This window comes from Cygnus atratus, chromosome 2 (assembly GCF_013377495.2).
Source record: "Cygnus atratus isolate AKBS03 ecotype Queensland, Australia chromosome 2, CAtr_DNAZoo_HiC_assembly, whole genome shotgun sequence".
Lineage (NCBI taxonomy): Eukaryota > Metazoa > Chordata > Aves > Anseriformes > Anatidae > Cygnus > Cygnus atratus.
In genome coordinates, this window is record NC_066363.1 from 112423227 (window position 1) to 112534799 (window position 111573).

A 111573-nucleotide genomic window follows, 5' to 3' on the forward strand; every position below is an offset into this window, starting at 1 on the left:
GCGCCGGACGGGCGGCGAAGTGGTAAGTCCGGTTGGGGGGGGGGGGGAGGAGGGAGGATGGGAGCTCTGCGGCTCTCACGTTACAAGGGCCGCGCTCCTCCCCCCTCTGCCCCTCGCGGCACTTGGTCGCGCCCGGGCAGCCCGCTCGGGAGGTGAGGGGCGGGGCGAGGGGAGGTGAGGGGCGGGGCGAGGGGAGGTGAGGGGCGGGGCGAGGGGAGGTGAGGGGCGGGGCGAGGGTAGGTGAGGGGCGGGGCGAGGGGAGGTGAGGGGCGGGGCGAGGGTGGAGGGCGGGAAAGCGCAGTGCCCGCTCCGAACCGTTGCCCTAACTGACAGGTGGATAATAAAATAAAATAAAATAAGGTAAAGTAAAATAAGGTAAAGTAAGGTAAAATAAAATAAAATAAAATAAAATAAATAGTAAAATAAAGTAAAATAAAATAAAATAAATAGTAAAATAAAGTAAAATAAAATAAAAACAAGGTAAAATAAGGTAAAATAAAAGTTGTGGTGGAGCAGCAGCAGGCACCCCGTGACCCCAGCTCCTCACTGTGGGGCTGGTTTCAGCACCGGCCTCTGCGGCTTCCCCCTCGCCCAAGCGAAGTGGAGCGAGGAGAAGCGATCACTGCTGAGGGTTGAAATAAATTTGCTGATAAAAATAAATTTGCTGAAATAAATTCGCACCACATCAGCCCAGCTTTCCCACTGCTGCCTTTGGAGGGGCTCTGGTTTCACTGCAGATCCTCCTGTGCAAAGTTGCCAAGTCTTAAGTTCTTGGCAGGGCAAGGAGTTGCAGAGGGTGGTAGCAAAGCAAGGCAGAAAATGCACAGCCAAAGTGTTTTGAAAATGCTTTTTTCCCCAGGCACATCCGCTCCTCTGTGTGCTGAGCTCTGGGCTACGAGTGCTGCCTCCTTTCCAAACCATGGCCTTCTGTAACATGGCTGCGGAGCTTGGGGTTGACAAGGCCCGCCCTGGTGGCTGGCAGGACACGGCTCCGTGACAGGACACCCCGCCACAAAATGGCGGACGCGTTGCGCACTCTGCCCCTTGGCTGTCTCTGGCTGACGTCCCCCCGGCTCGTCCCTCAGGCCCTTTTGGTTACAGCACAGTTTGCCAGCAGCATCGCTGGCCACCCTGTGGCTGTACAGCTGATTCCCAACTGGCGTGCTCTATCCTGGGGCTGCTCCGAGGCTGGCTCCTTTCCCCAGCCCTGTCCAGATTGCTCCTCCTGGCTCTGCTGTCCATTACCCTTTTTTCCCTGCGACTGCCCATTGCCCTTTTTTCCCCTGTGACAACCAGTTCCCAGACTGCTGTCTCCAAGCTGCTGCGCTCCCACTGCATCCCCCTCTCCAAGGCCCCTTTTTTAGGCCTGTTCCTCTCCATGCCCAGAATTGTGCTGCCCCTGATTACATGGCACCCTGACTCGATGTGACGGTAATCTGGCTTGCTGTCCTCTCCAGAAAATGTCTCTGGCCCGGTCCTTTCCCTGTAGGTCATTCTAAGGAGGAGGAGTGATGCCAGCATATCCATTAGGCTGTTTGTTTCTAACCATTTCACTCATCACCGTGGTATCTGGGCCCGTTTTACTTTATTTGTACTAACAGGATTTTTTTTTTCTCTTGTCTCCCACACACTTTATCATCATCCTCACTATCATGCTTGTAGGAAATCAAATACAAAAGAGAAAGTGTCAGAGAAACTTGTTTTCCTAAAGTTGATAGGCTTCATGGTGATTTGTGGTTATCATTCAATGTTCTTCAAGTAAACTCATAGGATAATGGTTCCAATAGCTCTGTGCTCAAACTGATACTTTTTCTAGATATCACAGATGACAATAAGGAATCCTAGGAGTGAAGAAGGCAAGACAGCTGTGACCAAATGAGGAGTTGCTATCTCCTAGCCAGTTGTAAATAGAAGAACGAGGGCTTAATTCTTCAGCAGAAGTACACACCTGGCTCTTGAGAACTGGTGAGGTGTCTGAAAGTGTCCTAAAGCTGCAGACACCTTCAGTAACCAGAAGGCAAACAGTCTCATCAAGTAGTCTGGACACCCAGAATTCAGCAGAATGCTTCCCCACAAGTATAACTTAACTCCCTCTCTTGTTCTGGTTACCCAACCACTGTTTGCAAAATATTTTGCATTGGGGTAACTTGGTGATCACAGTATTGGGGACAATATTGGTTAGATGTCAGCCACATTAATACTGCTTTTAAGACCTGAACGTTGCTTTATGTTCCCCCACATTTTCTGGTTGATGATGAGCAGAGGAAAAAATAGGCTTGTGGGATTCCACAGGTGAGGAACCTTAAAATGAAAGGAGTAATTGCCTGTCGTATTTCACGAAGGTGGTCCAAATTGAATGTTAGAAACTTTTTCATTCCTTCCTATTTCTATGCAAAATGTGGGAGAATAGTGTTTGGAATTCAACTATATCTGATTTTAGAGGAAGACAGACTCATAATTTCATTCATTTGTAATAACTAAAACCATCTCTTTTGCCTGGCTTTGTCTGACAATTAAATGAAATCCCTTTATTTCCCTTTCATTTGTGATGATTTTTCATTCATGTTTAAAATGTTGGACTTACACATTCATAAATAGCAACAGTTCTAAAGAAATGTAGAATAAAGACTCCATAGCTCCATTTTAAAACCAACATGTAAATAATGGCACAGATGCATACAAGCAGGGAAATAGATAGCTACAATGGAAATGTGCCACATGTCTCAGAACACATAACCACAACAGGGTGTCTCTTTTATGACTTTCTTAATGCACAGCAATATGCCTAGATATCAAAGGACATATGGTGTATTTTCTCTTTAATTGCACATTTCTTTGCTCTTGTGAGTTACTCACAACCTTAACATTATTTAATTGTAATTTAGATGCATAAATCTAGGTCATCACCAAGAGTTTCAAACACAAATATGTTTCATCCTGATCTTTCACCTCTGTTCTAACTTCATCGGCATATTGTCTTTTTTGTTAATGTGCATTTGAGTATGTTGTATCTTCTGGAGAGATACAAACATGCGTAGAGAAGGATGGGCCCTTTTCTGAGAGATTGTTTCCCATGCTTCCAACTCACATTTTTTAATGACAAGTAGTAGGTAAAGATAGAGTGCCTGAGACTAGGGTCTAGAAAGCTTTAACAATTGGTTCCTTGATATAACTATGTAGCTGAAAGGAAGTGCGTAAAAGTAGAGTGATTTTAGTCTTTTTGGGATTGTGTCAAAATTCCTCATTGCAGAGGTATATATTTCAGTTAGTTCCTGAGAAACCTGTAATATTTGGAATGATCCAATCTCCCAACAATCTGAAGAAAAAAAATGTCTTTGGTTCTGCTTGTGTTTTCTGTCACTATTTGAGTTTCCATAAATTCTCTGGAAGAGATGGTAACAAGAAGGAATTGGCAGCCATTCCCTTCCACAAGCAGACAAATACAGAATGCTGATTCATCATTATTTTCAAACTTAGATTTAAATTTCAAATGTCAGAATTGGTATTTACCAAGCTTTATCCAGGAAAGATAATAACGTATAATGTTATGGTAGCCTTCTCTGTTTACAACTGCTTCACTAAAGTTCTCAGTTCAGAATGTTTCCTGAGAACGACTCCTAAGAGTTAGATGTTTCTTGAATAAAGCCTTTAACACGCTGGTGACAGCACCTCATTTTCTGCATTCATTTCCAATTGACAAAAATAAATAAATAAATAAAAATTACTTTGCTTACTCTAGTAAGTATGATAGCTCAGGATCTTCTGCTAGTAGGACGCCAGGGTGAATTGCAAGCTCTTTTTTCCAGCGCGGACCATTTCATCTTGCAATTTACAAAGAAGGGCATTTCTGCATATGTTATGTAACATCAGCAATAAAACCAGGTAACAGTTACAGCAAATCTCAAGGAAGTAGCTTCTTCTGGTAGATGAAGAAGGAAGATAGCAAAAGGAAGAACTGCCATTTTTGGTTTAGTATGTCATTACCAACTGGTCTTAATGTCATCTCGTAACTTCAGTGGGATTTCCTACATGCCCAGTCTCCATGGACGTTATGCTGTTCCAAAAATCTGTGGGCAACATGCTCTAGGTTGGACCAGATCATCTCCAAAGGTCCCTTCCAACCTCTACCATTCTGTGATTGTGTGATTCTGTGAAAATGGAGCTAGCATCTGCCTGCATAAATGGTTGAGTCTCAAAAAATGATTCAGAGTCTATTTAATAAACAGTAATTCATTATCAAAATACATGACAATATCAACCTATTGTTAGGGTAAATTATGCCTGTTGCTTCCTAAAAGGGATTGTACTAACAGTAAATTTGTCTTGAATTTATTCTGTCAGCTTCTTGTCTGGTTCTTTTCAATTTTGCCATGTATATGTTGCACTGGCTATTCTATAGAATATTAATAAGAAGTAGCACCTAAAATGCAAGCCTATATGTTCTGATATAAAGTGAAGTACTCAAACAGCATTGCACATTACAAGGAAATTGGTGGCTCTGCCATGTTCCAAAGGGGCAATAACAAAACTAGAAAAAGTCAACATGATGCTAAATTTTTATTCTTGTATCTGTCATTTTAGTAAGAAAATACAAATATTTAGAATAAAGGCACTCACACCATGTTCAGCAGTTTGCACTAATGGGAGTAAGTGCAGCAGCTGCAGTGAGAAAATCTTTCTGTGTCCTGATTTTATTCTTCAAAGGGGAATCTCCAGCTAGAAGGAATGTATGCAATAAATAAAGAATAGCAGAAAATCTAATCTAAGCCTCCATGGAGCTGAAAATTCTTCGAGAATTCTTGGAGGTTAATATTTTTTTTAGGACACAGAAGCAAAGTACTGTAGTTCACTGATTTTTTTTGAATTTCAAAAGCAAAGCAGAAAAGATAAACCTGAGAAAGCACTGCCAAGCAGTGCTGAAAAGGTATCAATGAACTTGAATATAACTTAATATTCTTGTCTGTTAAATGCAAGGAGTTAGGAGTTTGCAATGGAGAGGTGTAGTATTCTGGAGATGCTTCTGGGGGCTCTCACTTCTGCGTCATCCCTGGCCTTTTGAAGACTCATGGCCATATGAAGGACAGAGGAAATGACTGAGCAGCTACAGGGTAGTACTTCTACCTCGTCATCAGAATTCTAATCAACAACTTGCTGAGGGAATACAGAAAGATAATTATATCAAGTGCAGTTTTCTTTCAGACAGCCTGATCCCGTGACCTGAAGAAGGCCTCCCTCATTCCTCTGGCAGTGCTATTTCCAGTGTTGCCCAGGATGCTGTTGTCCTTTGCCACGAGGGCACGTTGCTGACTCACACTCACCTTGTCCACCAAGAACCCCCACGTCCTTTTCTGCCAAGCTGCTTTCCAGGCAGCCTGCCCCCAGCATGTACGGGTGCATGAGGTTATTCTTACCCAGGTGCAGGACTTTGCACTGCCCTTTGCTGAACTTCATGAGGTTCATATCTGCCATTTCTCCAGCTGGACTCCATGCCACTGGTCACAACCCTATGAGCATGGCAGTTAAGTTCTGCTAGCTTTCAGTACACCCCAATGTACTTTTACCTAGCCTGTATTTCAGCAGTTTGTCTATGAGGATGCTATGGGAAATACTGCCTGAAGTCTTATTAAGGGTGAGATTAAAAAAAACATGGCACTCCCCTTATCCACCAAAGTAGAAGGCTATCAAGTTGGCTAAGTGCAATTTCCCCTTCATGAATCCATGCAGACTACTCCCCATCACCTTCTTGTTCTTAATATGTTTAGAAAAGGTTTCAAGGATGATTTGCTCCATCACGGTCCTGGGGATCAAGGTGAGGCTGAATGGCCTGTAGTTCCCTGGGTTCTCCCTCTTGCTCTTCATGAAGATAGGAGTGACACTTGCTTTCTGCTAGTCCTCAGGAACCTCTCTTGAACTTTCAGAGATAATCAAGTGGCCTTACAATGACATCAACCAACTGCCTCAGCATTTGTGAGTACTTCAGATCCCATGGACTTGTGTAAGTCCAGTTAGTTTAAATATTCCCTGACCTGATCCTCCTCCACCATGTAGTCCTTGCTCCACAATTTCCTACATGTCTCAGGGAGTAGAAATTTCTGAAAGTTGATCTTACTGCTAAGGATTGAGGCACAAAAAGTATCCAGTACATCAGCTTTTATAGTGTTCTTTGTCACCAGGTCCCTGCCCCAATCAGGGCTGATAAACCTGTGGAAGCCTTTCTTGTGTTTCACATCCCTCGCCAGATTCAACTCTAGATTGGCTTTGGCTTTCCTAACCCCATGCCTGCAGTGTCTCTGTATTCCTCCAGGACTCCTCCTCTGTCCTTACTTCCACCCTTTTTATGTTTGGGTTTTGTCAGGAGCTCCTTGTTCATCCAAGGAGGCTCCTTGTTCAGGTCTCCTTGCTCAATTCCCCACATGTAGGACTGGACCATTATTGAGTTTGGAGGAGCTGATCTTTGAAAACTGACCATCTCTCATGGATCCCTCTTCTTTCCAGGGCCATACCGCATGGCGCTCTGCCAAATTCTGCTCTCCTGAAATCTAGGGTTGTGATTGTGCTTTGTAGTTCCATCCTCTCAGGATCTTAGATTCCAACATCTCATGGTCACTGCAGCCAAGGCTCTCCTGAACCTTCCCACCACTGACAAATCCTTCCTTGTTTGTAAGTGTGAGATCCAGCTGAGCACCTCTCCTTGTTGGCTCATTGCTCATCTTTCTTAGGAATTTTCCATCTATGCACTCTCCTAGCCTTTTGCATTGCTTATGCCTTGTTGTGTAGCTCCACCAGTAGATATCAGGATGGATGAAGTCTCCCATGAGGATCAGGGCCTGCAAACATGAGGCTTCTTCCAGCTGTCTAAAGAAGGCCTCATCTACTTCTTCTTCCTGATCAGAAGGAACAACTTCACCAATGTTGTTCTGCACCACTTGTTTTCACTGAGGTGCTGTATAAGAGAAATGGCACTAGTGATCATTGTCAGTGACAAGACTCTCTGTAATCTATTTTTGGACAAATATAACTGAGTTGACTCCTCATCCATCCCAAGGCAGAGCCCCATGAACCATTTCTGCTGTTGTCACACATAAACGACATTTGTTTTTGTTCTCTTCTGTCTGCTCATTGTTTATGTATTCAAAGTATTTCTTTTCAAATCACAGAATAGCATTGCCATTTAACATTGTGTTCTTTAACTTTCTATACGTAGGATATCTCAAAGTCACTGTATATTTTATCAGAAGGTCTTTGAAATTTATTCTCTTGGTAAAGAAAAAATAATAAATTATAAAATGAAATATAAATCAGGGAATACAGTTATATTTGTTCAAAAATAGATTACAGAGAGAGTCTTGTCAGTGTTAATAACCAGTGGTGCCATTTCTCTTATACAGCACCTTAGTGACAACAAAACACAGCAAAGAAACAATATACTCAGATTCCTGTAAATAAGATCTGTGAGTATTACTGTGCTTGAAACCAATTTGGGAAAATATACGCTAACTGAAATCTTGTTGTATTGAATGTACATTTATTGTTTTCCACTTTCAACGTCTGTGGGATTTTTGCTTCTTGCTTGCTTTTTTTCTACTTTCCAAACGTTTTCAAGGATAAAATAATTATGACTGGAGATCCAGTTGCAGGGTGAGTCTCTTTTAACACTTCTCACACACACTATGTATACATTTCACTCTTAGCTTGGAATGAGAGATACAGCATATTCCAATTTTACAATGTTTAAGAAGAAATCTAGATAGACATGTTGAAGACACATATCACGTCATTGTTTGTACCATGGTATGCATCCTTCCAGAAGAGGCCCCATTTCTCTTTGTCCCCGTTTCTGTATTTGATATGTGTGCAGTCATTTAGCCACCAGGACTGAATAAGGCACGCAACTCACTGAAGGCCAAAACTCCTTTCCTGTGAAAGTTTATTTGTTTATACCTTTCTGTCCTGAGTAGTCCCAACATCAGTGGAAACAAAGTAGGTATGTATTTTCAAGAGCCAAAAAAATCACTGGGAAAAACGACTAAGATATTTTGAAATGCTTCCTTTACTCCAAATTTCTAACATAGATTGTGCAGGTACAGGGAATGGTTGCTTGAAATGGTAGTGTCTCTAACCTGTGTTACACAGATATATATATAAAATACGTATCTATACAGGTGTGTTTCTTTTCAAGCAGAAGCAAAAGGGAGGAGAAGGAAGATGCTTCGTGTTGTGTGTGCAGTCTGTGAGAAGAGGGTCCCCAGAGTACAGGAGGCCTGCTGCAAGCAGGAGATTGCATTCATGGGGTGAAGTCTGGACCATGGGGACAGTGGGTACTGGAAAGCTGCCCGTTCCCTGTTAAGCAACTGAGGAAAGCAGATGTGCAACCAATCCCAGCATGTGTAATCATAGAATCATTTAGGTTGGAAAAGGCCCATAAGATCACCAAGTCAACCATCACCTAACACTACCAAGCTGCTTACACTACTCCACTGCTTCCCTAGGCAACCCATTCCAGTGCCTCTCTTCACTCTTTACTCTTTCCATGAAGAAAACCTTCCTGACATCTAATCTAAACCTCCCCTGGCGCAACCTGGGGCCATTTCCTTGCATCCTAATGATGACAAACCGTTCGGATATTCTGCTGGCATGTGAGGTGTCCTCCTGCCTGCCCAGGAGAACTTTCCTGTGTGCTCACAGGAGCAGACACACCAAAAGGTGGTGGGAGGGTTGAGCTCTAGGAGAAGCAGGGAGCACACACAAATAGACTTTAATTGCAATGTCGATAGCTGATGCTTGCATCAAGGTGGAAAATTGCAAAGTAGTTACCATAGGCCTTGGTCTTCCCTTGTCTTAAAATAAGGGCAATAAGGAATGCATGCTAGAAAGAGGTAAATGCCCTTTGAACTACTATACAGACAGGAATTGACTGTAATTTTCTCTAAGCAACATACAAAAATGGAAAAATATATAGTAACTGTGTTGATTTCTAATATTTATTGTGCTTTAAGGATGTAGCAATGGTTTTTACCACTCCCCATCTTTTTCTTTTATTTTGCATGAAATTTTAAAGCATGACTCTAGTCTAAAAAGATACTCTAGAAAAGTATCATGGTGTTATTCCATAATTGCTGTATATTCTTTTGCAAGTGAAATAGCAATTTATCTTACTATTGAATTAGTCAGAAAATCAAGTTGAGTTTGCTCTGGTTATCAGTAAGAAAAATCGTAGATTAAAAGACTAAAGTAGATTAAAAGACTAAAAGACTAAAGCCTTGCTGAGGGGAAAAAGGGCAATAATAATACCTGTGCCTCTCTTGTATTGATTCTATAGCATTAAAAAGGAGTCTTTTGTTCAATAACATAATTTAAACATTATTATTAAATACCACTAGTCTTCTGATAATGATAAAATATGATTTTGTATAACTTTCTAAATACATTCACAGTTTGGCTATTATTATGCACATATTTTTGCAGGAATAAGGTACTGCGGCTCACATAAGTTCATTATGCAGTTTTCTAAACACCCCATTCTTTCTTGCTCATTCCAAGTGGGTCTTCATTCTGCCATGTCTGATGCATAGTTTTACATTGGTGATTTAGCCATTGGGAACAATTCAGTTTGGAACAAGTCTGGTTTGTAGGATTCAGGGTTTATATATTTATTGAAAATTTTAAATACAGATTTTATTTTTGGTTGATGCTTGTCTTTGCCAGACTTTCTCGTAGTGTTTGGTCAATATCAACTTGAAAAATTAACTAGACACTTACACAGATAATAAATTATAACCCAAGAATCAAGGGTAAGGGTAATATTGCTCTCTGAGAATAGGAAATAAAAGATGGAAATTCATCAGAAATTATGACCAGGAGAGCCAAGTGGAAGAGACAATGTTTGAATCTGGTGAAGAGAAGCAGATGAGTGTTTACTAGCATTTATTGGTTAGTGAGCAAAGTAATGCATTGTAGGGCTAGAACAGAGGAGAAATATTGTAATGGATTGGAAATGTAACAAGAAATTGCCTGTGGAAACTTTTGCTGGTTTTTTTAAAATGGAAGTTGTATGAGCTCTAAAACAAGTGGAATTGGTGGCTAGATTTTAGGTACCTGTTGGTTTGGATGTTTTTTAAGAGCAAACATTTTATGGTATGAAAATACAGCCTGCATTTTTTCCTAAATGTGCAAAGATACCAGCTTATATCTTTCAAAGTAATGTACAGTTTTCTGCATTCATTTACGTAGTGTTTTACATTGTGTGTATTCTATATAAAATAGAAACGGTGAGAAGTTTAACAATGCAATGTAGCGAAGCTTTGGTCTTAGTCAAGTGATACAGGTAATATTTATCACAAGGAAGCCATGTGAAAAAGGGATGAGTTTTGTATGTAGGGTACTCAAAGAGATTTTCTTTCTCGAATGCTGGACCAGAAGATAAATTTCTGCAAGGAAAGGGCTACTCATGTGTTCTTGTAAGTCCTGTTTTTCATCAATTCATTAGTGTTGGTAGGAGACAATCTTTTAGGAAGACTTTGAGAAAGCAAAGGAAGGGATGCTTATGTGCTATTTCAGTCAAGCTTGAGAACTTCATCTTAAAATCTTCGTTTAATTATCACTGTTCACTTACATTGTTCATTTATTTTCTTCTGCCCATTTCTGGATCTGACAAAGCACTGAACAAAATTTTTTTTCTTTTTCAACATTGATTGATTTATGTGTTCTAAGAAAAAGGTTTTATGAGGGGAAATACTGAAATTCATACCAACCACTAAAGAAATAAGGTTCTTATCAGCTCTTATGGTGTTGACTCTAGCATCCTCTCCATTAGTCTTTCTTAGAAGTTTTCCAAGCAGTGGTTTTCATGTTTCTTTTCTTCTACCAGTATATATGGAAGGAGCTTCTCATAAATGTCCACAGTACATCACTGTCACCTTTAAAACTTTTCCCCACTGAAATACGTATGAAACCAGTGACAGCATTTAAGTCGCAGTCTGGCATTATCGTATAGCTAAGTAAAACCTCACAGCTAGCTGTTTTCAAAGGCCATATTTTTCCCTTCAGCCCCCTCCACGCTCACTTGTGGCCACACGTTCCCACTTTGCCTCCTGTGCCCTCACTGTTACTCATCTGATCTTGCAGTGAGATGGGTAAGTAAGCTAAATTAGCAGAAAAACAATTGCTTTTCTATACAAGTAGTTTTCTACACATTGAATTTCACAAATTGGGAGCAGATGAGTTTCAGTGTCAAAGCAAACGAAGGCAATTACTGGGGCAGAAAAGTGGAGCAGAATCACCCTTCTTTGTCAGAAGTTAGCTTTTAGATCAGCTTAGCCATGATTGAAACTATAAATAGCTAGTATACCGAGAATGCTGCTTATCACATTGATCTGCTATCTCCCTGGGCCCGTGTGCCTGTAACCACCCTATTTCCTTTGTCTTCTACTTTAGTTGTAAGCATTTTGTTCAGGGGTTGCCTCTCTGTAGTGTATATATAAACCACAAATTTTGAAACTGTGAAACTTTTTGCTGTGATGTTTACCACACCGTATCATCTTTCCTTCCTAACAGTTGTCAGACATTATTAGTTACTGTTTGGGGAGGATGACATGGCCTTCACAGAGCTGTTTGTCCACATCATTGTAAAAAGGCTTAGTGTTATAACATCTCCTCTGCATAATACAAATAAAGTTAATACTGGAAATAAGAAGAATTTCTCTATTCTCACCTAGCAGTTTGGAATTTGAGGGCTGTATACAGCTGTGTTGGGTACATAGAGAAAAATCTGTCACCTTCCTTCAGGAGGAAAGAACTGTAAGGAAAATTTATACACTTGATGATCATGTCTGTTTGGCCTGTGCGGGTATTGTTCCTAGTGTTATGGCTCCACAATATGTTCCGTGAGGGTAGGGGGGAGTGAAGGAAGAAGGTGGGAACTCTCCTTTTTTTGGTGGTCAAAAGATTACTGTCACCCCCTGAGACTGCAATTTGATGCTGCACCTAACATACTGTGCATGCGAGCTGCTGCTGAAGAAAATAGCCCTGAACTCACTGATTCATTAAAAAAGCGAATTATTTTTTGTGAGTTGCCACAGAGTTGTGTGATTGTTAAATCCAGTTCAAGAGAAGTTGCAGGAATGTATGTATGGAAGTGGCTGGGAAGAACAGAACTGCTGCTTTTTGTGGTGATCCCTCATTAGGATGTGCTGTCAGGATGTGAAACTGTCCTCTTTGCTCGCTTTCAAAAGGGATGAAAAATAAACTCAGCTTGTCAAAAAAAAATAAACAAATCAGTTTTGAGTTGGGTCAACACACTGGTCTGAGTTAGCAGCTGCAGAACAGCTTGTCCAGCACAAGAGAGGAGAAGATGCAGGGAGGGTCAGGAGATGGGGAATCTTCTCTTTTGAGACCACTCTCAAAAAGGCGGTCCTAGGTTGGCTGGTTCTGACCAAGCTGCTCCCCAGGAAGGGGATTCCAAGTGCTAGAAGAAATTTTCAGCAGTTTAACAACCGAGTCAACAAAATGAACCATCTTTTTAAAAACATATATTTTTTCCTTTTGGAAGCCAGGTGTTTTCACTGGCCTCACAATCAGGTGGATTTGCAGAAGAATGGGAGGATGAAGAACTATGCCATTGGGTGGATAACTGACTAGAAAATTGGGAAATCAGAAACCTATTCAACTGGCCTTACTGTCAGGAAAGTTATAATCTGAAACTGTGTCTTGGATTTTCTACAGTACCTCGTAGTGAAGAAGAACACGGATGTACCCCAGCAACCTTCTCTCCTTCTCTCCTTACGCACCGTAATGGTGCTGTCACCCTGATTTCCTGGTGCTGTGGGGTGGAGGGAGTGGTACAATGCCGCAGCCACAACGTGTGGTATGATAGGGAGCTGGCTATTTTTAACGTGGTTTTGGAGGCTCTAAATCCATACTTAATGCTCTAAGTTAACTTTCAGTAAACTTAAAATTCTTTTATGGCCTGAAATTTATTTAAAATTGCAGTTTTTCAGTTAGAATAGCAAAGTTACTTCTGTGCGCTGTTTTAAATTTGTGTTTCTGACTTCACCTACATTGCTGTTTCAGCTGTTTCTGACTTAAATAAATCCTTGCAATAGTTTGCTCCTTTGTGAATATTAATTTGTTGTTAGCTAACAAAAGAGTCACTGTGATTTCTTTAGCATTATGCTTATGCAGACCTGACTGCTGATGCCAGAGTAGTGATTAACAGAACCATTAACGGGCTCTTGAGGGTCCAGAAACAGTCAAATACATCTTACACAGCGCTGCAACTGTAGCAGGTAAGCAGTTTGACATTTTTAGACTTTTGTGTAAAAGCCTCAGATGATCCTTTGCATCAAAAACAAACCAGTTGCTTCTATTTTTACCTGTAAAAAGAGGAAGTCAGGTTAAGCTCTCTTTGCATGACTTCTTTAAAAATGTGAATATCCCTTGAGAAAAACAACTGTTTTTCACAATAAAATACTTTTTATTATTAGCAAACTTATCTGTTCCTTGTATATAGATCTGATGAATAACTTTCTTGTGTAATTTGGAAATAATAATGCAGAGAGACACCGAACAATATTACTATATAGAAGAGTTGAGCTAAACTTGTGAACTTAACAATACAATCTCTTCGAAAAGAGAGCAGTGTGAATGGCCAAACTGAAAGGAAAACTAGTAGATAACAGATTCTTAATTTCAAATGCTGAAGACTAGTATACCACCTGTAAGTTAGTGGGTTGATCACAACCATCTGAGATGTTCCTTTGAATCTGTTCATAACTGTGCCTGAGGTCATGTTAAAGGATAATGTGACTAAGCCTTAATTCCTGAGGTCTGTGTGATTTTAACAGGGAATGCGTAGTTCACTATGAAACCAGTTCTTCGCTAGTTATTTCTGTGTGCCTTGAGTGGTAGGGCAAAACTGGAATGCTGCCCATGAACCAACCTCTGAAGACCCCAAATAATTTGTTATCAGAAACGAGTAGCTCTGCGGTGAATACCTGTATCCAGCTTTTTCAGTTTTGTGTTTTTCCTGTGTAAAATTCTTAGTTTTCTGAGATGCCAGTACTGGTTGGCCTCTTCACAATGCTGGACACAAAACAATGGCTGTAGACTTTCTGGTACATCTGCCTTGATTGTGGGTTTTGATATCAGCAGGAGTCCTGGGCTGTACTGGGTAGATTTGTTGGGTAGCTAACAGTTCTGGAAGGTTAGTGTCAACTTAATGTATGTATATATAGTAAGTACATACTGCATGTATGGACCATATGAACAATCACTTCTATTCAACAGAAGTATTTGCATAGTCAGTGCATTTCTCAAAAGTTGGATGTTGAATTCTAAACCAAACACCAGCAGGATTAGAAAGAAAGTTCAAGTTGAGTGAGCTGTGGAAGCATACTAGGTTTTGGAAATACATTTATAGTAACCTACAACAAAGATACATGAATAGATATAAAAGCTTTACAAAGCTTTTCTTGATACTCGCCTCAAGAAATGGTAGCCTGTTGATACAGCAAAAAATAAGTGGATTCCATCTGAAATTTGTCTTGTGTTTCTTTATGATTCTTTTGCTCACTTATTGCTTTTTATAGAAACCTCTCTTTATAGATATTGAAAACTCACATTAACTGTACTTGAAGGGACACAAACAGCAACTAAGAGGACATTACAAGAAGGTTTGTGGTAGTGGACAACATTACAAGAAGTTTTGTGGTAGTGGATTTTGAGTCACATCTTGCTCTTGATCATGGGCTTTATAATTGACTCAAGATGGACTGGAACACATATGGTGTGGGTTCCCTTGTGTGTAGTGTTTGATTAAACTAAAAGATTTCCTTACTGGTGTTGCAGCTGTGCCACTGGAAGCAGCAGTGAGAGAACTCATCTGGATGATTATACTTAGGTTTCCAGTCCAGCTGCAGAGAAACTGTTGAATATGTTGGTTGATCATGGAAGCTATGACCAAGAGTATCTATTTTATTTATTATTATTATTAAAGGAAGACACATTGAGGCAGGGCTGAGGAAGTACCCTGGCTGAAGAAGTGGTTTCACCTGTTTCAGTCTGTACTTTGTACTTGGCTATTCACCACCTGAACTTACTGGAGTAAATTCATTGCTGGCTTTGTGCCTAATGGTTGCTGAAGGCTCTTACAGTGCATGAGTTCATGGGGTACATCTTTAGTGAACAAGAATGCCAAAGGCCAATTTATGTCCCCAAGACCATGGTTGTACCTTGTCTCTGAAATGGACAAGCTGTATCCTGGCTGACTTTTCCCAACGTGTGCTGTTCCTGAATCCAGCTGCTCAGGAATTGTCTGGGAGAGCACTGGTTAAGCTGAAACAAAGGATCATAGAATGGCTCGGGTTGGAAGGGACCTTAAAGATCATCTCGTTCCAACCCCCCCTGCCATTGGCAGGGACACCACCCACCAGACCAGGTTACCCAAGGCCCCATCCAGCCTGGCCTTGAACACCTCCAGGGATGGGGCATCCACAGCTTCTCTGGGCAACCTGTGCTAGTGCCTCACCGCCCTCACAGTGAAGAATTTCCACCTAATGTCTAATCTAAATCTATCCTCTTTTAGTTTAAGACCATTCTCCCTTGTCCTATCGTTATCTACCCGAGTAAGAGTCCTTCTCCATCTTTTTTTGTAAGACCTCTTTAAGTATGGAAAGGCTGCCACAGACCATTGTAGCAATAGAGAGAATCCAGTCCCAGTGTCTGGGCCCATGCACTGACAACTTCTCTTTTCTGGCATAGGTACAGCTAAGGTGACTGCACCTTAGCTGCTGCAGTGGATTGATCTCTCCAGCGCAGACAGAAGCAGCATCCACCTTCACTATTCAGAATGGCTTCATTTAATTTTCTGTGATAATAAGACACAGGTACCTTCTACACATAGTAGAAGAGGAGGGAGAAAGACAGGAAGCCAACACATTATAATACCTTCCGTGCTTTGGTTACCTGTAAATCAGAACAATTTTTTTCAGAATGGATTAGAACCGTATATGCCTTAGTGAAGGGAAAATCAAAGATCACGTTTGCTTTGAGGCAAAGGACTGAAAGGCATAATGATCCTTTAAAGTCTTATGCTAGTTGTATATATGCTTCTGTGTATTTTATGAATTTCTTGCTACCAATGGAATAAAAAATCAAAAGAGAAAGTTGAAATGTGAATATCACTTCTGTATTGGCCTATCTTTGTTTCCAAGTGGATAGTCTTAATGCTGTAATTTTTTCTCATTATTGTGTTGATACTGTAAATGCTACTTTTATCAATTTGATATTTTTGTCCTTTCCTAACACATTTTAATGCCTTTGATGGCTTTAACGTATCTGCTAGTATTGGCAAGTAAATAAACATTTTGTGTCGTCATTGTCATTGTTTAAGAAACATAGATATAAAAGCTAGATTCCCCCCCCCCCCCCCCAATACTTTTAATATGTCAGGCATTAGCTATTCCTGCCATTACCATTATCTCCTTGGAGCTTACAGTCAAAAGGTTAAGGAGAAATCCGAATTCCTTCTTTCCTCCTTTCTTTCTTCTTGCATATTTTTTTTGTAATTATTTTTCCAAATGTGGGTGTAGATTATCCAAGTTAACTTACTGATGCAAGTGGTAGTGTTTTTGCTTTGCAGTCTTCTATTGTTCCGTACTGTGATATGCCCATCACGCTTTCTTTTGGTTCCCTGTCCTGCTGGGACCTGCCTGTAGTTGCTTCTTATTCCCTATTTTTTGCCTCAAGGGTGTAGTTAATTGGATTACAGCTCATGTTCTCTGCTTGATTCCCAAGAGCCAGAAAGCAGGAAAGTTCTAGCCACCATCTGCTTTTCCCCTGTCCTGTGGATTTCTTTCATCTCTAATGAACTCGGACCAAAACACAGACCACTGTACTCATGAGCTACCATAATACTTCAAAGGAGCTTTTGAGCTAGCTGGGCAAGAATTCTGGGGCCTACAGATAGACATTAAATAGATCAAGCAACGAGCCCCTGAAAAGCTGAGGATTACCGAATCTGACAACTGTTTTACTAATGACAGTGCTGTAAACATGCAAAAGATCCCTTCTGAATGTACTTGTTTCACTGTAAACAGTGCAAAGCCCAATTTTGTCCTTTTCTTTATCATTTGAGAAAATGTTGATGAAACCTTGACCACAGGATTGGCAGTGGTGCGTTAGCACTTGGTTAGTTGACCATGTCATGGGCCAGGGTGGTTGTAATCAGCTCCTCAGTAAACCCAGATGAAACTTCTGCCCACCTTCTCCTTTTCTTTTAAAAGAACAAGTGCTAGGGTTTTAGTATTCTTATTATGCTATATTTTTTTATTAAACTTCAGAGTGGGAAAGATAACCTTTGAATTGCTACAAATATTTATTCCCTAGATATTGCAAGAAAAGACTATAGCTTCAGCCCTAGAAGCCAGTCTTGCACACCAAACCATGTGAGACTATCTATGATAGTAATTTAGATGTCCACACTATTATCCACTAGATGTCCACCAGAAGACTATGATAAAAATTTAGATGTCAGTCAGTTTTGAGTTCCATTTGAGGGAAACCCTGTTTATACATATATATATATATATAATCAGATGTAAAGAAATAGGTACCGAACTTTGGCTGTTCTTCAAAATGGAAATTCTCAGCTTTTTGCACACACACACAAAAAAAGGTGTTTGTAAAATGCTGAATATGGCTCTACATTGGTTAGTGATGTATTCTACATCGTGCTTACTTAGAATGCTTTTCTCTTAGACGGACTGAGTTTCTCAAACTGTTGCTCACAGGACAGTGTTGAAGGGTTTTGAAATTTATCCCCTTCCTCTAGCTCTGTATCAGAAGTTGTTTTAGCAAACACAAAGATGCTGGTGTAGTAAATGTAAAGAAAAAGTTGTGTGGCATGAAAAGATTGAGAACTGCTGTTCCAATAGAGTATCTGGGAACATAAACATAAGATCAAATCTTGAAACATTATCAGACTCCAAGCAGAAGTAGCAAGGGGAAATCTTGCCTGGCAGAGAGGCAATTTCTGATCTGCATATTGCATAGTGATATTTGGGGAATCCCAGTATGAAATGTATACAAGCCTTTATGAGATTGATTACAGCAGGTAAATTAGTTAATGTTGTGGTGAGATGTATAACTTCCTTTCTGTACTCAATAGGCCAATGCGATGCTAAAATTGTGTAACAGTTTTTTTGGAAAAGAAAGCTCAAAAGGACACCATCATCCTTGCTAGAAGTAAATGATCCAGTATAAAGTGTGTCATAAATGCTTCAAGAAAAGCTTGGTTTTCTTTCCTTTGTGAAATGTAAAATGCTTAGTAAACTTACTTGTTTTAATGATTTCATTGTATACTGCACTGTGAAATCTGGTTGAAAAAACATTGAACTTCCTATAATAAGGAGAAACGAGCCACCACAGGCATGCGTTAATGACTTTATAGGAAATAAGTATAAAACTTTATACAAAATCTCACAAATTATTCCAGGTGACACCTGTGCATTCAACCTGATGTATGAAATCTCCCCTAACATCTGGTGGTACAATGTTAGGTAACTTTTGTAGTGTCTCTGTAGATTGATAGTGCTGGGAGCTATAGTGATTGCTGCTAATTTATAATAGTGTAAGACACTGCTGGGAACATTTCATGCAAAAAGCCGTGTAGGAAGGTGTATGGCAACATGCTATTTGCATTGGTTATAAGACATTATCATTATTTTTGAAAATGATGAAAGTGCTAGGAATGTTTTATCCTGTAGAGATTCTTATCACAGTATTTCTGACATACTGTGGTCCCTTCATAGCTTAATAGCTTCCATTTCCCTCATGAGTAGAAAACACAGGCTTTAAAGTCTATACAAAAATTCACATTAAAAGTGTGATCAGAATGCAGTAGGCTTTTGTTTTGGTTTGTTTGTTTGTTTGTTTTTTCAAATAGTTATATTCTCAAGACTTACTACACTGTGTTACAAAAAGAGAATACATAAAATACTGAGCTGAGCTACCCAGGACTTTATAAAGCTACGAAACAATGCTATCAGTCTCAAATGAAAAGATTACTGTTGTAGCTTGCAATTATTTCTCCCATATCTTAAAGAAGTCCAGCTCTAGAGATGGGTCTTGATAAACAAAACATTTTGACTATTTAAGAGAAATGCATATTAGCCAGCAATGTGTCCTTGTAGCAAAGAAAGCTAATGGTATCCTGGGCTGCATCAGGCAAAGTGCTGCCAGCAGAACTGGTGAGGCCATGCCTGGAGTGCTGGGTCCAGTTCTGGGCTCCCCAGTACAACAGAGACCTGGAGCTCCTGGAGACCGTCCAATGAAGGCCACCAAGATGATGAAGGGCCTGGAGCACCTCTCCTCTGAGGAGAGGCTGAGAGAGCTGGGACTGTTCAGCCTGGGGAAGAGGAGGCTCAGGGGGATCTTATCAGTGTGTATAAAGACCTGAAGGGAGGGAGCAAAGAGGTCAGAGCCGGGCTCTTTTCAGTGGTGCCAAGGCCAGGACAATAGGTGATGGGCACAAACTGGAACACAGGAGGATCCTCTGAACATCAGGAAGCCCTTCTGTGTTGTGCAGGTGACCAAACACTGGCACAGGTTGCCCAGAGAGGTTGTGGAGTCTCCTCCTTGGAGATCTTCAAATGCTGCCTGCACAGGGTCCTGGGCACCCTGCTCTGGGTGGCCCTGCTTGAGCAGGGGTTGGAGGAGGTGACCTCCAGAGGTTCCTTCCCACCTCAGCCACTCTGTGATTCCGTCAGTGGAAGAAATAAAATAAAATAAAATAAAATAAAATAAAAATTAAAAAAACAAAAGCACAATCTTTGAAACCGTGTTCATTGTTAAAGCTCTTCATGCTTCTTTCCCCAGTAACTCTCAGGTGTGGATTAGCGGTACCAAAGGCAATCCCCAGGAGAGAAGGTGTGGATTCAAATTTACCCGGCCTAAGTGCCCTGACCTAGGGCTTCCTGCCTCCAGGCCTTCAGCTTGCGTAATGCATTTCAACAACAAGTGTGCTTTGAGATCCAGCATGCATTTCATCATAAATTTAATCATAAAATAGTACAGTAAGTGACCATAATATGGAAGTTTAGGAAAATAGCACAGAAGAAAAAGGGAGAAGGAGCAATAAGTAGACCAACTTTCCCAAATATGCAAAGAAGTTAATTTTCTCTGCATTAATGCTTTTGATATTAGTGTATATATATACATTTTTAGTTTTGCTAAGTTTAAAATGAGCTAATAATCCCTCTCTGTCCCTTCAAATATGAGAAGGGGGGGAGGGGAGGTGAAGAAGAAGAGAGAAGAAAAAAAAATCTGTACTTTTATTATTCACCAAAATAATTAAAAAGGTAAATCCAGGTGTTCTTTTTATTTTTGATCAAGTAAACCAATTTGTTTGAAACATCCATGGAACTAAAAGGAGGAAGAAAGACCACAGTTCGGATTCAGAAATCGGGTATTTCCATGCTTTTGTGTATTTTATGTATTAAGAGTGAATCAAATTACAAATTGCCAGTGGAAGGCCAGCTAAAAAACACGTTCAGCTAAAAAACATGCATATGCTTAATCCAAGACAATATTCAAACATAAGGAGGTGGAAATTACATGAGTGCAGCACTCCAGCAATAGCTTCCTACAACATCAGATTTCTGAGGATCCAGGAAAATAAGGACACAAACTTGTCTTTTGAAGGAGAATTCATGATGTACCCTGATAAAACTGATTTGCTATGTCCTTATTCTGATCAGTGGTGTTTTTTCCCCTTTTTCTTTTTTTTTTTTTTTCATTTTCCATAGAAAAAATGACTGTGCTGTAGACTTATTTTCCCAGCAAAGTTGGAATATTCATTAGAATGTTAATTCTTGAGGGTTCTGTTTTCATTTAGAAATAAAAATTTCTAATAGCTGGGATTGCTGCCTTTGTGTTTAAAAAACGCCGATTGACACAATTAAATATAGTATATGTTTTTAAGTTTTGGAAAGTGACTAGTGGAGTATAGTTCCAACTGACATCTGAACTTGTTTAATACTAGGGCACCGGAAGACACCCCATCTACTGCAACAGAATTCCAGTCTCTGCTCAAGGATGTAGGTGAGCACCAATGCCAGTTTTGATTTGTATGCATCTGATGGATATCAATTGTGTTACAGCTTTTGCTCAGCCTTATTGTGGCTAGGATGATCCTCAGCAATGTGGCTGCTGGTTTGCTTCGTAACACAGGCTATGCTTGCTGTACGATGTTAAACGGTGGGAAGGAGGTACAGTCCCATTCAGTCCCTCTGGTGACCCTACTGCTCTTTGCAGGTGGTCTCTTCATTGATCATCATCCAATTCTCACGTCAGAATCAAGAAATGGGCAATATTGGTGGTAGGGGGACAATAGGACGATAGGACTAAATGATCTTGGAGGTATTTTTTAACTGGTGGTTGGTTTTGCTTTGAGGTGTTTCACAAATACTTAGCAGCACAGTTTTTGCTACGGAACGTAATTGAATAAATAGATTATAGCATCACATATGGAAATCAGTGATACTGTTTCTTTTTGTCTCATTCCAAGTTTTCAGTACAACAGAGGCTGAAATGCAAGTTTCAGAAATAGAGAAATGAAAAAGAATATGAAAAGAAAAAGAAGAAAAATACCTAAGTCACAGAACAGTTGTGGTGGCTGTTATAACCTTTTTTAAATTCTAATAGGCAGTCATTGCCTACAGTGCCAATAGCTGCTGAATGGACTTGTTTCTTCCTAAACTGAGCTCTGTAGTTTTCCTGAAACTTGATGGAACTACAGTTGTGCTAAACCTAATATGTTTTTTCACTGTACGCTGTGAATAGAGGCATACATTCACCTATTCTTTTTTGCTTGCACGTTATTTGCCAGGAAAAAAAAAAAAAAAAAAAAAAACACCACGGTTTCCAGGAGCTGATGGAAACTGCTTTCTCTTAGAGAATTTTACCGGAAAGCAAATGGTATCCTGTATGACTCCTTAATACAGTTAGATAATTCTTAGAATGCTAAGCCTTAGTAAAAGAACACTAACATTGATCTATCTCGGCGTTCCATTAAGTATATATTTCTGCCCTATAACTAAGACTTTAATTCTGTGAATCTTTCTTTCAGAGGCATTTTAATTGTACCTATTCTTTGCTTCTGCATATTTTCAGGTACCCATTTCTATTGCTTGTGCTCATCCCTCCCTTCTCTCCTTTTGTTTAGCTTTCTGATCTATTTTCCTCATTTAAAATCTAGCTTGGGAGATGCATATGCTTGCCTGACCTTCACGCTGCATCAGATCACTTCCGTAGCTTCATAACATAGCTTTGGGTTTCCCAAACCAGCAGGTGCACACCCAGGTACGCTTTCTTCTGCTTAATGTGGCTCACCTAATGGCTAAGCTCCGTGTTCAGTAACCTCACTCGTTATTAGCAGCTCAGGATAGTCAAGCAAGGTTTATAGTCTAGAACAAAATAAAAGTATATGCCCAATCCTTTTGTTCTACCTTCTTGTTCTACTTGTGAATGTTTTGTAAGGTTTGAAGCTGCAGTGTACTATACCTCATGGAACAAAGAGTTTGACTTATGTAAGTGCAATATTGGCTTTGGCATCTGTCAGCCTGAATGTCCAAAAAGAAAAAGTTTCTTCCGTAAAAGATAGGCAGTCAAGAAAAAACAGGGCAGATTGTGACACTGACTATGAATTTTAAAAAGTCTACTCAAATTGCAAACTTAATGTAGAGGTGTGGTTCCTGAGCATTTTAAACAACCAGTCATGATTTTACTTGTCCATTTTCATTAGTAAATAAATTCACGTTTGCATGTGCATTCCCATTGTTTAATCTTTTTGGTCATATCTTCTATTTCTTCATTTCCAGCCAACTCATTCTCTTCCTTTTCCTTTTCCTTTTCCTTTTCCTTTTCCTTTTCCTTTTCCTTTTCCTTTCCCTTTCCCTTTCCCTTTCCCTTTCCCTTTCCCTTTCCCTTTCCCTTTCCCTTTCCCTTTCCCTTTCTTTTTTTATTTGGTGTGAAATTTTCTCTTCCCTGATGTTTATTACTCTTATCTACGGCATCTCACTTCTTTCAGCATCTTTTCCAGAACAGCTCATGTTCTTTGTTGCTATTTAACACATTTCATGGTAAACCTAGTTATGACCTTTTAATTTTTCCCATTAAAATTGTATATTTTAACTAACGAGATTAAATCTTCACACGTTTCTTCCCTTCATGTCACAGTTACATGTGTAAGTTAGTTCTATAGTGCTGTCAAGTCTCTGTCATTTAAGAAAAGCTTAAGGCAAATATTACAAGTTTCTCATTCCAGCTAATTTGCTGCTTGTGTTTAATTGATGATTTATCAATCAGAGAGAAAATAAAACTTTTGTAAAGAGGATTACTGACAGATTAAAAACCCTGAAGCATATTAGATGGATTTTATAGGGTTGAAACAAGGTGTTGGATGTGAAACTGCCTTCAGATCTACGGACTTCATAAAGGTCTGTTTTTGAAAGAGTTAAGGACTGCTGTCTGGACAGGAATTGTGGAATATTAGTTCCTTTATTATAACACATTTTTCCAGTGTGGAGAAAGAACTCTTCCTTTTATTTCCTGTGCAGTTTCATAGAATGATAGGTACACCTGCTTTGTTTGGAGAGGACGCTTATGGCACTTTAACTTAGCCCAGTAATTTTTAAAACTATTTTTAAGACGTGTATATTTCTAAATCTTGTGGGCTTTGCTCAGTGTTTCTTTTTTCCCCTCTTCATTATCATTGTGCTATACCTTCTCCTGTGTTGTCTTTCATATTACCCTCTTTGCTCCTTTTGCAGTCTCAGGATGTTTTGTCTCACTATGCTGTATTTTCCGCTTTCTCTTTTTACACTGTGGTTCCTCCCAGCTTTAGTGCATATGCTTTTACTTCAGTTGCTTCTTTTTCTCTTCCAGGTATGCTTTCCCTTCTAAGGACTCTCATAGTGGTCTCAAAGATTCCTCCAGAAGTTGAGTGGCCCCAAGAAGAGGAAACTTGGTCTTAACTAATGGGCCAACTCCATTCTTCCTTCAAGTCCCAGAAGAGCAGAGCTTGTTCTGAGGACAGCGTGCCTACCTGTGCATCCAACTCCTTCTGCCATCAGTCACTGTCATTCTCTCTTTTTTTTTTTTTTTTTCTGGAAGAGAAGTTTCCCTGCCTTCTGTTCTCTGAGCATCCTTGGGCACATGGGAGGTAACTAATACCCTGGTTGTTACCTTGGGCGTGTAACATAGGCTCATACACGTAAGTAATTGTAATTTAATTAGCTCAGACTTGGCAGATCCAAAATGGGTGCAGAGAGTGCCTCCTCCCTGCCGTACCCCATGGCCTCCTCTTCCAGGGTCTTTCTAGTCCACTCTTGCACTTTGAAACTAGGTATTGCTGCTGCCTCTTTGGGATTTTGGACCGAGTTTGTTCTGGAAGGGCAGAATGCCTGAGGCAAGGGAAAGGAGAGCTGTGGTGATGAGGGCGAGGGGATGCTGTGCGAGAGAGCAAGCACTGTGTTTGGACCCTAAATAGTTCTGTTAGGCTCCTGGATTTAGGAATATGTATCTCTGGTGCGGTTTCTTTTAGCTGGTATGTTGAAATGAAGGTGGGATAGCAGGAATTTCTGCAATCTGTTAACAGCTACCAGTGTAACAATAGTGGTGGAAGTATGGCAGACCGAGCTGGACGTGCGTATAAAAATTGAGGCACTTAATCAGGTTGCCCCGGTGACGTGTCCTCGAGCCTGTTGCTGCCTGTACCAGTGAAGTTTGGGAGGATATGACTACCTGTGCTGTGGCCACGTGCTTGCAGTTCTCAAGTGATTCCTGCTCTGTTGCCTTTTCAGCTGCTGCTGACAGACTTTATAAGCAGTTATACTGAAACTGAGCAAGGTTGTGGTGGAAATGGGCACGAAAAGGAATGTTCCTCCTCCTACTGCAGTGTGACAAAGTGATAAGCAGCAGTGCACGGAGCTATCCGTCAGGGCATGGAGCAGAGTTGTACTGTTTTTCTATTCGGTTCACATTTTAGCTTTCCACTTCATCATCCTCAACTAATTGCATTTCTTGTGCACATTTCTACCTGAAAACGTGGCTGAGATGGATAAGTAACGTAAGAGGTGTTGAAATGAAACTTTCTGCTAACGCTTCGCTGGATTTGGTGGGGTTTGTACTGCTGTGACGAACTGCACACCAGGCCTCGATTTCTGCAGTCCCGCTGCTCCCACCGCGGCCAGGCGAGCAGCGAGCCTCCAGCTTCAGGGGCACAGAGGAGCAGGTGCACAGACCGGCTCCAAACCCCACTGAAACCGGCTCAAGGTCACGCCGACACCCCACCGCGGCGGGGACGAGCGCGCCTCGCCCTCCTGACACAACCCCGCCGCGGCGGCCGCGGGTCTGTGAGGGGCGGCGGGGCCGGCCCGGGGCGGGCGCCGCCGCAGTAGGGCGAGCTGGGCGGCCCGGGCCCGCCCTCCGCCCGCCTTCCTTCCCTTGCCGTCCCCTCCTTCCCTCCCGCCGCCGGCAGGGGAGGCCGGGCCCACGTGTGCGCCGCCCGAGCCGCCGCCGGCAGCGGCGGGGTGACCGGACCGGCCATGTGTGCCCGCCGCCGGGGCAGCGCCTGAGCGCCGCCCGCCCGCGATGCTGCGGGGCGCCGCGGGGCTCTACGCGACGCGGCCGCCCCCGCTCTCCCGCGCCCCGTCGCCGCCTCCTCCTCCTCCATGAGCGCCCCGGCGGCCGCCCCCGTAGGGCTCGTGCCCGCCGGGCACCCGGAGCAGGCGGCGAGCGCCGCGGCCGGCTCCCCGGCTCCCTCCCGGGGCAGCGCCGCCGCTGCCTCCTCCAAGGCGCCCGGCGGCCCGGCGCCCTCCGCCCCGCCGCCCGCGGGGCCCCCGGTGCTGCGGGTGGCCGCCGGGGGGGCTCCGCGGCCGGCGGTGGCTCCCAAGGGGCCGCCCGCCGCCACCATCCAGCTGCCGGCCAACCTGCAGCTGCCCCCAGGTGAGTCGGGGGGGGGGGGGGGCGCCCTGCCTGGCCCCCGGCTGCAGGGGAGAGCCGAGGGGCCGCGGGGGTCGTCCTGGGTGCCGAGGGGCGGCTGACAGCTGCGGTGGGGAGCGGCCCCCGGGTGCGCGCAAAGTTTGGGGCGAGTTGCTCGCCGGCCCCAAAATTGCCTGGGGACTGTAAGCCGGGGGGCGTTGGGGTGCTTACAGCGCTGGAGGTGCTCTTAGTGACCACAGTGTGGATCTGGATGCCTCCATAAAACAAGTTTTTGTTGTCTTTAGATAGTTTCGGGGCAGGTCTCTTGCTCTCTGCCCGCCGACTGGCCAAGTTGCAGTAGTTTGTGACTTGAAAATTGAGGCTTTCACGGAATTGAGACGGATGAATAATGCGAAGCGTGAACCTGTGTCAACAGCTGTGGAAATAACCCGCTCTTAGCATGCAAATCCTACTGCTTTTACTCATGCTCTAAGCAGGCTGTTTTGGAGGAGTTACTCTTATCGAGCAGTGTTGGAGGAGTTGTTTTCGCTGCTACAGACAGCCAGGCCACTACGGACCATTACCGAGGTGAAGCACTGCTCTGCATAAGGTCTGCGATGAAGCCTGAGACGCTTCTCATCCATAAAGCATCTGTGGGAAACACAGAGTTTAGAGAAGCACCACGTTTATGGATGTACTTCCCATAGCAGCAAAGAAAAGGTTAGGGTAGGAAGCGTGTAGTGGTGATAAAGATGGCTTAATGCCATCATGATGCTAACAGAGGTTAGACAGGTGCTCATACCTGCGCGTTGTCCCGAGAGGATCATGCTGTTAGTTCTAAACTTCCTTCTCCTCACTGTCGGACTTCTTTATTTCAAGTGTTTAAATACAGTGACCGATGCCACTTAGTCTTACTATGTTGAGATCCCAAAGTATGTTATCGTTCAGTGCTGCTGTTGCTGTAATTGCTTTCTGCCAGGACAGTTCCTTTGTTGGAGCATCTTTTGCAATTACTTTCAGGTAGGATGTTGCCTAAATGGATGGCTGATCGTACATTAATTCCTGTGCTGCTGCTGCTGCATGTATGCATTTCCTCTTTTTTGTTTCTTTTTCATCTTTCTTTTCACATGTCTGTATCAAAGACGGATGCCTCTCCAGGAACTGTAAGAAGTTAATGTAATAAGAAAAAAGGAGTCTTTATTAAGTAAGTTTTCCTTCGGATTTTCCAGCACTCGCATTATGCTATAATGTCTGAGGATTCAACAGTCAAGGATGAGCCTTAACTCCTTGCCAACTTTCCTCTGAAATGAACCACAATGGAAATATGTTACTGTTATTTAATAGTATGAGCCCCCGTATCTTCAGGTTTTCTACCTAGCGTTTTGACTCTCGGAATGGACCGGTTTAACTGAAGGATGTTCAGTTAAAACATGCAGGTGAACGAACGCACGTGTGAGGTGCTTGTCATTTGGGAAGAACAACTCTGCAGTACTTTCTGTTGGTTTTTTCCTATTAGGTTGGTTTCATTATGTGAGGGCATACTGCACGTAATCGGATTTGTATTTGTGACAGTAGGCAGATGTGGCAGAAGTAGCATTACCTTTCTGTTGCATCAGCTTGTTTTCCTTGCTCTTGGGACAAGAAATGAAGAAAGCAGACTTTGTATTGAAAGTTCAGAGGTGCCAGTGCAGTACAGCATTGTAAACTGTAAGTAACTGCATGGAGTTTAATACTGCAGAAGGAGCACAGTTGTCAGATTTCACATGGATCAGGGAAATTTCTCGAAATAATCATCCTATGGACAACTTAAAAATGCGTTCTTGCTTGATAAAGTGTTAATGTTCTGCTTCTGTCTTTATTACTTTTTAAATATGGAATCCATAAAAATCATCCAGATACTTAACTGCAAGATGTATAGCATAAAATCTATACGTGCTGATCTACTTAGAAAAGACAGTGGAATAAAACCACCAAATCCTGATAAGTTTGTTTCAAGTAAATGATAAAATCTAGCCATGCAGACTAAAATTGGCAAGGGATAATTCAGCTGGCTTTAAAAACCAAAGCATTCAACCTGTGATACCTGTGGAAGCTGTAATGAAAAATGCATGCAGACAGTACGCTCACCCTGAGCTTCAGTCAGAAATGTTTGAATTGGCTTGTTTTGAGAAAGTGTGGACAGCAGTGCTCTTAGCAGGTGTTTTGCGGTACTTGGGAACTTAGTGCAGTCTGGAGCAGGCATTGCACCTGTGCTTGCGGAGGGCTGCTGTTTGGGGAAAAGAAGGGCACCCAGGATAGCTGTGTTTGACCACGTTGTTCGGGGGCAGCAATGGCTCTTGAAGGTCATGGATTTAGGCTGTCTTTTCTTTTTCAGCTTCTACTTTTCCCTCCTTCGCCCACAGCAAAGCCAGGAGGTGGGAGAGTTACTGGCTGACGACCAGATATGGCTCTTCACTTCTCTGAGCATGGATTTTCCTTCTGCCAAAGTTTACCAAGTTCCTCAAGGAAGATCACTGAGCTTCACAAGTTCTCTGGTGCATACAGAACCCAGACTTGCTCATGAGTAACGAGGTTTTCCCTGCATTTTCTTCTGTGAAATGCAGGTTTGGGGCCGAGTGGCCAGCTGTAGGACTAGTGCTGTGTCCTCAAGGCCTTCCTCCTTTACCCTTAAGGGTATCTCCTGTACCAGCAGTGATGAGGTGGGAGACTGTGCCTGTCTGACTGTACTACGTTTTCAGCTGGGGGCTCTTTTATGCGCTTCCAACAGGACAGGTTCTGCCCTGAAGCTTTGGTTGTGGCATTTCGGCCTTAAATACTCTTAGACTGGATGGTGGGGCTTTTTAACAGGGCTTTATAATACCCTTGGTTAAGTTAAGCTTACTGTTGCGGGGGGGAAATGGTTGAGCTGTGCTGTTAACAGGAGGAAATAGTTAAAGGCTCGGGAAGGGGAAGGAGTGGCGAGGTTTCTCTTAACACTTACTGCATTTCTGGTTCTTCTGTCATAGCTGAGTAGGGCAAATAAATTATTTTAACAAAGTAATTTGAATGTTTTGAAGGGCCACGAGACATGTTCATAGCTCACCGTAGTGTGTTTGGGCCTGATGCCACTTTGGACAGGTGGAAGGTAGAGAAGGAGCATAAAAACAATGAGGGAGTGTTGTTCCTTGATTTCTTTCTTAACTTTTCTTGAATGCAGTTCCCTGTCCCTTCTGTGTCTGCCCATGTGGATTTTAAGTTATTCCCTGGTTCTCAAATGCTGTGGGCAAGTGTGACAGCATTGATCACAGGCAGGTGTTGAAAGGACAGTTAGACATAGCGTCACAGAATGGTTTGGGTTGGAAGGGACCTTAAAGATCCCCTAGTTCCAACCCCCTGCCACGGGCAGGGACACCTCCCACCAGACCAGGTTGCCCAAGGCCCCATCCAGCCTGGCCTTGAACACCTCCAGGGATGGGGCATCCACAGCTTCTCTGGGCAGCCTGTGCCAGGGCCTCACTGTCCCCTGAGTGAAGAATTTCTTCCTGATGCCTACTCTAGATCTACCCTCTTTTAGTTGAAAAAGTCTTGTGCTATCACTCCACTCCCTGGCAAAGAGTCCCTCCCCAGCATTCCTGTAGGCCCCTTTAGGTACTGGAGGGCCGCTACAAGGTCTCCCTGGAGCCTTCCCTTCTCCAGGCTGAAAAACCCCAACTCTATCAGCCTGTCTTCATACGAGAGGTGCTCCAGCCCTCTGATCATCCTCGTGGCCCTCGTCTGGACCTGCTCTTGTGATGGGACAACAAAATGCAGAGCTCAGCTGGATGCTGAGCATCCTCCATTGCTAACTTAGAAGAGTGCTGGTTCATCTGGCACAGGTCAGTGTTGGTAATGAAACTGTTGCTGAAGACTTCCACTAGCTGGGTCCGTGCCGTGCCTCTGCATTGCGCTAGGCTGGCAAGCTGGTGCAAGGCTCAGCTGCCGTATAAATGTTCCCTTCCATCCTCCTCAGAGGCGAAACAGCAGCAGGTACAGGTCCATGGCTCCTGTTTGCAGCTCAGTTCTCTTCACTTGTGTATTTTGGCATGTCCCTGGCGAGTTTTCTTCTGCCTACAGCTTATCTGGGCTGATAGGGAGTAACTGTTTGGGAAGCACGACTGTGCTTGCTGGCAGAAGACAGGCAGCCAGTGAGCAGGCACCTGTGGGTGGGAGGGAGGGAGGTTATGCAGTTTCCCAGCTCTGCTCCTGGCTGGCACAGGGCTCCATCTCTTCGGGTTTCTCTTAATTGTGTAGCTCTAAGGTCATCTGCAGAGGTGAGGGCAGGCAAACCTCTGCACGCTGCTGCCTCCCGAAGTGGGCTGGGGGGCTGTCAAGTACAGCACTCCCTGTCTCCCTCCTGTCCTGTTTGTTGTCTCTCGGTTGTAAAACTGCAGGAGGAATTTGATGTTTTCATATTTGCAATGGGTCCTTCACTTTGGAATAGAAGGAAGTGCTGATTTTTAAAATAAGTTCTTATTTTCTACTTTGATTGTGTAGGAGGAGGATATCCAAAGAGTTCTTGTTTGAACACGTCAAGAAACGAGGCATTCCTTCAAAGTCTGCAGTTTCTGAATGTAGATAATTTCTTGAAGTCTAAGCGTAATACTTACACTGTAGGATGACCGGTAGGTGCTAAATGATGATGGTTTCAACCTTTTTTATCCCAGTAGTGTCCTCTGTTTAGTAGTTTTGTCAGGATGGATTGTTTGCAAACTCCTCTCTTCACAAGAGGCAACACCAGCCAGCTTTTTTCTGATGAGGGATCAGCAGAGCTGTGGCAGACCTGTGGAACTAATACAAACTTAAAAGATAGTGAGTAAATGTCTTCAGCTGATCTGTAGGATTTGGTTTTACTTTTGTGACTGAATGAGTCTGGTGAAACAATGCCTTCATATCATTAAAGGCGCTGCCCCATGGGAATTATGATTTAAATCTTGGCAGAAGATATAAAGCTAATTCCTATATTTATGGTTTTCTCATAAAAGCAGATGCACTGTGAATACTGGAGCACTGAAATATGATGCTCAGTAAAATTAATGTTGTATGCTATTCAGATTTTACAATCAATTACTGTTTGGTGAATGTTAAACTTTTCTTAATCATTAGAAGAGAGAACTTGAGCCTGACTTCAGTTGCTTTTTCAGTATTTAAAGGATGCTTATAGCAGTAAAAATAGCATCATCCATGCACAAGTGACAGCCGAAAAAGTACTAAATATATTTCAATATTATTTTTCCAAAGTCACTGAGAAAGTAGGTAAGCTCCGGAGTTGTTATATTGAGCAGTTTGCAATACCAGGTGTTTTTTAAGTTCTCTTAGAGAACCAGGTATTTGCCATGTCGCGTGAAGGAAATCTGTGCTATGTTTATTGGGTAGGACTGTACCTTAAGAGTTGTTTATGCAAGTCTGGCTGTAAGTTGCAAAGCTTCTGGTGTGCATCAAAAATGAATAATACGTACTGTCCCATGCATTTGAAGAATTTGTGTGTTTTTGTCATCTGAAGTTTTTTGCATGAAGCTACTTCTCTGAAAATTCTGGTGATTTTACAAGAAAAATGTGTTTAACTTACAAAGCAGAAAAGATCACAAAAGATGTAGGTAAGCTGCTTGTTACCCAAATTGTGATGGTTAAGGTCTGTGCTGCTCTCTCTGTCACCTTTTGAATGAATGAAGTCCACTGGCAGATCTTGTCTCAAAGAAATACTCTGATCAAAACTGAAGCATGGAAAACCCGATGGCAGATGGAAAACCCTTGTTACTCATGAGCAGATCTAGTTTCAGAACTCTTGAAGCTCGGTGATCTTGCTGGGGTAAGTTGCTGAGCTAAGACCAGTTGGGTGTTACGATTGGTCTTGTTTTTCATAGCCCATGCCTGAAGGCCTCTTCTAGCGTGCACTCCCAGTTGGGTGGAGGCAGAGGACATGGGTTTGTTGGTACTGGCTGCTCCTAGGTGTTGCCTGGAAAATTTAGATTCCTTGTGTGGATGTTCAGGTGGGGTTAAGAAGTGGGTGACGCAGGGTGTCCTGGTTGTCAAAACTCTCGAAGGCTTTCATTTGCAGCTTGCGAAGTGGCAGATGCTTTTTAGCTTAAGTGGTGCCCTCTGGAAGCCAGGTCCCGCTGGCTGTTTGGTGTATCAGGAGGGAATCCTCTTGGGGCAGCTGATGATGTGTGTTGAAGGGGGTGGGTGTATTCATGACACCTGTATAGGGCTTGTATCCTTATCACTTCACAAATATCACACAGTTTTGCTGACAGTTCCAACAGTATCCATGTAGACAGAAGCTAATACTTGCATGAAAATTTTGCTGTCTTCTGCAAGGATTTTTGTTAGTTCTATCCCATTTAGGACAAGGGGATAACCAGTGTTAAAATTTAGTGTTGAGCCCCATGCTTGCCTTTCTGAAATATGTGTATGAATATATTATATGAATATAATTATCCAACAAAGGGGTGAGTATGTGCGTTTAGAGGAAATCAAGTGGAATTCAACCTGCTGTTGGTCCCTATTTGAACACCAAGAGAACAAGTGTCTCATTGCAAGATTAGTCTGGATTAATTGAGTTAATTCTCCTCTTATTTAAAGGAGACAGAGATTTAAAGGGGGGTGGTGATACTGCCTTTTATTAGAACTCTGTCAAGGCACCAGTTCAGTTTTTAGCATCTCTTGATCTAAAATTAAAATTCATAATTAAGCACTCCACAAGTTTCAGATTTCTCTGTAACAGCTTATTGCCTCATGGTGTTCTAGAAATGCTAAGTGCAGGGTATTGGCATATCTTGTGGTTCTTATAGAGCTGTGTGCTGCTATGTGTCAGACTTCGAACTCGCTATTTAAGGAATTTGACTCCAGTGAATACTAGGAGATCACAGCAAGCTAGAAGAAGGTGTGGCGTATGGATTCCCTGGCTTGTTGCAGTAGGAGTTCCCTTGAAGGTAAGGAAATGTCACTTTGGCTCCTTTGAGATACCGTATCATTGCCATCAGCTGAGTTCTCTGCAAATACACAAAGCTGCTTCATGAAGTAACTTGGGTCCATGAGAACTCAGTCAGTTTATCTAATCTGTAGGCAATCCTGGAACTGTCTGATTACTTAGGCAGGAAAGCAACCAAGCCTCAAGTAGGAAAGTTGCAAGCCACAAAGATGAGGTGGGGTAATGCTGATGGGAAACAATCCCAGAGGCTGAAAGATGTGGCTCAAGGACAAAAGCTAGATGTTCTCACGATATCAAATAAGACTGCCTCGTGGAACGCAGAGTTGGCCTGGGATCCCATATGCCTACCCATAATAAAAACAGAAACTCTTGGGATTCAAGTGTAATAAATACACTTTGGATTTGAACAGAAACAGTAGTGCCATCTTGGAACTATGCCCAGAAAACATCTATGATCTCAGTTATTTACAGCCCCTCCAAGAATCAATGCAATGTCCAGATTTTCTTCAGATGTTTGGTATGGACATCTGTTGTTTGCTATAAATAAAAGGTACTCTACCTTGCAACTGGGACAGTTATATTTTTGCATAGGAGTTCTACTGTTACTTAGTAAAATTATGTGGATATAAATGTATTTTCAAATAATGAAGCTGAACTGTGTGTGAGTCTAGGAAAACTCTTTAACAGGAGCACGGGCCTGTATTCCTTGAAAACGCAACGATGCTGTTGGGAGGCCCCACTGCTAGTCCGTGAAACAGATATCCATCTGGGCCCCAAAAATGCACTAGTGAGCAGCTAGGCTCCAGCACTTTGGGTGAGATTTACGGTGTGAAACATGGTTTCAGGTATTCGCGTTTTTAGTCTAGTTCCTGGAGTAGGGGAGGGAGAGGGGGCTTTATACTCTTCAGAAAGATGCGCGATGCCAAATTATTTGAAATAATAGGTTGCCTGACTCCATTCTATCCTGCTCACAATAGATTTCTTCATCCCTTTGCTGTCTCTGTATGCTTGAGAAGGCTGTGCCTGTGCAGGCTGTCTCAGGAGCTGGTGCCCAGTGTTAGTACAGAAGCTTAGTGGAGAAAGGTTGGCGTTTCAGGAGGTTTCGGCTGTGCACACCTTGAGCCATTAGTGTGACAGAGTTGTGGCTGCATAGTGCTTTAAAAACCTGCTCACAATAATACAGGTAATCTGGGAAACAGTGCTGCTAGCAAAACAGTGCTGTTAACACCTGGACAGTGATGTCTGCGGGTAAGGCTGGCTTTGAAATGCTTTGAGATGCAACCAGATGTCCACAGCTGGTGCAACGTTAAAAGCTGTAGGCCAGAGTCTGCACAAATCTGCAGTGCAGCGTTCGTGTGATTGGCAAAGATGCAGTCAACTCCTTTAAAGAACTTGTGTGATTTGGCGTTTCTCTGCACCCTTGCATTTTGTTGAGCTTCCCTCTATTCTCTTGTAACATGAGAGCAAGTTGGAATTACGACCTTTGAATGCTTTTCCTGGCCCGGAAATTCACGTCTTCCATACCTATGGCAAAACAAGGTGTCTTGAATTAGAACTAAAAATTGGACACCTCACGGTGGTATCATGCCATCCACATGCTAGTCACAGTTTCTGAGCCATTGGCACAAAGACCTATTAGTATACAAACGTCCCTGGAACAAGGAAAGAATGCAAAGAGTGACTTCTGAAATATGTAATTATTCAGTTAGTGAAATGACAGATGAAGAGAATCAACTGCTTGAGGGCCTGGGGATGTGGTGCGTGGTTCTGGTTGCTACTAGACCAGTGTGATTATTGGTTGACCATGGCTGAATTCCTTTTGCCTCTACAAACATTAACTTCCAGAGGTTGGTGATGATCTGTCATGTGCAATGAAGTGCTTTGTGGATGGAGTGCACTACAAGCTGAACGACTCAGTGTGGCCCATGTGGTGTAGACGAGCCCTCTATCCTGCTTGTCTAGGAAATGTAAGAGCAATCACACGTTTTCCCTCAAGAAGTCCCCGAGCAGGAAATATTCATGGCCTCCCCAGAAGATCAGTTGTCAAAATACGATTGTATTCGATTTAAGATGGCACTTGTCACTGGGAGCCTGTGGCTGGGTAACCTCAGGTGGCAGCCAAACTGCTGTTGTAGCATCATTCTTAAGATAGTGAGAAGCTGCACTTGTCACTGGTGTTGCCTCCAGATTGGGCTTTCATCCTTTTTTTGTCTTCAGTGCAGGAATCTGCAGTCGACATCTAGAAAAACTCAAGTAGCAGGCGAGGGTTATGGGGAATAAGTCGTTACCTTGCATGCAGCACAGTCCGTAATTCACCTGAAAACACAGGACTCCTACGCAACCCGTATAACCACTAATATGTTAAAGTGGGCCTGCTATGTCTTTCACAGTATTTCATTAACACTTTCTGCCTGTCTAGCAGTCTTTCACAGCCAGTCTACAACACAATGCACCTTGGTATGGTCACCATTTAAATAGTTAGTCTCTAATATGGCCTGTTTTATATCGATCTTAGTCCTGAAATGTGTTTTTGTAACTTTTAAATGACTCAAGCAGGATTGAAGAAGAAAAATTTCCTTTTTTTTTTTTTTTAAGGATGCATTTAGAGAGAGAAACTCTTTTCAAAACTGCTGCATGGATTAGCAGTGTTTGGCCTTTTATTTTGTGGATTTTGGTTCATCCCAAACACACACTCTAAGAAACTTAATACTAATTTTCCTTTCAAGTTGACATTCAGCTCCTGCTAAAAACATCCCCTTGAAAACTGCTCTTACCTTGTAACTGCCTTCAGAGCTGTCCCTTTGTTTTGAGAATTTCAGTGAAAACAGACTTGTTTAGGAACAGAGAGCACTTACATGTTTGAAAACAGCAGTAATGTTTTTGTTGTTAAACTGTTTGCTCATTGATTTGGGGTCTGAAAGTCTCACTTAAACCCCGCGTTTTTATAATCACTGTTTTTAACCTATATTCTGCATTTCAATGCATTCCTGAAGGGAACTTTTCTAAAATTGGGAGCATACCTGATGTGTGCACCCCTTGTTTCAAAACAAACAACTTGCCCTTGTTTGAAAGCAGCTGTGGTAACTCGTGTTCTCTTAAATGAATTGGGTCTGATTTTGTTGGTTCTTGCTTGTATGTTATTTGAGGAGGCAGGCATGAAAGGTATGATTTCCTAAGTAGGAGACAGGCTTTTGCTTTCTTGTGTTGTGCTGCAGTGCGCTGTGGCAAAGCAGTGCTAAAGAGCTGTTGTGTTAAGCAGTTGTGTGGGAAATCGTGTAATCAAAGTGGTGATTTAATGTGACAATTTGAGCTTCACATGGAACGAGGGACGGTGCCTTTCCACAGCAGCACCCCTGCTAGCTAGTTCACCTCAGGTGAAACTTGAGAAACAAAATCATGGAAACTCCTTGTGATGTCCTCCTTCCAAAATGGCCTCCTCAGGCTTGTCTTAGGCGTTAGAGCCGTAATGGTGGAAGCTGGGACGCTTTCAGCATGTGTCATGTGCAGTCCTGCTGGATGAAGCCCTGAGCTTCGGTTGCTGGCCCAGCTGTACCCTGACAGCTGTGTGGTGTTCCTGACACCGTTCCCTGACCGCAGAGGTTGAAGCAGCAAATGGGAATTTAACAGCAGGCCTTTGGTTTTCCATGGCACGTGCTGCTGGTATGCCTATGTGTAGAGGGTGCTGTGGGTGGTGGCTGTCTAAGCCCTGTCTGAGTGACCCCGGGCGCCCTTTCTGAAGGAGCAGCTCCTCTTCAGGAGAAGGCAGCTCGCTGGGGACAAAGGGCAGGGCTCCCAGTGAGACCCTAAGTTGGGAAGCTGTAGCCTGGCTCCTTCTGGTTAGCTCTGAGGGAAGCTGAGCTGGGTCTCCATTGTCAGCTCCTTCCTGCAGGACTGCGGCTGAAGGCAGGTGTGCAGGGAGCAAAAGGTTTACGTGAAGTAGCTGATTTTATTTCAGATGGGTTCACTGGCAGTCAAGAAAAATAAGTAGCTTCCCAAGCGGTGTTTTTGGCAGGGCAGGCAGAAGTCCTAGTGACAGAAGTCAGTTAATTGTAAAAAGGGCTGCTAATCTGAGAGACAGAGCCTTCCAGTGAAGCCCGTGAACAACTCGTCCCTGCTGGTGGCTGCTCACTTACATTGTCTGTCTTTGATCTGAAAATAGGAACAGCCTTGCAACTGTGAAGGGATTGTGCCTTGGGCTGGCTATCAAAGTGTAAGAACGTCTTACCTCTCTTCACTGAAGCAACTAGTGTAAAACTATCAAGCTGCGTCTCCTGTAAGCATTGCTTTCTTGGCAGTGCTGCCCAAAAGAGGGCACCTTTGGTGTTAGCAAGATGCCTGGCATTGTTCAGTAAGTATGTACAATATTTTGGTCAGAGATTGCAGATATCTTTTCAGATTTTAAAAGTGCTGAGCAGTGTTAGCCTGAAACCTGAATTTCAGTTCTTCAGAGTTTTTTTTTTTTCCCCTCTCTTTCTGTGGAGTTAGTGTAGTGACTGACTGCAAGAGTTGGTCTGTGTAGTTCTGCAAAAAAAGTGCTTTCTAGTGAATGTGAAAACAGCTCCTGATAACCAATATTTTTGTTGTCAGTTCCAATAGTATTATCTTGGTAGCTGCATGACTCTGTAGTGAGCTTTCGCTGGAGAATCTCAGGGATACCATTGCCTGCTCTTCTTTCATTTCACACTTGTGCAGCTATACGCAGTGCATGAAGCTCTGAGCGCTGTGCAATTTTGCTCTGGCAGAAGTTACCTCCTATGTTTCTTCTCAGAGCCTTCACTGTTGACTTAAGCACTGGGTCATTGCATTCCTTTCAAGGTGAAAAGGAATCAAAAGTTTGTGTGTTTTGTTTTCAGCTGTGAAAAAGTGTAGCTTGCCACAACCAGAAGTGGAAAATGCCCTCCTCAGCAGCTTTCAAATTTTCAGACAATCCATGCGTTGGTTTACTGTTGCTTCACAACATCAGGTTGTAACTGCCAGAACTCTGTGTTTGAGGCTTCGAAGTGATGTCTTGTGGCTTTTCATTCTACAGATTTGTAGTAGTGGCTGCTTCAAGTTTGTCTTCAACTTTATTTGTGCTGGTATCTGTCTTTTTTTAGTGTTACTCCTGCAAGAGCAGTTGTAGCAGATTACCATCGTATTGGTTTTGTTGGTTTCAGAGTTCTGCTTTCACTAGCTGTCACAAAAAGCTATTGACATGAAGAGGCTACCACCTTATAAAAAGTTGCCAAATGGTACAAATATAGCAAAATTGAAGTTTGCTCCAAGTGGAAAGGTTCATATTACACTGGAGAGTTCTGTGTGACTACACTGGAGTGGCCTTGGGTAAATTCTTCTGTGCATGCTATCACCTGGTGATAAAGCTAAAAGACTTAAAGACTTTTTAAACTGTTTTGATGAAGCATGAGTGTCCATGTATAAACTAATCCTGTCATCAGGTAGAAAGTTCCCTCATATTTGTGGCATGGTGCTGTTGGGGAAACATTGCTGTCATAGTCAAATGTAAAGGGGCTACTGGGACCTGTCCCCTGGTGGGGAGGGTTATTTTGTGTGCTTTTTTTTGTTGTTCAAAATATTGAACAACAATGACCTGTGTAGTATTTGCATAAGCTTTCCAGCTGTGTTGCTTTTGAGTTAATTTCCCATCAAGTGGAGCCTGCTGGAAGCTCTCCCTGTTCAAGTGACTGGAGGAAGGAGTACACTTCAGGCACGGTCTTCATTTCTGGCAGAGCTTAACTGAAGCTTCATAACAATAGTGCGAAAACCACCCTTATAATTAATTAAGTTGGCTGGTAATTAACCTGTTTTGTTTCTTTCTTGCAGTATGATTCAGAGAAGTAGAATTTGTGCTTCTGACAGTTTTGTTTAAAAAATAAACCAACCAACCCCATATATAATGGCTAGTGACAAAATATCCAAATTCATGAAAACAAAGAACATAATGTATTCCAAATCTCTAAAGGAATTAAATGATGCACTTATGTATCTTTTCTTAAAGAGTAGAGCTAGCAATGAGTTTTTAAAGCAAGCTGAGAAAGGTAAACCTAAAACCTCCAGCAGCGATGCTTCTACAACCCTGAATGGAGACCTAGAGCAAAGAGAGATGCTTTTGCTATCTAAATGTGTGGCATCATCAGCATTCCCTCTTTTCCTGGAATCTGCGTAAGCATGTGATGTGAACAAGGAAAAAAAGGCATTTTTTTGACTGATGAGAAATTACATGCTATGAATTGCTGTCTAAATAAGACGACATGAGAACAAAATTGAAAATCTTCTGTGATTCCAGGCATTCACTGATTAAATTAAAAGATCTATCTGTACCTGAATGTAGCTATAGTCAAGATTTCAGTGGAGAAGGAGAAAGCTGAGTTGTTGGATGGAGTAACAGTATTTTTCTGGATATGCAACTGTCTTGTGAATCTGCCCCACCAAGTAAAGGTTGGTTGAGAATGGGGGGAATCATTCTAGATGCAGCCCTGGCAGCCTTAGTTTGTGCTATGTAAATGGCAGGATGTTGGTTTTACAGAATTTTATATGAAGTTTTTTGTTGCCTTATGCTTTTAGATGTGGAGGATGAAAAGCTCCCTCTAAGCACCTGGCAATAGTTTCACATTTATCAACTGTTTTTAAAGAGCTGGTGGCTCTAACTGTTCTATTAATTTTAACTCAGGTGGAAGCAGTGTTTTAGGTTGCATTGTGTAGCATATTTTGACAACTTCCAGATGAACCAGCCATTGAAGACCGTTCCATGATACAGAGTTGTTACAAACCAGGAAATACCACGAGCGTGGCAGAAGAACTGGGATTCTTCAAACGTTGGCTAACCTGCAAGACAGATCTATGCGGTCCTCAAAATAAATAAATAAAAATAAATTAAAAAAAAAATTTTTTTTAAATGAAGTACTCTTATTTGCTTATCTTGCGTTCTTCTGTACATTTCCTCCTTTCCTGTATGAGGCCCTCACTAACCAGCTGTGTGCAGGGGGCAGTGGTGGATGTGGTAGTGGTGGACCTGGCAGCTGCTGAAGGTAAAGGAGGTGAGGGCAAAGGGAAGGTGCTCTGTATCTGTAGCTCCTGTGGAAGATTTGCAGGGGTCCAGGCCAGAACCCAGCTGGCTTTTTGTCATCGTGACCTTGCTGAAATGTCTGGGATTTCCAGAGTCCAGCCCGTGGGGGGACAGGGAGGAAGGAACAGGCATTGGTAGTTGAATGGCTCCCAAATGCAGAGCTGCTGGGACTCTGTTAAGGCATCTGATTCTCCTCAGAGTGCTTTTAATTTGAAAGCTTGAGTGAAAATACCTCATTGTTTGTTAACTGTTTAATTGTCGGTCCTTATAGGTGATGGGTCAGGAGGAGGGTTGTAGGAGCAATCATGCTGGGCTGACATTGCTGTATGTTTAAAAGAAAAAATAAAAACCAAGGAAACAAGACAGGAGAGTTACTTTTTTGTGGGGGTTTTCCTATTTGGCTGTAATCAACTTTGTTTACATCCATGAATTCAAATGATTTTGGACAGATCCTTGACAGAGGAACAGCTGGAAATGTCTGGAATGGCTTTCGGTGGGGACCACTGCCCTCTGACTGAGGGGCATGGTCTTGGTGTAGGCAGGTGAACTGGTACCGCTCAGGCTACAGTTCCCATTGCAGGTTTCCTCTAAACTGCATCTTCACCTGCAAGGATGTGCCTGAATGCTCAGAAAGGGAAAATGTGTATAGAGGCAGCTAAGTCCAATAGTGGTGATATGTTTTGCAGGCTGAAGAACTGCATGAAGAGGTTGCTGTTAAAATAATTCCAGAGTGTGTGTGTCCTGGTGGGGAGAAATTTCTTTTTTTTTTTTTTTTTCCATGTCCCAAATATCTTTTGACTCAAATAATGAATTGCTTTGCAATTTGTATCTTGTACACGCAATGTTTTGATATGGCTGTCTAGTCAAGTTTGTCACTTGACTTTGGGAGTTGTTTTCTGTGATAAAATGCAGCGTAAACCTGATGTAGGCTTTTTAGCTCTTAAATTTCTTGGCAATTGTTTCTTGGGGTAAGAAACTAAAAGTTACATTAGCTTATCAGTGTGGTCTAGCTATTTCTTCCACAAAAGTATTGAAAGCCATAATATCGCTTAATTTCTAACAGTCTGGATGTTTTTCTCCAACAGGAACTGTTCTTATCAGAAGCAGTAATGGCCAACTAATGCTGGTATCTCAACAAGCAATAGCACGAGCACAGACTCAGCCACAAAATAACACAAGTGTACGACCGTCTGTACCTACCAGCACACCTGCAGTCAGAATATGTGCTGTACAGGTAACTTCTCTCACGGGCTTAATTTTATGTATCTGTGTGTTACATGTTCATAACAGGGTTTGCAAGTAAGCTATTAAGGGTTAACTAAGCATTTCAATGTTTTCTGAGCAGCATGGTCAGTGTGTTTCGCACATGATCTTTGTGCTTTGCTTTCTCAGTTTTTCAAATCGCTAGTCATTGCATATAGTATAGTTCAACTTAAAAATTTCCTCTATTATGAGAAAGAAGGTGCTTATTAAGAAGAAAAAAACACCACCCATACTACCTAAATGTTTATGGCTAGTATAACTGCAACCTTTCAGTCTTATGGGATACTTCTCTGAAGCAAAGTGAAGCTGAGAACCTTTCCCAGGTCCCCAGGATTTTCCTTCTCCTTCCCTAAGCTCTGCTGGCTTTTTGCTTCCATCTTTTATAATGGTAGTCAGCACACAAAGTAAAAGTAGGTCCAAAAAAGTAATTGCCTGCATAATACTCCCCAAATGCTCATCCTTTAACCATTTTATTCTGATTAGGCATTGTGGCTAAATGTCCCTGAATATGTTCTCACGTAAACTAGTAGGCAAATAGCTTTGTTGAAAAGTGCTTTAACAATATGGGTTATATGAATGATACTTGTCTCATTACTGTAAGAGCAGGTGTCTTGGTTTTTATTGAACAAGAGCAGATACTAACTTCAGTGCCTGTGTTTTCTGCGTGTGCATAATTGTTACTTATGTATTTATTCTTTTTTAAGAACTCTGGCACCCAGTTACTAAAGAAAGCAGTAGCTACTCCTGTGAAAACATTATCTCAAACAACAAATGCTGTGGCTTCTACTGTTCAGCCACCTGCTGTAATACAGGTAGGTAGCAGCTTCATTGCACAACGGAATAAGTAATGGAGAGAACTGGAGAAAATATGAATATATTCTTGTAATTTCTAACTCTAATGTGGTTTTCACTAACCTGATAGCTTTTGCTTTTAACTTAATAATGCTTCTGCCAGCACATTTCAGATCTTCCCTTACTGCAGTAGAAAGCGCTTGCAGAATATCAGCGAGCAATGTGTAAAATAAATAGTTCAAAGAACCATTTCCAATGCATTTGTGCCTTGTGATTGAGCTCCTTTAAGCTCTAGATGAAGCTTTTCTGGGAGATGGAGACTTCCTAATACTTTTTTTGTTTGGGTCCCCTAATTTCTTAGGGGTGAAAAAATGTACTTGAGATGGTGCTGCGGGGAAGATAAGCTGGCTGCACCAGTCAAGCTGTTTTTCAAGTTTGTACTTTTGATACTTTTTTTTGTTTTTCTCATTAAAGGCTGAAGGAAGATCATAGCTGAAAACCTCTGTGTATTTGGTAGACAGATTCCAAAGATACAACTGTAGGTAGACAGTGATTGGAAATGCCACATTATTTTTAGACTTTTTTTTTCCAACTTCTCTTTATCAGAGGGAAGTGCTGTAGGACTCTTTTGAATAGACCCTTTCTACCTGTAGAGCATGACAGTTCTAGATTCAGTTCTTCCTCTGTTCTTGTGCATCAGAGTTCTGAATATGCACGTATAATGAAAATGCTTCTTTCTGCAGCTAAAATATACTGTTATCCCTGGAGAAATTTTCCTTGTACATTTTTTTTTTTTTGTAGAAGAGCTTGAAAGGGACTGGTCTATAGTGGTTGACCAAGCATTCAGAAAATGAACAAAAACCCCCCACATTGGATGCATGTTCTTGACCTTGAGTGTGTTTGAAAGATGGGGAGATCAGTTTGCTGACAGCAGTAACTAACAGTCTGACTTACAGATCTGTCCTCCTGCTGTTTTTCTGTATTAGTAACTGAAAATTACTTACAGCTCTGTCTGTGATCTGCTCTCTCTTCCTTCTCACTACAGATGGATAATGTTGGGCTTAAAGGGGAAAACCCAGAGATCTCTTAATACCTTTTCTGTTTTGCTACGGGTGGAAACAACACATGCTTCTTGTCTAACAATAACAGTAATGTGTCTTCCTGACCTATTTTTATTTTGGAATTCTAGCTTGCAAGCCATGTGTTTATGGTCTCTAAATAGAAGTCTTTAGGATATAAAAACAATAGTCGTCTATTGTACTATGTGGGGAGAAGAGAGAGAGATTTCTCACAGCTGATGGATGGATGCATCCTCACAATCTAATGTGAATAAATGTGGAGGATCATCATGCTATTAACTTCTCAATTTTTAACTTTCATCTGTCTTTGATGTGGTTCTTAGTTCAGTTTTGATATAATCAGTTCAGCTTGTGATTTTCTGAGATATTTAAAGACGTAGTATTTCTGGCAAGGTTTCTTTTTTTGGTTGTAGAAACCTGACCACTTCTAATGAGCGTGGGGCTGGATTTGAGTAGCCAGAAGGATGACTGTAGGGAAAAATGCATACTGCTGTTTTGTTTGTAACAGCTTCCTCAGAGCCTGCCTGTTTGCAGACTATTACAAACCCCTCTGCAAGGCTCTTTTATAATAGAGAGTAAATAGGTTCGTATGGATACATATTGCTATCATAGGGCTGCTTCAGTCCTCACCCTGGGGCAGGTGAGATGAAAGAGGTCTGACAAGGGAGCCTGTGTGGCAGGTTGCAGGAACTGCCTGGGGAAGGAAAGGAAGAGCCCTTGGGCCTGGCGTCCTTGGCAGCTGTGTTGTTCATCAGTCCTAAAAGAACTTGCTGGTGTTAATTTTGAGTTTTTGGAGGTAACGGAAGAGGAGTGTTGGTGTGGAAATACAATGTCATGACAAAGTGGGAGACAGTGGAGAAGAAATAGTACTTGGCTCGATTGTGTCTCTTATCCTGAGTATATCCTTATGCTGAGTATAACTTTGTACACTACTGCATGCAGAACTCTCTCCTTTTACTGACTGCAGGATTATTCTTCTCATCCACAAAAGCATATGTTGTCATTCCTGAATGTTTGAGCTCAGAGGTTGGACAAAATACGTGTACTTTTTTTTAAATCTTTTTACCTTCTTCCCAGATGGGATAACAGAGTTGCAAAGTATCTAATTAGCATCATGCTGGGGCACTTTCATTTAAATGCAGAGCACTTCTCTTGAAATGACTTCAAAATATGCAGGATTAATGCCATTTTTTTTTTTGTGGTGACTGTTTCTCTGTTGCTCAAAGTGAGAATGAGAATTGTCAGTAGCAAAAAAGGTTGAGGGCAGATGACAGAAGTTAATTCCCATATATTCATCGTTCTGGGAAAAGGGTCCAGCAGGCTTCCCATTGTTCCCTCCCTCAGCTGATAAAATACTGTTCCGGTCTTGATGTGTAAACACACTGGACTTTGCAAGAGAGCAGCTCCAGCAAACCTCATGTTTTCGGTTTTTAAAAGCCCAAGGCATTGCAGCTTGACAGGTCTGTACTCTGTCCCCTTCCGTCTTTCTCCCTTCCATCTGTTTGTGGGATTCTCGTGCCCAGTTTGCCTCCCTGTGGTCTTAGAGCTGTTGAGCCTCATCCTTGGAAGAGGCAGTGGTGGTGGCAAAGATCCTGCAGAGAGCTATTAAAGTGTTACCAACAGTGGGAGCCGAAGCTGGAAAGCTTTCTGGTAGCTGCCTGCTTCTTTCATGTCAAGCTGGCAGCGGCTTGGGGAGGTATAGGGGGGAGAAGGATCCACCCAGGAAAAAGTCTGACAAAAGTGCCAGTGTTTTTGCTCTAGCTTTAAAGGTTGGCTCACTAATTTCCCCTGTTCTGAAGGGTTTAAAAGCATTTTGATATTCTACACAAACTCTATCCAGTTCTGATTTGATATTGTTTTATCTGTGATAGGGTAAGCTGGGCATTACTGTCTTATGAGTAATGGTTGGAGGAAAAAAAACAATACTGACTTTCAGGCTTCAAATCTAAACTGGAACTTTTGCTTATTTCTGTTTTCTGTGAGGTCAAACTGTGGCTTTTTAGTTAACAAGTTGAGAAAATGAAAAGTGTGCTTTTTTTTTTTTTTAGAAATGAAACATCTTACTTGTACCGTTATATCAGAAGAACAGTTGTTTTTTTATGTATCTGAAGTATTAATACTCACGTTTAGTAGGCTTTCTTTGGCAACTACTATTTTTCAGCCTGGTTTGCAAAGGAGAAAGGCAATTTTAGCTTTTGCTATAAACCTTTGCAACTCTTGTGCTGCTGGAGTTTCAGAATCTGTTGATAGATAAAGAGGTTTGAAAAAGGCCTGAAAGTCCCATAAATGAGTTTTGAAAGGGTTTGTGTCTGGGCAGATTTGAGAGAGATCCAAATTGGTGCCCACAAGGAAAAAGCAGGAAGAACTTGGGTGCTGTGGCTCAGCTGGCTGCTTTTGCTGGCACGTGCATCCTTCCAAAGTGGACAGAAGACATCTTCAACCTGGTGCCTGTGTGATAGGAAACGTAAGGGACATTGCAACTGGGAGAGGAGCTGCAGGGGAAGAAAGGAAGATAAATAATCACTTGAAGTCATATTTTATCTTCAGAGTAGTATAACTTGGCTTAGAATTAAATTGATTAGTCTTAGACCGTAGAAGCTTGACAAAGTTAAGGAGTAGGTTTCTTCAAGACAGACTTTACTTTTCCCTCTTCGCTTGAAGTTTCAGGCAGTGACTTCAGACTGTGTGAGCCTCCATCCTTCCCCACCACCCACTGACTCAAAAACAGAATGATGGCCGTGCTGGTTTTGTCACTTACTGTATGAAATAGAGCCTCTCAAAGGAAATGAATCAAAAGTTCTAAAAACAATGACAAGATTTGTTCATTTATGTTCTAAATAGTAATCTCGAGTGTGGAGGAAGGATGCTACTTAATATGCTAGCAGAATACAGTATGTGTTTGTCATATTAATTGTTGGTTTAAAAAGTGTTAATTTTTCTATTCAGCCAGCAGCTGCAACAGCTAGTGTTACTACAGTTACTGCTGTAAAGCCTTCGAGTACTGGAACACCTGTAAAACTTCCAGTTACAGGACCACCTGCACAATCCATCTCCCAGAAGGCAGTCTCTGTGAAAGCAGAGGGCACAACAGTAGCACAGACCAGCGCTTCTACAGTAAGGAAAAAAAAAATTTAATTAAAAATTAACATTCTCTATATTCATCAGAGGTTGGAGAGCCAATGCAACATCTAACAGTCTTCTCTTTATTTCTGCGCTAGGAGATGTTAGAGAATGTGAAGAAATGCAAGAATTTCCTTGCTACGCTAATAAAATTGGCATCTAGTGGACCTCAAGCCCCCGAGATGGGGCAGAATGTGAAGAATCTGGTGCAAAATCTCTTGGTGAGACTATTTTTTTAAAGCAAAGTGTCATTTTTATATTGTTTTTGACATTGACTTTGTAATCTTGTTCCTTCTCTTTCTGCTTGTTTTTTTTAACAGCTAAAGAGCTGGATTTGTGGCAGAATATATCTGAGTCTCCTAAGTCATATAACACTCATTTTAGCTGGATCCCATATTGTATTTTCTCCCTCGCATTCCCATTTCACTTTATGCACACAGGTATCTGATGACAGGAGGCACTGATAGTTTTTACATAGCTTTTGAGTCTGAGCTGTTTTTTCACGCTAGCATAGCTTTGGGTCCTCAGTGGCAAGGGTTTTACTCTGGAGGTTGTAGTACAGTACTGAGTCCATTTTACTTCTTTACTCCCAAGACAGAACCAAGTTGCACGTTGGTGGTGAAGCTCCAGTGAAGCAAGCATGAAATTATCTGTCATTAGACAACAGGATGGAGAAAATAATGTGGTGTCTTGCCAATGTCTCTCTCCTTGCCTTGTGGTGTACCTCAGCACAGCTGGGTTTTCTTGGTAATAGTTTCTTCTGCCACTCCTTGTCTTGGCATTTGACCACTGCTGCAGTTTTGTTCCACTTCAGCAGAAGGCTGTGTGCAGGTAGAGGGAGACTGCTTTGTGTTACCAAAGGAATATTTCAGTCTAGAAAAGCAAGGTGTAGAAAGAAGGATAATTTCAGGGAACAGATTGTTTTAAGATGCAGGCTTGCAAAAATATTTGATTCCCCTTTTCTTCTGTTGCCTGTGTGTCCCTGCTGGACTATACACTATGCTTCTGTAGGAACATATGAGAATTAATCCTCCTTGTGCTTACAGTGCTTTTTTTTAAAGAACAGTAATTACCAGCCATTAATAAATTGTTTAACAGTGCATTTCTTTGCCTTTTTACAGTATTTTTAAAATGCTATTCTTCTGTCATTCAGTATGTGTGTATGATGTAAATGCAAAATAAATTAATGTTTCATATGCATGAGGGAAACAAGTAAACACCAGCTGTGAAGTAAAGTGGTCCTTAAGGCAGCATTTCATGGAGTGGGTGTCAAGCACCTTATTTGCACTGAGATGTGGTATACCAAATCATTGCATTTGTGTCAGTGGGACCTCAGCAACCTGTATCTGCAGCTCAGTGGGGCCTGACAGGCAGCGGGTCCAACGACTGGATAGGAGGGCTGCCCAAAGTTCTCTTCTATGAATATCTGGTCCTTAAACCCCCTCCTCTTATCACGGAGCTCCTTGGAACAGCTGTCCTCAGGGAGGATAAGGTTGAAAAGCATAATTTCTCTGCAGATGGAGAGACTGGCACTAGGGTCCCTCGTCCTTGTGTTTCTGTACCTTCCCGAAGGAGGTAGCCACATGGTCTCACCTGGGAGGGTGAGAAGTGGCAGCAGTGTCTGGGGCTATCCACCACCTCAGCCCCATTGCTGATGTGCAAGGGGGTCCCGGAAGGCTGCTGTGGCTTCCTAGCCCTCTCAAGCCACTGAAACAGGTGTTTGTGGTGAGGCAGAGCAGAAAGCTTCAAGGAGACTGTGCTTTGTGAGCTGGAGGAGTGTTGCCGTGGTGGTATGCAAAAGTGATGTTCTGATGTTTGGCTTCTCCTGCTTTAGAAAGAAGGCGTTAAGTATTCTGCTTTATTATGCTTTAGTGAGCATTAGACTGGAATTGTTTAACAAAAACAGCACTGAGTTGTCTTTTGTCTCGGATCTATTTAAATTTTGATCCTTATGCAGATAAACTACCTTTACAGCATGAAGTACTCTTGATGGATTTAAAATATTTCTGCATAAAAGAGATATTCAAAAGGATCAGTGTTACTTACAAATTTGTTTCTATCAGTTCACTTCAGTGAATGGGTGTTTGAACAGATATCCTTAAGTGTATTAACTGCCTGTAGTCGAACAAAGGAATTTAATTTTAAAATAGCGTATCGTATCTAAATTATAACATCATTCTATCCTAAAATGTGTTCTTTAAATATACAGGAGGAAAAAAGCATTTGAGAATACTGAAATTGAATAACACCGTGATAATGTAAACTTCCATGAATTGTTAATACACATATTGGGGGAGGGAGGGAGATAGATTCAGTTATAAATTACTGTTGTAATTATATTTTCCTCTTAGGAAGCAAAAATTGAACCAGAAGAATTTACAAAGAAGCTGTACATAGAGCTCAAGTCTTCTCCACAGCCGTATTTAGTTCCTTTTCTTAAGGTAAGTGTCTGATTGTGGATATATGGTATTTAATGGGGGAAGAAGGACCAGAAAAGAGTTTTCAAGTAGTTGTTTGCTCAGATCAGTTGAGGAAATGGTGCTTAGCCTAACCCCGTTTGACTGCTGCTCTTGGAAAGATGGAGAGATTTTTGTGGGGGATTTCAGAGGTGTTAGCTTCAGTTGTATTGTCATGTTGGAGCATAATTACTCCCCAGTAACTACTGGAGACAAATCTTTTGGAAGCTGGTACATCTACCGTAGAGCAGCTACGCTAAGATGACCTTTTACTTCCTTAGCAAAACTGTAGCTGGTTTGAATTCTAATACAGAAGAGTGACAATAGAGACTGTGCGCAGCTTATGCAGTACTTGACCTTAAAGAATTTGCATAATGCTCAATATTCACTCATCTGCTGGCTTCTGTTTAACTGGGGGCAGGGTAAAAACCACCCCTTTCTCCAGAAAATGTCTCACGGACTCCTGCCACTTAGGAAGAGTAACCCGGGATAACTCTAATCTGTTCAAGCAAGTAATCATGAAAATAAGAAAATTCTGTCTTTTTTTCTTGAAAGCATGTTGTAGAATGGAATTTACTGACAGTCAAAATAAAAATGAACATCTTTGTCGTATAGCGACCGCTAAATCCCAGTGCAAAGTTGGAAAACTTGGTTATATTTGCTTAACTGCAATGCACACAGTGTTGTTAGACCTGATAGATCTGTACTTTTCTCTGACATTCATTACAGGCACAGCAGAGAATCAAGGAAGAATGGTTATGTGGTAAAGCTGTGATAGAGGTTTTCTGGAGTTTGCCTTCTTTCTTTGTATTTGACAGTCCATGTAGCAATACATCTGATAATGTTGCTATTGCTTTAGATAGCTGGTATTAATCTCTTCAAGTATGGGATGAATATTTTTGTTACAGTGACAGCCTTTAAATGCTTTGCTAGTGAGTTTGTCAGGAGACTAGAAGTCTCCTCTGCAGGGCTTGATGTAGTATGTCTCAGTATTTGTTACATTTTAAAAAAATCTAAATTCCTGGTTTTTTTAAATGCCCATGCAAAAACCTAAATAAATAAATAAATCCGATCTGCATTATTACAGCCTATTGCAGTTCAGAGTTTTGATGTTACTTCCTAGAGCAGCCTGTGCAACAACTTCTGCACAGGCAGCTCTGTTACTCGTGGACAGTTTCATCCTGGCTGCAGAGTGACCAGGCTGTGCACGCAGGGTCAGCACGATCGGCAAAGCTTGTCTTTGAGCTCTGCTAGCTGCCAGGACAAGTTTGGCTGCAGAAATTGTGAAAGTGCTCCGCCGGAGTTTATAAGTTGTCCCCCAACATGGAGAATTGGTAGGTTTGGTGCAAAGACCCTGAAGCAGCTCCATGGGACTTGAAGCATCCATTAGGTTGGGTTCATCAGCCTCTGTCAGGTCTGTGCTGGCATCACACAGAGCTGCTGCATGCTCCCAGGTGTCATGTAGGCTTCTCTGGTCTGGGCAGTATCCGTACCCTTGTAACGCACAATAAGATGCTCTATCCTTGCTGTACGCTAGATGAACAATGAAACAGGAAAACTTCAGCATCATTGTTCAGGCACAGCTGGGATCGAAGTTAGCTGACCTCATAGCGTTACCCATCCTTTAAAGCATCTTGTGCTGTGGTTGCCTTTTTCTGAAACACCTGAAGGGTGTGTAGTCGGTGCAGACCAGGCTTACTTGGCACGTGCTCTGGGCACCTGCGACAGGGCTGAGTGCCAAATGGCAGCTGGCTTAACCAGCGCTTCTCTTTGGTGCTGCCCTTGTTTCGGGGGGGAAGCGCCTGTGGCTCAAGTCTAGGCAGAGATGTGATACGGGTCGTTGCCAACACATTTTTAGCTAGTAAGGTGGAGTTTTAGGGAGGATTCTCTGTGGAGTTGGCTCTTATCTTTTGAGCTTCAGATTTTGGACAGAGCTGCTGCATGTTTTTGGTTTTGCATGTTCCAATAACTTAAAAAAAAGTAAATTCTAAAAAACACGGGAAATATGGAAAAAAAACACTGTAAAGCCAACTTTATTTTCAAATCTGGATGCTTTTGGTGAATAAACTGCATCAAGAGCATGAGGAAAGCTAAGCAGTCTTTTAAAAGAAAGGGAAGCTAACATTAAAGATAGAAGTGCCATGGAAGGTCCAGATGTACAAACGATTTGTTCACTCGATATATTAGCAAGTGAGATAGCGTGTTCCTTTTCATATGAAGCCCAGAGCAACAGCACTGTGCTGGAGACTTTTACAGACTTCAAAAACTGTCAGGGGAAAAAAGTTTTGTGAGAATGTACTGGTAGCTGCAGAAATGATTTCCCCTGGTTCTGAGCCATAACAGATTGTAAATAGTCAAGGAGAAAATCTGTAGAGGGCTTGAAGATTATTCTGTCCATTAACCTTCTCAAACATAGCTGTACTAAAAATGAGATGTTGCCAGATACTTTTACTAATGTTCTCCTGTTGCAGAGAACTTCTCTGGCGTAAGCTGTGCTGCTGCAGCTATACAGACATTAGTAAAGTGGTATCCCCCCCTAGTGTAGATACAGCTGTATTGGTGTACAAGTGCAGGCATCTTCAGAGCTTGTTCCTGATTTTATTGGATAATTTGTAGTTCTCTGCTGGAGGAGCTCAATGGAATAAACACAGCTGTTATGAGAGAGCAGTTTTTTTGGCAAAACAAAAAGAATTGAGAATAGTAGAATAGTTAAGCTGGTCTTACTCTGGTGCATAAATTCCACATTGAAACAGTCTAAACAAAAGAACAGATTTTGGGATAAATTTCCCTATAGATGGGGTTTGCTCCAGGTAGGGAAGACGTAGTGACTTGATCTTTGCTCAACCTATGTTGGTGATTCTTAACTTAAACCTTCATCAGTTTAAGAGTACTTGCATTTGTGCTACGTGAATTGTAGCAAAACCTCTTCTTTGGAATAACCAGCTTATTGTCTCTTGGAAAAAAAAAAAAAAAAAAGAAGAATTAAAACCTGAGGAAGAAGGTTCAGTTGCTAATGTAAGGTCTAGTATTGTGGGAGGCTGTTCTGGTGTTACAGCCATGTTGTTTTCTTCTTGTTTTCTAGAAAAGCATGCTTGCCTTACGGCAACTAATGCCAAATGCTCAAAGCTTTATCCAGCAGTGTATGCAGCAGCCAGCTCCAACCCAAGAAGCTGTTTCAACTTGTACCTCTGCACCAACTCCTGTAGCGGTGGCGACCTCAGCTGTAGCAACAAATTCTCTTCCCGTTATAAAACCAGTGTCTGCCTCTGCGACAGTCGCAGCCTCTCCAGTTATAAAACCAGTCCTTTCCAGTGCACCGGTGACAGCCTCTCTGCAGACCGTGAAGCCTGTTCCTGCCTCTGCAGTGGTGGCAGCCTCTCTTCGTCCCGCAGCGTCAGTCCTCACCACCACAATAGCGACATCAGGGCTGACTGCTATCCAAACTGTGAAGCCGGTCTTCACCTCTGCGGTAGCAACGTCCTCTCTCCAACCTGTAAAGCCAGTGCTCGTCTCTGCAGTGGCATCCTCAGCAACAACCCCTCTCCAGCCTTTGAAACCAGTCATCGGCACCCCCATCAGTATTAAAATCTCCCAGCCAAACTCCATCGTTGCGCAGTCGGTGGGCGCGCAGCAGGTGGTAAAAGTGAAACAGTTGGTAAGATGAATTTCTCTCCTTCTTTGTACCTGAGCTTCTTTTGCTATGACTCTTAACATTTTGTCAGGGTAATACCAATTTGCACCTTAGGTGTGTTTTTTTGTCATATGAAGCCACCCGTCATGAGTTAACCAGTTACATTTGTGATAGTTGTGAAATGTTGCACGCTTGCCAAAAAGGTGAATCTAAAGCCACCCTGTAAGCTATGTCTCTTGCAAGATGAGCTGACCACCATTCAACCAGCCTGAACGTCCAGATAGAGACACGAGGGAACGTGCTTGGACTCCTGGTGTGTGTGCAGCTGGGCTAGGTTGGTATGTGAAAGAAAAGGCAGGAAATGCCTGTGTCAGAAACAGAAATTGATGATGGGATGCTTATGTTAATTACTATTAGATGCCCTGTGAGGGCTGTGCCTCAGCTAGCCCCCAGGGGTTCCAGTCTCCTTACCTTCAAAGATCCTGCACTGGATGCTTTGCAGGAATCGGTAGTTTGATGATCTGTAGTGATATGCTAACTGAAATGTATTAACAAGCTCGAGGAGAGCTCTGACCTCCAGATTTACTAAGACGTGTTAATTATGAAGTCATCAAAAAGTCAATTTTTTCTATCAGGCCTCATTAGCTAACAAATTTCAGAAGGAATAAATGCTCTATTAAAACAATACTCTCAAGAGCAATGCGTTGACACTTTTTTTCTTGGCACAGGTTAATTTCTCACTAATGCTAATGTTAAATGCCAGCAAGCTGTGGATCACCAGTATACCCAGCAGAGCAACGTTGTAAAATAAGTTAGGTTTGGTTTATGGATGTCTGAGATACTGAGCAGTGTGCTGTGTCTACCTGCATGTAGTGACCTCAGGAATACTGGGAGAATCATCTCCTTTGGCAGATGACTCTTCTTGAATAGGACTTCCTTGTAAGGATTTGTTCCTTCCAACAAGGGGAAAATGTGAGACTTCCTCTGAAGCTAGATTTACTTTCCACAGCTGTTGTAGTGTGTGAATTTCCATTTGTAGTTTGTTATTGTGTAGACTTGATTTCACAGTATTCAGACCAACTAGTGTTTTGCATTTTCCTTTTTTTCAAAGCATGTAAGGTGGATGTAGTACAATAATAATTTCTTCTAAGTAAACAGCTTATTCTACCAGCTTTTCACCTTTTCAGACTTGCCGAAAGCACTGAACTATATAGGGTGGTTTCTTTTTATGAGTGGGTTTGGTGTTGTGTTGTTTTGTTTTTTAAACAACTGTTGTTGCGTATGCACTAAAACTTTGATCGTAGTTGCTACGGCCAAATTGGGGAAAGAGTTGCTACCCTTGTTGCCTTCAAGGACTAAATCTGAATTTCCAGCCAGAAGAAAATGAGGGCTGCTTAGGTTGTAAGAGAGCTGGAGAGCAGTTTGTTGGCTCCACAGCGAGCCATGTAATCCAGGGGAAAGACTGACCATCTGTACAAATAGATGAGGAAGCTTAACTCTACGCTGTGGAGTCAAGGCGCTTCTTGAATATCATTTTGGTGAACTCAAGAAATGACTTCTGCCTCCTCCAGTACGGCAGTGTGGCAGCCTAATGAAACTGCTTTTCTTTACTGTGCGTTACAAACATTGACTTGCATACAAAGCACGTTTTATCCTCATTTGGGTGGATCCCAGGCAGAGTGATTAAAATTCTTGCTCTTCAGAATAGCTATTTAATTTTGGTCTTGGATGTAGTCGAAGGACTGAACTGACCACTGGCAGCTCAGCCCTATCAGGAGTTCGGTGTTTGTTCAGGTGGCCTGTTAGCACAAGGAGCAAGTTGGTAGAAGTGGCTGCATCTTCTAGGGCTTCCCTGATGACTTTACTTTTAGAAGGACAGAGGGCCTGTCCACTGACACAAGAAAACAAAGCAGGACCTCACCTCCCTAAATAGAAGGGTCCTGCTGCCAGCTGAAAGGAAACACACACCAGCTGTGCAAATCTGTCCGTATAGTGCTGCCAGCAATTTTTTTCCCTCTCCAGCCCTCATGGTTGTCTGATGCCACACACTCCCTCTGCATGCCCGTTCCTAATTTGTCTCTTGTGCTTGAGGAGTGGAAAGCAAGCATCTTCTGTGCTTCCACGTGCTAGCTCCATCAGTGATGCTTAAGATTGCAACTCTGCAGTGGTCTTGTATGAACAATGTGGTGGGAGAGATGCTGCATGTGACCACTTCTTTTTGTGGCACGGTCATCAAGACTCTGGGTCTGTATGGTGGGCACCGAGGGGGCTGTTCTTCAGGGGTGCTGTTGGGACTGGGTTGTGTTGTGTTGTGAGCATTGCCCTCGGCTTCCCTGGCAGCCGCATGTTCTGTGGGGTGCCCCCCCGTGACCTTACTAACATGGACTCATTTAAGAGTATTGGCTTCCAAAGTTGTTTCACCTTAGAAATAAAGCGTGTCTTGCTGTAGTATTGCTTTGTCTCTCATTAAGCATAATAAATGAAAAATTACATTACCGGACGCTGTCTGTAATGGTGATAACGCTGCTATGGAATTAGAGCTTCGCTAAGTATGAAGAGCAAGAGGAAAGAGCCTGTGCTTTGTCCTCAATGCATGCTTTTGCTCGTAGGGCTTCCTTCATAAAGCAGTATCACTTCTGGTGTACGCTGGTACTTTAACACCTCGCAACTGATCTCCAAACTTTGCTTTATGAAGGTAGAACGGATTCACGCTATTCAAAGTCTCCACCAGGCAGCTGCCTTTCATGCTGTCAGCTGGACGTTGCATTGCGCTTTTTTACTCAAGTGTTGCTGCTTTTTATGCTGATGTCTCTCTGAACTTACTTAAGGGGGTTGAAGGAGCAGTCCCTTTTCTTTCTTCTTCAGGTTAGCAGCAAGAAGTAATAGAAACGCATAGATACGGTCTGTTTTTGTAGTACTTTTTCAGGGCTTTAGGTCCCTGTTGAAATTTCTAGGACCGTGCCCTTTGCCAGTACCAAGGATGTCCAGCTTTTGTAAATCTAGCAGCTAGAATGGCAAAGAGAAAAACAGCTTTACTGCCAACCCTTCCTTTCTGTTTCTGGTTGATCTAGTATCCTCGGTTACTTGACTTATTTCCCAGTTCCCACCTAGGCTATTGACTTGACATTGCCTATCTCTTCTTCTTTTGTCTGCCGCAGTAATCTTGAATGCTTACGTTTCCTCCTGTGCTGTTTCAGTTTCTTGTGTGCTGAAGATGAAGCATCATTCTCACTGGTGGTAGGGAGGATCTCTAGGTGCATGCCAGTATGGATGCTGGCAGATCCTGTGAGTAGTTCGCCCAAGCTGTTTGGTTGTTCAGTACTTACCTGAACATACAAATTGTGCTCTCAACGTTGTTTTTTTGACTTCCAGCCTATGGAAGCTGGATCTTTCAGAAAGATCAAGTTGTGTCTTGGTTAAAACCCCAGTAGAAGCAAATGTTAGTGCCTGTACTCATTCGTGACCAAGTGCTGTATGTGTGAGACTTGACCCTGTCCACAATCAGTGCCTGTATTCCTGTGGTTCTTTCATGTGCATACAAACTTGGAGAGATGGATCTTGTGTGTGCTTTTTTTCCCTCTCAAGAGTCGTTTGTTCTTTGTCTGGTTTTCGAACACCACCTTCAGCTCAGTTGTTCTGCATTTCTACCTCAATGCCAAGCCATGATGCTGTAAGCAGTAATAACTGGGGGAGCATATTTTCACTTCTTAATACAGAGTACCTATCGTCTTGTGAAGGTGTGATTCTTATGCTGATTGTGTTTACTGATAAATCTGGAATTAGATAACAGGAGGCAGCTGAAATAGAATAAATTCTGAAGTACGGTAAACGCCAATTATTTAAATATAAACTTGTTTACTTTATTTAGACAACTACTGTACAAGAACTCGTTAGACTTCCTGAAGTTAGAGTAAAAGGCTTAAGAGAAAAAGTTTCCTCAACCATTTAAACTCATTGTATTGGCTTTTTGCCCCTAACCAGCTGGGATTCAATCTGAAGATGTTGATAAATTTGTGCTTTTGGTAAAGTCTTTCTACTACTTGTGATCAAGAATTTTGCAAAGGATGTATCAGAAGCTGCAGCCCACGTTCTGCTTGCTAGGAGGCTTAGGGCATGAAGCCTTTGGAGATACTGCAATTTTATTGGTTTCGTGCATTTTAATGGCTGTCCCCAAAGAAGAAGAATCTGTCTTTATAGGCTGTGCCTGTAGGTCTGTGTTGTGATGACACCCTGCTGTCTGGTTTTGCTTCTTTTAACAACCTCTTTAAACGAAACTATCGACCCTCTTCCTTTTTACCCTTTAGCAGTGTACCACTGTTTTTGTATAGAGGCTCTGCTCAGCGTAGGTGCTGCTGGTTAGCACTTCGTGTGCCCTCTGACTGGTATGTTCAAGTGTACTTTTGTTTAACACTTTGAAGCTCAGCATCTCAATTTACAATTGACCTTGCAGCTCCAAAAATGCATTAGTAACTTCATAGGGTGTATTCCTCATGACAGGAGAAGAATTTATTGCAGGACTTTTAGCTGTTTCTTTTTTTTATTATTTTATTTTTCTTTAATCTAGATGTATGTGATACCTACTCTTTTGAACTTGTTGGCAGGCAGACACAATATTCAACTGGCAGTCTGTTAAACAAGGCCTAGAGAGGAAAGTCTCTTAGTGTAACAGATTGCGTAGTATTCAGTGAAAATTTTCTGATATAGCTATAAATAGAGAGTAGGGGTGAAATGTCTGTTAGAGCTTGCTGAATGAGATGGAGCATTATGCTCGCCACCAGTTGCTAAGATTTTGTTTCTTGGCATTCAAGTCAACAGAAGTGATGGTTGATTTTTTTTCTTTTTTTTTTTTTTGAGCATGCTGTTTGTTATAAACTGAAAGCTAGACATGCATGCCTGCCCTGCAGCACTTCTGGCTGAATGAACATGTTGATACTATTTACTCCTCTGTATATTTAGCTCTTCTCACTCTTGATATTGGATATTCCACTTGCAGGTAGTCCAACAACCGTCAGGAGCCATTGTAAAGCAAGTATCCACACTCCCACAGCCCTCAACGCTGACTCTCCAGACATCTGCAGAGAAGAGGATGCCGCTGAATACGCTTGTTCAAACCAACCAGTTTCCTGCAGGTATGGTGGAACCTCTGTAATGGAGAAGGGAGAGGACTGCTGAGGTGCAGAAATCAGTACAGGCTGTTGGTAGATTGTAGGAAGGTGGCTGTCTGTCAAGAGAAAAAACATTTCGGTATGATAGATTGTAAATCTTTACTGGGTGTTTGTAGTACAGATGTCATGTCACTTCTTCCTTCAACAGGTCCAGGTTGATGCATATTGTAAGTTTGTATCAGCCAGCCAGTTCTCACTAAAACCTTCTGCTGATCAGCACAGAGGAGGGTATATGGAACATGTAGAATGTAGTACTCTAGAGTGTCTGGTTTTCAATTGGACCTAATTAGTTGTTACTGAGTCTGCAGTAGCCTTTGTTAGACACATGAACTGATTAAACAGTTGCCTGAGCATTTTGCTTTCTATTATGGCATGTTCTTTGTTTTGTTTTAGGTTCCATTCTGAAACAAGTTACCCTGCCAGGAAATAAAATTCTGTCGCTTCAAGCATCTCCTGTTCAGAAAACTAAAATAAAGAGAATGGAACAACATCCTTCAGGTAAAAATGAACAATATCGTTTCCTGTTGGAAGGAACAAAAGAAACAGCGCGTGTAGAGGTGGGAACAGAGCCCAGAGAAAAGCAGCTTTCTTTAGAGACTTAGGGTTGGTGTATAGTATGAATTGGCAAGGGGGATCTAAAAACTGTGACCTCATAGCAGATCTTAATTATTCTTAGTATAGGAAAACTGTCCTGATGAGTTAGGGTTTTCATCATGTTATTTTACACGAATGTAATTATACAAACAGTGTGCATCAATATGTATCAGTTTTTCACTTGTGGAGGAGGCATATTGATCTTGATCCTGTGAATACTATTAACTAATGTAAAGTTACCTTGTATTAAAAGCTCTCCACAAGATTAAATCAGATATAACATCTGCTTTTAACAGACAGCCAGATAGCATTGAGCTGTAATTTGGGCTGGCTGGTAACCCGTTTAAAGCTGTGTGCTGTATTACAATATCTTTTATTAGCTCTTCTTACAAGCTCGGTTCTGTATGTAGAGGTGAAAGTCTTTGACTACATCTCTAATTGTGGCTTCTGGCATATTCTCTAGGCCTTCAGATTAGAAGAATACTTATAGCTTTTAGTTCTGATTCACTTTTCAAAAGGAGAAATGATTTCTGTAGCTCTAAAATCTGATGTTGGGGTGGAAGTGCAAACTGTCGTAAGTGTGCGTTATTGGCCTTAAGACCTTAAGGCAAACTTGAAGTTAGTCTTCCAGGGGTAAAAGCAGATATGATACCTATTTCTTGTCGACCAATTGACTTCTAATCTTTTGAAAGCTACAGCTTGGTGTACACAGATACAGACACCTGTTGTTATTTATAGTAACATACAGTGCATACAAAATACTTAAAACATTGGTTGTCAGAAATGGAAAGAAAAAGTTGATGTTAAAACAATTGCTCTGTTTAGCTCCCTCAAACTCTTATGAAATGTGCTTCAGAATAAAAGTTGGGATGTAATTTTGTGTAGTGATGTTTGGGGGGAAAAATACACATCCCTTTAAAAACAAACAAGCCAAGCTACTTTATAAAATATCATCATTAAAAAAAAAAAACCACGTCCCTAGAAACAAGATTTTACTGTGCTCTTCCAGTCAGAATATATCAACTGCCTTAGATGAAAAAGTTTGACTTGAGCTTCTTGATGTTCTTTCCTTGACTTAAGTTTTTAGAGAGTTATTTAGGAAAAACTCTGCTTCTACAGTGTGATCCAAAATATATTTCTGTTCCTAATTTTGGACTATGAATTTCAAAGTAGCTCAAGTCCATGAGAATTCAGATGTGAAATCTCTAGCTTACCTAACGTTTTTTTAGTAAGTCTCTAGTCTCTGAAGAATTTCTTTGGATACATTCCTGATGCTACCACTTACCAGTGTGACCAAAGAGGTCTAGCTCCACATAGCGTTATTCTGGCCCGGGCAATAGACGTTCCCCAGTAAACTGTGAAGTGTTTTGCTCTCTTCTGTCCCAACTTTTAACATTCCCACCAAAGCTATTCTTTGTGACCTATGATCCATCAACTAGCTGATCATGTTTGAGGCAGAGAACACTATGGCTCCCTTGCAGGTTTTGTGATGAGATTTGTTATGGGCAGAGAGCATGTCTTTGTAACTGATGTGATTTTGTGTCCACGTACAACTATGGCCTCTCACTGCAATGTGTCGTCAGTCCTGAATCCCTTTGCCATTGTGTGCGTAAGTTAGGTTAGGATTTGGGAATATAATACTTGCAAACTCTACTTAATAAATGCAATTTGACCTTGTATGCTCTTTAATGTTGGTGGTTTTTTTTTGGTGTTGCTAGAAATAAGTAACAGGAAAAAGGGTGATTTTCTTGTTCCAGTTAAAAAGAATCCTCTCTGAAATGGGAACAGCTAAGTTTGTGCATTGCTGGCACTCTGTTGTCCTAAGACATGCACTGTAAAGGGCAGTCTGCTTTAAAAGCATCAAGAGTTTTATAAATGGCTTTACATACCTCTGTAAAGTGTATGCCAGAGCACCCTGGAAAAAGTAAGACACACATTTGCATCTTAAAATACTTACGTATTACTTACAATACTTAAGACTTACGTCTATTCTGTTTAATACTTTTTTTTCAAAAGTGTGTACAACTGATTTTTGCATTTAATCTGGGAGGTGCCAGAAATCTTGACTACTAGACAAGCAGGAGTGAGACAGCAGCGCAGAACATCTGGGCAGCTGTGCTTCCTGCCCTGTGGTGCTCATGAGCGGAGTTCTGGTGGCTCACACTCTGCTGGAATTGTTCTGTCCCGTGTCATTGTTCGTGACAATGCACGGAGTTTTGGGTTAAGCATACCGTTGTAGTTTTATCACTTTTGCTTTTGATTAAAATGGAATAAACAGAAGATGGGTTGAGAAGAAAACATGTGCATTGTTCAGACACCAGAGGGTGCCACAGACTCGCTTTTCAGCCACTGCAGCCAAATTCCTAGATACGAGGCACATCTGTATTGCTTGGGCTTCTTTTTCCAGTTGAATATTCAATTTGCATGTCAAATCTGACCCCGTACAGCGTAACATAGAGAACTGTGCATTCTGTTTTTCCCTTTGTACTGACAACTTCAATTGCTGGAGACCTGTAACAGCTAGGAGAGTGTTTGTTTCTTGTTGGCTTCTGGGTGTGATATGATCAGATGCAAAAAGTATTAATGGATGTAGTGCAAAAGAGGGACTTTGTGGAGGCTTTGCTGAAAATGAAAGCAAGTCTGCATCCAGCCAAAACACCTGGAATATATTTAATTTATCACTTGAATAAAATGATTTTAATAGCTTACTCTACATACATAATGCGATACTTACAATGCTTGAGATTTGTTCAAGTAGTATGGACAAAATAATAGTAAAGAGTGCAAACTTCACGTCTTCTGAAAGTTATGTTAATCTCTAGTAAGCACTACTGCTAAAGAAATTTAGGGATAGGTTCTTTGGGCTAAGTAAAATAAGTGCAGCAGTGTTTACCCATGTGCAAATTAATCTTTCATCAAGGCTAGTGAGTTGGTGACTTAATGCTGTCTTATGTCCAGCAGTGAAGAAGTTGGAATTGGTCTTCTAAACCAGTACAGGCAGAGACGTGTGCTTACGTATAAGTTCTTATGTGTGCACTCACGTGAGAGACTGTGATTGGAAAGATGAAAGAAAATAGTAGCTCGACAAAGGATGGTTTTAGAGTACGGCTATACTCTTGGAATTGTTCAGTTGCTAGTTTTGTAGAGGTAGATGGTGGGGAAACTGTTCTGACAGTGGTGGCTTTAGCTTTAAGTTGTAAGGGTGATCGTACAACGGTCCTGACAATCCTGGGATTTAGTGCTTTTCTTAACGTGATAAATCTGGGGCAAAAGCGTACTCAGGAAGCGATGTCTAGTCAGACGTAATGAATGAAGCTAGTTTGGGTCTCCTTCTCCCCTAAACAAATTATATAGAAGCTGCCTGGTATGAGAGTACACAAATGAAAGGCAGGAGGGGTAGGGAGAGGCTGGATTCCTTTCCTAGCCAGACTCCTTTTCAAAATGTTATGGGACCTAAGTCTTGCACCATGGAAACCTACTGAAGTCTGAAGGAGAAAATCCATCTATAGCTTGAGGAGGAGAGAGGAAAACAAACAAACAAAAACAACAAAAACCACAATGCTTTCTTGTCTTTTGAGCATCACTCAAGCCCAAGCCATTTTCCAAGAAGTCAGGAAACAGCCTCCAAGAGATCCCGTTTAACCTGAGAATGGGAAGTTTCTGACCTGCCCCTCATTCAAGAGTTATTTAGGTCACACAGTGATTCCTGCAGTTGAACCTTGCCAGAGAACACCTTTACAAAGACTTTTTTTTTTTAATCCAGATCAAAATACTTTCAGATTGAGTGCTTCCACTTGTCTGTACTAATACTGCAGACTTCTATTATGGATCGGTCCTAAACCCTTGAAGCCAACAGTAGGACCTTTTGTCACTTTACAAGCAAAAAGGCTTTCTCTTGGTGATCTAAGCTTTTCTGAAAATAACTCACTGTTTCATTACAGAACTCCTCCAAAAACTTCCCATACAAGTTTTATTAAGTATTCTAACTTAAATGATGTTAAAAAATAAATAAATAAAAGAAGCTGAGACACACGAACTATTTGCTCAACATGAACTTTGCAATGGTGGTAGCTAGCTGTTACTGTTAGTCCAAACTATGCCAGACTTGGATTTTTGAGCATGTAGTCCAAAGCTGCCACAACAGAATCTAGCTCGTGAAGGAATGTCGACCTCTGCCACTGTTCTGCAGAAGCACAGCATCTTCCCTGTTACGTACAGGAGTATTGTACGACACGACTGATTCAAAGAGCAGGGTCTGGGTTGGTTGTAGTGTACAGACAAGAAATATTTGCCTTTTTTTTTAAGGGAACTCACTGAAAGAAAAGTTAGTCACGTTTCTTCTAATATGCTTCTGCTGTAAACTTCAGTTCATAGGATGATAGGCATTGTTAGAAAATAGACTTGGTTATGGTTTAATGAGGCAATATTCAACTTTGTTCTACACTTGGTTCTGCCCAGTGAATTGGATTTTTAGAACAGTATTCAGTTTACTTGTGACTTTAACTTTGTGACTCCAACAGTAACTTTGACTTTGTTGTCTTCTGAATACTACTGCTAATAAATTCCCCTGCTAGAAGATCAGTGGTGGAGGTGGGGAGGCTTGTGGGGATTTTTAACCCAGGTTTACCTCAGCCCATTGTTTCCAAGATTATTCAAAAGTTTCTTGTAAAGAATTTGCATACCTCGCAACTGAGGCATTGATTAAGCTAATGTTTGAGGTACTTGAGAGAATTGTGAAAGCTTTTTAGGACTTGTCTTTCCCTGTCCACTCCCATACCACAAATGTATTGTGTAGAGGTAGCCTCCAAAATATGTGAACATGGCTGTTTGATGATAGAAGAGGTTTGTCTTTGTATGCGTTCTGAATGAAGCATAAAATAATTTTCTCTTTGGTAGAGATGAAGATGACATAAATGATGTGACTTCTATGGCTGGGGTCAACCTGAGTGAGGAGAGCGCGTGCATTCTGGCAACAAATTCTGAACTCATTGGTACAGTGATCCGCTCTTGTGCAGATGAACCTTTTCTCTCTTCAGAAGCACTTCAAAAGAAGATCTTGAACATCGGTGAGAACAAAACGTGTAACTACTGTGTACAGATATAGAGTTGTATTCTTGCATCTTTCATCAGCCAGCCTCTGATCTTTGAAGAAGGAGCTGGTACTCCAAGATCTGCTATCGCCATTCATGTGTTCCTACCAAACTATACCGAGTTTTTACTTCCCCTTCTAGTCAAGAAATACACTTTAAATTTTTACGTGGAAGTAGTCTGAAGCCCAGTAGCGGAAAAAGAAGCTGGTGCCACTTCTACGTGTAATAATTCTATGAAGTGAGCAACTTGACTACTTTTACACTTATTGGAACACACAAAAAAACAAGAGATGTTAATTTTGAACACTGAAGTGTGCTTTTCTATTCCCACAGCTCCTAGTTGGGTATATTAAATTCACTTTTTTAACAGCTTTTGCATTCCTCAGGCTGTTTGGGTATATGTACTCTATTGCCCAATGTTGCACATCCTGCCCATGTGGTTAGAAAGAAATGTTGTACTGCCAATATGCACACGGCAGACTTTTGTTTATGAATCCCTATGTGGAAGAATCTTCCATTGATTTTATACAAAAGAGATGTTAAGGTTATCTGTCTGTGTCAGTGAATACTACCATGGAATGTATGTTGAATGCATGTTGAATGCCTGAGCCTAAAATGTAATAGGAAGGTGGGTTTTTTGTATGTGTTGCTTCAGCCATTAGTTTCTGAGCAAAATTATAACTGTTGCTTGGCAAGGTGTGTTATGTCTGAGCAGGGAGTGTGCGTTGGTACAGCATCACGTTGCCATCTACAGCAAACTGGGTGGGTGTCGCTCAACGCTCTGCTCATGTTTACTCAGTGGTGCACTGCCATACTGCAACAGTGAGCTCACAGCTGAGCATTCAAGAAAGCCCACTGTTCACGTGTGCAGCCCTAATTCTGGTGCAGTGGTCCGATCGCAAAGTCCTCCCATTTCTACATGCAACTTGGTCCTAGTCCAAGGAAAGCAGCTAGCTTGTGAGGAGTTGCAAATGCAACCTGCTCCCTCTGTACACCCCACACTAGTTAGCCTGATAGATGTGCCATCTGGGCCGTGCAGGAGCATGGTTCAGTGGGGTCAGTGCCCCCTCACTAGTTGAAAGGGGAAAAGACATGTTGGACCTGGTCCTTAGAAGCTTATTTCAAAGTTTGGTAGATGGTCAACCCAATCGCCCATGGGAGACAGGTATAAGGAAAAAACGAACTCTTAAAAAGTGGAAGGAGAAAGTACTTCTGGAATAGCTGTTTTGTGGTGTTTGGACAATTTATTTAAAGATGGAAAATACAGGCATAGCTCTTTTAAGGCTTGCATGATAGCTGTTCCACATTTATGACGTGAGTTGTTATTATTGAAAAACTGTTTTGATGGCAAGGAGACAAATACTGTCAGGGAGTGCACCAATTTAGAAAACAAATGCTTCTGTTCCTGAATGGAGAGCCCTCTTCTGTTCAATAATTGTGTGTGGAAGGGTGGTCTTGAGGTTTGGGGAGGCTTAATTTTGTTCTTAAAGTGGTGTTTCAAGTTTCAGGTATCCTGATTGTCTAGTGGTGAATTACAGAGGAAGCATTGAAAGATGCTTGAGCAAAATGAGCTTTGCATTCAGCTAAAGTACAGCCTAATATTTACCAGCTGAGATCAAGCAGAGAGAACATTTTGATTTTATCTGGAAAAACATTGTAGATTTTCCCTGTCTGGTGAGATTGCTGCGCCAACTAAAAATGTATAATAAAGGCAAATGAACTAGGTGATTAGTTTTTTACAGTGTACTGTTTATCCATTCTTAACACTTGACTTGGCAATAAATACCAAAATGGATTTTGAATGCATGCTATGCATTGCATCATAAAATCTTACAGCCACTGTAAATGCAGTGAGGGGCAAGGAAAAGAGCTTTTGATGGGTGCTGCGTATAAAGTGTGTGGAACAGCTCCCTGCCTCGCCCATAAGGGAGAAGTCAGCACTGTCCAGGTATCCTGGTGGAGCTGTGTTGAGTGACCGACCATGTCAAGCACAGGAACACTTCTCCATCAGCAGCCTGCAGGAAGGTTGTGAAGGTGACACCTCGCTCTAGGACCTGTCCAGCAGCAGGGAGGGCAGTGGCAGCCAGAGAACGGGTTGGAGGCGATAGCTTGATGACCCCGATGGGATCAGATTGGTATTTTCTAAGTTGCCACCTTGGATCAGTCTGCCATGTGCCCGGTTGGTCGAGGTAGGCGAGAGGAGGGCTGAGTCTTGCACACCCGGAGAGCGCTGCGAAAAATATCCCTATTCATTGAATAAATGTCATGAGTTGTTAACAAGCACGGTGTCAAGCAGGGCAAAATGTAATTCTCTATTTTTTTAATTACTGAAATTAACGGAATATGGCACTAATTTCTACAGCTACCACTTCTCCCCATCCCCGAACACGAAGCTTGATTTGTGTTCTTATTAACTTTGTCCTATAAATGACCTTGCAAGGAGAGTGATTCTAGAGGCTAAGTGAAACAATGTCTATATTTTCTGAAGCTCCGGGCTAAGTTTTATTAATGTAATGTCTAAGATCTTTGAAGTTGTGACTTTACCAGGAAAATCATAATCTCCAAACCTTTATTCATAATGGGTATGACTTCCAGGGGGAACAGAATACCTGCTGTGCTAATTATTTCAATTATCAGCTACTACTAAAACACGTAATGGATTTTCTCTGCTTCCACAGGTAAAAGGCATGACATTATGGAACTTAACTCTGATGTTGTGAACTTGATCTCCCATGCTACACAGGAGAGATTACGAGGGCTCCTAGAAAAACTAACTGTAATTGCTCAGCACAGAGTATCAACCCACAAGGTAAAAGGAAATCATTAAGCAAGTTTTTGCACCAAAGTTTTCCTGCTTTACAGCCTTGAAGCTAAACCTCTTCCAAGCATAGGTACATCATACACGATATGTGCATTTTCAGTATCTACCTAAGGCTGATTTTGTTTTAACTGTCTATAGCCTCTAACTATGCCTTACGCTTTCTATTCGACTTGTTAGATAAGCACTCTTAAAACCCCACATAAGAGTAAATGCATTTCTCTTGTTGCATAGAAATGGTGGTTGCCATAGAAAATCTCTCTTACATAGTAACGTAAAATTGGTAACCACCAATGTAAATTGGTAAACAGCAACAAAGCTATTGGTGGTGGTTGGGTTGTTCCAGGGGCTTGTATTTGCTTTATGCATTTACTGTGGGTGGAACTGCAGTATTTTCTCCATTAAAGGCCTTGAGAAACTGAATTGAGCAGTTTAATTTTATAGTGCTTCATGTGAATGGTGAAGGCAGAGACCCCTTTGATCGTAGTCTCCAGAATTTTTGTCCCACCAATGCTACTTAACTCCCTCCCTGTGGTATTAGCTTAACTCAGTGTAAACTAGATCAGGTGTTAGTGAGCCTAGTTTCCTTAAGAGGTTTGTGTGGTACAAATGGGAAGCAGTAACTTAATAGTGGCCAAAGAAGTGCATTGAGGCTTTTTTTGTCTGCCTAAATTAACATATGAGTCCTTATTTTCAGTATAAAACTGTATTAGGAAAAAAAAAAATGCAAGTTATAAATCAGTCAGCTTTGATTTTTTGTGATGTTTAACAGGAACTTTGCTCTTGTTATATTAAAGTAAATATAAACAACCAATGGGGTAGGAGTTATTTTTGAACAGAACACTTTTTATAGGCTTCTAAACAGAGAAGAAGCAATATTAAAGAGCAGGACCTATTTAGAAACTTCCAAGTATTTATAGCGATGTTTAGAGCAGCTGGAGTATGCTGTTCTTTGCCAGAAGAGTTTAAAGAAAAATGCAGAAGTGTACAATTTTTAGGAGAAGTCTTTAGAAATCTGTATGTGTTCTGCGTTGTTTCCAAAGTGGGAGGTCTGTTAAAGTTTGTGAACAGAAGTGAGGTGGAAGCTGAAGTCTTGAGGGACCGGTAGGACTTAATGTCTTGCAAACACCGGAGGTGGCAAGGGGGTGTTTTTGGACAGTGTGCTTGGTGTGGCTATGGCTGACTTTCCTCGTTGAACTAAAACAATGGGAAAACTGATAGGTTTTGGTCTGTTTGAGTTGCCAGAAGCCAAGATAAGATTGTAAGGCTGCAATAAGCTTATTTGCTTTTTCTTTCCTCAAAAAGAGAGGAGAAAGCGGTACTGGACATAATAATCTTAGAGGCACAGGTACCCTTTTTTAGCAGGAAGATGTATTACACTATGGGGGAGTGTCCTAGAAGATGACATGGATGAACAGTTCCACATGAATAACGTTGCAAAGTATGCCAACAGGTTTTCAGGAACTTACCTTCATGAACAGGATTTGGGAAACCTACCTTCAAGAACAGAACACTTAAGTTTTTTAGCCCTCTGCTATGTATTTGTATGTTCCTGTAGTCCATCTCCCCCAGTGTTTGCCATGCTCTCTTTCACCTCTTGGCTATCAATAGGTACCAGTGTGTGATGTGGACTCCTGTGTTGGAGAATTATCCAGAGACTTTCCAAGAGGATTGGTTAGTTGCCCTGCAAGGCTTTTCATGGGGCTGTCTTCATTACAGAAAGATAGCAGTATGACAAGTGTTGTGCAACTGAAGTAGCTATTGTTAAGGTAGAAGTTGGTGTAAACAGCCAGTAATTCCTAGGCTATTACTCAGAAAACTTCCCAGTTTGTTCAGCTGCTGCCTAGAAGCTTCCATCTGATGGCTGGCCCTTCGGAGACTGGCAGGGTAAAAGCTTCATATCATAGCTTACTGCCACGTACACTTCCCCCTTTTGCCCTTTTTCGGTAAATAAATAAATATATATGTGCACACACATGTATGTATGTAATTAGAAGCTACTATATTAATTAGGATAGAACTGTTATGATGGCCTTTCTATCCAAAGCAGGGAACAGACTTTCAAATTACTGTAAGCTGCTGTCTGTGCTGCAGCTCCTAATTGCAGTGCCTGTATAGAGGATGAAGACGATCAGCTAGCTGGTTCAGTTGCTTCTCTCCTATAATCTGGAGACTTGTGACATCATGTGATAGTCAAGACCTGAATTAGCCTTGACACTTACACAGTACAGCGATAAAAATGTTTTTGTTGTGGTTTGGCTCAGCAGAGCGTGAGATGACTGTTATATGCTCCTGTGTTTGGAGGCTTGAACTCATGTCTTTGGGAGTCCTGTGCTGTGTTGTCAACAGGGCTCAATGGCAATGTTTTCCTAGTGTGCAGTAGCAATAAAGCATGGCAGCCCTGCGCTGTACTCTCAGTATTGGCGGTATGATGTGGCAGCTCCATTGGTTTAAGGGGTAAACTCTCATGTAGCTAAGGGGTAAATGCTCCTAGATGTGAAAACCAGCAGTCTCCCCGTTCTTTTCTTCCTCCCCTTGTCCCCCTGCCCACTCCCTCCCCAAAGCCATCAATCAAACCGTAGAGTGCAGAAGTAACTCATTAGAGGTTAAGAGACTTCTGTTTGTAACTTGGTTCAGGAATTGACTGTAGAAAGCCAAAGCTCGGTAGGTTCCCACGTAGTAGCTTAGCCTCTGTACCATCTTGTGTCGATGCTATGTCCTCAGCAAGGCTTTTCAACATGACTAAAATTGTTGAGCTCTTGTAGAAGAACTGTTCCGTATGGGATTCTTCCAGTTTCTTTCTTGATGGACTGAAGTGGAGTGCAGTTCCCACATCTGTGTTATTTTTTTCTGTGCCCCATGGCATACGATACATTTTTGGTGCTAAGCTGCAAATGCCTTAGATTTTCAGATTCACTTACAAGTACATGACAATCTAGGAAGGAACCTGTAAGTCATGGACAAGGCATACAGCTTCTTTTTGAAAATGTTGCCAGGTGTTCTCACAAAAACCATACCTGGGAATGTTTTGTCTCAATGCTGTGTGTTTCAAATGTGTGCGAACCTAAGGTAAATATCCTGGGACAAGTTGGCAGCACTTTAGAGCACATCTGTGGAGAAGCCTCAAATATATTCATTTCTCTTGAAGAAAAAGGTGTGGAGGAATGAATTTTGTAAGTCCATACAGATGCACTGATGCGCTGTTGTATGAAAGGAATAGCTTGTTTCAGGATAGTGGGAAAACTTTATTTCACTTATGGTGAACTCCAGTTTAAATTTAGCTCTGTTAAAGTAAAAGCAACTTCTGAACTGTCGGATATGCAAGCTCAGCTTTGGCACATACAAATCTAACCATGCTTACTATTAGGGTTACCTGCATTACCTATCACTAACTGTATAACTTCAGTTTTTGTGGTGATTGTGCTATTGTATCTGGGGATCGTCTGGCCTTATGTGAAGAAATTAAGCTGTTATGTGAACAAAAACTGAATACAGCTTGCTTCCTCATACTCAATGGTAATGAGTTATGCACAGGCACACAACACAGTACTTTCTGTCTGAGCAATTACAGTGCTAAAAGATCACAGAGAACAAGTTAGCTGAGTAGGTAGGACAAAATATAACTGCAGATGTTCTTAGGAGACCTGAAATCAGGTATCTTAAACACTTGTTAATGAGTGGGAATAGTGTAAAGAATGCTCCTTTCTCTTGTCCCATACAAGTTTGGGACAAGAAACGTTGGGGTGCTTCTGTTTGGGCAACTTGCTTTGCTAATTGGCATAGGGTCTTTGATTTGATTTTAAAAATGTATTTATCTAACTCTGACTTTCAGCATTCTAGAGAAGCACTTCTAAACTTTGAAAAATAATCTTCTGGTAATACAGCTTTCTTCTTTGTCCTGTTAAAAGGATTGCAGCATGGCGGTGGATTATAAACCGCTGCTCCAAAACAAATTGTACTGGTGTGCTGAGGCTGACTCACGAAGTAATGTATGTTTTGTGGGGAGCAGTAAAAAGTCAAGAGCAGTAACAAAAGAGGAGGCAAAAGGCTTGTCAGACTTTTGCAGAACCACAGACTCTTCTTGGGAAGGACAAAGTCTCCTTAGTTGCAACACATGGTGTGGTCTGAGCCACAATTGGTGATACGTGACAATGTGGTGGCTCACTGAAAAGACCGAACTTCATACAAGAAGAGGGATTGATTTCGTGCCTTGGTTGCGTTGTGAGAATTCAGCTTGGAAAACAGCAGTACCCCACAACAGGACTTTTACTTTCCTTCCAGCTTTTAAAAGTATATGACTGGTGTGGGAAGAAGAGTCCGAGTATACTGTGTTTGAAAACTAAACATTTGGAAATTGAATTCATTGATCGTTCACGTATGTAAAATACACTCTTGCCTAAAATATGATTGTAAAACGTGTTGTGCTTGTTCCAGAATAATTGCACGTCAGGGTTGTTTCATCGAAGTGTGAGACTGGGGTAGTGTAGAAGGAAGAAGGGTTGCTGAAAATGTGTAGTGTGTTTGGCTGGTAAAAGCCTAAAGGTAAACTTCTCAGGAAAAGAGAAGTTGATGAAGTAACAGAGGCAGAAGACTGATGTGCATTTGAAAGAGTGGTTCAAATAGGTGGCACAGATGTGCCTCTTCTGGAATGGGCTCCCTGTCTTGTTTTGTCTGGTGCTGTTTGACCAATTTATGGCTTCAGTAGCCTGTGTGGAAGAGCAGAAGCAGTAAAAACTAGATTTTCATTGCCAGCTGACAACACTTGAGACCTTTCCTTTTGCCATCTTAGTGTTCCTATCTAGACAAACTAAGATTACACCTCACTCAGACTTTCCAGAGAGGGCGATGATGATAAGAAAAACAAACTACTGATTGCTGCTTTTTTCAATCTAAACTAAAATGATTGCAGGCTTGTTTCAATGCATACATGTCCAGTTAGTGTTGGAACCAGTTGCTAATATTCTCTGGCCCAGCTTTGAACAGAGCGTTGGACCTTTCAAAATATACCACTCTGACTTGAGAACGTATGCTGATGCAGAATAATGTATTCCTGCAGCTACAGTAAACCATATGTAATTAATCACCTCACTTTACTTACCCCAAGATTTATTATTACTAGTTCTGTTCCCCACCAGGTGAGGCTTATTTCAAATTCTGGATTAAATGTCAGAAACTTTTAAATTTTGAATCTTTTATTTGAATCTTATCTTTATCCTTTTTTCTTAAAGGAGAAAGTATATGATGGTCTACTTTTTTTTGCTCCTCCTAATAACCCATCTAGAAGACAGTCTTGTATGTATGTTTACTGGGTATGGAATTGCTATTTATAATAGCTTTTAGTAAAGGCTGCAATTCTAATGTTGTTATAACCAATAGACAGTAGAACTAGATCTTGATAATGGCACTTGTTCCATAACCTCTTACTAGTCACAGATCCAAAGAAGCATGCTCCAGTGGGGAGGAGATATGTGAACGGCTACCTACCACCTGAAGTCATTCTAAAACAGCCTACATTTTTCAGCTTTGAAAAAACAATATTTTTCTTTTCAGACTGTTTCCATTTGTCACCGCTAGTAGCGTATAAAAAAACTGGTTGTCTATAACAACATTCTCTTTCCAGGGGAGCGATAAGTACATCGTATCTAGTGATACCAGAGCACAGCTGAGATTTCTCGAAAAGCTTGATCACCTGGAAAAGCAGAGAAAGGACGAAGAAGAACGTGAAATGTTACTACGAGCAGCCAAGGTAAGAACACCATTTCCTGCTTTCCAAGGAGGTAGTGTTGTCCTTCAGATTGGTGAACATCTGTAGGTTTCTCCAGTTTCTGCTTTAGATGCAATAACCATTAACCTTGGAATTGGAGATCTTTAATGTCTTTAATGTTTGGGACAGCTCAGGCTGTACAGAAAAAGGATTTTAGCTTTTTACCTTCTAAAGATCACAGGACTTCTTTTAGATAAGTGGTAGGGGAAAATCTCAATCTTCTTTCAAGATTATTCCTACTGGTCAAAATGAAATAAGTATTTACATAGCCGTAAACTTCATTTCTGGCTCAATTTTTGGTTCCAAAACTGTTGTGTATTTCTCTATAGCTGTGCGTGGCACTGTTAGAAAATACGGATTCACTATACTTGTTCAGGCTGGTGTCTGGTGAGATCCACTGCTCTGCCAGGTGTATTTCTTTTCTGTAGTCAGATCAGAGTGTTTACCTTCAAGCCTGGTACCCTTGCATCTAAGAATCCCTGCTCAAGACACTGCTAGTACAGAATAAGTATCCTTCCTCGTTGCCTCCCCTCAAGAACAGAAGAGTAAAAAAAACAGCTCAGAAGCTGTTGCAGCATCAGATGGGACTTGATCCTTTCCTGTTTGTTGTTGTTTTGTTTTAAGCTGGATTCTGGAGCCCCTTGGGTGGAAGTGTAATCTAGACTCGAAAGAATCGAGTTGTACTTGCACAAGTACGACTCCTTTTCTTTCCTGCACTTCCTGTCCTTTTTAAGTGTCTGCTGCTGACATGAACAGCATCATGCCTAGACTGGACCTGACTGACAGCGTTAGCATCATTTTCAGCTTAATCTTGCTTCGGGCGAGAGCAGAGGCAGCCGGCCCAGATGAGGGAGGAGGGGGGGGTTGTGTGTGTGGAGGGGGAGGGGAGCCAGTCTGGACGGAGGCATTCACCCCTGGAGCGAAATCTTTCAATCACAAGAGAAAATTGTCATGTATTAAATATTTAACGGATGCAGCGGTGTTTGGATGCTGGTAATTTCTGTTCAATCTTTTTCCTCTTCCTTTGGTAGAGCCGTTCCAATAAAGAAGATCCCGAGCATCTGCGTTTGAAGCAGAAAGCAAAAGAGGTAGGACTTTCAAGTTACCATGCTTGCCTTTGTGTGTTGAGAGAAGGTTGGCAGCCCTGTCCTGGCAATTAGGTCAGGGTTTATTTTGCTGTTGCATACCATTTGCAGAGGCCTTGGGGAAGGACAGGAACTGCTACAGGCAAGGGCAGTGCTTCAAATGAGGTCAATGAGTTATGAGCTCTCTTTTTAACATTTTATTTTCATAGTTTTAGTCCTGTCTAGAAATGCCTCTTTGTAAACTTCCAGCAGTACACTTGGTAGGAATATAATGTGGGATTAGAAAAAAAAAAAAAAAGAAACTTTGAGATTTAGCATCTGGGACTGTACAATAGGCTACATTTTTCCAGGGTAATTGTTCGTTTTGTAAATCTGATACTGCTTATAATTCTTTGGCTGGGAGGCGGTACTGGGATTTAGTTTTAAATGGAAAATGCCTCTGGCTTTTAATTTTCTGGGCCCAGCAGTTTTCTGTTCTGGAATGGAGCCCTTGTTTCACACAGTTCATGTTTAGCTGCAGGGGTTTTAGTTTATAGCTTAGACTGGTTAAGCTTTTACTCCCAGAGGCCTCTGCATAGCAACTGTAGAAATCAACAAATAAGTTCATTTATGTCTGCAACCTTCTCTCAGTAGCTGACTTTTTACATTTCCCAATATCCATTTCCTGACTTTTCTAGCCTGAGAGAAAAAAGCTCCACTAATTGGAGCTTATTTTAATTGAGCCTTAATATTGGATCTCACTGGAGTTGCCCCCAGAGCTACTGGGAACAGAATGAAATGAAAGTACCTAAGGTTGAAGATGTGTGTGCGTGTGTATGTGTGTGTGAAATTTTTCACTTGACCTACAGATTCTTTTCCCTGCTGAATAAATCATCAAGCCTGTTCACATTTCTGATTAAGGATCTGACAGCAGACGATAATAAAGACAATTGAGGTGTGAGACGTGTGATACAGAGCTGAAGAAATTGGTTTCTATAGTTACTTGACTGATTTCATGCACTTTTTAAGGATCTTTGTGCTAAATGAGAGTGATTTTCTGAGCAACCTTCTTCCTTAACTGTGCCTCTTGAACTATGAAATTTGTTGCTGCTTAACATTGCTGCACTTGGCTCCTAGGTGCCAGCAGCAGCAGCAGGTTATTTATGAATGCTTTAAAGGCCCTTATTGTTTGGATTAATGTAGGAGCTGAGGCAAAACAAATGGAAATCCAGTAAAATAGTATTAAAATCAATGCTCTGGATTTATACCAAAGTAGAAGAAATTTGTAAAATAAGAGGAGAGAAAGAACTTGCTTTACTATCTGTCTTTTAATTCCTTTTTCCTCCTTACAACTCTCTCTTCATGCTTCCAATCTGTGAGTACAGAAGTTGCCTTAAAGCCCTTTCCAGGTTGCCTCTAGTGCCACCAGGATCAACAATCAGTGGGTAAATGCTGATTTGTCTTGTCTTGTAGGTGGCTTTACCTCTGCATCACCTGACTGTTTCTAGAGTTTTTTTTCTTTTTAATAAAACACTGCAAATCTGCATTTAAGCCATTCATTTTTGCAGCTTCTTTTCTATTTTCTTCTCAACAATAACGTACAGGGTCTTGAAAAGTGTTCTGTGATGTAGATATTTAGAATAGAAGAAAAGTGGGTGTGCGTTTTGGTTTGGTTTTGGACTGATTTGTGCTGCTAATGAGATCTCTCTTTAAAAGTAGCTTATAGGTAAACAAAAAAGGAGCCAACAGCGTGGAGAAGGCTGATTGAGTTTAGTGCCCAGTGTTGTTTTAAGTTCTCTAGTTTGCATCCTTTCATACACCTTATCTTGTGCCAGGTTGACACAGCTTTCATCACATTTGTCCTGCATTGTTATCTGTGCTGTGCTGTTCACAGAGTGGTGATCTCCAACTGCTTCATCAAAAGAGAAGGAGGCCAATATTCCTCTTTGGACAGTGCGGATCTTTGTGTCGGTATTGCCTTGTCCTCTTCTTTCCTGACCATGAGGCAGGCAAAACCTCACCAGATCCCACATGCAGGACACCCATCTTCCGTGCCATGGGTGCTCCCTTCTGTCTGTTTCAACGTTGAGTTGCAATGAGCCCAAATGCAGCCGGTCAGTCTTGATACTTCGTTGATGGTTTGTAGGTAAATGATCAGCTCACATTTGCATAAAAAACGCAAGCATGAGTAGAACTGGAATAAGATCGAAATAAAAACAACAAGTTTGCTGAGGCTGAAACAGGTAACTCAAAAGTGCAGTGCATACTGGGATGAATACCTGAAAAGGCTCACCATTGTCTAGTTTTACTGGTCAAGCTGTGAGTGTAGCCTGCTCCTAAGAAACCAAAGGTGGGAATTTTGATTCCTCTGTCAGCTAGAATTGGATCCCTTCTAGGCCATGCTGGTCAAGTATCCACTGAAAAGCCTAATCGGATTGTTCCCTTGCATTCCTTAAAGAATGAATATGGGTCTTTCTTCCTCAAAGCTGTCTTCGCTATGTTGATGGTAACCTGCTGGGAGGAGGGAGAGGGTGTGGGGTAATGGCATTGGACATCCTGAGTGTGTTCTAAAGCAATGTTTCCCAGGGCATACATCATGACAACGAATACTTTTAAATCCAGGATGTGCTGTCATCCAGTAGCCATAGGCAAGTTCTTGAAAGTGCTGGAAGTGCATCCAGAGACATGGCAGTGGATTCTTTTATCCGACAGGCTGTACATAATTGCTGTGACCTTTTTGTCTCTTTTCACGTGACCTATTACCTCATACTTCCCCCGTGATAAGTCAGTTTTCCCTCTATTCTTAGTCTCTGTAGCTTGCTATGAATTAAGTCTGTACTTACTTCCCCCTTTCACCTGTTTCAGCGAATTTTAATACCTACGGAAAGTGCACATTCCTTCTGAGACAGCTGCTGGGCTTGCCCGAAGCTGCTCCTTTATCCACTCAAGAATTTTGTCCTTGCTCACCTCATAGGCCAGCTCTTTGTGTAACAGCATTCCCAAAGCCTGGGTAAATTGCCGCTGCTTTTCATTCAGCCTTATCTGCCACTTCAGACTGAGAGGATACAGTCCTTGCTCTGTTGTCCCTCATGCTTGTACTTTTAAAATTTATTTTCCTAGGTGCTTTCTGTTATGTCCTGCTCTACTTTCAACTATACTTCTAGTTATAAACAAATGTTAAGCTGATATAATAATTCTTCTAGCTATATTTGAAAAAAAGAAAATTATCGAACAGGCATACATCTTGTTACTCTGCAGAGTAGTCCTACAAATAAGAAAGGGCTATGATCTAAGAATCTGTGTGTTATGAGCCTTCCAGAATTTTAAGAATGGAAATCCTGTAAAATGTTAGATTATTAAATGAACTGAAAAGTGAAACAAATCCCTATTTATGTGGCCTTCATCCTGGTATTTTGAAGAAGGATAAGATAAGAGCAGTTGGGGTACCGTGAGGATGATATTTTAAATCCAACTGGCTGGCTTGCTAAAGATAGCAACTATCTTTATCTTTGAAAAACAAAAGCCCCCCAACACTCCACTAAGCATGTTCTTTGGTTTTCAAATAGCCTTTTGGCAGTTTCCCTGAGAGACTGTAATGGACATGTAACCAGCTGAAAGTATATGGCCTTGGATTAGAAACGCTAGCAGAACCAGTGTTATCACTAAAAACATGACAAAAATATGATAATGGAGAGCCAGAGTTCTGTACTGAGAAGAAGTGGTGGGTGGAGTGCACGCTGAGATGGAGAATCCTGCACGTGGAAGATGTCTTAAGCACTCTCTGGTTTTGAGACCCTGAGAATGGGAGAACACAGTACTACAGCAGCTGAAAATCATTCAAGATATTGTGGGTTTGCAAGAGCTGTGATTGGTTTTAAAGTAATGTCTTGCAAGGGCTGGACGCAGTCCTGTTGTGATAATGCAGGTCTGCTGTAAGTGATGGAGCACTTTTCTCAAAAGTGATAGTATCTGAAATGATGAAAACTACTGGATATATTGCTTTGACGTGGTGCTGTAGCCTTTTTCTTGGCTTCATAACAGAAGTAGCCTAGGCTGTGTCTAAAAACATGCATGAAGAGATCTTGATGCTGGACATTAGATACCCAGGAACTTCTCTGGGCCTCCAAGTAAGGCAAGCTGATGGGACTGCACAGGCTAAAGCATGCTCTAGTTTATCTAGAGTATGCAAAAATGTATCTGTAATTGTTAAAAAGTTGGTAAAAGGAAATATGCACCCCAAACCTCAGAAATCCTTACAAGAATGGGCAAAATTAAGAATCATGAAGTTGCTGCACCCTGGATTTTTTCTTAAGTTGTGTGGCTACCTAGCTATTTATATACTAGAAAATGTCAAGTGTCAATTGAAGGAAAAATAAAACAAAAACAACCTTTTTTTTTTTCCCAAGTGGTAGATTGCTGCATGTCTATGCTGCTAAAATTTTCCATTATTCTCCAAAATGTCTTACTGACATCTTATTGCAGCCTCTAGTTATAAATAGATAAGGCACCTGGTTTGGGGATGGGGAGGCAGCCACTGTATGGCCTGTTTTGCCACTGAAGCATCTGTGGGGAATATTAACCCGAAATAAATCTACAGTATTACGTACAACTCTATAAGTTAGGCTGCATTTCAACTCAGCGCGTGCTATTCTGCCTTTCCAGTTTTAAATCTAAATTACAACAGAGGGAAAAGTCACTGGAAACTAATCGTATGGCTAATTAAAACAGTTTGAAAGGAAGCAATTGCAAGAAGAGAAATTGCATTATAGTCAAGAGGAGAGGATGGTAAATGTTTAAATATGCAGCCTTCAAATGTCAGTTTTCCTCAGAGAATGCCCCCCATATGAGAACTCCGCGATGCAGCGGCACTCAACCTGTAGGGCAGAAAACTTCCTATGGCAAAGGTAGAGGCTGGAGGCAGTGGTGCTCATTGAGCTTTATGAGAACCAGTGTGAGAGGCTCAGAACTGAAAACAGATTTTTAAGGTTTATTTTTAATTTTCATCACAAGTTCCTTAAGATGCTTAAAGGGAACGCAGAAAAAAATGGAGTGCTTTCTTCAGAAGACAACGAAGGGGGAAGGAAAATTTCAGAACATTAGATGGAGGATGCAGTGAAACTTAGTTGAAAAAGGTGGCTGGAAAAAAGAATGGATAAAAAGAAGAGAACTCAGTGCTCTAAGTGGCCCCGCTTTAAAGAACTAAATGTTAAGTTACCTTTTAAAACATATAATAAAGGGCTGTAGTAAATACCCATGTTCAGATTCCCTTTTCGTGGATGCAAGCTGGTAAAAAGAAAATGTTGACATTTGGTGACAGGTGCTCTGATTTATCTGTAATATTTTAATATTCTCAAATTTATTGTTTTATTTCTTTATTGTGGAAGCTGGGAGAACTGGCGGCTTCTACTTCTTTTGTATGCCTACAGTTCTTGCTTTATTCCCCCTGCAAGTCTTATACAAATTCTTGTTCATCTACTTCAGTGCTTTTATTACTCCTGATGTACTTATTGCTGGATAGCACACAACCCTTAGGCATACATTAACTTGTCTTCAGCCTTCCCTGCTTTCCTTTCCTGCCAGTTCTTCTGTTACTTTAAATATTTTATTTAATCTGTCCCATACTCTGTCAGCCTACAATATCATATGTGGAGACATCCCCATCCCTACTTTCTTTTCTTGATATTAAACCCAGAATCATATACGTATGCTTTTTAGTCTCTACCTTTATATAATTTATACCCAAATTCACAGTTGTAGTGTTTAGCTTTCTATCTGTCTTACAAGCATTTCTTGTGAGCTTGTTTCCATCCATATGGCTCTATTGATTTATTGCTTTGCTAAGACTGTTTCTTTTTCCTAAACAAAACTTCCTAGCACTTAAATCTGAGAAGTACATGAAAGAAATATGTCTCGAGGTTTTTCCTAGTACTTTGTGTATTGGAACTCTTGCAGATGTGGGCAGCGGTCTGAATTTCTTCAGATGCATCTGATCTGCCATCACGCTGGACAACTGCCATCTATTTGGCTTTTCTTTAACCTCAGACACATTATTGATCCATGAACCCTGACTAATAGTGATGCTTAATTTCTTGTCTCTAGCTTTAGAAAAACCTTTTCCGGTAAAACTCTTCTTGGAGAGAGTCTAGTGAAAAGGCAGAGTGTAAAGGTTTCATGCACTGTCTTCTGTGAAAATTATGCCAGTCCTGTTCTGCTTTGTGTATTTATGCCTAATCACGAGGGCTTTTCTTACCCTTTTTCTCCCGCTTGATATTGTAGTCACCTGCTGCTCCACACTTCATGGGCTAGTTAGTGTGAATGAGTTGACTATTTGTAGTAGAGCGTGCTTTTTCCCTTCTTCTGTTGTGTTCAAGGCATTCTTCCTTGCAGAGTTTAGGGAAAAGCTTGCTAAATTTTCATGACTTCACTTGGAAGCTCTGATTCTGTGAACAATCACATATCATGTACTTCCTAACTGAGGAAGCTTAAAAGCAACGTGCAGTATCACTTTAAAAAGTCTCAACATCTCATAGCTGAAGCGCTTCTTGTTTTCTTATGCAACTTGAAATTTAATTTTTAGTATTAAAATGCCACCAAAAATGCCATTGATGTAATAGTAGAAATATATTATGCATATCTTCTGAAATGTGGAACACGAGGCATCGAAAGTGAGATACAATTTCTGTGAGCAGAAAAGGAAATGTTTTTCTCAGTAGAGGATCGAGTGAAGAACGGAGAGGTCAATTTAAAAACCTTTCATTTTGTGTGATTACAGCCATGCTGCAAATGCCATTTCACTATAAGGGAGGACTTTCAAACATACCTTACTCCTTGATTTATGCTGCAGGTCAGATTAACTAAAATGGTTATTGTGTCACCCTAGAGATTCCTGCTTGCTGCAAGACCAGACTTTAAACCCTATTTTTATTATTAAAAAGGCCAGCAGCAACAAAGACTATTTTACAAGTTCTGAGACGTTTTCATAGCAATTTGATCTTTATACACAGGTTTTTAGAACTCTTTGTACTGTGATTCTTTGTGTATGTAAAAATCAGAAAGGGGGAGCAAGAGCAGGAGCATTCATTTGCCTCTTGCCTGTAGCCTGTCTGCTCTTCGTGCTATTCCCAAGGAATGAATTTGGGGCAGAACATGCGCTCGACTTCTGTGTCATGGTGGAACAACAGCATCTGTCAGGAGATGAACGGGGAAGCCTGCTAGTTTGCGGGTCAATGTATGACAGGTTTGCCCTGCTCCTCTTGAATTGCCGTTAAACACTTCTGTCTTGAAGGAAAAAAAAAAAAAATCTGTTTTCAAGGTATATACCTGAGTGTGATAGTTTTTATTTATATCCTATTTTAGTCAGATACTGATATTAAAAAAACAAAAGCAGCCCCTAGAAGGGAAACAATGCTAGATACAACTTCTCTGCTTCATATTTCAATGCAGCTTATATGCTACTTTTAATGTCTTTCACTTGTTGCAGTGATCTTTCTGCCCTAACTTGTGTGCTACAAAAATACCTGTTAAAAACCGATTTGACTCAACGTAGTTGCCTCTTACTCTTTCCTAATCTTGTTTAGGAAAATCCAACAGTAGCAAGCCAACCAGTATCCCCCAGGTGTCCCTTGATATTATCTTCTTCTTATCCCCTGTACTTTAACTGCTCACGTGATGTTTGGACACTTCATACCGTGCTTTTTAGTGGAACAAAACTTGTTGAAAAAATGATTTTGCTGGCTTCAGCAGTGTAATTTGGATGACTGCCTATGTGTCTTAATGGGGATCTGTTGAGTCCATTATGGAGATTGAGTGTTTAAATTCATTTGTCTTAATTATATTTTCAGAAAATCCCCGAGATGTCTAGAATGCAACAAGATTGATTTTTCTTTTTTTCTTTTCCTCTGAAGCCTTGTTCAGATTCTGACTGATTTGAAAAAAAATTGACTGTTTACGAGGTGGAAAACTTACTGGGAAGAGCAGCTTCCCAGTAAGAGCAGATACAACAATGCAGCTATAGCTATGATGTGTGTTTCCAGCATCATTTTGGGAATCGTGTGGTCAAAGATGCATCAATTCTGCTTCTAGAAAATGCATCTTTTTCATATCTCCCAGCAAGCATCATCCTGCCCTCCGTGGGGCTGGATTTTCTTCCAACACTGCTCTCCAGTAGCAGCGCTTGTCCCCTCAAGGAGTTCATGTCGACTGCATGCTTTCTCAGCTGGAATTGTGTAGGGCAAGAGAGTGCTCATGCCTGGGCACTAGCCGGTCTTCAGCCAGTGTTCTCAGACACATTTTCTGACTTGGGGGTGGTCCTCTGTGGAACCAGGAGTTGGACCTGATGATCCTTGTGGGTCCCTTCTGACTTAGGTGATTCTATCGTTCTATGCTACGCTATCTAATGCCTCTCCGAAGGAGGATGGCAGCACGGGCTTGGGCTAATAAAAGGCCTTTGCTTCATTTTGTTTAAGTTCAGTCGTTTTAAAGTCCTTCAAGTACAGTGTTTCTTGAAAGTAAAGCGAATCATCTTTTCCCCTTGCTTTTCTTTTCCACCGGAGTCTTTTCTTGAAGCTTGGAATTTAATCGGCTCCCAGAGTCGATTTTTAGTTGTTTCCCCCCAACACTGGTTGCAATGTGTTCCTGAATATAATTATGCTGTAAATAATAAATATGCTGCAATATAATAAATACGCTGTATGTCTGTTGCATATATAAATGTGCAATAAACTTAAAACAAACAATTTATATAAATATATATAGCAAGAGTAGCGTGTACAGTAAGCGAATGATGGTGCCTAGTGTTGCAGGATCACTGCTGCATTTCTCTAAGCAAAAGCCTACATAGTGTGATCAAAGCTGACTTGTAAGTAGTGTTGTTTTTGTAACCGAATGATTTGTCTGATCCTCAGAAAAGAAAAAAAATGACTACTCATAACATGTATATCAAAGTCTTGCGTTCCACAATTTCTGTTGAAAAATCCCAAGCATATATAGTGGAGTCTTAAGTGGAATGATGTCCATTTAGGGATCTTGCACTGAAATACTTTTTTTAATAGCCTAGCTAATGGTGTTCTCAATGTGAAGCTGCTAATGTGATTAAAGAAAGAATGAGTCTACCTATCTGAAGTAAAATGGTAGCGCAAATAAAATTAGCAAACTTACCAAAAAAAAAAAAAAAAAACAAACCACAACGATAACTTCCTCCCCAACAAACAGCAGTACTTTATTGTGGATTCTTATTTTAGTAGTAATAGATAGCAAGGAGAGAAGATGTGCAATGTAGGTGCTACCAGCTCAGGTCGTCTTATGAGCTGAATTTTTCTTCAAGCAGGATCTCTGACAGATGAAAAGCAAGCAAAGACATAGCGCATTGCAGGCTTAGTAAGTGAAGTATCTGTACTGACTGCACGAGGAATTCCAATTAATTTTTTTAATGACTAGGGGGGAGGAAGGGAGGAGAACTGGATAATTTGCTACCGTGATGTGGCTATACGTTCTTTTCTAAAAACACGTGCATGCACATGCATGCAGAGAGCTCCGGTCCAAACAGAGTTTGTAAGTTCTGAGAGCAGGGAGAGCACTGGCCAAGGAGCTGTTGTAGTTGCGTGTCAGATCATCCAAGGACTAATGTCAAACCCAGAGGTTTGTGCTGAGGGACAAACTCAGCCTGACAAAATAGAAAAGCTTCCTTTTCCACAGAGGGAGTGCTCCCCTCCACTTGCGCTCCCAGCTGGGCAGCTGAAGGATCTGAATGCAGTGTGGCCACGTTAGCAAGAGGGCAGCCCAAGCTAGTAACTCTGTCAGCAGGCTTGTCTGGGGTTGAGCTGCAGAGCAGCTGGCATCTGTAGTTATTGAATAGAGTGAAATAGTATGTACCTCAAAATGCAGACATAAGCCTTTATTTTTTGCTCTTGACTAAGGATTTATTTCTCTCCTTCCTCCTTTGTTCTAGAGGCTATTTCCTATCCCCAAACCTTTAAAAGGAAGGGAAGCCTTGTCTTGCTACTTGAGGTTCATTAAAATACTGTTGAGATTTGCTGGCTAATTGATTAGGCTTTAAATAAATAAGTAAATAATCCCACCCAAAGTCTACCTAACCCAGGCAGAGAGGTTCTCTGCATCTCAAAGAGGATCTCTTTATGTTGAGGGGTTTTAGAGGTGAGTGAAAATAAGTGTATGCGATGCATCTCTAACTTGCTTCAGATACATTTGAATATTCAAATATGTTCTGGGGCAGGTGAGGGTGTCAGTGAATTGACAGCATCCTGTTCAGTTGGATATGTGTTTTCAAAACGGTAATATTGAGTTTGGGGTTCAGGTAAAACAGCTTGAAGAAGCTGAGTGTGTCTCGCTTTTGTACAGTTGTGAATTGACATTGTAAATTAAGAATATGACTGCTTCACAGAGCTCGGCGATTTCAACTTTTAATACTAATGCAGCTACGTAAACCAGTTCTGATGAAATATTTTCTATTAATCAGAAATGGTTTCTGAGTTAAAGAACCAGCAATGAGACTCCGGTTGAGTGTGTGTTGATACCACAATGCAATCTCCATAAAAAGTGTTATTTATGCAGTGTTTCCTGTAGGTCTGTTAACATTTCAAGGCTCTAAGAGCAGCTTATTATTGGAATCTACCAAGAGTGTCCAGAAAGACAGGAAAAAAATGCTGTCAAATATGTTGTTGCAGTAAGCATTACTGAACTGTCTGAAGCTGTGATAAAGAGAACAAACCCTTTAGGATACTGTGCATTGTAATTAATGTAGGTGTTTTCTTTTTAAACTAGATGCAACAGTTGGAGTTAGCACAAATGCAACAAAGAGAAGCCAACCTCACGGCTTTGGCAGCCATTGGACCGAGAAAGAAAAGGCCGTTGGATTCATCAAACGCTGGATCTGGGCTGGAGGTACTGAGATGTCTTGCAATGACTTGCATGGTGGTGTTGTATCTTTATATAAAATTATTTTCATCCTTCCCTATGGGAAGAAACGACGATAATTTTGACAGAATGGTTACCTGCTGTAAGCAAAGTGGTCCATGGGTTAGATACTTGAAAAGATGATTTCTGGTAAATTTAATGGGTACATTTGTGTGTTACATGAAGAACTGTGGATAAGAGCACTGTGTGTAAAGGACTAAATCAAATGGTGGGTCAAAACTTCTGTCTGCAACGGAGGGCAACACTGCTCTGGTGGTCTTCCACAGCAGCTAGTTGTAATGGACCAGCAGTTGAACTCATGATGGCAGTTTTGGATGGCTTTTTGAAACAGCTCTTTGACATTTGGTTGTGTGTGTGCTTTCTTCGACATACAGTGTGTAGGAACTCTTCAAATATGCTGTGAGTTCACCTTGGCTGGACCACCAAAAAAGCACCAGAAATAAATATGTACTGCTAGACCATTCGGTTCCTGCAGTGTGTCAGATCTCCTTTTCTGGCTCATCCAGCACTTCAAAAATGCCTTGAAGGTGCTTTTAACAGATTTTGGTCTGAACATATCTCTTAGTGTTGTGCTGGAGATTAACTGTTTCCAGGACCTGGATAGCTTACGAGGCTGCAGAAGTTCTTTACAAGGGGTCTGACAGCCTGCTTATGTTGGAGATCATTATCTTGGCTGGAGATGGGAGAAATGCCTTGCCAGCTGCGATGCAAGTCTTGTTGCCAGTTTTGCCATTCTTTCTCAGGAAGCCTCAACACCATGTGAGTGAATGGCTGCTTGGCGTGTGACCCAGGCACAACGAGCAGAAGCCTTGGGGAAGTAGCTTATGTGGTGCAAATGGTGGTGAAGTTTCCCTGTCTGATAAAACTCAAGGCTTCCTTCCCCCCTCCCTGTGTCCTAGGAAGCTTATATATATGAATGAAAGTACTCTAGCATTTTTGCATGGTGGAGTCCATAAAGACCTTTAATAAAGCTCAGCTAATGCGCGTAACATAACGGGGACAGTAATGGCACCTGTCCTTTATGCTTCCCCTCAGCCTGGGTTGTGACAAGAAACCTCTCTGAGGAGAGAAGGTAGACTTGTTTCTTCGATTTTTGTTCTGACATGGATACAGACACAACTCCTTGAATGCTCACTGTTTACAGCAAGTGAAGTGAAGGAATCAGTATCTAAACAAGCTACAGAAAGCAGCATGCCAGGCTTTTCGGTAGCTGCTCTTCACTTTGATGTTTTTAATGCATTTTCACATGAAGCTGAAAGTATAGGGTTTTTTGTAATACCTCTGGAAAAACTAAAAAAAAAAAAAAAAAAAGTTCAGCATGAGAACAGTTTTCCTCATCCTTTTCTCTTCTTCCCATAAGCATCTATCGAGTAACTATTCCTGCTCTTCGTAGTGGTTTTCTGTAATTATGCAGGATTTGTTTCTGAATATTTAACAAGGCAGCCTGTTAGGTGTTTTTCAGTTATTTCTCATAATCTGCAATGTCTACTTTGGCACAAGTCTGTAAAGCTTTTAACAAAGTGAAATGTGTAAATGTTGATATTGTAAGGTAGCAATCCACTATTTGCATGTTAAAAGAGCATGTTTTTAGACCATGTGTCTAAAACTGACCATGAACCTTGATAGCGTTTCATTGTCGTAAATTTACCTGCTGTGTTATAAGACGCTTCTCTCATGGGTTGCCTTACTAGACTGAGTTGTAAGGGCAGTAGGTGAAAGTAATTCTGCTAGTGAAGCTACTTTTGAAACTACTTCTGTTTCTTGCATGCAATTTTGCGTTCTGGTGCCTAGTGCTTAGGCTTCGTGCTACGAGAAAGCAATTCACTGGTTCTCTGTGGACCTCTTTTTTTTTTTTTTTTGAAATTATGCAGGATAGCAAACTTGTGAAGGCTGTTTAGACTTAAGCATTTAAGTGTCCCAATATATCTCAACAGGATTTATAAAAGGCTTAAGACTTCTCATGTAGGATAAAAAATGGTTTAGACAAACACTATATTTCAAGAAGCAGAACATTTGTAATACGTTCATGATAACGTGGCAAAACATTCTGAGCAGTAAACAACATTCCAATCTTCAGAGATGAAAGGAGGTCTTTGAAACTGAAAGCAAGTACAATATGGCCTTAGGCTGATACACATTTGGGCATCTTCAAAATCATCTTTTTGGGCAACCTGTCTGAGAATAATTTAAACAGGCAGGATGTACTTTTTCATTTCAAATTGCAAATACAGACAGCTTTACTCACAAGTAATCTTAAATGTCAGAACTTCCTGACTGTGCAATGTCAAAGAGTAAATCTGTGCATAATACTCCTGTGACCATTTTTTAAAGCCTAATATCTTGGCAGACAGGTGTGATGGAAGGAATTATTCCTGAATATGAAGGATTCTTTGATATTATTGAATGATATCACTAATGTTAACCGTATTAGTTGTTTTTTTTTTTTTAATTTAAGACTTCAGCTTGTCTTAGCTAATGTTCTTTGTACAGTGTTTGTGTCTCTTAAGTCTGTGTTAGAGCAAAGTTGTGTGTTCAGCTTTTTATCGTTGCCTACTGTAATAATTGAAGGAAAGGAGTTGTTTCAAGCTATTATTGATGTAAACTGGAAGCCCTAAGGTATTTGGGGAGACAGGGAAGAAGTAATCAGTTACACTATGTATTGAAAAAGTGAAATGCTTAAAGTAAATGTATTACGTATATGCTTTTGTCCAGTACCAAAAGGTAATGGGTACTGGAAGAGTGCAGCTCAACAGAGCGGGTCAGAATGGATCTGATACCTTCTCTTGCAGTAACAGTAAGCGTGAAGGGTGGAAAAACAGCATTTGGTTAGCATACACTTTCCTTTCTCCACAAACAATTGTTTGGAATGGTTCTCCCCACCTTGGGTATCTCTTCCCTCCGCACTCAACCACTTGGGTTTGCACCTCTGCTGGAAAGTCTTTTTCCTGACATACTTGAATATTCAATTCCTACACAGTCACCCCACTTTCTTCTCTTAAATTATGGTTTCTTTACTTAATCTGTAACAGGTCTTTTTAAAAGACTATTTTAATCTGGGAACTAAAATGTGGTATAGCAGAAACATGTGCTTTACAACTAAAACCCTGCTTACCAGCTGCCACATCGTTTTGTAGAGTGGCAGATGACAAATGAAGAAAGAGGCTCCTGCCCAGAGGACTTCGTCAACTATTTTGGGCCTAAAAGCATTATAAAAAGGGTAAAATGTGTCCTGCCATTGTTATTGCCTGTGTATTGCTACACTTGAAACAGCAGTAGAGGCAAATCCATGACAATCATGGAATGGAAAAAATAAGGCTTGCTCTAAGCCTAGAAAGCAAGCAAGCAAACAAACGACATCGTATAATGGGAATTCCCATGCCTTTCTTATTTGAAACACTAGTTGGGGTAGTTTTTCATGTTGTCTTTATTTTGCCTGTTGACTATTGCAACTTAACATTTGAATGGCATTGTTCAGAAAGAATAATTTCAGAAAACCCTGGTAAGAAAATCCATCTATTGTGAAAATGTGCTAATTGGTGCTACTTGTATTCCAGAGGTGGTAATATCTTCATCTCTCTCATTCTGGTCCCTCTGGACACTTTTGGATACAAATGAGTCAAGAGTCTTTTAGATTTGATTCATTTGTGTTTTTGGGTTTGTGTATTTGTTACCCACCTCGTTATCTCCCCCATTTTGGGTGCATGTGGGGAATACTGATGAATGAAAGGGTGGGAAGACTTCAAACATAACTCATCTTGAAGAAAAGGGAGAATACTTCTTGTAAAAACAATCAGAAAAAGAAAATTTGAAGCCACAGATTTGTTTTTCTGATTCTGTGTTCTGTTTCATCATTCTTTATTGGTTGGTACAATGCCCCATAACGCTTCCAATATTGAGAAATATTTGAGGATTATTTTTGATTTAAGTTTCTCTGCTTTTCTGATGACAAAGCCATTTTCAGAATGTCTTTGTCTAGTTCTCACTACAACTGGAGTCTTAGAAGTTTGAAAACCCATGCAAATGATTTACAGCTTTTTTTTCCTGTGAAGAAACAGGCTGCAGTTCTGAGTATAAACTTTCTTTTTCAACTGAAGGTATTCTGTTTCCCATCTTGTCTTCCTTCTTGAACAGAGAGAAGTGTTTTTGTGTTATCACTCAGTAGGGACAAACAAGGTCTACCTCCATTTTCAAAAGTTAGGAGACTGAATGTTACTCTTGTGGTCAGCACCTAAAGGTTGTGGTTGGACCAGTCTTCTTCATTATATGGGAAAACTTACTTGGATGCCTGCATGTCAGTCTGACTTTTTGGGGCACTGCTTTTTCTCATGTTTCCTTGCGCAACGATAACGCACTAAACAATCGGAAGTGATGAAGTCTATCATACTCCAAAGTGCCCTTGATGTTGTATCCTTCACTTACCTTCTCCCAGGTTGCTCACGTTGACAGACTCACAGGTAAATCTTTTGCCTCTTCTTACTTTTCCTTTGCCATTGGATCATGCAAAGTTTTCTTCCAGATATTGTGGGCGGTTGTTCAGTCTGCAGCCCAGACTGGCTACTCTCTCAATAAGTATAGGTCTTGCCATAACGTAGGCTGTCATCAGTATAATTTTACAAATAATCTGTTAGCCTTCCTCTGGGGACTCTCAGAGGTCTCTCTGGGGTAAACATGGCTGTGCCGAGTGGCACGGTGGAAGGGATGGGAAGCCACCACTTTCTGAGCATTCAAATCCTGGTCAACAAGCATAAAATAAGGTGAGCTTGCAGGGCGATGCACATCTTCCAATACAGCGGTCCACAAGTAAGTTTGTGTTTTCTTTGTGGAAAGTTTGGCAAGAAGAAATGGGAGAAATATCTTGTCTTCTATGCTGGTCATTTGCTCTACTTACAATATCCGTTGTGTGTGGAGAAAGCAAGCTGGTTGCCTTCTCTTTTAGGGCTAGCTCTGTGCCATGTCTGATCATGTTAGTAGAACTTAAATTTAGCCTGCTTGTTTTACAGATTAGGATGCCAGTATGCGTGCAGATCAAACGCATTCTGTATATGGTGCAGGCTTAAACTTTTGGAAATGATCTTAAGGCTGACCCAGGAAGAACTAAGCCATCGAGCAACAAGTCCTTTTTTGCAAAATGAAGGAAAACCCTGCACCTTACAAATGATTGGGGAAGAGAGGCATTTTGTTCTCCCACTGTGTGACAATCAAGTCAGGAGGGATGTGTGGTAGTCAAGGGAAGGGACATACATGGCTTTACACTTCTGGAAGTGGTAGCCTTAGAAGTTACTGCCACCCTTCTGACCATAAGCTCCTCTAATGAGGATACGTTAGCATAATTCATCTACTTTGGCATTGGTGTAAAGGAAGTGAGTCAGAATGAATTAATTGAACTTAAACTTGGCTCTGCAGTGGATGAGGATGGTTTTGCTGCCCTGTGTGTATCCATGGGGTACAGAGCGGCTTCTGACTGGTGCTTGGCATTGGCATATGATAGTCTGCTAAGGTATTTTCTTAAAAGCTACAGAAAATGAATTTAAAATCAATTGCTTTAAATTGGACCTAGGCTACTTGAATGTAAATACGTCTTCAGAACCAGGCTACAAAATCTGTTTCTACTCTTGAGGGATTTTCTTCTCTCTTTCTCTCTCGATGTGTGTCTCTCTCTCTCTGTGTCTGCCTCCCTCCCTCTACTATCTCCTCCCCTAGCTCATTTTGAGACTTCAGTCTAAAGTGATACAGGAGAGTTTTTCTTTTTTTCTACTTTGCATATGCATAACGTATGCAGACTCTTGATTTCACTTCCTAGTTCTTATTCAAGCTGTTGGACAACTGAAGAGTCTACAAGGGTGGTCGTACCTTTGGGGAAGAAGGGAGCTAAAAGCATACTCTAATTATAAAATATGGCTTCAGCATCTTACTTATGTGCTGCAAGACTGAAGTGTGCACACCCCTGTCAGCTGGAGAGTTTCAATTTCAGCTCTGAATTTCCTGGCTGCTGTCAGTCTAGGCCATACACTTGACGTGAATTCTTTCCTCTCTTAAATAGGCAAAAATATTCTCGACTGCCATTTATAAGCTTTAGAAGTACAGTTCATCGGCCCATGTCGTGCTTCCTCTGTGCTAGATATGAACTTAATTCTTCTTATGTGTGAAAGATATCTGCAATTTAAATGACTAATTGCGTTGTAGCTTTAGGCTGAACATATTGGTAACGCACAAACGTTGATGACATGTGAAGGGTCAAGAGATTTATAATTTAGTTGACAATACGTTGCTTAAAATGATGTGGCAAAGAGCCAGAAAATTTCAGCTTAATAATTGTCTATTAACTAACATGACATATTTGTATAGTAGTCATTACCTCCAGGTACAGATTAAGCATCTGATGTAGCCATATGCGGTGACGTGCGTACATGAATCTTGGGCAGAACAGTGAATAAACTGACGTTGCTCTCGCAGTAATTTGTTTCAGTATGTAAAGCGTGCTGTTGCCTGCGTTTGAAAGGACGTGCAGGAATGTTGCACTGAAATCTGAGGAAAAACGTGTAGTCGAATGGCATTCTCTGCTGTATGGATCTGACAGCTTAGGGAGGCTTCTCTGTAGACTACAGATAACGTCATAAATATACATGTTTGTTTTCAGCTGCATGAGAAGCAGTCTGGAAATAGAGATCTAAGCCTTTTTGACATCAGCTTGATCTATCTTAATGGTCTATAAGATTTTAAAAAATGCAACAACTTTTTAAAAATAACTCATGTTTTTATAAACACTGATTAATGTAGCATTTTAGTATCATGGATGTGGGAGTATTTCTCTCTGACTGAGGCTTGATAGAATGGGCACTGGCTTGTCACTAAAGCATTAACTTCTTTCACTTTTTCTCTGGCCTCAGTTATGCACTTACTTTTATAAACAAAATTTCCACAATTCTGACAGGCTTTCCTTCTTCCTCGCTGCTGGTTGAGACCCAAGAGAGTGTTTGAGCACCTCACAACGCATTGATGGCTTTTTACCTTTCTTCCCCTTCTGCGAGACAGGAAAGTGCTCTGTGTCCTAGAGCTGGGAGACTGATGTATGGGATACACCAGCTAGCACAGACCTCAATGTGACCACAGGTGACAGAGCTGGGGATTGAACCGGAGTTTGAGTAGCTGCTCTGGCTGGCTGACTGTTTGTACCACCTTCCAACAACGTACCTACTGCAAACAGCTGTAATTTCTCAGCATTTTGAAACATCACTGAAAATTGTCTCCTGACTGTTTCCTTCTTTTGGAGGTATTTTTATAATGCATGGCAGGGCTGCAGCGACAGTTTGCTCTCTTGGGATCTTAGTTTAGAGACTTAAAAGTATTTGTCTCACCAGAAATTAAGATGAGAGCTCTTGACTTGACTTTTAACACCTGCCTGAAGTTTGCTTCCTTGAAGTGCCCCTCTCTAATTCTGCTGTAGGAGTCTGAAATTCTGCATGCAGTTTGTGTGAAGCCACAAAACTTGAGAAGGAAACGTGTACTCTGCGAGGAACGGGTCACTGAGCCTGGGCAGGTGGGTGGGAAGGCAGGTTTCTACTGACCTCTGTGAGCACTGTTCCAGGTCCTATCTAATAGCTCTGAGCAACCTCGATATTCCTGCCAGTACTTAAGATGCAGGTTTCTGGATTGTGTGCTTCAAACACTTTGGAGACGAGGAATTAAGGCTATGATGGTAGCTCAGGTAGAAGACGGCTCTTGTCCTGCAAGTCTTGCTACCTTTCATGACAGCTGTGGCTCTGTATCAAGTTCACTCTTGCCTTTCCAGAGAGATTCAGTATTTAATTCTTCATCCAGCCACTGGAGAGAGCTCTAAAGATCTTAAAGACGTGTTTTGGGAGCAACCTCCTGACACTAGCTGCAAAACTGGTGTGGGACTACTGCAGGAGCTCCATGGTGTTTTCTGGTGCCAGAATTGGTGAGAGTAACTCATCTCTGCTAGGAATACACAAAAGGCTGTGAGGATCATGAAAGCGTATTGCTCTGACAAAGTTGCTGATCTGACTGGACTCTGAGGATAAGCAAAACACAGGACTGCAGCGATTTTTTTTTTTTTTGAAGCAGTTTGCTGCCCCACTGGAGGAATGTAATAGATCTGGGAGCAAGGCATGGGCTGGTGTTCTAGTGCAGGTACTAAGGTGTGAAAAACAGCATGGGGGAGCTTCTGTGCAAGAGGGAGTACATGAAATGCAAAGGAGAGGACTGCCAGCGCTCCAGATAAGTCCTCTCTTTTAAGGACTGAGAACACCCCAGGGCAGTTGACCTGCTGCCCAGCCAGAAATTGCTGAAGAGGCGGCTTCTGAGCATGCAGCAGCAGAGAACCCTCCCCTGAAGCATCCCTTGAGTCAGCTGAAGAGCTCAGAGCTGGACACTTCTTCAGGGTCCTGGACCCTGAAGCACGTGTGATAGTTCATTTTGGTGTGCAGATGGCACCATAACTTCAAATGTCTTTATATTTGGTTCCTTAAATGTTTTATTACAAGCAGACAGGTATATCACCCTCTGCCATTTGTTCCAGTGATCAGAACAAAACTGTGAAAGACCAGTACTTCGATGCAGCTTTGTGTTCAGAGACATGTGCAGGAGGCTTTGTGCAGCCTATCATAAGGTGTTGGGTGAGTTTCCTGACCAGGCAAAGCCCGTTTGCAGTCCAAGTCTGGACTGGAATTTGCTATGCTGTCAGACTTCTTTGATTTTTTTAAACCATCCAGCACCTCAAGAGAAGGACCCTTTCTTTCAGCTTGGATGTGACGGCCATTGCTTTATATGTGCTCAGTAAGTAGTTGAAGAGCCCTTGAAATGCTGTACTCGGCTCTGATAAGCCCACTTGCTGTATGAAATATAAAAATATGAGCTGCGTCTCAGCAAACAGAAGTCCAACATAAGCTTTGGCCTTGGAAGTGATTTTACAGCACAACATGGCTCTGTGTCTCTGCCCTGGCATCATGGGTAAGAATTTAAGAATAAATAAATCTGTAACTCTGTCTCAAACATGGGTGGCTTGGAGCTTCTGCTCTGCTGTGACATCTTGCAGCTCTGATAGCTTCCTGGGCAGGCTCAGGGATTCGTGATGTCTGCCCCCTTTTTGTAAGGGAGGTAAGTGGATCGAGGTGGCTTTGTTTTGCATATTTTTAAAGGGAAGACTTCTAGTCTAATGACTATTTAGAGAGAAAATACTTTCACCTCCATAAAGTTCTTTGAATTATAAAGGACATTGCTGTTGGGTTACTGAAAACCCTTGGGGTTTGTTTCATTTATAACATTGCCTCAGGCCTTCTGCTGCATCCTGTTGGATTGACCTCCTTTTCAACCCGTGCTGGCAGCTGCATTGCAGAGCTATCTTTTCCCTGGATCCTTCGGGGCTGTCATATGACAAACTTGAACTGTGACCCTTTTGTGTCTTACCAGGACAGCAGTGCCCTGTGTGCTGTGTGGCCAGCAGTCTTCCCCACACGCGCATTTGTTCCAAGCCATTTAACAAACTGAAAGCCTCAAATGATGGCATTTCATAGTGTTTAATAGTATCGACTGTAAAGCAAATGAAATGGTGCTGAATACCCTGCATGCTGCTAGTAAGAAATACAGCTTCCATTTCTGCAATATGCCCTGGGTTTTCCGTGGTTAGTATGTGCTCTCTGGTGAATCTTTGTTTTTTTAATAAATTTCAATGCTTTCCCCCCTAACAACAGTAGCATTCAGTGCTATAGGTAGACCACCACTAGTATTTGTTTTTAATATATATTTTTTTAACCAGATTTCTTTGAGCTAAGTGGGCAAAGTCATTTTGCTGAAGTCTTGCAGAGAGTGTTAGGGTAAGAATTGATATAGTTAACGCAGCATCCGAGCAGCACCATCTCCAAGTGGTGTTGATGCTGGCAGGCATCGCCTTGCTGAAGTTACAGAGACTGAGCACTTGTATTTGTACAAATTGCATTCATTACCAAGAACCCTCCAGTAGTGATAAGAGACTGGCTGTGTAGCGTAGATTGGCTCCAAGATAAGTAGCCAGTCTATTGTGCAGCTCATGGTAATCTTCCTCGTCCCCACCCCTAATAATAAATCTTGGGGCATTTTGGAATGCATGGGGGTTGCTCATTCCAGTAGCCTGAATGTATAACTACCAAACATCATCTCCACACCGATTGTGCTTTCATAACCAAGTGAAGCAGCTGACTGAGATGGATAGGCTTAGACACAGCGGTCTGAACACACGGACCCGTTGACTGTGTGCATTTGTTGCTTTCTTAAAGGACATTTCACAGGTGATGGCTGGGATAAGTGTGTCTCCTGGCCATGTTTCAAGGCTAGTGCCTGTTCTCAGCAATGGTTTTCCTCAAGAAGAGGTGCAAACGTCTGGAGTCTGCGTGCTTGCAATTGGGAGGAGGAGCCTTGCACAACCTGGGGCTCTGCGCAGGAGCTGCGATGGTACAACTTTCACAGTGAGCTTGTCCTTCTTCAGTGCAGGTGTTCATGGTATGACTTCAGTGAAACAGCAGTTATTTACCTTAAAATAGTACAGTTCAAAAAAAAAAAAAAAAAGGCAAAGGATTTTTTTTAATAAGTCATTTCATTGCTTTGACTAAAGTAAACCATTAACTGGCAGGTATTTGCTTTGTCTTTTGAAGTATCTAGTGTACAAGGACATCTGGATGGCTGGTTTCTGACATGTAAAGCTGAACAGGTTACTTTTATGCAAGTAGGCAGTACAACCCGACCAGTTTGATTTAAAAACTTGTATTGACATGAAATTTTATTTTTTTCTCTCTTCCCTCCCTTTCTACTTTTAGGGTTTGAATGGCAATGGAATTGCTCCTGGATCGTCAAATTTTAGCCTTACAAAACAGCTGCTTCGTCCAAGAATAACCCGTGTCTGTCTCAGGGACTTGATATTCTGCATGGAACAAGAGAGGGAGATGAAGCATTCTCTAACCTTGTACCGTGCTCTTCTGAAGTGATTTAAATTTTACATTTCAACTTGCTGTCTACTGCCAAAGAAAACACTGAAGCTTTGTTGCACTGTCTTGAAATTCCAATTTCTGGAAAATGATCCGTTGTAAGGATAACTCTTGTTTACAGATAAACATTTTTATTAAATACCTAACTTAGCACCTGTAGGGTTTTTAATAATACTTGGTTTAAACCAGTCTGTAAACCAGTGAAAACACTGAGCTGCACACACAAGCACCTGACTACCTGCTTGCATTTAACTGTCTTGCAGGCTCCGAGGGCTTGGTATGTGTACCTCGTTTATGTATGTCACTTGCTTCAGTATTCCAGAGTCTCCAACATATGTTCTGTCTGTAGTGCCTTCTTATCCAACCTTATCTAGGGAAACAAGTAACACTTTAAAGGCACCGCGTAGCATGACAACTGTGTTTATTCATGAACCAGCAGTCAGTCAACATGCTAATGCATTGCCTGTCTGACTCAGCATCTCCGTCAGTTTTCTGGGTTTAGAATTACTACTGAATGCTACTTTGTGGAGAGCAGAGTAGCAAGCAAAAGGAACAAGGGACACTTTGTCTTCCCTACATCACCTCAACTGCCCTCCTCTTTTCGCTGACAAAGTGACTGAGGGAAGGTGAACAAATTGGTCATTCTTGTGGTTAAAGTACATCAAATGGTGTAGGCAGGGCATACTTGGATGTTTGGGAAAATGTGCAGTTACTAAACTTGAATACAGGGAGTGAAAGAGCCTAAAAAGGAAGAGAAAACACATTAGACTGATCTCTTATGTTTTTCGTTTGTAGATATCAAAAAATAGCAATGAACTTAAGTATAGATTTAGAAAGAAATAAACCAAAACAACCTGTGCTGACTGCAAAAAAAAAAAAAAGTGAAAACTTTAGATACAGTAAATATTCTGAAACTTTACAGCTGGAGAGTCTTAAGGAGAAGAGTAATATTTGGAAAGCACAGGATTCACTGCTTTATTGAGAATATTGGTTTAGTTGTCATCTTAATGTTTATAATACCCTAATATGGTATAACGGGAACTTTTCAAGTAGAAAGTAGTTAGTTCAGCCAGTTGCCTGGTTTTTGTTCAGTGAGGAGGAGGACTCCAAATTATTAAGACTGCTAGAATAAATTCAAAAATCTGCTGGTAAAAATTGTCTTGTGGTAGAAGGGAAAGCCTCCTGGTCACCCTTCTCCCAGCCTCCAAATATTTTGCCTCCCATGGCACAGTGCTGCATAGCATGGCTGTTTCCCAGGAGCAGTGGGAAAGGCACTGACTGTGTTGAATGGCTTCCTGCTAAAACTTTTTTTTTTCTTTTAAGGAACAAGCTTCCTATGGTTGTTTGGCATGCAACTTTAAAACTTTAAAGTGATAGATAACTCAAATGCCCTCTACCATCAGAACCACTGCAGATAGTTACCAAATTCAGTAAGTTTTGAGTCAGTTACGTTTTTTGTGTTGAAACAGTAGTGAATAATAAATCTAGCAAATAAATGCTGTAAATTATTTATATATGTATATATGGCATATATATATATATATATAAAAGAAAAGCAGTACTTTGACTAAGCTATAGTTTGCAAGATATTGATAGCATCAGGCAAAATTGTTTTTGTATAATTAAATGCTTAGCTTTACTTTTTATGTAAAGTGCAGCATTTTCCATTTTTGTGTACTGTATCTTATTGATCAGATGTTTAAAATTATTTTAAATACTGCATTAAAGCAATTATTTTATTAAAAATAAGCAATAGTTACCTTTGTCTGTTTCCTAGCATGAGATACACGGCGTCTGAAGCTGTCATCGCTGTGACTAATGTCATGGTTCGGAGAGCAAGCCCCAGCTATCTGCCCATCACAGTGATTGGCACGGTTGCCCAACTCAAAGTGTTAATGATAAACATCTGTCTTCCAAGGTTTTTAGCAGAACTAGGTGACGGAGAAAGGAATCGTTTCAAGGTGAAGGGCGGAGAGGGGGACAGGGAGTAAAAGCAACCCCTCATTTGTCTGATTTCGCCCTGTCAGTTGGTACAGAGGCTGTTTTTTTCACAGCTGAGCAGAGGCAAACATTTTGCACGTGTCTGGGGAAGCAGAAACACAGGAAGCTTCTCAGACCTCAACAATGTGCAGTGGAAGCATTGTCCTAAATTGTTCTTGAAGCAACTCGCAGGTAATTAAGCGCAGGCTGGAAAACAAAGATCATCTGTATATGGGCCTGCCTCTTCTTTAAACCAACAAGGCACTTAAAATGAGAGATATCAGAGAAAATAATTGATTCATAGATATATGTAACAAAGTGTGACAGGTAATTCAACTGTTTTTAGGGCTTGCCTGCATGCAGTGCAGATCACCTGTTTTCATTACTGCTGTCACAGCAAGTTTGCTCTGTTTGGTAGTTCCTTTCTCCCTTCCCACCTCTAAAGAAACCTCAAAACTTCAGGCTGTGAGGAAGAGCAGGCATTTTCAAAAAGCTTTTCAGCCGGTCTTTAGGCCTAATTTCAGACAGGAGCAGACAAAGCCTTTTGCAGGTTCAAAATTACTTGTCTCCTTCCCAAGCATTCAGCCTGTGCTTTATTCAAGTTCAGCTTTGCATCTGAGAAGAACCAAGCATCTTTCGAAGTGGCACTTAGGAGACACTTGAGCTTTGGCCAGCCACACCAGGAGTGAAAGGAGGAATGACTACGTCCCTCCTCTTTTCACAAATGCTAAAAAGCTCAGTCAAGCCCTGCCATCGTGCTCCCATGCTTCTTACTTGTTGGGAAGCTTGTGTTCAAGCTCTGGCACTTAGCAGCAGAGCCATCTATGCCACGGATGCTGCAAGGGGTCTAAAGCTTACTGCAGGCACTTCTTGCTGTCCAGATGGTCTGTTAGTCTAGTGCCTATTTCCGATGCACCGAGCAGTCCAGGGAACTATCTGTGGCACTCAAGTATTTTGCCTTCAGAGAAAACAGTATATCTGGTGGTGTGTAGGGGAAAGCTGTTGTTGCTGGCTCTTGACTGATACCATTTTAGCAACATAGCATTGTGCTGGATTTCGTGTGTTACATGGGAACAAAAGGGACCTTGTACTTTCTTCTCTTACTGTTGCTTTTTTCCCTTTACTGCCATTTTTGAGTCTTAATGCTGAATCCACTTGCCAGCCCTTTGCACTGTCTTTGACTCCAGCTCTTCCCGGCCCCCCCGGGAAGGAGTAGCTGACGTACACGAACACACCCTGCAGCCTTGTTCTAGGTTTAATGAGGAAGGTAGCAGGGGCCCGTGAGACCTGGCTAGATGATTCCTCAAAGCCATGGCACTCTCTTGGACGCTTTGACACGAGTAGCTTAAGGCTACTGTTTGCATTGAGTTGTTCTAGGCCTGCTCTCTTGTAGGCACCTGCGCCCTGCCATGTGAGTGCACTTTGCTTGGGAAAAAACGCTGTCAGCTCTTCTCCAGGTCTGTCTGTTTGCTGTGTTCTTTGCTTTCCTCTTCATTTGTGATCGCCGGGATTAAGAAGGAAAGACAAAAGCAAATGAGGCTGTCCTAAAGGGGCAGGCAGCCCAAGCGATTGGACTCGCTCTCGGCAACTTTCCAAATGAGGGCTGCTGGGTTTCTGAGGCCAAGTGCTGCACACGCTTGATCGCGTAGTGATCCTACACGTGATGCCTACGTGTCTTCTGAGGCTGGTACCCACAGACCCATGGCTGGAGCCTGCAGCTCTGGAGATAACTGAAAATCTGCAGTGTAGGTTTTACTCTGGTGGGCACAAAATTTAGTATAAAGACTGAAGAACATATCGCACCTGACCTCTCCATTTTGCCACTTCTGGCACCGGGCTTATTGCTGCAGGTGAGTGGTTTGTCCTGCCTACACCTGGTAGGAATGCAGCAGGTCTGCAAGTCACAATGCCAGTGTTTCACTTGGTGCAGGCCCTTTGCAACATAGGCAAGTGCCCCACCCCCCCCCCCCTTTTTTTTTTTTTGTGCTTATTTTGAAGGTGTAAGGAAGAAACCCAGACTTTTCCTTCCAAGATACCTCAGTCATTGTTCCTACTGCCTTTTCTTTTTTGTTCTACTATAGGCAGGAGCTGATCACTCGTGTGCTATCTATAGCTAGCTATTCTTGCATGTTAGCTGCTAACTTTGCCACCCTGTCCACTCTCAAGATCCTCAGCTTCCCAGCTCCCAGGTTGCTCCCAGGAAACCTGCTTTTGAAAGGGTTTTTGGAGAGAGGAAGGAAGGAAAGAAAAGGCCAATCTCTACTCTGTACTTTAAAGTCACTGGTTGTTCAGAAGTGGAAGGAGGTGGTGGTGCAGATTAGCTCACATCAGCCCTGAGTCCACTCCTTTCTTTGCAGTGAGCACGTCCATAGAGTCATAGGATGGTTTGAGTTGGAAGGGACCTTAAAGATCGCTTCATTCCAGCCCCCTGCCATGGACAGGGACACCTCCCACCAGACCAGGTTGGTCAAGGCCCCATCCAGCCTGGCCCTGAATGCCTCCAGGGATGGGGCATCCACAGCTTTTCTGGGCAGCCTGTGCCAGTGCCTCACCACCCTCTGAGTGAAGAATTTCTTCCTTATATCAGATCTAAATCTAACCTCTCTCAGTATAAAACTATTATCCCATATCCTATGCCCTTGTAAAAATCCCTCCTCATCTTTCCTATAGGCCCCCTTTAAGTACAGGAAAGCTGCTATATAAGGTCTCCCTGGAGCCTTCTTTTCATTCTTGTATGCTTCATGGTGGCCAAGACTTCTACCGTTAGTCCCTGCATTAGTCAAGGGTTTTCTACGGGTCCTTGCAGCAGTAGGTCCTTCTCCCCTTTCAAAGGCTGTTTTTCCCTGGCAGGTATCTTTCTTCAGAGCCACCTAAAGTTCACGCCTACGAACCTACCATTGCTGCTCATCCTTTCTCTTCCCAGCACCATGGGGGTGTTCTCTGCGGGTAGTGCCAATGCTAAAAAGTCACCCTCGCCTCAACAGCTTGGCGTGGGCACTCCTGCTCTGCAGGCTTTCCTTTGAAGAATTGCGGTTATCAGTAAACAATTCTCTCTAGCAGGTCACAGAGAATAGCACTCCAAAATTTATCTGGAATGAAAAATTATCTGACAGATCTTCTGTATCTGGTTTTGAGAGCTAATTCATAATTATGTGTAGTTCCCCAAGCTCGTTGAAATACTTGCACTTACACTTTGAAGTGTTCAGCGTGACCGGGTTTATTATTTACAGTTATTTGAAGGTGTTTCTTATTTATGTCCTTAGAAGTTGGAAGGAGGAGTACTTTTTTTCAAGTAATTATGTGCAAATATACATGTATTGTGTGTACAAGGATGGGTAAGTAACTTTTTAAAAGAAATACCCTACTTCTTGTAGGGACTGAGTTGTAACAGCTACTACCAGGTCTGAAGCTCCAGCATCAAGGAGCAGGAGAGAAAGGAGATGAATTCTTGAAGAAGCTGCAAGAGGTAATACTTAAAAATCCTCTGATACCTTGGTGCAAAATTAGGCCGGGAATAAAGACTCCCTTGAAGAGCTGATCAGCTGGAGTCCTCAAGGAGGAAGGTAGGAAAAGAAGAATGACAAAAAAAAAAAGGGCCTTTCCAGAAGAAGAAGAAGGATGCATCAAAGTAGGTGGGTATGTGTATGCAGGCTGTGTATTTAGTGAAGCAAACTTATTGCATAATTGCTACTTGGGAAGAAGTCCTTAAATTGTTACTTCCTGTCCAATGCGGCTTTCACTCTCAACTTGGTGTTTCTTAAAAAATTGGTGAAATCCTGTGTAATCCTCTTATTGCTGCTGTTAGGAGCAGCAACAAAGACGATCACCAGCTTCAGCCCAGTGCTGCGCTCCAGCCACACAGCTGGAACAGTGCCAGATGTGGGGAATGTGCTCTGTTCACAGGGCACAGTGGCCTGACGGATGCTGAAAGAGAGGCTGGAACTTGCAGATGTGTAGATACGGCACGATCTATTCAACGTCTTGAAAGTGAAGCAGTTTTCCTCTACCGACGTGAAAAGAAAACACGGACGGAGGCTTACAGCCCATGTAAGCATCTGCCTAAGCGTCGAGCTGACACAGTAATCAGGGCTGTGCTACCTCTTGTCAGGGCTGGGGCTGTAATTGTCTGCACTCTGCCTTTCACCAGCCGGTTCATTATCCCTTTGCAACACGGCTGGAAGGTGGTGCAAACTCAGTCGGGCCTCATCTCACAGAGCTCTCAGAGTCTTTGCTTCTCATCTGAAAGTTTTAGCCGCCTTTATTACAGAGGAAAAAATTTGAAAGTGACCCAAACTTCAGGCACGGAGGGCAAATATTAAAAGCGAGGTGGTTTTTGCCTTTGAAATTCCTTGCTTCTTAGAGTCTGCTGGTGAGTGATGCCCTGGAGCTGGGAAGGATGGCTCCAGAAAGAGATCCCCTTGAGTGTTTAATCAGCCCTTCACAGTAGTCTGCTGTGGATGCTGAAACAGAAATCAGTGTTTCTAGTTTTTTTTCCCATGCTGTAAAGAAGAACCTGTGGGAAGGTTCTGACTATGTCCTTACACAAAACCAGGATATCCAGTAATTAGTGAGATACCTCCAGGGCAAGCTCAAATTTTGCAACACTTCCCAAGGCAGGGAGAATGCCCAGGGCTAGGGCAGTCTTGGGAAGAGAGTGAGTCAAGAAGCTTTTTTTTTTTTTTAAATGTCTCTATAGTCTTGATCAAGTCAAAACTTAAGAAAAGTTTGCAGGGATCCAACTCTTCCAGACCTCGCTACATCTGGGTGAGGCTTCTTCACCTCCTGGGGTAGATGACTGCCTTTTGGGGCTTTTTCTCTGTAACAGACTGAAGTTTTGGGAATTAAAAGTTGAGTTTCTGATGATAGCCCAGCATAGCACAGCCAGCCTGGGGCCACAGGACTGCCCTGCCCCTTGGCTCCTGGATGTTGAAGAGGTCTCCTGGATGAGCCAAGTTCCCTTGTGGGCATTAAGCAACCCGTAAGGGGTTTGAGCCCTGGGGGATTTGGAGATGTGGCACAAATGCTCCGTGGCTCTTTGAGCTAAGAGCCCTAGATGTGGCTGACTGAGGTTGGGGTGTAGTGACCTGAATGATGCTCACATGGCCATGCAATTGCTGGAACGGATGTTCCCACCCTCGTCTTGCACAGCTTTACAGGCACTTCTTGCACTTCTGCTCTTCCCAAAACCTTGTCTTCCCCTCCAACCTCCACAGCTGCTCTGGTTCTCCTCCCCATCCCTGAAATTATTTGTTTCCCTTGGATGATGACCATCCTATCCCAGCTTTCTTTAGGCTCGGCACTTGGGTTTCCTTCCACTGGAGGACATCTGCACAAACAACTCTTCAGCTGCCAGTTGCCTGGGTTGCAGGACCACAGATCTCTGCGGCAGACCTGTTGTCCTCTGTGCAGACAGAAACAGTGAGCTCTTGGATACTTTCCACATGTGTTGAAATGGTAAATCAGATTCAACAGAGCTAAACCAGGGTTCAGTTACTTCCTCTTCCCATGATCTGTGTTCATTATTAGGCAGTGTCGTTCCTGTCACAGTTTCCCTCTCGAGGGCTTACAAATCTGGGATGTGACATCTGGAGGGCCTTGAGGCTGCAATGTTCTGCGCTATCACCCCAGTGTCCCCCACCCTCCAGCCCTCCCGAGGTGTCAGGGACACGGACTCCCTTTCCCCCCGAGGAGGACAACACGGGTGGAGCAGTTTTCCTTTCCTAGACCCCTCTATGGATCAAAAGCAAGAAGGAGGAGGAAGGCTGTCTCACGCAGCTGTAGCTATTTTAAGCTGTCGAGCTGTTTTCTCTCGGATGTCTCCTTCAAGTTGTGCTTTGCTGTACTGCCAACAAAAACTTGCTATTGTTAGGCTTCTGCAGCATTGCAACGAATGCCACAAGAAGGAAGCACTTCTCAGCAGCCCGGCACCTACATCCCTGCGTCGGGGATTTCCCTGCGGGTAGTTTTGGTAGTTCCTCCTCCCAGTGTGCCACGTTTTGGGGATCTCCTTGGCACATGGCTTGTGGTAGCAGTCCCTGGCCCTGCAGCAAGGCTACCTCTCACAGCACCTCCTGGACGCATGTGGCCGGCTCCCTTGGCTCTCCGAGTGCTCTTCTGTCCCCAGGCAGGCAGGGATGCTTCTCGCAAGGAATTGAAAACAGCCTCCGCTCCCCTGGGCGTGGGGCTCTCCCTCGTACCCTGCCAGCAGCCGGCTGTCCATGGGAAGCTGAGCAGCGTGCTGTAGCGGCTCTGGGTAATTAATGCTGTTTCTCTGCACTGAGTGCTACCTAGCACTTATGCCCTGATTGATATCTGCGCTGATAAAGATACGCCCTGCAACAACTGGATGAAAAAAGATTTGAGAAGAATCATATTATGGAACGGTTTGGGCTGGAAGGGGCCCTAAAGACCTTACAGTTCCACCTCCCCTGACAACTCCCACCAGACCAGGCTGCTCAAGGCCCCATCCAGCCTGGCCTTGAACACCTCCAGGGATGGGGCATCCACAGCTTCTCTGGGCAGCCTGTGCCAGTGCCTCACCACCCTCACAGTGAAGAATTTCTTCCTAACATCAAATCGAAATCTCCCCTCTTTTAGTTTAAGACCATTCCCCCTTGTCCTATCCCTATACTCCCTGACAGAGAGTCCCTCCCCAACTTTCCTGTAGGCCCCTTTATGTACTGGAAGGCCACTATAAGGTTTCCCTGGAGCCTTCCCTTCTCCAGGCTGAACAACCCCAGCTCTCTCAGCCTTAAAAAAAATCAGGATTTTTTGCTACCTGACTGAACATGAGTCCCAAACTCACATTCACCCTTCCAAAACACAGCCATCCTCCATTTGGTGACCCCCATAGAGGCCCCTAGAGCTCTCCCCTGAGCCGACCTGTGTATGTTGTGCCCCAGGCCTATGCCCAGAGGTGGGGAAGGGGCTCGGTACCCCCCACACTGCTCATGGGGACACCAGGGCCAGGCTGGGGCCCGGGGCAGCACCCTCCTGCCCCACACCTGCCTCTGCCCCAAGGCCAAGCAGGGGGAGAGGAGCTGCTGCCACCCGCCCTGCTTAGTGTATGCTGTGAAGTTGTGGGGAATTTGTGTATGTGTGTGTGTGTATGTTGTTTAGTGAGCGGCTCGCTGTGAATTTAATGGTTGAGTTTTGCTATCAGTTACTACTCCCCAACCCCCCCGAGCAGTTTATTTCATGTATACAGGAGTGAAAAAGGGAAAAGTAAGAACACCTCTGGGGAAAATAAGGGGTTGGGAAACGGCTCGAAATGTGAGTGCGAGATTGCCAAACCCACACATTCAAAAAGCATGAATCAGATCTCCGGGAATCACAAGACTGGTGGTCTGAATTTCAAATATGAAATCTGGGCAGTTTCTGAAGGGTATTTCCCTCCTTGTTTTCAATGCTCCAGGGGAAGCTCATGCCCTGGCTCTGGGAGCCAGCGCTTGTGGGCTGGAGGCGAGGCCCACAGGAGCCCGTCCTCCCCAGCACCAGACGATCAGCCCAGCCTCCAAATGCTCCCAGCCCACCTGGCCGCACTGCTCCCCATCCCCGCTCTTCCTCTGTGGGACATCGCTGCCGCTGGTGTCCCCACCGAGCTGCCTGGAGGGGTGGCCAAGCCCTGGTTGGTGAGGAATTGGAATCTCTGTTTTGGATGCGTGAACTTTAATGAGAGAGAGCCATTGCTTCAAGTAATTCAAACACTTGCATAGCCTGGGCCAAAGCAGCACTCCCCAAGGCAAGGAGAGCCGCCCCTGCTTCGGAGGGACATCAATTACCAGAGATTGCCTTGAAAGCCTCATGCTGAGGCAAACACACCTACACTGGGCAGCTCACTGCCTCTTGCACCGTCCTTCCTCCCTGAAGATGAGGGAGAACCATGGCCCCTCAGCTGATGGAACCTCTTGGCCAAATGCATTCCTGCTCATCTCCAGAAAATCCAGCGTAATCATGCTTGTCCTCTTGCTTTCCATACTTTGCGAGAGCACACTATAATACTGAGCTGAAGATATTCTATCTGGGACAACAAATCAATATCCCCTCACCCAAAATCCATTGTTCCACCCCACCCCCCCAAAAAAAAACAAACAAACAACAAAACACAAAACAAACCAGAAGAGGAGAGCGCCATGAAATACTTAGACAGTGCTAGACAAAATCTCCCAATTTGTTGGAGCCCAAAGCCCCAGGCAGCGAGCAGCCCTCACCCACACCTCCAAATATGTCTGTGCTGGCAGGAGATGGGTGCTTCCTCCCTCTCCTGCCTCACTTGAAGGCCTCCAGATCTATCACTGATCTAAACTGCTGTTGCCCAACTCAGCCTTGCAGAGTCAGCTTTGCTGCAAGTCCTTTCTTGTCTACCCCTCTGGAGTCCCTCAGCCACTGCCAGTGCCATGGTGCTGGTCCTCTCAAGTTCCTTGGTCACACTCCATCTGCTCAGCTCCAGTTGTCCACACCAGAGGACCTGCATGGTGACCCCTCTGGGAGAAGACTGCCAAGGTTGGTTGCCTATGCACCACCATGAGACCTTCTTCCCAAGCCAATGCACATTAGCATTGCCCCCCTGCACTAGACCAATGTCTTGTTTCTTGGCAGATGTCACCCTCACGTTGTTGTGTTGCCCCCTTGTCACTCCTGTCCCAGCTCACAGTTACATGAGCGTCTCCACTGGACCTCATTGGTGAGAAACGTGGGGAAATCCCAGGCTGCATGGCTCTTCCCGAGCTCCCGTCAGGCAGGCAAATTACCTGTCACAGGGAGAGCGTTCGGCAGTTAGAGGGAATTGCATGCAAATGGGAAGAGCAGCCAAAGAGCTCCAGTTCTCCCAGACCTGCTGAGACTGAAGTCTGCAGTCGGCAGTGCACCTGCTTCGGAGAAGGGTGGAGCTGCAGTGGGTAAAAACCTCACAGGCTTTCTCCTTCAAAGCCGAGCAGTGCATTATGCATTGAAGCATTTGTACCAGCCGCCCATGGTGGAGGAATCCGGGTGACTTCTAAGCTGGTGGGCAGAGACAGCAACCAGCGGGCAGCGAAACCACTAAAACCTAACAGGAGCAGGAGCTGTTGCAACGGTAGCTCATGAGCTGGTCAGCTTCCAGCAGAGGAATGACTCAAAGCCGGGTTATGGTTACCTGTGAGCTGTCATGCCCGGCCCCGGGCTCCCCGGGGCCTCGTGCAGCGACGTCTGCTTCCTGAGTTCGGTGAAAGGGAAAAGGTGCCTCAGCCTCTATCGATGAGTGTGAATTAATCCACTCTTGCCCTAGGTTGGAGGTAATACCAACAGCACCAAGCACTCCCTCCTGCTGCATAACAAACAAGTGTGGGAGTATCCTGGCCTGAAGGACCAAGCACATTAGCCTGTCCCATAAGCGAAGTGCCTACATCAAAGACGAGGTGAGAATAACGCGTACATGCACAGCCAGCAGCACCTTGTAAACATGCCTGCTCGCCTTGTTAAAGGCTCTTTATCTGTTAGATGGTCTCATTATCTGGTAGATGGTCTCATTTGCCAATATGAATACACAGGTCTGCTTCCACACTCACTAGTGGGAGGCACACCATGCATGTAGCACAGAAGCAGAGAGAGGGAGGTGAGCCCAGAGCACATGAGGATCCAAGGCAATGTGCACAGTCACAGCCCCAGGGGAGCAGACCCAACCACACCCCAGAGAAGCTCTTGCTTCCACTCCTCTTCTCCCAGTCCCTCCCAAACCACACCTACATGAGGGGGAGAGAGACCAGGAGAAGCCCTTCTCAATGCTTACTGGGGTCATGTGTAGTAAGTCAGCCTACACTTTCAGTTGGAGCATGATGATGAGACCTTTAGCTTCTCCCAGGCTGAGTCTCTGCGGTGTAGTCTCCAGAGAGGGAAATTTAACCCTCTCTTCACTCTAAATCCATAGCTGGCCCCTCATGCTTTCTAGCTTGGCCTCCTGGGCACTGGTCATGGTGCTGGCTCCAGGGATGAACGACACAGAGATCCATGGCAAAGCCATCTCCAGCTGCTCCCTGCCAGCCGGGGCTGTGCTGTCTCAGTCCAAATGCTGCTCTAAGTCAACACAGCAAGCACCCACCCCAGATCTGTACGCAGCTCCCACTCTTCCTTGGGGACAGGGAGAGCATAGTGCAAGGTGCATGGATCATCCTCTCAAGCCTTTTGTCCACACTGCAGGCCTACTGAGCTACTCACTGAATCCCACCTGCCCAGTTTCCTGGATAAAAATTTCCATTCCTTGAGGCTGACCTCACTCAGGCTGGCAAGCCATTCCTCTTGGCCCTCTTACACACTTCTCCCACCTGCTTCTCCCCCTGGAGTTGCCCACAGTGGTTATTCTGGGACCCAGAGCGTCAGCCCATGAGTGGTGAGTGAATAATTTTACTCATCGCAAGCTCTCCATCAAGCTCGTCAGTGTGTGCAGGCTCTGGAAGAGCTGTTTTTATGAAGCAACACTCATCTGGCTTTAGCTATGTGTGCCATCAGCCTGCTGAACTTTCCTTTGAAGGAGAGGGATTTCCCACCCTCCGCTGCAAACTCCCAGTGTGCACAGAGGTGCATTGGTCTAGGCAAGATGGCCTCGGAGGGGATGGCTCTGTTCTTCATTTCTGAATACCGCTGACTCTTCGAAAGAATGGATTTGCTGCTTGCTCCTTGGCTTCAGAGCAGCAGCCCTTACCCAGCTAAATTCAGCTGGGGGAATTCCACCTGTAAGACGTGCAAGTAAGGGCAAAGACATCCTCTGCTTTGTCCCTGTCAAGTTTCTGCTCCCCAAGGCCTTGCTTTCCCTGTTGGTAGTTCCTGCATGCAGCAGCAAGCCTGCTCCCCATGTGTTTCGCTAAAGCAGAAATGCCCACACATTTTTTCCATTGTGAACCTGGCTACATCCCTGCCAGCTCACGCAATGAGCTATTGTTAAGTAATTGTTTGAGTCATCAGCCGAGCCCACACCCAAGCAGGCTTTTTAGATTTGACACATGGAGGATTCACTACCGTTGGTGTGGCTCTGGGGTACTCTGCCTCCTGCCTCGGCCCAGGATGGGGACAGCAGACGGGGCTGACCGTGGCCATGCCTTGCCCCTCCAGCTACCAGCAAGCCTTTTCCCTCAGGAACAGAAGCTGAATGCGATGCAGAAGAGCCACCAGATTGCCCCACGCAGGAGCTTCTTCCCCCCTTCCCAGTATCGTGCCTTTGCTTCCTGACGTCGCTATAGATAGAGGTCTCTCTTGCTCTCCCTGTCCCCGCTGTCATTACCAGGTAATGCAGAGCAAATATCAGCGCTGCTTCCCCAACCAGTGCCGATGCCTCCTACTGATCCCTGTTTGACGTGTGGGATTTATAGTTCAATTTAAGTTTGGCACGGTTGCTACTCCCTGACTCCGGCAATTAGGGGATTTGAGAAGTGCATTATGGGCCCCTGATTTTTCATATGGTCATTCTGGCTGACACCACCCTTCTTACCGCCTTTTTACATACACAGCCAAAATGCTCAGCACATTTTCAGAAGAGGGAAGATTAAAAACCCAACCAAAAAAAAAAAAAAAAGAAGCAACAGAAAAAGAAAACAAAGTGAATTACTAAAGTTTATAAGGCTAATACTTTATAGGGCTAGTATGCACAGGCCTGAGGCCTTCCAGATAATATAATCTAATACTTGGAGATCCCCTGATGAAAGGCACTATATATGCAAAGTGCTTTATAAACATTAATTAGTTAATGTTGAAAATTTTGCCCAGGGCAAAAAAAAAGAAAAAAATACCAAAAATCCCCCTTCCCTCCCTCCCTCTAGTCCCTAACTATTCAACGTTAATGATTCTCTGTGTGCAAACTTAGAGCACATTTTAATTTCTGTTTACTTCTGGGAAGATGGAAGCACTTTCATATATATTATGTTTCTACAAGCGCTAGTAACATGGTTGCTTCCCCTATCTTCTTATTTAAGCTTTGTGAACCAAGACACCTCAACGCCTACAGCATGATCTTGGCTGCAGTGTTTGCAGTAACACTGTCCAAGCGCTACCATCAGTTTCAGCTCTTCCCTTCTACTCTGTAATCACCAATCAACCAGGCCATGTGTCCTTGTGATGATAGCTTTCATACCAGGCCACCTGCCCAAACCCTGGGGACTCTGGGCAGCTTCTTTCAGCGTCATCACACCCCTTTACATATGCACAGGAGCAACAGGCAAAGCAATAAACTTGTTAGTTATTGAAAAAGGAATTAACTAAGGGGGTCTGAAGGGAAAGGTAGACCTTGCTTCTGTAGCTTGTTGCATGCAGGATGAGGCTGTGTTTCAAAGCAGCTTGTGTACAAGACTGCAAATTGTTTCAATATTTCCAGCAGGAAGAACATTTCATGATCCTTACTGAGGAAGTGCTTGGCTTCTAGGTAACATCTTTGGAAGTGTTCAGAGTTGGGTGGGATGGGGCTTTCAACAACCTGATCTAGTGATGGATGTCTCTGCCAATGGCAAGGGTGTTGGACTAGATGATGTTTAAGGTCCCATCCAACCCAAGCCCCTCTATGGTTCTGTGATTACTGAGGCTCCTTTCAGCTGAAGCCTACATCTGTGCTGGTCTGCTGTAGAGACGTTGTGCAAGACCCTCTGACAAGCAAGCACATTGCACCTTCCACCACGGTCTCTCCTGGTGCTTTCAGAGCACCGTGCTCACCTCCAGACTTTGTAAAGCTTGCGGACCCCCTTCTATCACCTTGCCACCAGCTGGGCTCCCGCAGGCACCAGCAGCAGGACATCTCAGAGAGGTAGCACCAAGGGATGAGACCCCTGGTAAGGAACCACCATTTCCCTCAGCCTGAGACTTGGTAACCGGTATGAGCAAACTCCTCATGTGAGACAGCCCAAATAACCGCTGGCAGCGCATCCATCCCCGAGGAGTGGTGAGAGCTGACTTCAAAACGCGCGTCCCCAGCACAGAGGCAGGCAGGGAGCCAGGGCAGCACCTGCAGCAGGGCTCAGTGCCGGCGGGGCTACCAGCCGTGCTGCCTGGCCTCGGCCCTGCCCAAACTCGGCCCGGCGCTGCCGTAAAGTCTGCGCTGGGGAATGTGGAAGGAGTGCTGTAATGGTGGCCTGGCCCTGCTCCTCTCCGTACCCAGGCTGTGACAGCCACCACAGCGCAGCCAGTCGTGGTGCCAGGAGGCCAGCTTCAGCCAGCATGACCAAAACAAGCCCCGTCCTTCCTGCCAGCCAGCTCTGTGCTCCCTCCTGTGAAGGGCTGCTCGCCCTTCCCCAGCGACTGCTTCTACTCTCCGGCTGCACTTAATTGCATGGCTACAAAGGGCTGCTGGCTTTATAGCACTAATAAGACGAGGCCTTCACCCGCAGGAGGTGAAGCAGTGGCTACCTGAGTAGGAGGTGGGGGGGCCCCAGCAGGAGGACATCTGAGGATGGGCCCAGACCACAGCGGGCAGGCTGGGGGAGGCTGGCTCCTTCCCACCACCACAAATAAGGCTAAAATATAACACAGGGCCCCAAGGAAGTTGCAGGAAGGCTCTGATGGGGACAAGGGGGGCTGAACTCTTGGACATGTCTGCTATCCAGCCAGACTCCTCCAGCCCTGGCGTCCTCATGGCTTCCCAGTGTGGGGTCCCGGCTCCCCTTCTTTAGAGAAGAGATGATTTATCAAGTTTTAACTCTTCAAGAAGAGTTTGGGCAATTCTTTTAGACATATGGTTTGACTCCTATGTTGCCCTGTGTGGAGTCAGGAGTTGGACTTGATCTTCATGGGTCCTTTCCAGCTCAGGACATTCTGTGATTCATGTTGGAGAAGCATTGTGCTCAGCAAGTAAAATTACTGGGCCACAGATCCCATGCATTCCTGAGGACCTCCAGTCTTAATGACAAGCCCTCTTTGTATTGATGACAGCTATCAATGGGGCCTTCAGAGAATCAAAGTCTGCAGGGATTTGCCCTGGCCCAGTCCAACCGCTGCCACCTCCGGGCATTGTGGCCGTTCATCTAAGCATCCGAGGCAGGCGAGCCTTCTCGGGGGAGTTTTGTCTGTACATGAATGCAAGATTAAGCTAGCAAAGAGTAATCACTTACACATGTATCTAATGCAGACGTACCTGAATGAGCTAAGCTGTGCTTTCATCTCGCGCAGTTAAGGATGTTTAATTTTAATCCTGTGTCAATGGGGAGAGAAAAAAACTGTACTGAAGTTCTAATAAATAAACCATGCCACTGAATGCTCAGATCAGCACATCCTTGCTAGAAGCAGTACAGAAAAAGCCGCCTTGCAGCACTGCAGACTGTTAAAATATCCCTTCAACTAGATGCTATTGCAAGCCAGTGATACACTCATGCTGTTGTGTTGACTTCGGATTGTGAAGTTTTTGCCATTCTGAGTGCATGAAACGCCAAGGAAGAAGAAAAATGTGAAATATTTAGTAGCTTTTGATGTTCAGCTTAACTCCTGAAGACCTCTGATTTTTAGAAACCATTCAGCATCTGCTCTCAGACAGTGTGGCTGTTTCAAGGTGCATCATGCTGGGCACCTGCCAAGTCAGCCACTGAAATCACGAGTCTGCTTGGAAAACCCAGATCAGAGATCGCAGTGGGGTAAACCATCTGCACTGCTATTGCTGAAGTCATTGATTTTTACCTCTTCTGCTTTTAAATTACTTTGTGGCATTATCTGCTCTCAAGGAGAAAACTGGAAATTTCAAAAGCAAGACAAGTCATTTGTAGTGCAACAGGCAAAAGACCTGATTTTCCTGGGATTTCTTGAATACTTAGACCCTGGTTAGGCTCCCACGACAGCAGCTAGCACAGCTAACTGTTGCGTCTCAGTCAGATGCTACCAATTTTACCAAAGCCGTCAGTCTGTGCCACAGCAAAATTATTTG

At 42.6% G+C, this 111573-nt stretch overlaps 1 protein-coding gene across 1 annotated transcript; it reads left to right on the forward strand.

Annotated features, from left to right (window-relative positions):
• Positions 1-25727: 25727 nt before the first annotated feature.
• Positions 25728-96268, forward strand: TAF4B (TATA-box binding protein associated factor 4b). The gene is given in 16 exon segments (XM_035564008.2): positions 25728-26001; positions 41072-41220; positions 41954-42061; positions 46067-46234; positions 46339-46461; positions 48592-48681; positions 51779-52351; positions 57321-57456; positions 57886-57960; positions 57963-57990; positions 62983-63152; positions 65855-65985; positions 71615-71740; positions 72790-72846; positions 83602-83721; positions 94563-96268. Coding segments are annotated over 16 exon segments (2496 nt in total). The 3' UTR covers positions 94731-96268.
• The last annotated feature ends 15305 nt before the right edge of the window (positions 96269-111573 follow it).